Below are 144,179 nucleotides of genomic sequence, written 5' to 3' on the forward strand. Positions count from 1 at the left end.
AGAGGTGAGGGAAAGAAATATGGAAGATATTGTAATTTTCAATATAACCAGTTTAAATGGAGGCACATTGATGCAATCTTTGTGTCTGTATGTACCACACTGAGCACAGAGAAAAGAAATTAAGGACAGTGTATTAATAGCCAAAGGATTTGAGAAGCAAATGTTTGCAAAATCATGGACAATTTCAAATTCAAGTCCACCTCCATAGAACATAAAGTTTATTGTCATTAAGAGGTTTACAGTGCATGGCACTGTAGCTGACTGCCCTGGATGTGGACGGAAAGGGGAAAATTGAAAAATGATCCAGTGTAGGATTACTTGAATGTTGGCCAAAGAAATTCCAGCTGACCTACACACAGAGTGTACAACAGTGTCAGCTCGCACTATTCTTTGTCATCTAAATGAAATGGTACATAGTAGGAGACCCATTAGGATCCCACTGCTGATAAACCAATAGAGACAAGAGACTAGGTTTTGCCAGAACCTAACTAAGGAACCCACAAACCTTCTGGTACAATGTCCTGTGGACAGATGAGACTGGAATAGAGCTTTTTTATTTATTTTATTTTTTTTTAATTATTTTTCTCCGAATTTTCTTCCCAATTTTTCTCCCAATTTTTAGCGCTTCCAATCTGTCTTCCGCTGCTAACAGGCACACCAGACCTGCATCCAAGGAGAGCACGCCGCTGCCCCACGCCTTCTTTACACGTGTACAGCCCTCCTCTTCTCGTCTGTGCATTCTGCACGGGCGTCTCTTCTGCAAATCAGGGTCCTTACACAGCGCATGAAGACCCACCCACCCACATATAGTCCGGTCCCCCACCCTGCAGGCACTGCCAATTATGCCCGCCAGATGGCGCCCAGCCGACCGGTGGCAACACCGAGCCTCGAACCGGGAGGTTCAGAAACTCGGTGCTGGTGCGTCAGCGGAATATCCCGCTGCGCCACCTGGGCGCCTTGAATAGAGCTTTTTAGTGAAGCACATCCTAGCATTTACAGAAAATGAAATATGGTCTTCAAAGAGAAGAAAATGATCCCTATGATCAAACATGATGAATGTTCCCATATGTTTTTGGGTAACTTTGCTACTTTTGGTACTAAATGTCTTGACTATTGCAACCTATCTGAAAATCTGAATACTACCAAAGAGGTTTGAAGTACAATTAAGGGGGTATAGTGTCATAAAGTTGGGTCTCCATTAGAGGTCATGGGTCTTCCTGCAGGACAATGACCCAAAGCATACTTTACAAAGCACCCAGACATGGATTAAGACAAAGGACTGGAAAGTTCTGAAGTTGCCAGCTAATAGTCAAAATTGAAATCCAATCAAACACTAGTGGAAAAATCTCAAAACAGCAGTTGGTAACAAAATTCTAGTAGAAATGTGTAAAAACTACTTATTGAAAAAGCAAGTTTTTGTTTCCTAATGGTGTGCTACCAAATATTCATTTGGAGTTGAAAATGAGTAAAGTCATGAATACTAAAGCATTTGTAATATGCAATATTTTTGGCCATGACTCTAAATGTGGCTTATAAAATAATCAGTGAATGTACGTACTGGATAGGTGCACCTAAATGCTGGCTAACAACTTCTGCTGGCTGTTCCAGACGCCTGCACTGGGGGCTACTGATCACGGATTTCAGTGCTTGACTCTCCCATGCAGCTGCATGCCTGACAGAGGTGACAACCTGTTCGGGTGTGGCAGCAGCATTGTGAGAAAGATGGGGTCCAAATGGACATAAATGATTGGGTGAAAAAAGGAGAAATTTATAAATAGAATATGTCAGTATCTTTTTAAAAATGCATGTCTTTATTTACCAGACAAAGGACAAAGAATAGATTTTCAGTGTTTTCAATTGGTAATTCAATTGGTAAAATTCAAGCAAATTTAGAAATTGATGCCTGCAATGAATTTAAAAAATAGCAGTGACAGAGGCATGTTAAGCACTGGGTATCATTACTTTTTTCTTTTACTTTTTAATCAGTTGGGAGTTAAAGATACAAATTGTTGCAGTTTTGCAAGTGGAATTTTTGTCTATTCTTGTTGTAGAGACAAGACTCATACATTTACAAAATACAGTTAAGTTCATCCGTGAATGCACTGAAAATATTTTCTTTTTACTTTCAAGCGATCTAACAAATTACAATTTTTGGTTTTTAATGCATTTTTTTTAAGTGTCCCAACTTTTTTGAATGTAGCTAAATCTTTGCAGAATGCAGCTGAATTGTAACAAAACAGGTGCTCAATACATATGATATGTTTTCTCTATTTTACAAATGTATTCATTTCTGTAAATACACAGCCCCAAATTAGAAAAGGTTGGGACAGTATAGGGAAAATATCATTTGTTAATATGCAGCCATTCCTGCATTTTAGGCCTCCAATACTTTCCAAAAACTTGTGACAACCCAAGCTTAGTTAATTTAGTTCATAATTTTAAACGAGTTTGTAGAAAATATTATAATGTTTTAATTACTGATTTTTAAATTAATAGAGATTTGAGATTAATAAACCGACGTTTTGTACTCTAACAGAACCACCTGTATTAGCCAGCAAATCACCACTTGATGGCAGCACAATAAAGTAAATTTTAGCTTTGTGGCTCTGCAGACACGATATGGACAAAAAGTATATGCCACTGCCACAGGTAATGTACTAAAATCAAGCATCTAGCCATGAGGTCTGCGTTTACAAACATTTGTGAAAAAAAAAAAAAAAGGTCTTTTGAAAGAGCTTAATGAATTTGATTATGGTACTATAATGCCAAGATTGCAAGGAGTCAGTTCACAAAATCTCCTTCCTACTAGATATTCCACAATCTGTGTGTGGCATGGTTGGATGAGTTTGGTGTGAAACTCCTTAACCCCATCAAACACCTTTGGGATGACTTAGTCTGAAAAAGTCTAGACCAGAAGAAATTCAGCAAGGACTGCATAAGGCAGCTTAATCAGCATGCTTGTGATTAGTTAACCTTTCTATGGTAGAAGCTTGATCAGGAATGGTCCTTTTTGGAAGTTCGTCAATTAACAAAATTCAAAGTGAATGTACAAAAGATAAATTTAAATCCAATCCATACTTGGTGTGAGCACTCTTTGCCTCAAAATGTGCATCAATTCTTCTAGGCTCCCTGCATACAGTTATTGAAGGAACTTCGCAGGGAGGTTGTTCAAACATCTTGGAGAACTAACCACAGATCTTCTGTGGATGTAGGCTTGCTTAAGTCATTCTATCGCTTCATGTAATCCCAAACAGATGGTGTTGAGATCTGGGCTCATACACTGGTCTCACTGGTTTCTCCCAGTGGTGAAGCAAGCTGCTGCACCAGATTTCCTTGGCTGACCACTGTGTCCACAGTCCTCAACACTGCCCATTTCTTCGTGCTTGAATAGCACATCTTGGAACCTCAGTCTGCTTTAAAATCTTTGTGTGGGAGAGACCTTGCTCATGCAGTATAACTACCCTGTGTGTTGTTGCTGTGCTCAGTCTTGCCATGGTGGATGACCTGTGACATGAAACTGTCTTCCACAACTGCACCTTTGTAGCAAAGTTTGGTTGTTCCCCCAGTTTTAAGCCTCCTACACAGCTGTTTCTGTTTCAGTTAATGACTGTGTTTTAATTTACATATAAAAATGATGATCATTATCACCTGTTTGGTATAATTGGTTATTATACAAATTATACATCTGCCTATAAAACTACAAAACCCCCAACTTTGTGCAAGTGTACCTAGAAGAATCAATGCTGTTTTGAAGGCAAAGGGTGATCACACAAAATATTGATTTGATTTAGATTTCTTTAAAAAAAATACACAGTATATATGGTGTGTGTGTGTATGTGTGTGTTTGTTCTAAAACTGCTTATTGTTTTTTATTTATTTTTTAGTGTGCAAATTATCCTGCCATAAGAAATGTGAGGTGAAGGTAAGTTATTATCTATTTGCATGTGAAGCCATTTTATGCATTTGTTTTCAAATTCATACATTTTTAATGAACTTATTGTCCCTATCAGTACTTTACAGCAGTCAAAATTATTGTATGTGGCCCATGGCACAAGGCTTAGGTATTAAGAGGCTTTAAATAGCTTGTGGACACCACCACAAATCTTTCTGTTCTAAGACCTTTTTATTGTAATGTAATGTTGTGAATAAAACTGCATGTTTCAGAAAAAATTATGATAATTAATTTTAGTTAATAAATGCAATTAAACATGTTAGACACATCCTCAGCCACACCTATTGCTAAAAGGTGAACAAAATAAATTATGTGCTATCAACCAAGTGGCAATTTAAAAGTGCTTGTTCCTGTTTCTGCATGAATGTACCAGATGAGTTCCATAAAGACATAGTTTGGTGATGAATTTGGTATGGAGGGTCTCACCTTTCTGCCCCACTCCCTTTATCTAGTTACTGTATATCCAGACCTGTATTGTACCACTAATCCAGACAATCCGGGCCAAATATGTGAAATCAGGCACTGGAATAAGTAGATTTAGAATAAGGTGAAGTCTCACAGAGAGTTGTGATGCATATGGAGAGTCACAATAGCCTTGACCAGCCAGCAAAGGTTGCATTTGCAGCAGTCATGTCAAACGTCTTCCCTTACTCAGGGCAAATTGTGCCTGTTACAATCCTGGCCAGGCCAGGAGCATTGACTCCTACACATACAGCCTGATATGTTGTAAAAAGGCTTCCCAGAAGAGTGAATGCAGTTGTAGCTGCAAAAAGGCAGGTTGTGATTTTGGAATGGAATGTCCAACAAGCTTGCAGTCAAGAGTCAAAATACTTTTACCATATTGTGTAAATAACATTGGTGGTGTTTTTATGCAACATTATGTAACATTATGTAATTTTATGTTCTGTTTAGTGTTTTGAAATCATTTAGTGTGACAAACATTTAAAAACAATCAGAAACCTCCTATCAAATCTTCTGCTTTGCACCAGGATTTTATATTTCATCCCTGATCTTTTCTTAGTAAGCAGTAAATTTGAAAAAAAAAAAAAAAAAAGAAGTTTATTACAGAAAGCTTTAGAGTCAAAATGTTGGTGTACTATTAATCTGCTGTTCATGTGTAATCTGTATAGTGAGAGAATTTCCTCAGTTAATTAAGAGAGGGGAGGGAAGAAGGAGGGATGGTAGGGGTGTGTATTTGATCCAGTACATTAAAGTCCCATCATCTGTATATTCCTGAATGTTCTTATTTTTGGTTGATTTACTGTACCATATACATGTTCAGGAATACATCTGGTACAGTAGAGCATCGGGGCAGTTTGTGGTTCTTTACAACACTGCTGCTATCTCGCATGTTGTGGACTTGAATTAGCTGTTACTTTTGGCCATATAGCTTGAGTTTTTTTTTTGTTGCTACTTTAGGAAATAAAAAAAACCTAACATTTACAGAATCTACTGTAAAGACGATTATGAATTCATTTTCAATAAGTGAAAGGCAGCTGGATGTTCTTGCGGTCAGTTGAAGCCAGTTCTAAAACGCCATGTCAGGTAAAGGGATGTGACAAAGTGTCAGGAGGGAGGCAGCTGACAACACCAAATGAGTCCTATAACAAGTGAGATGAACTATTCCAGGTTAAAAAAGGGAAACGAGTTCCAAACAAACATGTAATTTTAAGTTGTTCTGAAGTCAGAATATTAAATAAACTGGTCAGGGACATCTACTGTATGTCATAGCATATTTCTTCTACTTTTTTGACTAAATAATTGTGACACGTGCTGTTATGTCTAAAAATAATGTGTGATTTCATAAGTTATAGTTGGTTTTCTAAAAACGGCTTGGTAAAAAAATATACACACAGCCCACCTATTTTTTTTTTTAAATGTGAGCAAGTAAGTTTGATTATGTAACAATCACCAATTTTGAGGTAATATTTCTTGTTATTATATATATATATATATATATATATATATATATATATATATATATATACAGTGTATCACAAAAGTGAGTACACCCCTCACATTTCTGCAAATATTTTATTATATCTTTTCATGGGACAACACTATAGAAATAAAACTTGGATATAACTTAGAGTAGTCAGTGTACAACTTGTATAGCAGTGTAGATTTACTGTCTTCTGAAAATAACTCAACACACAGCCCTTAATGTCTAAATGGCTGGCAACATAAGTGAGTACACCCCACAGTGAACATGTCCAAATTGTGCCCAAAGTGTCAATATTTTGTGTGACCACCATTATTATCCAGCACTGCCTTAACCCTCCTGGGCATGGAATTCACCAGAGCTGCACAGGTTGCTACTGGAATCCTCTTCCACTCCTCCATGATGACATCACGGAGCTGGTGGATGTTAGACACCTTGAACTCCTCCACCTTCCACTTGAGGATGTGCTACAGGTGCTCAATTGGGTTTACCATTGAGCACTCAAGAACCATTCTCTCACTCAAGCATAAATCATCACTTTGGAAACTGAACTGGTATCTCCACATAGCACAGTCACTTTACTTATATATTCATCCATAATTAATTTATTATTCATCCTAAAATCCATACTTAAATTGTACTGGTTATTGTGTAAATATCCATATGCTATGTAAATACTTTTGCTTCTTCTTTTTTATCTCTCGGAGAGTGTCAAACAAAATTTCGTTGTACGCAAGTATAATGACAATAAAGGTTCTTCTTCTTCTTTAGTCCATCACCTTTACCTTCAGCTTCCTCAGCAAGGCAGTTGTCATCTTGGAGGTTGTGTTTGGGGTCATTATCCTGTTGGAAAACTGCCATGAGGCCCAGTTTTCGAAGGGAGGGGATCATGCTCTGTTTCAGAATGTCACAGTACATGTTGGAATTCATGTTTCCCTCAATGAACTGCAGCTCCCCAGTGCCAGCAAGGTCATACAGCGGTCATATATATATATAATGAAACTCGATATATATACTGTATAATGAAACTTGATATACAGTCCTATAACAAGTGAGATGAACTATTACAGGTTAAAAAAGGGAAACGAGTTCCAAACAAACATGTAATTTTAAGTTGTTCTGAAGTCAGAATATTAAATAAACTAGTCAGGGACATCTATGTCATAGCATATTTATGGTTTCATTTTGGTTTCATCTGACCACATGATATTCTCCCAACCCTCTTCCAAAAAGTATTTAGTCAGCCACTGATTGTGCAAGTTCTCCTACTTAGAAAGATGAGAGAGGTCTGTAATTTTCATCATAGGAACACTTCAACTATGAGAGACAAAATTAGAAAAAAAATCCAGGAAATCACATTGTAGGATTTTTAAAGAATTTATTTGTAAATTATGGTGGAAAATAAGTATTTGGTCAATAACAAAAGTTCAACTTAATACTTTGTAACATAACCTTTGTTGGCAATGACGGAGGTCAAACGTTTCCTGTAAGTCTTCACCAGGTTTGCACACACTGTATCTGGTATTTTGGCCCATTCCTCCATACAGATCTCCTCTAGAGCAGTGATGGTTTGGGGCTGTCGCTGGGCAACACGGACTTTCAACTCCCTCCACAAATTTTCTATGGGGTTGAGGTCTGGAGACTGGCTAGGCCACTCCAGGACCTTGAAATGCTTTTTACAGAGCCACTCCTTCGTTGCCCGAGCGGTGTGTTTGGGATCATTGTCATGCTGGAAGACCCAGCTACGTTCCATCTTCAATGCTCTCACTGATGGAAGGAGGTTTTAACTTAAAATCTCACGATACATGGCCCTGTTCATTCTTCCCTTAACACGGATCAGTCGTCCTGTCCCCTTTGCAGATAAACAGCCCCAAAGCATGATGTTTCCACCCCCAAGCTTCACAGTAGGTATGGTGTTCTTGGGATGCAACTCAGCCTCCAAACACGACGAGTTGAGTTTTTACCAAAAAGTTCCATTTTGGTTTCATCTGACCACATGATATTCTCCCAACCCTCTTCTGGATCATCCATATGCTCTCTGGCAAACTTCAGACGGGCCTGGACATGTACTGGCTTAAGCAGGGGGACACGCCTGGCACTGCAGGATTTGAGTCCCTCTCGGCGTAGTGTGTTACTGATGGTAGCCTTTGTTACTTTGGTCCCAGCTCTCTGCAGGTCATTCATCAGGTCCCTCCGTGTAGTTCTGGGATTTTTGCTCACCGTTCTCATGATCATTTTGACCCCACGGGATGAGATCTTGCGTGGGGCCCCAGATCGAGGGAGATTATCAATGGTCTTGTATGTCTTCCATTTTCTCACAATTGCTCCCACAGTTGATTTATTCACACCAACCTGCTTGCCTATTGTAGATTTACTCTTCCCAGCCTGGTGCAGGTCTACAATTTTCTTCCTGGTGTCCTTCGACAGCTCTTTGGTCTTGGCCATGGTTGAGTTTGGAGTCTGACTGTTTGAGGCTGTGGACAGGTGTCTTTTATACAGATAACAAGGTCAAACAGGTGCCATTAATACAGGTAACGAGTGGAGGACAGAAGAGCTTCTTAAAGAAGAAGTTACAGGTCTGTGAGAGCCAGAAATCTTGCTTGTTTGTGGGTGACCAAATACTTATTTTCCACCATAATTTACCAATAAATTCTTAAAAAAACCTACAATGTGATTTCCTGGATTTTTTTTCCTCATTTTGTCTCTCATAGTTGAAGTGTACCTATGATGAAAAGTACAGACCTCTCTCATCTTTCTAAGTAGGAGAACTTGCACAATCAGTGGCTGACTAAATACTTTTTGGCCCCACTGTATATATACATTGAAACTTGATATACTGTATATAAAATGAAACTTTATATATATATATATATATATATTTATATATATAGTATATATATGGAATGAAAACTACCCCCCAAGCGCAATGCAAAGGGGTTCGTGTACCTTTGGTCATTAGTTTTTCACTTCAAATCCCAAAATTGAAAAGGTTTCAGTCTTCAGTTTTGTTTCAAATAATAAACAAACACACATTGATAGTAATAACGTGACGACATGATCTGACCCCTGTTCTGACTTTTGTGTATAAAACTAGGGTTGCCAACTTTCAGAAATAAGGAACACCCTGGGCTGGCGTGTTGGCAGAAGGCATAGGGTGTGGGGTGGGATGTTGGGCCAGTGCCCCTGTGACAACCAGCTTGGCCCACCCTACGGCCCCCCTAACTGCAAACTTGCGAACACACAGCGACAAGATTGCACACCAAAGTAACCCACATTTTATTAAGTAATTGGCCCCTCTAACATAGCCCCCCAAATGGTCTAGAACCCCCACTGTAAAGAACATCATGTAACTTTTTTTCTCAATAGTGCAAACAACATTTTTACATAATCTATCTTCACACTGACATGCAGCCCCGGTTCTGGACGCGCTGCCCAATGCGCTACTTAAACAATGGAATAGTACAAAGTTTATGCTGATATGTCTGCGCACACAACTTAAATACTACTTAAAATAATAACCAGACGCTTTCTTATTCCTACGACAGCAGCAGTTTCCTTCTGTTTCACACACGTCGCCCTGTCTCAGTCTAATCTGCAGAATTTCTCTCCCATTGATAAAAATACAGAACAAAGCGCGTCCCGTATCAGTTCAATACTGAACACGACGTTTAGTTTCCAAATAAGGAACGATTCTGTATTTTAGGGGACGGTTGGCAACTCTATAACTAACATGACAACGTTACAACGTCCAGTACTGTCCTGTCCCTGTATAAAAGACTCCTGTCACAGAATCAGTTTCTTCCGTTCAAATCTCTCGACCACCATGGGCAAGACCAAAGAGCTATCAAAAGACGTCAGGGACAAGATTGTAGACCTGCACAAGGCTGGAATGGGCTACAAGACCATCAGCAAGAAGCTTGGTGAGAAAGAGACCACTGTTGGTGCGATAATTCGAAAATGGAAGAAATACAAGATCACAGTCAATCACCCTCACTCTGGAGCTCCATGCAAGATCTCACCTGGTGGGGTAAGAATGATTCTGAGAAAGGTGAGGTCAGTCCAGAATTACACGGGAGGAGCTTGTCAATTATCTCAAGGGAGCTGGGAGCACAGTCACCAAGAAAACCATTAGTAACACACTTCGCTGTAATGGATTGAGATCCTGCAGTGCCCGCAAAGTCTCTTTGCTCAAGAAGGCTCATGTACAGGCCCATCTGAAGTTTGCCAATGAACACCTGAATGATTCAGAGAAAGCTTGGGAGAATGTGATATGGTCAGATGAGACCAAAATTGAGCTCTTTGGCATCAACTCCACTCGCCGTGTTTGGAGGCAAAGAAATGCCCGGTGGGGATGGTGTTCTTGGGGTCATATCCAGCATTTCTCTGCTCCCAGCTCCCTTGAGATCATTGACAAGCTCCTCCCATGTAATTCTGGGCTGACCTCACCTTTCTCAGAATCATTCTTACCCCACCAGGTGAGATCTTGCATGGAGCTCCAGAGTGAGGGTGATTGACTGTGATCTTGTATTTCTTCCATTTTCGAATTATCGCACCAACAGTGGTCTCTTTCTCACCAAGCTTCTTGCTGATGGTCTTGTAGCCCATTCCAGCCTTGTGCAGGTCTACAATCTTGTCCCTGACGTCCTTTGATAGCTCTTTGGTCTTGCCCATGGTGGTCGAGAGATTTGAACGGAAGAAACTGATTCTGTGACAGGAGTCTTTTATACAGGGACAGGACTAATTTGTGTGCCTCATGAGCACATAACTGGTCTGTGGGGGTCAGAATTCTTGCTGGTTGGTAGGGGATCAAATACTTATTTCCCTTAATTAAATACAAATTAATTTATAACTTTTATTTAATGTTTTTTTTCTGGATTTTTTGTTGATATTCTGTCTCTCTCTGTTAAAATAAACCTTCCATAAAAATTATAGACTGTTCAAGTCTTTGTAAGGGGGTAAACTTAAAAAACAGCAGGGGATCAAATACTTATTTCCCCCACTGTATATACTGTATATATATACAGTATATATATACAGTGTATCACAAAAGTAAGTACACCCCTCACATTTCTGCAATTATTTCATTATATCTTTTCATGGGACAACACTATAGACATGAAACTTGGATATAATTTAGAGTAGTCAGTGTACAGCTTGTATAGCAGTGTAGATTTACTGTCTTCTGAAAATAACTCAACACACAGCCATTAATGTCTAAATAGCTGGCAACATAAGTGAGTACACCCCACAGTGAACATGTCCAAATTGTGCCCAAATGTGTCGTTGTCCCTCCCTGGTGTCATGTGTCAAGGTCCCAGGTGTAAATGGGGAGCAGGGCTGTTAAATTTGGTGTTTTGGGTACAATTCTCTCATACTGGCCACTGGATATTCAACATGGCACCTCATGGCAAAGAACTCTCTGAGGATGTGAGAAATAGAATTGTTGCTCTCCACAAAGATGGCCTGGGCGATAAGAAGATTGCTAACACCCAGAAACTGAGCTACAGCATGGTGGCCAAGGTCATACAGCGGTTTTCCAGGACAGGTTCCACTCGGAACAGGCTTCGCCAGGGTCGACCAAAGAAGTCGAGTCCACGTGTTCGGCGTCATATCCAGAGGTTGGCTTTAAAAAATAGACACATGAGTGCTGCCAGCATTGCTGCAGAGGTTGAAGATGTGGGAGGTCAGCCTGTCAGTGCTCAGACCATACGCCGCACACTGCATCAACTCGGTCTGCATGGTCGTCATCCCAGAAGGAAGCTGACGCACAAGAAAGCCCGCAAACAGTTTGCTGAAGACAAGCAGTCCAAGAACATGGATTACTGGAACGCCCTGTGGTCTGACGAGACCAAGATAAACTTTTTTGGCTCAGATAATGTCCAGCATGTGTGGCGGCGCCCTGGTGAGAAGTACCAAGACAACTGTATCTTGCCTACAGTCAAGCATGGTGGTGGTAGCATCATGGTCTTGGGCTGCATGAGTGTTGCTGGCACTGGGGAGCTGCAGTTCATTGAGGGAAACATGAATTCCAACATGTACTGTGACATTCTGAAACAGAGTATGATCCCCTCCCTTCGAAAACTGGGCCTCATGGCAGTTTTCCAACAGGATAACGACCCCAAACACAACCTCCAAGATGAAAACTGCCTTGCTGAGGAAGCTGAAGGTAAAGGTGATGGACTAAACCCAATTGAGCACCTGTGGCGCATCCTCAAGTGGAAGGTGGAGGAGTTCAAGGTGTCTAACATCCACCAGCTCCGTGATGTCATCATGGAGGAGTGGAAGAGGATTCCAGTAGCGACCTGTGCAGCTCTGGTGAATTCCTTGCCCAGGAGGGTTAAGGCAGTGCTGGATAATAATGGTGGTCACACAAAATATTGACACTTTGGGCACAATTTGGACATGTTCACTGTGGGGTGTACTCACTTATGTTGCCAGCCATTTAGACATTAATGGCTGTGTGTTGAGTTATTTTCAGAAGACAGTAAATCTACACTGCTATACAAGCTGTACACTGACTACTCTAAGTTATATCCAAGTTTCATTTCTATAGTGTTGTCCCATGAAAAGATATAATAAAATATTTGCAGAAATGTGAGGGGTGTACTCACTTTTGTGATACACTGTATATATATATATATATATATACTGTATATATATATATATATATATCATTCAATATATATATATTAGGGCTGTCAAACGATTAAAATTTTTAATCGCGATTAATCTCAGAATTTCATATAGTTAATCGCGATTAATCGCATTAAAAAAAATCTGTGTAAATGTTATAGAAAACAAGGATTTTTAAGTGAAATGTTACAATTAAAATGGTGAACACATTTTATGCTAAATGTACTTATGTTAAAAACTGCTGGGACAAGAGAAAACTGTAAGGGAGTTTTATTCACTCACATATTAGGCAGTAAATGTCAGATTGTAGGTTAGAATTTCTCCATCAGCAAACATTGTAGATCAGCGGTGCTTTAGATGGGATAAGGCGTAGTTATTGTAACAGACTTGTCTGTGGTTGTATCGTGACGATGGTTTGATGGACGTTTCTACACGAAGTGAGTGTGTTTTGACCCTTTGGGGCTTCCATAGTTCATGAACTAACGTGCTTGACTCAGCTTTCCGGTATTCGGTACAGAAGAAGAAGTTAATTAAGTGTAATAAAGTGTTCTGCTCCCGACAACTTGTGAATATAGCGTGTATTTATTTCTTTATTATGCAAGTGCATCACTACCACGATCGGTTACATTATGTTAACAAACCGCAAATGAAAAACGGTGGCAAGTCCGACATTAAAACGTTTGTTCTACCAGTCAAGTGTCAACATGAACTAGAATTTGCGTTAATGGCACTAATTTTTTTAATCGCGTTAAATTGAGGTCGCGTTAATGCGTTATTATCGCGTTAACTTCGACAGCCCTAATATATATACATATATATATATATATCGAGTTTCATTATATATATATCGAGTTTCATTGTATATAAATCAAGTTTCATTATATATATATCAAGTTTCATTATATATATATCAAGTTTTAATTTATATATATCGAGTTTTAATTTATATATATCGAGTTTCATTATATATATATCAAGTTTCAATTTATATATATCGAGTTTCATTATATTTATATATATATATATATATATCAAGTTTCATTATATATATATCAAGTTTCAATTTATATATATCGAGTTTCAATTTATACAGTATATATCGAGTTTCATTATATATATATCGAGTTTCATTATATATTTATCGAGTTTTATTATATATATATATATATATATATATATAGAGTTTCATTATATATATAGAGTTTCATTATATATATCGAGTTTCATTATATTTATATATATATCAAGTTTCATTATATATACAGTGTATCACAAAAGTGAGTACACCCCTCACATTTCTGCAAATATTTTATTATATCTTTTCATGGGACAACACTATAGAAATAAAACTTGGATATAACTTAGAGTAGTCAGTGTACAACTTGTATAGCAGTGTAGATTTACTGTCTTCTGAAAATAACTTAACACACAGCCATTAATGTCTAAATAGCTGGCAACATAAGTGAGTACACTCCAAATTGTGCCCAAAGTGTCAATATTTTGTGTGACCACCATTATTATCCAGCACTGCCTTAACCCTCCTGGGCATGGAATTCACCAGAGCTGCACAGGTTGCTACTGGAATCCTCTTCCACTCCTCCATGATGACATCACGGAGCTGGTGGATGTTGGACACCTTGAAATCCTCCACCTTCCACTTGAGGATGCGCCACAGGTGCTCAATTGGGTTTAATCCATCACCTTTACCTTCAGCTTCCTCAGCAAGGCAGTTGTCATCTTGGAGGTTGTGTTTGGGGTCGTTATCCTGTTGGAAAACTGCCATGAGGCCCAGTTTTCGAAGGGAGGGGATCATGCTCTGTTTCAGAATGTCACAGTACATGTTGGAATTCATGTTTCCCTCAATGAACTGCAGCTCCCCAGTGCCAGCAACACTCATGCAGCCCAAGACCATGATGCTACCACCACCATGCTTGACTGTAGGCAAGATACAGTTGTGTTGGTACTTCTCACCAGGGCGCCGCCACACATGCTGGACACCATCTGAGCCAAACAAGTTTATCTTGGTCTCGTCAGACCACAGGGCATTCCAGTAATCCATGTTCTTGGGCTGCTTGTCTTCAGCAAACTGTTTGCGGGCTTTCTTGTGCGTCAGCTTCCTTCTGGGATGACGACCATGCAGACTGAGTTGATGCAGTGTGCGGCGTATGGTCTGAGCACTGACAGGCTGACCTCCCACGTCTTCAACCTCTGCAGCAATGCTGGCAGCACTCATGTGTCTATTTTTTAAAGCCAACCTCTGGATATGACGCCGAACATTTGGACTCAACTTCTTTGGTCGACCCTGGCGAAGCCTGTTTCGAGTGGAACCTGTCCTGGAAAACCGCTGTATGACCTTGGCCACCATGCTGTAGCTCAGTTTCAGGGTGTTAGCAATCTTCTTATAGCCCAGGTCATCTTTGTGGAGAGCAACAATTCTATTTCTCACATCCTCAGAGAGTTCTTTGCCATGAGGTGCCATGTTGAATATCCAGTGGCCAGTATGAGAGAATTGTACCCAAAACACCAAATTTAACAGCCCTGCTCCCCATTTACACCTGGGACCTTGACACATGACACCAGGGAGGGACAACGGCACATTTGGGCACAATTTGGACATGTTCACTGTGGGGTGTACTCACTTATGTTGCCAGCTATTTAGACATTAATGGCTGTGTGTTGAGTTATTTTCAGAAGACAGTAAATCTACACTGCTATACAAGCTGTACACTGACTACTCTAAGTTATATCCAAGTTTTATTTCTATAGTGTTGTCCCATAAAAAGATGTAATGAAATATTTGCAGAAATGTGAGGGGTGTACTCACTTTTGTGATACACTGTATATATATATATATATATATATATATATATATATATACAGTGTATCACAAAAGTGAGTACACCCCTCACATTTCTGGATATGACGCCGAACATTTGGACTCAACTTCTTTGGTCGACCCTGGCGAAGCCTGTTTCGAGTGGAACCTGTCCTGGAAAACCGCTGTATATATATATATATATATATATATATATATATATATATATATATATATATTGCTCAGTAGAAAAAAATCAGGTCTGGTTAAAATAAAAATTTTGTTTTGTAAACATGACTAATAATTTTTTAAGAGTTTGTACAAATGTTTAGTGCACTGTGCATTAGGATGTTGTCAAACTTCTGTCTGTTCAATTTTAAGAGCTGCTGTTAGGAGGCGGAAAAGTCTACAAGTAACTAACTTCGATACAATGCAGCAGGACACACATTTTCACAACAGATTGGTAATCAGTTTTGTTTCAACACTGAATTTAAATCAAAAGTGGCAAAACTTTTTTACTTAAGTAAAAATACTACTAATCTGATTAAAAATTATTAAGCAAAAGTTGAATCATGAGACTTTAAAGTTAGTAAAGGAAAAGTAAAATAAAGGAAATAAAAGGGAAAAATGTTGTTTAGGAATAAAGTATTATTATATGCAGCTTGTTAGAAAAACATGCTATTACTAAACCTTAAATCCCTACTAACATTACTTGCCAATGTAGCAAAAATAATTAGATTATTAAAGCTAAAGTAACAAGCCTGTTTTTAAAATGTATGGGGCTGGCCGCTTCGTTTCAGAAAAGGTAAATCAATGAAAAGGAAAAACTATACAATTATAGACAATTAATAAATCCTCTTGGGGAAGTCACTGGTCTCCCTCTCAGCCTTTCTCTACTGGGATTTGGGTTTGCACTTGGGCTGTGATGTCTCACGTGTGCTTTTAGGCCCTGCCAAAGCCTCAAGATAATCTTGGATCATCAGATCTTGCTAGCCTAGGCGATTTATCCTGGGCAAAAAGAAAAAGCAATGTGAGAGAAGCCCAACAGTAACAAAAACCAAAATAGTTTAACATTCTGTTACATGTGGACTGTTTTAAAAATGTCATTCAGATTCAATTAGGGATTGAAACCTTCAACTGACTGCACTCAGGACTCCTGTATGTCTTTGCTGTATATGAAAATAAAGCCCACGGTTGCTGTGTTGTCTTACCTGAGCTTTGCTGTGCTCTTGTTCACACCATTCTTCAGTTTATCTTCTGTGTGGCCAGGAGCCAATAAACTGTTGATGTACTGTATACTTCCTGCTGTGCTAAACCAAGCAATCTGTTTTTCTTCGAAGTATGTCGAGAAGCTCCTGCTTGTTAAGCTTTTACCACATGGCATTTTCATTGCCTTCTGTACACTGGATTAATTTCTTGCTTTTTTGTTGGCACAGACCTGTGTCATGGAAGTGATTATGGTAAAATATGGTTGTTTACTAAACCAAATATTTTGTTATTCTGGTGGTGAATGAGTAAATGATTCTTGGCTACCTGAAAATGTTTCTGTCCTAGTTAAGCTTTGCTTTACTTGACAAATCTGTTGTCACATGTTATATGGAATATAGTTTTGACGCAGATGGCTTGTAACAACTGAAGACCAACTTCTGTATCTGGTTTTACTTTCGTCAGTCAAAAAACTAAGGACCCTAGATTTCTGATGTGATTTGCAATTGATGGGTCAGAATTGAACATACCTAGCATAATTCCATTAATCCCACTTGCCATGTGGCATTATATCAGGCTGCTGGCATAAGGAATATCAGGCTGCTGGCATAAGGAATATTTTATTGTGCTTCCTCTTACCAATCAAGCCTGCATCAATAGAGCACCACTAAGCTGTGGTAGAACCAAATATTCACAGCAGTAATATGCAGCTGACAAATCTGCAGTAGTGGGAAACATGCCCCAAAGAAAGTAGTATCTGGTGCGCATGTGATAATATCTAGGGCACACCTGTTAGTATCTGGTGCTCACCACATAGTATCTGGTGTGCATGTGATAGTATCTGGTGTGCTCATAATAATATCTGGTGCACACCTAATAGTATCTGGTACTCACCACATAGTATCTGGTGCATGTGTAATAATATCTGGTGTGCTTGTAATATCTGGTGCACACCTGATAGTATCCGGTGTGCATGTGATAGCATCTAGTGGTCATTACATAGTATCTCATGCGCACGTATTAGTATCTGGTGCACACCCGATAATACTGTATCTGGTGCTCACCACATAGTATCTGGTGCGCACATATTAGTATCTGGTGCACACCCGATAGTATCTGGCGCTCACCACATAGTAACTGGTGCACACATATTAGTACATTTACATTTTCAGCATTTAGCAGACGCTTTTATCCAAAGCGACTTACAGTAATGTGACAGTCTACTGTTTAAGCAATTGAGGTTTAAGGGCCTTGCTCAAGGGCCCAACAGTGGCAACCTGGCAGTGGTAAGGCTTGAACCAGTGACCTTTCGATTACTAGTCCAGTATCTTAACCACTAGGCTACAACTGCCCTTAAGTATTTGGTGCACACCCGATAGTATCTGTTGCTCACCTGATAATATCTGGTGCACACCTAATAGTGTATGGTGCGTACCTGATAGTATCTGGTGCGCACCTGATAGTCTCTAGTGCTCACCACATAGTATCTGATGCACACATATTGGTATCTGGTACGCATGTGATAGTATCTGGTGCTCACCACATAGTATCTGGCATCTACCACATAGTATCTGGTGTGCATGTATTAGTATCTGGTGCTCATCACATAGTATCTGGTACTCACTACATAGTATCTGGCATCTACCACATAGTATCTGGTGCGCATGTATTAGTATCTGGTGCTCACCACATAGTATCTTGTACTCACCACAAAGTATCTGGTACGTACGTGATGATATCTGGTGCTTACCACATAGTATCTGGTGCTTACCACATAGTATCTGGTGCCCACCCCATAGTATCTGGTGCTCACCACATAGTAACTGGTGCACACCCAATAGTATCTGTTGCTCACCTGATAATATCTGGTGCACACCTAATAGTGTATGGTGCGCACCTGATAGTCTCTAGTGCTCACCACATAGTATCTGGTGCAGACATATTGGTATCTGGTGCACATGTGATAGTATCTGGTGCTCACCACATAGTATCTGGTACTCACCACAAAGTATCTGGCGTCTACCACATAGTATTTGGTGCACATGTATTAGTATCTGGTGCTCACCACATAGTATCTGGTACTCACCACATAGTATCTTGTACGTATGTGATGATATCTTGTGCTCACCAAATAGTATCTGGTGCTCACCACATAGTATCTGGTGCGTACGTAATAGTATTTGGTGAGTACCTGATAGTATCTAGTGCTCATCCAATAGTATCTGGTTTGCATCTGATAGGATCTGGTGCGCGTGTAATGATAGCTGGTGCACACCGGTTAGTATTGGGTTAGGGTTAGGGTTACACACCAGATACTATTACATGCGCACCAGATACTATGTGGTGAGTATCAGATACTATCACATGTGCACCATTAAATGTAAAGTTAAACATGTAAAATTAAGGAAATACTTAATTATCACAGTATAACACTAAGCCAATTAAATTTTAGGGAAATCCTTCTGTCTAGTTAAAAAGCATAAGCAATTGTAAATAAATTTTACCTGCTTTGGAGCTAATGAAAACTGTTGCATTGGAGATTAAGCAGAAAGACATCCCCCAAAAAGAGGATGATTTTGCAGGTGGCCAATACATAGCCAATTACTCTTGTCCCATCCTTTTTCTTACTGTTTTTTTTTTACTAGTGTCCTTGTCACTACTGGCAGCATGAGGCGGTACCTGTAGCCAATTCCGGTTACACAGGTAGTCCAGCTCCTTCATTATGGCACCTCCAGGATCCATGCATTTGCTGTGTCCTTCAGCACAAGTCTCAAGAGCATGGAGGAGATACCGGGACACAAGCCGTTACATGAGGAAAGCTGGACAGAACGGTAGAAGGGCATCAACCTAGCAGCAGGACCAGTATCTGCTCTTTTGTGCCGAAACCCTAAGTAATAACTTTCAGCAGCCTACTAGTGTGCATGTTTCTGACCAAACTGTCAGAAATAGACTCCATGTGGGTGGCACACGGGCCCAACGTCTTCTATTTGGATCTGTGCTTACAGCTTAGCATCATGCAGCTCATTTGGCATTTGCGAGAGAACACCCGAATCGGCAGGTCCACCATTGGCACACTGTTCTCCTCACAGATGAGAGCAGGTTCATACTGAGCATATACAGTAGTGTTCAAAAAAATAGCAGTTATTTTAAAAAAGTGAATAAAGCACAAAATCATTATAATAACTTTTATTTCCATAAATGCAAATGCACTGAAAATACTACACTTTTAATTCTAAATCAAAACATTAACAACATTTAGCCAGTTTGTGTTAATCCTTTACAGAAAGTTAAGAAAAATGAATATTAGGCTGTTCAAAAAAATAGCAGTGCCAGCATTTTTCTTTAAAAACTCAAAAAATGTATCTATAAACTGAAAATGTTTGAGGTTTCACTTTACTTTAAATTACTGAACTAATATTTAGTGGCATAACAATTGTTTCCGAGATCTGTGTTGCATGGAGTCGACCAACTTCTGGCACCTCTGAACAGGTATTCCAGTCCAGGATGATTAGACTACATTCCACAGTTCTTCTGCAATTTTGGGTTTTGCCTCAAAAAAACGCGTTTCAGATATCAGAACACAAGTTCTCTATGGGATTGAAGTCAGGGGATTGGGCTGGTCACTCTATTACCTCAATCTTGTTTGTCTGTAACCAAGATGTTTTGGGCCATTGTCATGTTAAAACACCCATTTTAAGGGCATTTCTTCTTCGACATAGGGCAACATGATCTCCTCAAGTATTCTGATATATTTAAACTGATCCATGATCCCTCGTATGTGATAAATAGACGTAACACCATGGTATGAAAAACATCCCCATATCATCATTTTGTACCACCATGCTTTACTGTCTTCACAGTGAACTTTGGCTCGAATTCAGTGCTCGATGGTCGTCTGACATACTGTCTATGGCCACTTGACCCAAAAAGAACAATTTTGCTTTCACCAGTCCACAAAATGTTGAGCCATTTCTCTTTGGACCAGTCAATGTGTTCCTTGGCAAATTTGAACCCATTCAGGACACGTCTTTATCTTAACAACGGGACTTTGCAAGGAGTTCTTGCTGGTAAATTGGCTTCACTTAATCATCTTTTGTACTCACTGGTAACTGCAGATGTTCCTTGATCTTTCTGGAGGTGATCATTGGCTGAACCTTTGCCATTCTGGCTATTCTTTGATCCATTCAAACAGTAGTTCCACGCTTCCTTCTGCATCTTTCAGGTTTTGGTTGTCACTTTAAGGCATTTGAGATCATTTTAGCTGAGCAGCCTATCATTTGCTGCACTTCTCTGTATGTTTTTTCCCTCTAAAATCAACTTTTTAATCACAGTACGCTGTTCATCAGAACAATGTGAAATGCGCTATGACCAACCTGTGCAACATTTGCCACCCTCCTACCTTAAATAAGGGCCAAAATTGACACCCGTTCTTCTGCAGAATGAATGACTTCACCAATTGAACTCCTCACTGCTATTATTTTGAACAACCCCCTTTCAATCAATGCTTCGATTACTCAGAATGAACGGCATGCATGTCCTAATTGTTGGGTTTGTTTTGTTTTCAATACTCTACTACACTTTCAAGTAAATTTTTTGCTATGTAGAAATAGCATTTCTACTAAAAACTTTGATTTATCAAGTTAATGGTGTTGGACTGCTATTTTTTTTAACACCACTGTACTGTAACAGACATACAAGAGTCTGGAGATGCAGCATGACTGGGTTGGCAGTGGATCAGTGATGGTCTGGGGATACATATCCTTGAAGGGTCGCACAAACCTCCATGTGATTGCCAAGGGTATCCTGACTGCTGTTAATTTCTGGGATAAAATCCTTAGAGCCATTGTCAGACCTTACACTGGTGCTGGGCTTTGGGTTCCTCTTAGTGCAGGACAATTTACGGCCTCATATTACCAGAATGTGTAGGCAGTTCCTGGATGATGAAGGCACTGATGCAATTGACTTGCCAACGCATTTCACAAGGCCTGAATTTACTAACCTCTGGGGCGTTATCAGTGCATCTGATTTTACCAAATACTGCCACAGCCTGTTCAAAAAATTATTGATGCCCTGATCCAGGTCTGGGAGGAAATCCTTAAGAACACCATCTGTGGTCTCATCAGGATCATGCTCAGACATTGTTGGGAAAGCATAAAGGCTTGTGGGGGCCATGTGTTTTTAATATGAGCCTGAGTCTCCAGAGTCCAGAGACGTCCTGCATTGTTCCTGTTCCGAAGACGCCGCGACCTAGTGACATGAAGGATTATAGGCCAATAGCACTGACATCCCACATCATGAAGACCATGGAGAGGCTTATCCTGGATCAGCTCCGGCCCATAGTCCAGTCACTTCTGGACCCCCTCCAGTTCGCCTATCAGCCCCGTCTGGGAGTAGAGGATGCCATTATCTACCTGCTCAACCGAGTCTACGCTCACCTGGACAAGCCAGCCAGCACTGTGAGGGTCATGTTTTTTTATTTCTCCAGTGCATTCAACACCATTCGGCCTGCTCTTCTGGGTTACAAACTGACAGTGATGCAAGTAGACGCCCCCCTCGTGTCCTGGATTGTTGACTACCTAACTGGCAGACCACAGTATGTACGCCTGCAGCACTGTGTGTCGGATAGAGTGATCAGCAACATTGGAGCTCCACAGGGAACGGTCCTCTCTCCCTTTCTCTTTACCCTCTACACCACGGACTTCAGCTACTGCACAGAGAACTGTCATCTACAGAAGTTTTCTGATGACTCTGCAATAGTTGGATGTATCAGAAGGGATGATTACAGGGCAACGGTGAAGGACTTTGTCACATGGTGCGAGCTGAACCACCTGCAGCTCAGTGTGACAAAGACAAAGGAACTGGTGGTGGACCTGAGGAGGGACAAGGCACCGGTGACCCCTGTGTCCATCAGGGGGGTCAGTGTGGACATTGTGGAGGATTACAAATATCTGGGAGTGCACATTGACAATAAACTGGACTGGACTAAGAACACTGATGCCCTCTACAGGAAGGGTCAAAGTCGTCTCTATTTTTTGAGGCGCCTGAGGTCCTTCAACATCTGCCGGACTATGCTCAAGATCTTCTATGAGTCTGTGGTAGCGAGTGCTATCCTCTATGCTGTTGCATGCTGGGGAAGCAGGCTGAGGGTGGCAGATGCCAACAGACTCAACAAATTGATCCGCAAGGCCGGTGATGTTGTTGGTGTGGAGCTGGACTCTCTGAAGGCAGTGTCGGAGAGGAGGATGCTGTCTAAGCTGCAGGTCATTATGAACAATGGCTCCCACCCACTTTATGACACAGTGATGAGACACAGGAGCACATTTAGTGCAAGACTCATCCTACCAAAATGCACCACAGAGCGCCACAGGAAGTCTTTTCTACCTGTGGCCATCAAACTCTATAATTCCTCCCTTAATGTGTGACACTATGGTTTATCTGTGCAATATTCAGTATTCATATGTGCAATAATAATAACGTAAGCATTTTAATTATTTTATTGTGTGTAAATAACTCTTTAACTTTAACTTTAAATTTTTCTTCTTCTTTTTTCTTTGTTTTAAGCTAGTAGAGTGTTTATTCTTTTACATAAATGGGTGCTACTGTAAAAAACTGCAACTTCCCTCTGGGATCAATAAAGTATTCTGATTCTGATACACATGCTTAGTCACATTATAAGCTGCAATGATTTTGGTTTCCACTGACCATTGTTAAGTCATTTTGTTCTCAACAAATAACATAATTTATATCAGTAAAGACTTTCAACTTGATTATCAAGACCCAATGTGTGATTTGAGTGTTCTCCTATTTTTGTGTATATTAGTTATATTTATAATTTTTAAGTATTTTCCGGTTTGAACCCTTGCAATTTTTTGGACGATGTTTATGGATTTTTGTTGCCAATATATGCACGTGTTCTGCCTCCTCTATCAACCCAGTGTCACAGAATACTCAACCACCCAGCAACACAGCAAAGTTGACACCACAACACAGCAACAGGTATGGCTGTTCATGTGGATCAAGAAACTGGCTCCCTGCTCTTAATGCCACCCAGGAATTTCACCAACCAGTCGTGATCTTTCTCTTTATGTCTGACTTTTCTATTCACTTTCCGCTAATCATGTTAATTAGTCACATCTGATTCATATGGTGGACTATTTTTTCCACTATTTCTTATACTGGTTTAAGTTCGTTTACAAACATTTTGCTTTTAACCCAATACCTAATGAAAAGAAAGCACTTTATTTTTTTTATTTTGCTAACCCACATCTGCCAGTCGACTCAACTGACATGTCAATGTCTTCATACCTTGATCCACCAGTCGAGTTTTATGACCTGTTGGCATGTGGATACTCAGACTTTTTCGGTGCCTTCCCTGACAAACCAGCAGAGTATATTGATCTGCCAGCATGCAGGTATTTTGATTTGCTGGATAGGTTTGCTGGGGGTTCATTGTATACTCCTTTTTCTTTAGTTTGTGTATAAGCATCCCTTTTTGTCACTTTGTTCCAGGCAGAGTGTTGTCGATCTCATGCATAAAAGGGTTCTAGTTTGTTCCCATATGCCTTCATCATGTTCTCTGTTTTTTGTGTGTGTGTCATGTAGTATTTTCCTCGTTTAATGTGTTGTATATAGTGTTTTTGAGGTTTTTGTCCCTCCTTTTTTTGGATGATGATGATTATGTATTTTGCTCTAAATAAAATGTTTGATGGTTATATGCATGTGCCCTGCTTTCTCTGTCAACCCAGTGTCACCACTTAGTTTCACTAACACACAAAGGCCAGAGATTATCAAAAGACTCAATTAAATGACTATGAATTTGGTTGATAATCTGCACTGCAAGTCTATTAAATAAACATACAGCAAAAGTAGCCCCGTAACCACAATGGTTTTTTTTTCCCTTTTAACTTTGTCCTTCAGTAAAAGTATGCCACTCATTTTCTTTTTGCCCACCATTCTTCTTTCTTTTTAATTGTATTTATAGAAAAAGACCATTAAACAGTTACAGCTCATTCAGAACGCTGCTGCTAGAGTTTTAACCAAGACGAAGAGAACAGAGCACATCACTCCAGTTCTAAAATCTTTACACTGGCTTCTGGTTAGTTACAGAATAGAGTTTAAAGTGCTGCTACTAGTCAATAAATCACTGAATGGATTCGGCCCAGAATATAAACCCAGTAGATCTCTTAGATCCATGGACTCAGGTCAGCTAGTCAAGCCCAGAGTCCAAACTAAACATGGTGAAGCAGCATTTAGCTGTTACGCTGCATATAACTGGAACAGCTTTTGAAGTGCACTGTTAGAACATACACTGCCTGGGCAAAAAAAAAGGTCACCACCTGGATTTAACTAAGCAAATAGGTAAGAGCCTCCCATTGGGTAATTACTGCATGGGTGATTATGTTTCAGCTGGCAACAAGTTATTTAACCCTAACTGATGCAGTGAGTAGCTTCTCACTTGTTAAACAACCATGTCGAAAGACACATCCTGTGGTCGTGGAAAAGATGTTAATCTGTTTCAGAAGGGTCAAATTACTGGCATGCATCAAGCAGAGAAAACATCTAAGGAGATTGCTGAAACTACTAAAATCGGGTTAAGAACTTTCCAACGCATTATTAAAAAGTGGAAGGACAGTGGGGAAACATCATCTTCGAGGAAGGAATGTGGTCGGATAAAAATCTTGAATGATCGTGAACGGCGATCACTTAAACGTTTGGTGAAATCAAATCGTAGAAAAATTACAGTAGAACACAGGGATATGTTTAATAGTGAAAGTAGAGCATTTCCACACGCACAATGCGAAGGGAACTCGAGGGATTTGGACTAAACAGCTGTGTAGCCTTAAGAAAACCATTTGTCAGTGAGGCTAACCTGCAAAAACGGCTTCAATTTGCTAGGAAGCATAAAGATTGGACTCTGGAGCAATGGAAGAAGGTCATGTGGTCTGATGAGTCCAGATTTACCCTGTTCCAAAGTGATGGGCGCATCAGGGTAAGAAGAGAGGCGGCTGAAGTGATGCACCCATCATACCTAGTGCCTACCGTACAAGCCTGTGGGGGCAGTGCTATGATCTGGGGTTGCTGCAGTTGGTCAGGTCTAGGTTCAGCAACGTTATGCGCCCAAAGAATGAGGTCAGCTGACTACCTGAATATACTGAATGACCAGGTTATTCCATCAATGGATTTCTTCTTCCCTGATGGCACGGGCATATTCCAAGATGACAATGCTAGGATTCATCGGGCTCAAATTGTGAAAGAGTGCTTCAGGGAGCATGAGACATCATTTTCACACATGGATTGGCCACCACAGAGTCCAGACCTGAACCCCATTGAGAATTTTTGGGATGTGCTGGAGAAGACTTTGCGCAGTGGTCCAAATCTTTCATCATCAATACTAGATCTTTGGGAAAAATTAATGCAACTCTGGACAGAAATAAATGTTGTGACATTGCAGAAGCTTGTGGAAATGATGCCACAGCGAATGCGTGCCATAATCAAAGCTAAAGGCGGTCCAACAAAATATTAGAGTGCATGACCTTTTTTTTGGCCAGGCAGTGTATATTTAGATCATATTTAACCCACTAGACCTTTTAAGTCACTGTCATATAAACATCACTAAATCAGGCTTAAAGATCACTTAAATAGCCCAGCAATGTGCCCTATAGACTGCAAAGGAAATGAGCTGGCTCCTAGTCAAGGGCTCCTTAGAGAAGATTTTAAAGAAACCCATAAAGCACTCTTACATCACAAATGCTGTTCTTTAACATGCCATCCTGCATGCTTTGTGTTGTGTTAGTTTATTTGTGTTATCATAAATCAGTAGAGGTGCATGACCAAAATCTCTGAATAGGTCTTTTTTAGCCTTTGTCTCTTTTTGTTTACTTTAAACGTTTTGGGATGTAAAAAGTGCTGAGTGTGTACGGTGTGAATTTAAGTGGTGAGGGCATAATAACAGACAGTAGAAAAACAACAGCTTCCCACGCCAGTCCACCACCCTCATTCTTTGGCCTGTAAACAGTCATGTCTGCTTCTTAAGTGATAATGTAAGGAATTTTACCATTATTAAGGACTACACATTGTTGTTTTTGCTAACTTGAGCATTATGAACAGTCTAAAATGTTTCCTGTGGCTGTCGATAATGCATGTTAAAAATACGCCAATATTGAACATAGTGGTAGCCTTAAAATTAATTGTAAAATTGTAATACGTTAACATAATACTGTACAGAAATTTTCAAAGATATTGAATACACTTTCATAATTTTTTTTTCAGTAATTTATTTTTATTATTTTTATTACTATCATTACATTGCTTTAAACTAATCTTTTAGAATATTTTATCAAAAGTAACAAATAAATCATAAAATAATTGTGATTTATACTATGTACGATTTGGCATCAGATATTATCAAAAGATTTGTAAATACATAAAATATATCTTTATCCATAAAATAAATTGTTAAAAAATGTTAAAATATCAGATTTTAATTATGATGGTCATTACTATATAGGCCTTCTTTTGTCTATCAGCCAACTGTCTATAGTTTGCCTATGCCTATATTTTTCACATTTCATAAAAATCCATAATAATTAGATGAACAAAAATGACAACCCTTTAGCAGCTGTTGAATGTATAAGAGTCCATAACAATGTTCATAGTGATCAAATGAAGCTGAGCAGACAAAACATGAAATATCTGTCTGCAATCAAGTAAAAGTAAATGTACGAAACATGAAAAACCAGCTACTCAGTTCACCAGAATGCCATGACCCAAATGCAGATATGGTATGAAGAGATATGCAGAGAAACAGATGGACTACAGTCAGTAATTGTAGAACTACAAAGTGCTTCTATATGGTAAGTGGAGCTGACAAAATAGACAGTGAGTGTAGAAACAAGGAGGTGGTTTTAATTATGGCTGATCGGTGTATATACATAAAACCTGCACATTATGATACAGTCCTAGTATATTGTTACAGCCTACTCATAGTAACACGATTCTAGGACTAGGATACTAGGACTATATCACAATGATGATGATGATTTTAGGCTTTAGGTTTTAGGCTAAGCTATTCAATCCTACTTTAACCCTTGTGGTTCTTCTTATAGCCTAGTCATAGTATTACCCTTGTGGTTCTTGGTATAGCTTAGTCATAGTATTGACCTTGAGATCCTTGTTATAGCTATAGCCTAGTCTTAGTCATCGTGTAGTCCTTGTTCTGTCTTTGTTATTGTTTCCCCATATGTCTGGTCCCTCGTGTTTTCATAAGCTTAGCTTTAGCTTATATGTTAGCATGTAGGATTTAGTCTAGTTTAGGGACTTGTCATTGTTAGCATTTAGCATTAACATAGCCTTAGCCTTTAGCATAGAGATCCATGTTTATAGAGTAGCTCCCCCTAGTGTTCATAGTGTCTTGACTTGTTTTATGTTTGTTTTCTCAATAAAACTAAAATAAAAATAACATTCTGTCCGAACTAGTACATTTTAAAATACTTTTAAAAATATTCCTCACATTATCATTATGGGTTCCAAAGTGTACCTTAGTGGGTAAAATTGGTTGAATTAGTTTTCCACACTGAATGCACTTGTTAACGTAAAATTTTTCTTTTTCCTTTTTCTTCCTTTGTCCATTCTTTCTGCAGGTAGCCACAGCATGTGCTCCAACCACTAACTATGAACTGGTAAGACACTATGCTTTTATTTTTTTATTATTTCATCATTTTAATAAACCTAATTAAATTCTCTGGTTTTCTGCCATCCCCAAACATGTGGAAGGTGTATTGGCTGCTCCAAAATACCCCTTGGTGGCTAGGCACCGTTCATACAGTTTATATGTGACACCCTGTCCACCACAACCCTAACCATGAACTTAATATAAAAGGTGAATATACAAATCAGCCAAAAAAGGTGCATGGCAAAGACTATTTTGTAAGAAATGTGCATGTCATGGTGAGGAATATATTAAATTTTGGGCTGATGGTAGTTATTTGTAGTAGACGTGTTAAATGCAGCAGATACAGTATGATCAGACATAAAAACATGAGTGACTTTGATAAGGGCCAAATTGTTATGGCTAGAGGAATGAGTTGAAGTCACAGCAAGGTTGCTCAGAGGCAGCTGAGGTAAGTAATGATCAACAGTGGTCTAAGCCATGAATTACTGACAAATTTTCAGGCAGCAAAGACTTGTTGATGCCAGAGAAGATGAAGGCTATGACCAACAAAAAGCTACTGTGGCTAAAATTGTAGAATAGCTAAACACTTCAGATCCTCAGCTAAAACATTCTTTAGTGCCTCAGTGTAGCTTTCATTTGTCACCCTTTACTTATTTCACCATTAACACCTTTGAACCACCATCACCCTTACCACAGACTCCCAGAATAACAAGCTAAAGTTCCGGAGGACTAGATAAAGAAGGATTTGAGGAATCTCAAGGACAATTAGGCAAAGTTGCAGATGGTATTGAACACAGTTTGTGAGAACTCAGGGCTGCATGTCAGCAAGCTAGAAAAGAGGGCCTCAAACAATGCATTCAGAGACAAGAGCAGTGCTGGCACATGTTACAACACCAATTTGGGCAACTGCAGACAGTGGTGCAGCAAGAGCGGCTGGAGAGACAGCACAAGAAGTTCTTACTGACCAAGGGACAAATTACACCTCTAAAATATTAAGGAAAATATTTTTACCTTTAGGGATTAGGGGTATAAAGACCACCCAATTCCACCCCATACACCCCCAAATTAAGTGATGCTCTGAAAGTTTGTGTCTGGAACAGGCTTATATTGGGATCAGTAGTGGTTGTTCTATCTACTCTTCACCTACAGAGATGTACCCCAGGAATCCAGGATTTGAGCTTTGTATGACAGACAAGTCCAGGGACACCCGTACATCCTAAAAGAAGTTTGAAAAGAAACAACACCAAGGAGCAGATGAACATCCTCTTATACACAATTAAGATGAAAGACAAGATGGACACACTGAGGACCACAGTTTAAGACAACCTGGAGAAAGCCCAGCAGCAGAAGAAATGGTGGTCCTCATGGAAGAGAAGTCTAGCCCCAAGCCTGAAGGTGCTCATACGTCTACCCAGTTCAGTAAATAACACGTCAGCCAAGTGGCCAGGCCCATATGAAGTACTAGGAAAGATGGGACCTGTGACCTATAAGTTCAAAATGCCAGAAAACGCACATCTTCTATATGAAACTTCTGATGCCATGGCTGAAGAAAACAGACAAGCTGGTGGACCAACTGTGGGCTCGAGCTGTAAAGGATAAGGAAGAACCGTCAGAACTGTATTTCCCCATTACAGAAGCCAGTGGCCCCACACTGGACATGCAAAATTTGGCACCCACACAGCAACAAGAACTATTTGAACAAGTATCCCAGGGGTTGTGGAGGGTAGAACTAGGGAAAACGGACTTTACGACACACAACATCCAACTACAGTCTACTGAACCCATTCAGCAGACGTTTTGCAGGATCCCAGCACTTTTCATCCCTGAACTAAAGAAGTAGGTTGGAAACCTGGACAGCAGACTGAGGTTCTATATGAACTTCTCCAAGCTCAATTCTGTATCAGGGTTTGACCCATATCCTATGCTGAAAGTAGAAGAACTAATTAAGAGACTACCTCAGCACCAAAGCAGAATACCTCAGCACAATGGATTTGTGCAAAGGGTATTGGCAGGTGCCGGTAGCAAAGTCAGCAAACATTTCACTGCATTAAGGGTACCATCAAGTATGTACCAGTTCACAGTGATGCCCTTTGGACTCCATGGCGCGGTGACAACGCTCCAGCGGCTAACAGATCAAGTCAAGGGGCAGAGGAGTATGCAGCTGCCCTTATAGATGATGTGGTGGTCTATAGCAACTCCTGGCAAGAATTATGTGAACATCTCAGGGAGGTGTTCAGAAGGCTTCATAAGGCAGGACTTGTGGTGAATGCCAAAAAAAGTCATCTAGCGTCCAGAGTATCCTACCTGGGGTAAATTCTAGGAAGAGGTACTATCCGGCCACAGGTTAACAAAGTGCCCACCATCCATGACCAAAAGAAGAGTAAGATCCTCCCTAGGCTTGGTAGGCTGGTACAGGAGCTTTATACCCAACTTTGCCAGCAGAGCCGCTGTCCTGGGGAACCTAGCAAGAAAAGATCAACCTAAGAGGGTCAAGTGGACATAGGACTGTAAGACCTCAAAGCCTGTTTGTGCCAGAAACTGGTGTTTCAGAGCCCAGACCATCCAGAGTGAAGCTTCAGATATAGGACCCGAGGGCCAGTGCAGTACACCAGCTGCAACTGTTTCCCAGGGAGGCACAATATTTCACTGTTGAGATGGAGGCACCAGCAACAAACTGGGCTTTGGACACAAGATATTACCTGATAGGTAATCATTTCACCTCAGAAATAGACCACAAGGTTGAGAAGGATTAAAGACAGCAATGCAAGAATTACCCGGTGGTATTTGTCATTGCAACTGTTCAAGTTTGAGGTGGTGTCAGAAAAGGAACTCACTAATAATGTTAAGAAAAAAATACTTACCTGTTGATGTCCCCAGTGAATGTAAGAAAATGAGCGTGTGCAAAACTCACATGTCATTTTACAAAGAGGAAGAGCTCACTTTTTCAGAGAAGGAGGGGGGAGTTTAACTCGCACTTACCTGAAGTGATGTCATCCAGATACCCTGAAAAAACAGAATAATAGTGTGGAAGGTTTTTTATGGACTGTACTCTATAATTTTATAGAGTTATAGAAATATTGATGTACCGTATATATTGTTAAATATATATCGTTGTGGTAAACAACATAACTGTTTATGGAGAAATACCACTGTCTGTAGTGGTTTAACCCTGTGTCTGGTGGGAAATTATGCTTATAGGAGAAGATGCAGCCAGTAAGGGGGAGTCTGGTACTTGATTGTTGATCAGACAGCGTGTGGAGAACAGAGAGTTCTGTTACAGGTCTGACTCTGTCCAAGTTTGTGGACTTTCATTTTCTTGCTATTTATGAACATGCCAATTGTTTACTCTCCTTAAATGGGATAACCTACAGTCCTAATATAGGTTAGTTTAAGGGCTGCTTGTTTTATCATCATCAGTTTTTGTTAGTTCATTATCCATTTGTATTTCCATTTACATATTGTGTACCCCATCATACCCTGCACACCACATCACATGATTATCTCCCACCTGAAGCTCACCCCACACCTAAAAATCCCTCAGCTAATTCATTTACCACAAATAGCCTTCTTTTCCATACATTTTTGCCTAATTTATTGCGCTTCCATGTGCTCCCATTCCGCTAGTTCCCTTATTCTGTATTGTTATTTCGTAGTTCGTGGTTTTTGAAGAGTTTCCTTAATTCCTTGAATTTCCTTAATTTTTTTATGATATGTTTGCTTCTTGGTTTGCTTTGTTTTGCATTTAGTACAGTCTTTTATTTGCTTTTGATTAGCATAATAATTTAGCTATTTTAGTGTTTGTTTTGCCCGTTTTCAGTGTATGGCCAACCTTGTTTTAGTCTTTAGCTTTTGTCAGCTGTTTGTCATACATTTATTAAATTTGTCTAGTATTATGAGTCTTTATTTTAGTTGTTAGTCCTGTTTGTTGTTAAACTTAGTCACATTAGCAATAGTTGTGGTGTTTGTGTTTTCTACAGTTATTGTGGTGGGTTTGTGTATTGTATTTAATTGTGTAGTATTTCACTCATGTAAAAAAGACCTTTTACATACTTTCAATATGTGTTTAAGCTTTTTGTTACACAAGCTCCTAAACAATGACTTTTGTAATTAAACCAGGTGCACTACCAAAAGATAAATGGTGTCATTGCCTTCAGAACTCTTCTTAGCTTAATATGTAAAAACAATTTAAGTAGTGGCACTGCAAATTACATGATGTTAGATGCACTTTATTTTAGAACTTGATAAAACTTGGATTATTATTGATATTTATCATACAATCCGCAGTTAATGGCTTTAAAAGTACTTATTATGTTTATTATAATTATGTGGCTACATTACCACAGTAGCATGATGATTTCTCATGCAATGCCAGCTGAGAGCTTGAAGGTCTCGCACATTCAAAAGTAGTTTTTGGCCTTGTCTCAACAATTATTCATGACCCTCACTGCAAAACACTAGGTGCAAGGCAGGAATGCCCTGGACAAGGTGCCAATCACATTATTACAGGGCTTTGGCCTTCCCTTCAGATATAGGCAATCATGTCTGCATAGACCCCTGGCTGACTGATATCACTGCTGAGATCAGAGTTTGTGGTGAGCTAGCATAATAGACTTTATTGTACCAACCAACCAAAGGTTCAAGAGAATTAACAAATTATACATTCTTGCATTCCATTTTCCATTTTTTGGAAAGAGGAAAAAACATGAAGTATATGACGTATAAATACAGTATATTAAGTATATTATATATAAAATATTAAGTATATTAAGTTAAATGCAAAATCTTTACATGTAAGCTGTTTAATGTATTGGACATTACCTTGGTGGAATCTTTTACACTGTAGTAACTGATTATTTGTGTTGTGGTACATAGATGTTTACTGTAATGGATGCTTAAATATCTAAACTGTTGTCTATATCACAGTTTTTCAGATATTTGTGAGTAGTGTTTGTAGTGACTGAATGATCATGACACCACGGTAGATAAGTAAAACATAACATTTAAAACTTTTCTATTTCTTTTTTTCAGTCTCCCAGTCACGATCTTCCTCTGAAGCATGTGGGAACCCCGGTAAGTCACATTCCAGGCAAAACTCTGCATCACATAAGCTATGTGACCCAAAGGCATGTGGACATCCCCAAAAATTTTTGAATTCAGTTGTTTTAGCCACACCCACTGCCAACATGTATAAAATCTATTAATTATTTAATTCATAAAATCTGTTAAATGCCTTGTGAAAACAGTTTGGGTGAAGGCCCTTAACTGTTGCATCATCACTGTGCCCCTGTGCACAGAGTTTTGGTGTGGAGGAACTTCAGGGGTCTACACAGTGCCCTGACCTCACTGAACACCTTTTGCGAAGTTGAATGTCAGTTGTGATCCAGACCTTTTCTTTTAATATCAGTCCCAGATATCACCTTTTTATTTTTTTTTATTTTTTTTTTAAATGATCCAAAATTTCTGGAAAAAAAAGCACAGTAAAAGACTTTGTTCTATAAGGGTAGAAAACGTTGTGCTATTATCAGAAACATTATAAAAAGATACTAAGAATCTTTAAAGAGAAATACTGAGATCTTAACCCCTAAATACATGTGCACGTAAGACAATGTACAGTGTATAAACCTATGCCGTTCAATTTGCCAAGAAGAACAGATAAAAAATGAACCACAATAATGTAATTTATTCAAGGTGCCTGAATGGGTCTCTCTCTCTCTCTCTCTCTCTCTCTCTCTCTCTCTCTCTCTCTCTCTCTCTCTCTCTGTTAAGGTACAAACCCTTTTTCCACAAAAGTTGGAAATGCAATATTTGAAAAGCAATAATAATTAATACATTTGTCATTTGTTCTCTCATACTATTTAATGGGTCCATCTGCCATGGAGATTAGCAGGGGGCATTACTTGCAGAATCATTCCCAACTGCTTTGCCATTATGGATAGCATACGGCATGGAGGCGCAGAGGACTGTCAGGTGTGTTTTCTTTAATCAGACGACCTCTGTGTCTCTCAGATGTCCTCTGTGTTAATTTGCTGCAGCTAAAAAGAGTAAAGTCTGACTGCATCTGTGAGACCTCATCTGTGAGTCTTGCAGCAATCTGGTATTCACCTCACCTTTGGGAATAGAAATGACATGCACACTATTTGAGTGTATACGAAACCAGACTCGTGTGCTGCTCCTATTGTAAATAGTTTAATTCAGTTTTTTCCATTTTATTTGTTAATGTGACTTCTGTCCTGCCCATTATTTTAAGTTGTATATTTACTCTTTCAAAGCTGGGTGCATGTCTAATCCCTTAAATCAAGAAACCCATTTTTTGTGTTGGAGTAACTGTTGCAGTGTCAACAAGGTTTCTCAGACACCAGCCAAGGTGTGACATAATTTAAGTTTAATAGAGTTTGGACCACCTGAGCACTGTAGTGTATATATTTGACCCTGTGGTGTATATTTTTGGCAAGATTCTTCTTTGTGGAGAAAAATAATCCATAATTAGGTCCTGGTCTAATCATCAGCAGAATATGCCCACAATCATCCAAGAGTTAAAGCAGCAGGCCTTGGACAGTCAGGAGCCATTCCTAGAGGGCAAGGGTCTTTGTAAAGGGTTAATTATCTTTTATTTTTGTTCTTTCCATGGCAGGAGGCATAGATCAACCTGCAATAGTCCAAAATAGACTACAAATCTCTAAAGCTGTAGTGCTAATGAGCACTAACCCCCAGCACCTGATTTTGGGTTATAAAACCCGGATGCCCACGAGGTACTGAGTCATTTCTCTCAGTTGGTAAGGTAGTGGTCCAGTGTGTGTTACTCTCTTGCTCCTTTCAAAGAGATCTCTTTCCTTTTGCCACTATAGGCACTTTGTATAAGCTACACTCACTCTGTACACTCGAAGCCATCACAGAATCATTTGAATCCCTGCTGTATCGGTTTACCAAACTGACTCTATTTGTTTTCATTTATTCTCTTGTCCTACTTCTTTTGTAGTTTGGCTTTCAGAAAGAAGCACGGGGACTTGAACTGTGCATCAGTCGACTGGTGGATTGAGTAGCTGGTTAGCTGGCCATTGTCGTGGGTTCACCTAGCGCTCTCTCCCATTAGCTGTAATTTGTTGGGCAGAACAGCAGCACTATGCCTGGTGCAAAACAGTCTCTGCACAACACCCAGTTAATACCATCCTTACAGTAAAACATGGTGGTGCTATGCTATATGAGTGATTTTCAGTGGCAGAGAAAAGAATAGATGAATACAGGCAAATACAGAAACATCCTTGGAGAAAACCTTCTCTTGAGCACACGAGAATTTCTGAGTTTCTTTACGTGGCCAAGTCGAAACCTAGACTTACACCTCATCCAACAGTTGAGAGACTTAAAGATGGCAGTTCACAGGCCCTTACAATCCAATCTAACAGAGCTTAAAAGAATTTGCCATGAAGAATGAATTTAAACCACCCAAATCCAGTGCAGTGCTTGGAGAAATGCATTGGAGTAATGTATAAGAAGACTTGCATGTAATTATTTATAAAAAACTAAATACTTTGTGGATACTGCTTTTGTACACCCCTAAGTCTTCCATTCCAACTTTTTTGGGAATATGTTGCAGGCCTGAAATGTGGAAATGGATGTACTGTATATCCATAATGTCATAATGTCCTAATTTATTCTGATTTAGAGTTGAAAATACAGTTTCTCTTCAGATATAGTAAATATTGTGATTTATAGTAAATATTGTAAAATCAAAGCATATGCTACTTTTACATTTTTACTCCAGTATTGTAAAGTTCATGAAATACACTTTGCACTTTAGTCATAAAAATAAACTGAACCTCTAAATACCAGTCTCAGCACAGTTTGTTTCCTTTCATGAGCTTTGAGAAGTGACTCTTTACCTATAATCTTTGATCATATTTTTTACTATATTTGACACAAGTTGCATTTGAGTTTTAATCACCTGGAGATTGTTGTGACAGTTTGCGATAAAGCACTGTTTGAGTTCCAATTCCTGACTGATTAATTAGAAGTGGCTAACTCCTCCTACAACGAGTCTTTTCTAGTAAAACTGGACCTGCTGCAGATGTGACAAGAATAAAGTGGTTGATGAAATAAATTGAAAATGAATGACTAAATAATAATAATAATAATAATGATTAGTCAAAAATGGTAAAGTAATTATAAATAGTGCATAATATATATTCACATTCTTAGACTTGTATTTAATGTTTTTGATTCACTCTATGGCGAAAAATGTATTTCTTTTAAACAGCAGAGAATTATTTTTTTGTAACAGGCATCCGTACGGTCTTTCAAGAGCACAGACTCCAGAGGAAGGCCATCCAGGTAAAACTTTCAGCACCCTATCGGGATTGTATTATTATCTGTATGTAGTGTATCATGGGTATTAAACTGATTTTTTTCAGAGAAGTAAAAATACTTTAAATATTATGCAGTAAAATGCATTTTTTTGTGTTGTAAACATAACAGCCATATGTAAAGTCAAATAAAGTCACTTTCTAATATCTGTTAACAGCTGCTTCTTCTTAAAAATGACTTTAGAGTGATAGTGTTGATGTGTTACTCAGCATACTATCACTTGCGTGTTTTATGCAGGAGCCTGAGCCTAATCCAGGCCATGGAAGAGGGGTATGATGTGGATTTGATCTACATCACCGAGCGCATCATCTCGCTGTCTTTTCCTGGTATAGCAGAAGAGCACAGCTACAGCATGCACCTGAGGGAGGTGATCAGCATGCTGCGCTCCAAACACCAGCAACACTACTTGGTAAGGATGATCACATGGTGACTGTCAGCAGGATTATCAGTGTTTGAGCTTTATTATGTCATTGAAGTTTAATTAGGATTCTAAACTTTTGTTTGAGGCATAAACAGTGCTACTGTTTGCTTTTCTGCATGGCTAAACCCTGCAGTGTGTGCAGGGACAACATTGTCTGCAGTGTGGCAAATGTTTTGGGATGTTTTGTGACCTTCAGGATGACTTATTCCTGAGCTTTTATTTCTGAGGCCGACAAGTTCTAAATAGGTTAACCAATATTCCAGGATTCCTATATTAATAGATAATCGCTTCCTTTATGGGTTCAAATCATAGCACCTTAAAGATGCAGTGGGAAAAAAAAGTATTTGATCCCCTGCTGATTTGAACAGTCTATAATTTTTATGGAAGGTTTATTTTAACAGAGAGAGACAGAATATCAAAAAAAAATCCAGAAAAAAAACATTAAATAAAAGTTATAAATTAATTTGTATTTAATTAAGGGAAATAAGTATTTGATCCCCTACCAACCAGCAAGAATTCTGACCCCCACAGACCGGTTATGTGCCCATGAGGCACACAAATTAGTCCTGTCCCTGTATAAAAGACTCCTGTCACAGAATCAGTTTCTTCCGTTCAAATCTCTCGACCACCATGGGCAAGACCAAAGAGCTATCAAAGGACGTCAGGGACAAGATTGTAGACCTGCACAAGGCTGGAATGGGCTACAAGACCATCAGCAAGAAGCTTGGTGAGAAAGAGACCACTGTTGGTGCGATAATTCGAAAATGGAAGAAATACAAGATCACAGTCAATCACCCTCACTCTAGAGCTCCATGCAAGATCTCACCTGGTGGGGTAAGAATGATTCTGAGGGTGAGGTCAGTCCAGAATTACACGGGAGGAGCTTGTCAATGATCTCAAGGGAGCTGGGAGCACAGTCACCAAGAAAACCATTAGTAACACACTTCGCCGTAATGGATTGAGATCCTGCTGTGCCCGCAAAGTCCCTTTGCTCAAGAAGGCTCATGTACAGGCCCGTCTGAAGTTTGCCAATGAACACCTGAATGATTCAGACAAAGCTTGGGAGAATGTGATATGGTCAGATGAGACCAAAATTGAGCTCTTTGGCATCAACTCCACTCGCCGTGTTTGGAGGCAGAGAAATGCCCAGTGGGGATGGTGTTCTTGGGGTCATATCCAGCATTTCTCTGCTCCCAGCTCTCTTGAGATCATTGACAAGCTCCTCCCGTGTAATTCTGGACTGACCTCACCTTTCTCAGAATCATTCTTACCCCACCAGGTGAGATCTTGCATGGCGCTCCAGAGTGAGGGTGATTGACTGTGATCTTGTATTATCGCACCAACAGTGGTCTCTTTCTCACCAAGCTTCTTGCTGATGGTCTTGTAGCCCATTCCAGCCTTGTGCAGGTCTACAATCTTGTCCCTGACGTCCTTTGATAGCTCTTTGGTCTTGCCCATGGTGGTCGAGAGATTTGAACGGAAGAAACTGATTCTGTGACAGGAGTCTTTTATACAGGGACAGGACTAATTTGTGTGCCTCATGGGCACATAACCGGTCTGTGGGGGTCAGAATTCTTGCTGGTTGGTAGAGGATCAAATACTTATTTCCCTTAATTAAATACAAATTAATTTATAACTTTTATTTAATGTTTTTTTTCTGGATTTTTTGTTGATATTCTGTCTCTCTCTGTTAAAATAAACCTTCCATAAAAATTATAGACTGTTCAAGTGTTTGTAAGGGGGTAAACTTACAAAATCAGCAGGGGATCAAATACTTATTTCCCCCACTGTATATTTTAACAATACTTTTAACAATTGTTAAATTTATTGATATTATGGCATTGTGTGTAAGTTTTAATGGTATATTTAAGGTTTAATACATGTTTTGTACAGGGCTGCCTAAAATCAAGCCTTTATTTGTTCTGTATGAATTGACTCATTAAATATTGTGAACTGGCAAACAGAGTAACCAAAGGGGCAAATGTTTTAGTGTGACATTAGTGTTAAATAATTGTGTTCCATGGTATGACATTATTATGTCTAACAAATATCTAAAAGACTACAGGCAATTGGAAAGTGGACTTACTTTTCACACCTTGTTAATTTAGTATTGGTATCAATAGTCATATTAAATCATGCTAATTAATTTAATATTTTGGGCAACATTGTAAGCATGCAAAATCTAATAATGGCAGATTATAAAAGTATGTATAAAAATAATGAATTTTATTTTGATTTCAGCTGCTAAACCTCAGTGAGCAGCGGCATGACATCACCAAGCTCAACCCAAAAGTAAGTGAAGGATTTTCACTTTTCTACAAACCTTATTTCTGTAAAATGCAAAAATGTAAAATGCAATAAAAACTAAAATCTGTAATATGTAAATTTTTTTTAACTTGAATGACTTTTAATGTGTTGGCTGACCAACTTTATTGTTTATTGTAAATATAATTACATTTTGAATTTAGACCTTTTAGAGTCATTTTAGCGGGCAGACAAGTTATAAGTAGGTTAACCAATATTCAAGGTTTCCTTTGATAATAGATAATAGTTTCCTTTATGGTTTGCAACAATCATGTTAAATCTTTTTAACTCTTTGACAAAAGAACTAATGACTGTTTAAGTTTTGGCTGACCAACTTGATTGTTTATTGTAACTATGATCAAATTTTGATTAATTTTAATTTGATGCTAGCAAAACATTCAAAAGACAGGATGGGAACAAGGCACAAAAGTAAAAAAGTTTATAGAATATTCAAGTTACATTACACAACAAGCAGGTCAATTGGCCACAGGTGAGGGTATCATGATTGGGTGTAAGTAGGCCTACCTACTGTAGAGATTGGTGGGGGGGGCACAAGATATAGCAACAGATTATTAACAAGTTGGTTTCTCTTAACTGACAGTCACCTGCACCTTGTTGAGTGTTCATTCATTCCAGGTGAAGGATTGTGTATTTAATCATAGTTTCTTCATCACAGTGTTCCTAGCAACTCAGTTAGCATCTTTTCTTTTCTCTGAAAATTTGATTGGTGTCTTGATTCAGTCTGGTTTTTATTTGGCACATATGCTGGCACACTGTATTTTACAGGGAACCAAACCAGTGTTACAGGCCTTTTTTTAGGCCATCATGGAATGGCAAGGGGTTTTCAGAGGTGGCATGATGATCATTTCCAGAGTAGACCTCTCATGCTTAGCATGTGCTGCACCAGCTGGTTAAGTGGCTGTCCTGCTCATGCATTGCTGTCTTCGACTTGTTCTGGGTGTCTGTCTTTACTCTTTGTTCCAAGAACTTGGTCGTTGCTACGGGCAGCTTGCCAGTTTTTTTTTCTGCTCTATCCCTTTTTTATCCACATGGACTTTCTGACTAATATCAGTGCAAAGTTTAACAGTCAGCATATGACGTAAGAAATGTGTTGGTGTTACGCATAAGTAACTAGAACATCTGTGAAGGCACAATTAAAGCTAAGCTGAGGGGTACATTTGAATTTAAAAGCAACATGTGTTACAAACTAGACAATATCTTTTTTCAAGAGTAAGATAAAATGATGCACTAATATAATCTATTAAATATTTGTAAAAATGTGTGGGTTAATGTGTGTTTTAATGAAAGGTGCTAGACTTTGGCTGGCCAGACCATCATGCTCCTGCACTAGATAAGCTCTGCAGCATCTGTAAATCCATGGACACTTGGCTTAATGCTGATCCTCAAAATGTGGTAGTGTTACATAATAAGGTAAGCAACGTTTAATGGAATACTTTATATACTACACTACCTAAGCACACATTTGATGGCTATATACACTGCCTGGCCAAAAAAAAAGGTCACCACCTGGATTTAACTAAGCAAATAGGTAAGAGCCTCCCATTGGATAATTACTGCATGGGTGATTATGTTTCAGCTGGCAACAAGTTATTTAACCCTAACTGATGCAGTGAGTAGCTTCTCACTTGTTAAACAACCATGTCGAAAGACACATCCTGAGGTCGTGGAAAAGATGTTAACCTGTTTCAGAAGGGTTAAATGGTTGAAGGGTTACCCATCATGCCTAGTGCCTATACCGTACAAGCCTGTGGGGGCAGTGCTATGATCTGGGGTTGCTGCAGTTGGTCAGGTTTAGGTTCAGCAACTTTATGTGCCCAAAGAATGAGGTCAGCTGACTACCTGAATATACTGAACGACCAGGTTATTCCATCAATGGATTTTTTCTTCCCTGATGGCACGGGCATATTCCAAGATGACAATGCCAGGATTCATCGGGCTCAAATTGTGAAAGAGTGGTTCAGGGAGCATGAGACATCATTTTCACACATGGATTGGCCACCACAGAGTCCAGACCTGAACCCCATTGAGAATTTGGGATGTACTGGAGAAGACTTTGCACAGTGTTCCAAATCTCCTATTATCAATACAAGATCTTGGGGAAAAATTAATGCAACTCTGGACAGAAATAAATGTTGTGACATTGCAGAAGCTTGTGGAAATGATGCCACAGCAAATGCATGCCATAATCAAAGCTAAAGGCGGTCCAACGAAATATTAGAGTGTGTGACCTTTTTTTTTGTTCAGGCAGTGTATAAAGTCCTTTCTAATGCTATGCTGCTTGGTTTACAGTTGAGGTTTCTAAGTCTTAAAATAAAAACTCTTTCATGTGCTAGTTTATTTATGTATGATATAGTTGGATTGTGTGTTGTGTTCAATTATTGAACTGATCATGGGTTGTTACATAACCAGTAAACACTGGCTCCCTCTTTTGGTGTGTTGTACATCTGCATAATTTGAACCTTCAGCTGAGTCTTGATTCTGTAGGGGTGTTATTTTCTTTTTTATAGCATAAAAAAAAAAAAAAAGAAAGACATTAAAACAACCACATTGAATTATGTGAATAAATATAATGTGAATAAAAAAATTATCTTTTTTTAACACTTTAATGATCTTACTAAGAAAATAATTTTAAAAAATTGTCTTTGCATTTCTTAGTTTCTTAGGACTATACCAACAACAAACAATTAATATTGTTTAATATACTGTATTTTACTAGTGCACACAGTATTTTTTAATGAACCTCAACCAAACAGATAAGATGATCACAAAAATGATACAACTTTCATGGATGATTTTTTAGCTGCTAGCTTAAAGTTGACACATACTGTAGGTTAGAAAGGCTGTTTTCTTAAAACCATCTACCAGAATTTTGAGTTTAGCACATAGCCCAAACAAGATCATTTAAAGATTATACAGCCTATTTTTACCCAAGTATTTAGACTCAAAGTAAGCTCAACCAAATGGTTGAGCAGACCATTAAAGGGTTAAAATAATTTTTAACGCCTCTTAACAAGCTTTATTCAATGCATTCAATGTCCTGTCAATGCAATTCAAAAGTTCCTGTCATGGGCTGGTGAGCACCTCATGACAGAGGTGCCGGATATATCCCTGCACCTGATATATGGGGATGAACGCTATGCAGAAGACTTAATTATGGAAAAATAATAATGTCTTAAAATCAACAACAAAAAATCCAAGGAAGTAACTAAAAATAAACAAACTAATAAAACTTGAGAAATAAACAGAATTAAACATTACGAAATAAACAACTTATAGAAATTAATATACAAAACAAAACTGTAAGCTGCTTTCAAAAACAAAAAAGAGTGGAAACAGTGTGGGACAGAATCAAAAAAAAAAATTAACAAACATTGAATGCAACTTCACCAGCTACTCAATCCACCCGTGAGTTACAACCCAAATTCTTCCCAAAGAAACAAACTGAAAAGCAGAAAAAGCTACATAAGGCACTAGCCATGGAGTTAGAAAGTCAGAGAACCTATGTACGATTTTAAAAACATTGCTTCCAGGTGTAGCAAGTCACATTTGATAAGGAATCCTCAGAGAGAAGTACACTTTCCTGTCAACTTGCACTCTTGTACCTGCCAGCCAACAGAGGTATAAGTTCTTAAATTTTACAGGGCACATAGCCAATTCTATAATTTAGTTTTAATTAAACTAATAAGTATTTCTTTTTTTCATAAAAAATATATTACAAATACAATAACTAGGAATCACAAACCATTAAACCATTTAAATCAAAGTAAGTTTGTAATAAGACGAAGAATTCCATTTACTCTTTATATATTTATCAAAAAAAATCCCAAGATACTATTGTTGTGATAAAAACATACAACCTTCTCCCTGTAACCACTACAGCTAAAATGTATACCCTGTGCACCTTTACCTTTGAGTCATGGCTTACTGATCACAATATGGTAATCCAGTTTGCCCTCCCACGAAATCTTATTAGAGCTTTTTTAAATCTTTTTTAACCTTATAATTGCTAAAGAAAAGCTTTCAACTTTGAATCATAACCGCATTGGTCTGCACTACAGAATAAAGAATCTGTTGCAGTAGCTCAAACAGCAAGTTGCCATCGCAGGGAGCAGCACTTTTTACTTTAGAAACTAAATGTTCTAGCAGAGCAGAACAGTTACCCAAATATGGGAGGTCATTTTATGAATTTTATGTTGTCCATTTAATAGACTATGACTAATTTATGAGCCCTGTTATTTTTCCACACTGCTGCTATTTTCAGAAAGCATTTTTCATCTTCAACAAAGAGGGTATTGAATTGAAATGTTCTGTAGAATTTTCAAGATTCAGCTGTACTCATTATTCATAATGTACCACTAGTAAACCACAGTGATTTCACTGTTCTGACTAAATTACACTTAAACTTCATTCGCACTGTGATTATATTTCAGCTATGGTATTTCATGCCTTCCAATGTTTTTGTATGTTCTCAGGGAAACCGTGGTAGAACTGGGGTAGTTGTGGCTGCCTATATGCACTACAGCAACATTTCCGCCAGGTAGGAATAATAGATGTGTAGCTGAAAAACTGCCTAAAATCACTGTTCTTTAATAAAAATAGCTTATTTTACAAAAAACTACTAAGACCCTGCTTAATGTTGTACAGTCTCATAGTGTTTCTTTCCTGTCCCACATCCGCTTCATAGCATTAATAGTTACAATTCACTGAGGCTTTTACCCATAAACCCTGTTTAGGTCAAAATGGCTCAGTTTTTCATCATGTCATTTTAGCTTAATGTAAAGCTTATTGTGCTGGTTTCTTAAAATAACTATTAACAATCATGGACATAATGAACTTTGTTATATTATAGACATCATGTCGTCCTCGGAGTAAAAGCATCAAATACTAATATTACAAACCCTATTAATGAAAAAGTTGGGACATTCTCCTGAATCTTTTTTATTTTTTAACTTACAAGAGTAGAGTTATTGAATGAATTATGAATTCTTAATACAGAGACTGTAACATGGCTAACCTGCTATGTCCTATATCCAGAGCAAACCCCACCTGTAAATCCACATTATGCGTGGGCAGGACTAGTTGGTGGGGTTGGGGTGCCGCTTGCATTGCCGGTCCTGGCATTGCCCGGTCTCAGATGGCCAAAGCAGCCTGTCATATTGTGACATCCAGTTCTGGGTTCTGTGCTGTCCACAGAGATTTCAAGCCTTGAGAAGTTCTTTTTTAAATACATAGTATAATAGGCATTTTATATTTTAACTTAATTTTAATAAAATTGTAATGAAACATATCACCAATATTATTTGTTTATTGATTGATTTTAATTTGTGCCACACAGATAATTTGTTCCATCCAGTGTTTAGACCCAGACCAGAATGAAGCAGTTTGTATAACACATTAACAACAAATACTGTCACAAAGCAGGTTTACAAAGCCTGGACTCCAGAACTAAAATGAGCAGGTTTAACACAACAAATAAATATATGGATAATAAAAAAAAGACTTAATGAAGACCCATTTTTCACTGAGCAACACTAACCCATGAGATAAGCATATAAAGAATGTCTTAAAAATTTAAATGACGTTAAACGCTCATACAACTCATCAGTAACTTATCGGTTGAGATACAGAACTGGTAATGGGTCGGGTGCTGGTTTATTTCCCACCAGCTCTTCATTGCTACTGTTGAGCCCCTAAGCAAGGCCCTTACACCTGAATTGCTTTCATTTTCTTCTGTAACAGCTGTAAGCTGCTTTGGATAAAAGCATCTACTAAATGCAATAAATGTAAATGTTATGAATAAGAGTCTCTACAAAAGCATTAAATGGACTCTATTAAAAAGTGCAATCATACATACTGTATGCAATATATCTATGAACAGAATCCATAATGCATTATGTAACAAACATTTTTGTCAGGGTTGCAGTGGGTCTGGTGACACTGAAAAACATTAAGTGTGATATGTGAAAAAAAAAAACCTGAACAGGGTGCAATACATTGTAGAGATACACACTCACTGGGGTATTATAGAATAGCCAGTCCACCGTCTGTGTGTTTTTGAAGTTTGGAGGGAATCTAGGTAGTGGGTACATCAACATTATAAGAATCTCCTTGAGGGCCATTAATGGAAGTAAGAGTCAAACCATGTAACTCTGCTGCATCCACTCTACCAGATGTGCTGCTGTACTGCCCGAACTTTAAATACTGTATGTAACTATAAATATTCATACGCAAATTTTCATATGACACTCTTTTGTGGTTCCAGACAAACCACATCAAAAAGTTGTTGCTCTTATCTGTTTGTCTCCTTGCTGTTACAGTTGAGATTAATGTTTACTAGAACTTTGCTGTCACTTTTGATGACATCAAAATGTTGTTGCTGATAGCTCATGGAGCTGCAAAAGTTTTTATTTATTTATTTTTTACTAGCGGTGTTTATCTGCTGTGTTTACAGTGTGGATCAGGCTCTGGACAGATTTGCCATGAAGCGGTTTTATGAGGACAAGGCCATGATAGTAGGCCAGCCATCTCAGAGGAGGTCAGTAATGCAGCACTGCCTCTTTACACCTGCATTATTATTTTTACAATATCTTTTACAATATATAATATTCAGGACTAAATGGATGGTTACCCCAAAAACCTTATTAGTTGTAGTTCAGTTAGCGACTAAACTGGGACTTGACTTTTAGCTTTACTAACTCGTAAATATAATTTTTGGTGGTTTGTTAAGTTATAAATACAGTGTTGTATCCCACAATCTAAAGTTCTAGACATCTACACTTGTTGGTAATCTGGCTCATTTTTTCTAGGTGGCACTTAAACAATAAAATATTTACACAGGCCAGTTAATTTAATTCAGGCTCCCAAATGATTGTTAACCATGTATAAAAATTATACATCAGGTTAAGCAATCTCAATTAAGTATCCCAGACAAAACAGTTTAATAGTTAGCGTTTCCACTGTTTTAGATCAACTGCATAACAACATGAAGCATCACTCTTTTGTAGGTCAACAAAGCAGATCAATTGTCCTTACCAGTTGCAGATCCAAATTTACAGGTCAAACAGTTTTCAACTTTGTATTTCATTTTATTTAACTGAAGGTTGGTTTTTCATAATGACTTATTTGTACCAATTTAATAGAATTTTATTTATATATTTTTATCTGGTACATATTCTGCCATCACCAAATTGTATTCACCCCAAAATTATTTGACATTTAGGTCCTTCTTTTAGGTACATTAAGCCTATTCCAGCTTTCTAATTAGTCGGTTATTGACAAAAGACCTCTCAGATACATTTAAAAACTTTAACAATCCTTAACAATTATGCAGCAAATCCCATTATTTTTTAGCTTTCTCTGCATGCCTGTGTTTGTGTGTGTGCAGATATGTGCAATACTTTGCTGGACTTCTCTCTGGCCATATTAAAATCAACAACAAGCCCTTATTCCTTCACCATGTCATCATGCACGGCATTCCCAATTTTGAGTCTAAAGGAGGTAAGAATGACACCTTTAGATAGAAAGAAGGATAAATGCATTTTAACCTACATACATACCATCAAAAGTCTTGCAAATCTCCCATGATTTCCATTTTTACCAGTCTCTTGATAATGATGAAATCATGACAGATGATTTTTTCTGGGATTTTTTTTAAGTTAGGTTTTCTGGAAAAGTTGACAGTGCACAGTTGGAGGAATTTTGGTTGGCTGGACACTTTTTTTTTTAGTGCAGCCCAGCATGATGTTTGTTAAAACCTTTTAGCATACTACACACTGCTAAAAAGGTTTTATTTAAGTAACGTGAAACGGTGAAAGTGTTTAAGCCTGGGTGTGCCTGTCTAAATCAAAAGTAACTAAAAGGGCAAATTGTTTTACACATGTTCCTACTGTTAGGAAAATGCAGGTATTTTATTTTACACCATAGACAAAATCACAGGTTAGGACAACCCAAAAATGTGGCCACAAGGGAGCGGACACCTTGTGCAGGTGTCGAGTTGGCAGTGGAGAGTGCTGCTACTGCTTGTGTCAGCTGGCTCATTTACAGGTTGAGCTGGGTGATTTGTTGTTGCTCTTCACTCATTTATCTCCCCTGTATGGACATTGCCTCTTTAAGGTGCTCAGATCCTGTTGCATTCATAAAAGGGGATGTATCTTGTTAGGAAAACACAGGAGGCATACAGGATGAGGTATAAGTGCAGGTATTTTATTTAACACAATAGGCAAAAGCTATGGACAATCCAAAAACATGGTCAAGATCATAGTCAAAATGGTCAGACAATTTGTAAACAGCACAGTGGGGACAAGGCAAAAACGTGTAGTTAACAACCAAAGCCTATTGTCATACACAGGTATTTAAGGTAATTGAAAGAAAACCCAAGGAATTCCCTTTGAGAGTTTTTAGCCTGAAAATAGGTCTACGAGCAGGTTAAGCACATCCCGAGTGGGAAGCCAGCAACACTTCTTTGTTTTCACTTGTCAAAAAGCAAAGGTTATGGTTATACACAAGTTTCTCTGTAAATACCAAAAACGCTCAGTAGAGAGCTCTGGTGAAACACTGGTACCTCACACTCGGCTGCAAAAACAAAGAGGTTTAAATACACAGCAGACAAGGCAGGGATAAGAACAGGTGCAGGTAATCAAGGCAATTAATGTAAATGGAAAACGGGTGTAAAAACAAGACTAAACATCAGTTAAAATGGGTGGAAAACAAAATCAGGCTCTGAACAGTGCGAGCACTAACACCCACAAGCACAAACAAGGGGACAGAGTAAGTTGAGATATTTATCTATTTTGCAAACCTGGATAGTTCTGTTTCCCAGGGACTGATATATAGAATAGTGCACAGAACATTGTGGTCTTGCTTAAGTGCAATAATGCAGGTGTTATTACAAATATTACAGTCAGTACAATTACTGGTAAAAAGCCTCCAAAGTTCAAAGGCATGTAAGTTAAGTAAACTGAAGATACAAAATTGCCTGTGACTGTGTTTAACATTGAACTTGTACCAATGAATCATGTGTAACCTGTAACTACCTGTCATGTCATGAATGTAAACAGTGTAAAGCATGACATTAAAATCTGAACAACAACAAACTAACAAACAAACAATAAAATTAAAATATTAAATGATGTATTTGTTTAAATAAAATTAACCTTTTTCAATCTGTTATAGGTTGCAGACCATTCCTCAAGATTTACCAGGGAATGCAGCCGGTATATACGTCTGGAATATAGTAAGATTTATTTACATTATATACATGGCATGGATATGGACACAAACACACACACATACACACACAGACTTATACACGCATATATATACAGTGTATCACAAAAGTGAGTACACCCCTCACATTTCTGCAAATATTTCATTATATCTTTTTATGGGACAACACTATAGACATGAAACTTGGATATAACTTAGAGTAGTCAGTGTACAGCTTGTATAGCAGTGTAGATTTACTGTCTTCTGAAAATAACTCAACACACAGCCATTAATGTCTACATAGCTGGCAACATAAGTGAGTACACCCCACAGTGAACATGTCCAAATTGTGCCCAAATGTGTCGTTGTCCCTCCCTGGTGTCATGTGTCAAGGTCCCAGGTGTAAATGGGGAGCAGGGCTGTTAAATTTGGTGTTTTGGGTACAATTCTCTCATACTGGCCACTGGATATTCAATATGGCACCTCATGGCAAAGAACTCTATGAGGATGTGAGAAATAGAATTGTTGCTCTCCACAAAGATGGCCTGGGCTATAAGAAGATTGCTAACACCCTGAAACTGAGCTACAGCATGGTGGCCAAGGTCATACAGCGGTTTTCCAGGACAGGTTCCACTCGGAACAGGCTTTGCCAGGGTCGACCAAAGAAGTTGAGTCCACGTGTTCGGCGTCATATCCAGAGGTTGGCTTAAAAAAATAGACACATGAGTGCTGCCAGCATTGCTGCAGAGGTTGAAGACGTGGGAGATCAGCCTGTCAGTGCTCAGACCATACGCCGCACACTGCATCAACTCGGTCTGCATGGTCGTCATCCCAGAAGGAAGCTGACGCACAAGAAAGCCCGCAAACAGTTTGCTGAAGACAAGCAGTCCAAGAACATGGATTACTGGAATGCCCTGTGGTCTGACGAGACCAAGATAAACTTGTTTGGCTCAGATGGTGTCCAGCATGTGTGGCGGCGCCCTGGTGAGAAGTACCAAGACAACTGTATCTTGCCGACAGTCAAGCATGGTGGTGGTAGCATCATGGTCTTGGGCTGCATGAGTGTTGCTGGCACTGGGGAGCTGCAGTTCATTGAGGGAAACATGAATTCCAACATGTACTGTGACATTCTGAAACAGAGCATGATCCCCTCCCTTCGAAAACTGGGCCTCATGGCAGTTTTCCAACAGGATAACGACCCCAAACACAACCTCCAAGATGACAACTGCCTTGCTGAGGAAGCTGAAGGTAAAGGTGATGGACTAAACCCAATTGAGCACCTGTGGCGCATCCTCAAGTGGAAGGTGGAGGAGTTCAAGGTGTCTAACATCCACCAGCTCCGTGATGTCATCATGGAGGAGTGGAAGAGGATTCCAGTAGCAACCTGTGCAGCTCTGGTGAATTTCATGCCCAGGAGGGTTAAGGCAGTGCTGGATAATAATGGTGGTCACACAAAATATTGACACTTTGGGCACAATTTGGACATGTTCACTGTGGGGTGTACTCACTTATGTTGCCAGCCATTTAGACATTAATGGCTGTGTGTTGAGTTATTTTCAGAAGACAGTAAATCTACACTGCTATACAAGTTGTACACTGACTACGCTAAGTTATATCCAAGTTTTATTTCTATAGTGTTGTCCCATGAAAAGATATAATAAAATATTTGCAGAAATGTGAGGGGTGTACTCACTTTTGTGATACACTGTAAATATATATATATATTTATTTTAACAGAGAGAGACAGAATATCAACAAAAAATCCAGAAAAAAAACATTAAATTAAAGTTATAAATTAATTTGTATTTAATTAAGGGAAATAAGTATTTGATCCCCTACCAACCAGCAAGAATTCTGACCCCCACAGACCGGTTATGTGCCCATGAGGCACACAAATTAGTCCTGTCCCTGTATAAAAGACTCCTGTCACAGAATCAGTTTCTTCCGTTCAAATCTCTCAACCACCATGGGCAAGACCAAAGAGCTATCAAAGGACGTCAGGGACAAGATTGTAGACCTGCGCAAGGCTGGAATGGGCTACAAGACCATCAGCAAGAAGCTTGGTAAGAAAGAGACCACTGTTGGTGCGATAATTCGAAAATGGAAGAAATACAAGATCACAGTCAATCACCCTCACTCTAGAGCTCCATGCAAGATCTCACCTGGTGGGGTAAGAATGATTCTGAGAAAGGTGAGGTCAGTCCAGAATTACACGGGAGGAGCTTGTCAATGATCTCAAGGGAGCTGGGAGCACAGTCACCAAGAAAACCATTAGTAACACACTTCGCCGTAATGGATTGAGATCCTGCAGTGCCCGCAAAGTCCCTTTGCTCAAGAAGGCTCATGTACAGGCCCGTCTGAAGTTTGCCAATGAACACCTGAATGATTCAGAGAAAGCTTGGGAGAATGTGATATGGTCAGATGAGACCAAAATTGAGCTCTTTGGCATCAACTCCACTCGCCGTGTTTGGAGGCAAAGAAATGCCCGGTGGGGATGGTGTTCTTGGGGTCATATCCAGCATTTATCTGCTCCCAGCTCCCTTGAGATAATTGACAAGCTCCTCCCGTGTAATTCTGGACTGACCTCACCTTTCTCAGAATCATTCTTACCCCACCAGGTGAGATCTTGCATGGAGCTCCAGAGTGAGGGTGATTGACTGTGATCTTGTATTTCTTCCATTTTTGAATTATCGCACCAACAGTGGTCTCTTTCTCACCAAGCTTCTTGCTGATGGTCTTGTAGCCCATTCCAGCCTTGTGCAGGTCTACAATCTTGTCCCTGACGTCCTTTGATAGCTCTTTGGTCTTGCCCATGGTGGTCGAGAGATTTGAATGGAAGAAACTGATTCTGTGACAGGAGTCTTTTATACAGCGACAGGACTAATTTGTGTGCCTTTTGTGCACATAACCGGTCTGTGGGGGTCAGAATTCTTGCTGGTTGGTAGGGGATCAAATACTTATTTCCCTTAATTAAATACAAATTAATTTATAACTTTTATGTAATGTCTTTTTTCTGGATTTTTTGTTGATATTCTGTCTCTCTCTGTTAAAATAAACCTTCCATAAAAATTATAGACTGTTCAAGTCTTTGTAAGGGGGTAAACTTACAAAATCAGCAGGGGATCAAATACTTATTTCCCCCACTGTATATACTGTATATACTATATATATATAAAAGCATCTTAAAATTTGCGGTAGAACATCCAACCACAACCTAGTTTTACTTTAGGTACATAATGTCATGTGTTTTTATGAGAATTATTTTACAGGAAATTCAACCTCATAACATTAGAGATGTTCCACCATATTTTATTATGCTTTTAAGATTATTTAAGTTCCTCTTTTTTAAACCAAATGTAATTTGACCACAGATATTGGTTCCAGTCAAAGGTCCAGTACCATCTCCAATTTCAGGCACTTACGTGTATGGTTATATAAAAGAAAATAAATCAACTGGCATGGCATCTAATAGTAGAAATGTGAACTTGGTGACTTATTATTGCCCTACACGGTGTATAAATCTGAAAGGAATTTCAGGCCATTTCTAAGCATGTCAAACTTTAAAAAACCATAAGTGAAAATATTACATTCAAATATGAAACTTGGAGCAGTGGTTATTCTACCCATGTATAGTGAATGTGTTGCTGAATGACTTTGGCAGTGAGCGAAGTTGGGAGTCGTGTCCTGCTATTTTGTCTAGAAGATGGGGCATAGAGGTGCAGCTGATGTGTCTCTTTCTTTTATTTGGCAGTTACATGCTCCTTGTTAGCATTAATTCACTTCAGGTGGGAATCCTTCAATATCTCAGTTTCTCCCTCTCAGAATTACCAGCTCCTCTTTTGGCAAACCTGCTCTGAAGTCATGATACTGGGAATGCTCTGGACTGGTTTTCTGCTGGTGTGTGATGCCAGCACACTTATTTCTTTCTAGGAACTCACCCAGTGTCAAAGCATTTTGGGCCCCTCAATGAAATGCAGAAGGATACAACTCCTAACATGGATCAGCTGCTGAGCAACATTCCTCTGCATTTCCTATTTTGCATGACAGATGGGACACATTGGCACAGTAATGTGTGATTTGTCAATTCCTCTTGAATAACAGTCACCTGTTCCTCATGAGTGTTAATTTGCTCCAGGTGGAAATTCAACTATATATATACAGGGGTTGGACAAAATAACTGAAACACCTGGTTTTAGACCACAATAATTTATTAGTATGGTGTAGGGCCTCCTTTTGCGGCCAATACAGCGTCAATTCGTCTTGGAAATGACATATACAAGTCCTGCACAGTGGTCAGAGGGATTTTAAGCCATTCTTCTTGCAGGATAGTGGCCAGGTCACTACGTGATGCTGGTGGAGGAAAACGTTTCCTGACTCGCTTCTCCAAAACACCCCAAAGTGGCTCAATAATATTTAGATCTGGTGACTGTGCAGGCCATGGGAGATGTTCAACTTCACTTTCATGTTCATCAAACCAATCTTTCACCAGTCTTGCTGTGTGTATTGGTGCATTGTCATCCTGATACACGGCACCGCCATTGGATGCACATGGTCCTCCAGAATGGTTCGGTAGTCCTTGGCAGTGACGCGCCCATCTAGCACAAGTATTGGGCCAAGGGAATGCCATGATATGGCAGCCCAAACCATCACTGATCCACCCCCATGCTTCACTCTGGTCATGCAACAGTCTGGGTGGTACGCTTCTTTGGGGCTTCTCCACACCGTAACTCTCCCGGATGTGGGGAAAACAGTAAAGGTGGACTCATCAGAGAACAATACATGTTTCACATTGTCCACAGCCCAAGATTTGCGCTCCTTGCACCATTGAAACCGACATTTGGCATTGGCACGAGTGACCAAAGGTTTGGCTATAGCAGCCCGGCCGTGTATATCGACCCTGTGGAGCTCCCGACGGACAGTTCTGGTGGAAACAGGAGAGTTGAGGTGCACATTTAATTCTGCCGTGATTTGGGCAGCCGTGGTTTTATGTTTTTTGGATACAATCCGGGTTAGCACCCGAACATCCCTTTCAGACAGCTTCCTCTTGAGTCCACAGTTAATCCTGTTGGATGTGGTTTGTCCTTCTTGGTGGTATGCTGACATTACCCTGGATACCGTGGCTCTTGATACATCACAAAGACTTGCTGTCTTGGTCACAGATGCGCCAGCAAGACGTGCACCAACAATTTGTCCTCTTTTGAACTCTGGTATGTCACCCATAATGTTGTGTGCATTGCAATATTTTGAGCAAAACTGTGCTCTTACCCTGCTAATTGAACCTTCACACTCTGCTCTTACTGGTGCAATGTGCAATTAATGAAGATTGGCCACCAGACTGGTCCAATTTAGCCATGAAACCTCCCACACTAAAATGACAGGTGTTTCAGTTATTTTGTCCAACCCCTGTATATATATATATATATATATATATATATATATATATATATATATATATATATATATATATATATATATATATATATATCTCAGTTTTTTTCCTTAATTCTTGCCAGATCCTTTGTTTGCACACTTGCTTTTGTCTAAAGTCAGTCTGGTCAGGTTTTTACAATGACGTGGGATGTCAGCATTATTTCAGTTTCTGGGAACTATTTCAAGCCTGTTTTTCTTCCACAAGTCCAAAGCCATGCAGTCAGACCAATTAGAGCTACTACAAATCGCTGTGTATGTGTGTGTGGAGTGTGTGAATGTGTGTGTGTGTGTGCCTTGTGATGGACTATCTGGGGTGTTTTCTGCCATTCACCCAATGAATCATACCCACCAGATCAGGATAATGCTGTGGTAAAACAATATATAAAAAATGATCAAACTTGGGTTTCATTTCCAATTTTGCAGTTGTGTGCATTCTTCTCTGTTAAATAGTCCCCTTGTCCATTGCAGGCTGTTTCCGTTATTTATTTGAGACTGTCCCCTTAGTGGCTTTTCAACCACAGTATTGTTATACTGTATTCTTGCAGGCGCAGGACTTTACCTTGTGCTTTACTTACAAGGCGCGACTCGCCCAGCTACCACCCATAAGTGACTGGCCTTGTTAAATATATCCAAGGGCTTAGCAAAAACCACAATTACTTAATTGCAAGGGTGATATTGGGGTTGATCTGATGGTAATCTATACCTGTTTGTTTGCGACTTTGGCAGCTGCAATGACAGGGCCAGTATTTTTATCCTTTTTAAATGGCTGATGGGATTCCCTGTTCTCTGTTACCAACTTGCCTCTTTATTTGTCTCCCTTTCCTCTTACAATTACATTATTATTATTAGGGATGCATCAATACCATTTTTTCCCAACCGAGTACGAGTACAAGTACATGTATTTTTGTACTTACCGATACCAATACCCAGAGCCGTAGATAGAGTTGCGACACTCCTTGATCTCGCCGCTACGCGGTCACGTGGTTCATGTACCCCTCCGATAGTTCCAAACAAACCCGGCGCTGTCATGTTCTCATATGGGACAGGCAGCAGTGAATGAAATATTAAACGCTAAATAATAAACATTCGTACAATTTCTGGGTATTTTCAACTGCGTTTACATTTACTGCATCTGCTTTAATGTCAATTTGGTATATAAAGTGGAAGATTGATGTTTATAATGACTTGTTAATAGGTCGTTCTTGTTAACACACAGTACATTATATTAGCATACATTACGATATCATTAAGTAGTAGAGACAATATACAGTACAGAGATTAAAGTTTTTTTATGTTTTGTTTTTTACATAAACTAATCTCCCTTCACTTTCCTGAGGATTCATAATAATAATAATTTTGGCTAAACACTAAGCCATGTGGCTGGATTCATAAGGTTTACCTGCACTGAATGAACAGATTCATAAACACACTACCGTACCATTAACATTATAGTGCAGGTACATGAAATAGCATTAAGTCATGTCTTATTTCATGAGTGATTAATCATTGATTCCTACATGTAATACATGAATGAATTCATTATGAATATGCACAAGTTCATTTTGTCTAATGTAAGTGGTGGACAAGGTACACAAACCATGTAGTAAGGTAAAATATTACTCCAGTAAAGTAGTAGTAAAAGTAAAAATACTCTTTACCTCCACTTGAGTAAAAGTGCTAAAGTATTTACCTTCAAATGTACTTAAGTATGAAAGTAAAAGTAGCATGATTTGTTATGGCTCTAATGTTTTATTATCATTTCTGTAAGAAGACTCTTGATTAATCAACTCATTTTAAGTGAAAAGACTACTGTCATTAATTTATCTTAACTGACTAAGCTAAATTGGGTTATACCTATTAATTAAGATAAACATGTAACATTTAGTGCTGAGCAAATGCTAAACAATCACAGTATTAAGTATATTAATGACATCAAATTCATTATTTTTTTTAAAACAAAGCAACAAACAGCTGAAAATGCTTGATAAGTAGTGGAAATGAATGGGGCTCTATGGGTTGTTTGGAACTTTTGAGCAGCCCACGATGCGGAAGCTGCGCAGAAAAAATGTCCTGCCCTCTTTACAATGGTTCCCTATGGGAGTGTCGCCACTCTGTTCTCTCTACCGCTCTGCCAATACCTATTTAGAATACCGTTTTTTTTTAAACAAAAACACACGTGACAAGTGACGAGAAGTTTAATGATACCACGTCCAAAAATGCACGTCAACAAGTAGCGAGTGATCAAAGTGTTTGTGCGCTGATGTGATGAAATCAAGGAGGAAAAATAAATGAATCTGAGTGGATTTGGCAACACGAATAGCATGGATTGTTCTGTAGTGAGTTGGAGGTTAATAAATATTTTTGCAATGTTGGTGTTTTGTTGTTATGTTTTGTAGAGAACGATCATGTCAGAAATACTGTAAAACGTGTGTGTGCCAGTGTATTCTGATATAAACTATATTAAGCCCCTGTCCCACCTGTTTACACTCCTCTCCTGCGTTTCCCCTCGCACCATATCCTGCGTTCTTGTTGGCTGTTCGACATGTCACTCATTCCCAGTCGCACATCTCAGATCAGATATCTGACGTGCTAGAAAACTCGATCCGGTCGGCGAGCGGTCGGCGAGCCAGTCGGATCGAGTTGTTGGATAGTTCACACTTAGCGATCGAGAGCCAAGTTTTGATCGCCGAGTGAACGCCGAGTTGCTCCCGAGCCGGCAAATCTAGCGCCGACCAGTCGCCGAGCGAAAATCAGGGCAAAAATCGTGTAGTGTGAACTAGGCATAACGCAGCAACGTGCACTAGGCACACGGTATCGGATGTTTAGTATCGGAGCCTCGTTTGCGAGTACGAGTACAAGTCATGCATCTCTAATTATTATTATCCCTTTTGTCACCCAAAAGTCTTTTCACTTTCCAAATTAATAGCTTTTACAGAACCAGTGGGATTATATGAGGTTACATTTTCATAACCACATTCCTTATGTGAATTTAATGAATGATAATCATTTATGCACTTTTTCATAGAGTACTAGGTGAGTTAGAGTACTAAGCTTTTACTCATTTTTAGTGGTTCTTAACTCGTGTGTTCAGAAATCTAATTTCTGTTCTCTTTCTTAACAGTAATGTACAAGGGGACAGTCATACAAGCATCTGCATCACTATCGAACCAGGCCTGCTGCTAAAAGGAGATATACTGGTAAAAAAAAAAATTAAATGTGGACATGAACACGAATTATTAGAATTTTCATTTTAAACTCATTTTTACCATTGTTCAGGGCCCAGTAATAGTAAACAAAGGCAATTTTACTTGTTGTATATGTATATTTTCTTTACTTGATTTGCATCTGGTGAATAAACATTTGGCTTTACATCATATTTAAATTCAACTAGAGTGAATTTAAAACATAGCTGCTTAGAATACTACCAAAACAAGCTCTTCATGAGCGCTTCCTCCTAAAGGAATAGATTGACCTATATAATTTAAACCAAGCTTGTTCCCTCTCTAATGAGTCTTTATTTTCACCCACCAGTGAAAATTTTTTTAGTCTTAACAAAAGTCTTTTTACTTATAGATAGGTGACAAATTAATGAAAACAAGTATGTTAGTTAAATGCTGGGCAGTCACAAAGGAATAAAGTATCTTAGTTAAATGCATACGTCTCTGGAACTGTACTCTAGGCATGGCTCAACATTCTTTAAAAAATATATTATATTCATTGGTGTTAGTAAAAGCACAGTTTAAAAGGCCTGATCACATCAGGTTTTTGTTTGTATAAGTTCTTTAAAGTTTTAATTTGTTCAGCTTTAACTTGTAAACTCATGTCTCCTACCATTAGGACAATTGATCTGGTTTATAGACTGATGCTAGGGTGCTTAATGAGACTTAATATACAAACTATTGACTGACTACAAATGATTAATTACAAATGTAGCCATTGCATTTCATTGCGTAGACAATTGACTGTTTCTGATTGAGGGTTTTGAACTTGCAATAGCTTGTTTGTTTGTTTGCTTATCAGGATTTTAACGTCATGTTTTACACTTTGGTTACATTCATGACAGGAACAGTAGTTACTCATTACACAAGGTTCATCAGTTCACAAGGTTATATCAAACTCAGTCTTGGACAATTTAGTGTCTCTAATTCACCTCACTTGCATGTCTTTGGACTGTGGGAGGAAACCGGAGCACCCGGAGGAAACCCACACGGACACAGGTAGAACATGCAAATGCCACACACAAAGGACCCGGACCTTCTTGCTGTGAGGCGACCCCACTTAGCCACCGTGTCGCCCTGATATAGCTTGAAAATATTTTGATAATAATAATGATATATTTAAATAACTTTTTATACTTATAAAACAATTCAGTGATCCCTCATGCTCTGTGGATTGGTTAATTAGCACAGAAACTTACCGTCATGTAAATTAGTCAGAAACTTTCTTTTTATTAGTGCCAGTGTAATTTTCTTCATTCTTGATTCTGCAGTTAAAGTGTTACCACAAGCGCTATCGCAACCCCAGCAGAGATGTGATCTTCAGAGTTCAGTTCCACACATGTGCGGTACATGACTTAGGGGTGGTTTTCAACAAGAATGACCTGGATGAGACATTCAAAGGTTCAAAACATCTTTTTGCTTTAAAAATATCACAATTTGTCTTCTATAAGTCTGCAGAGCAAAAGTTCTGAACTGATCATCAAAAATTGTTTGAACAGATGACAGATATCCTGAGGATGGAAAAGTGGAATTTATTTTCTCTTTTGGACCAGAAAAGATGAGAGGTAAGCATCATTTTTACACTTTTGTTTTAGTCATTGCTAAGAGTTTGTCTTAAAAATATGATGTAAACAAACCCAGTAGACTTAGGGTAATTCACTGTATGTGCTGGATGCTCTCTGTGGATGGATCTAGTGTTATTAAGTTGCAAAATGTATTTATTTACTTTATTTTTATTTTATTTATTTTTTTGAGAATATTAGAGATACATTTATGGCATGTTTGTGACTTAATTGTTAAGTCAATACTTTTAAAATATGATCTGTAAAAAATCTCACTGTAAAAAATAAGCATAATCAGAGGTTATTTTGCACTGCTTACATTTACAAAAATATTCCATTTTACTTTGTTTGATTTGTGCAATATCATGCAACATTAGTAGAACATAATTACCACATTTATGTTCTCTCTCTCAGGACTGGATCATCTGGAGAATGGTCCTAGTGTTTCTGTGGATTACAATACCCAGGATCCCCTCATCCGCTGGGACTCCTATGAAAACTTCAATAGGAGATGTGAGGACAACACTGATGGTAAATATCATATAAAGACTATACTGGTGCTTTCTACGCTGTCAGCTACACTGTGACCATAAAATGTAATTATTATTATTATTATTTTCTTTGGGTCAGTCTTTTATTTTATTTATTTATTTTGGACTTTCCATACCAAAACCATAGGTATTATTATAAAGTTAGTGGTCTCCTGCCACAGATTGGCATCCTATCCAGGGCATATTCATGCTTTCCTTACAGTGTTTTTATGTGGCATCAGATTCTAAACAGGAGAACATGAGAGACGTGGGCTTCATTATATAGCTCTGAAGTCAGCTGTGGCACATGTAGCAGAAATGACTCTGACCACTGTAATGTGTTGTTCGTTTGGGACTATAATGGGCCGATCTGCACTTTCTGTCCCAGGAGAAAGTAGTCAAAGGTGATCAATCTGTTATAGAGCCCCACCTCCCTTAGGAATCTGGATCAGATCTGGGTCAAGGATTTGTCTGCTGGGACCCAAGATCATTCTTCTTGACTGTATTCTTCTCAGTCTTTTATATATTAGTTGACACCTTTCACCCTGCACATATTAAGCAGGTGTTTGACTATGTAGGCTGCACAAAGTATCAGCTTGAAGTGCAGGACATGCAAGGTAGGGTTAATCTGCATAGACTTGGGGAGCTGCAGTCTGTTGGAGTTCTGATGATCACTTCTAAGCATCTTAAAAAGTCCCACCTACCTGGGACCTGACTTTTTAAACTTTAGGAAAAGAGGAAGGTCTTTGGCAGATGACCAAACTTTGCCTAAAACAAAAAAATGGTCAAAGGGGCAGTTCTAGAGGCGGTCACAGAGAGGACTTTGTAAGCTTTTTTCCAAGAGTCTTGCTGGGTGAAAGCTGATGTCTGCTGTGGAAACATGAGCAGAGGGTACCTGAACTGGCACTCAAAAAGTGGCATACCAATGGAGGAGTGGCACGGGGTATTACATGCATACTTTGCCCAGAGCAGATGTTTGGACCAGGAGATGGAATTGTTTAAGGCATTGGAGCATTTCATCTTGGTCATGGTTTAGCTTATCTGGCTGCCAATTGAATTAAGGGTGGAATCCAGATAAAAGGCTGACAGAGGCCCCTAAAAGTTGGCAAAAGGCTTTCCACAGCTGGCTTGTAAACTGGTGTCATAGACCATCTTTTCTACAATGTCGTCTACTGTCCCTGTGAGTAAGGGGAGTTTATTTGTCTTGATGAACTTGTAAGTCTACATAAACCACTTAACCATGGCGTGGATAGCCGACTGTCTTGGAATGGTGGCAATCCTTTAATAAAAACTAGGGAAAGGAGGGTCCATGGGGATGTAGTAGTGTTCTCGGGTCCTTGTTGTGGGCGCATACACTGATCAGCCATAACATTAAAACCACCTCCTTTTTCTACACTCACTGTCCATTTTATCAGCTCCACTTACCATATAGAAGCACCTTGTAGTTCTACAATTACTGACTGTAGTCCATCTAACTCTCTGCATGCTTTTTTTAACCTGCTTTCACCCTGTTCTTCAAATGGTCTGAACCACCACAGAGTAGGTATTATTTGGGTGGTGGATCATTCTCAGCACTGCAGTGACAATGACATGGTGGTGGTGTGTTATTGTGTGTTGTGCTGGTATGAGTGGATCAGACACAGCAGCGCTGCTGGAGTTTTTAAATAAAGTTTTTAAATCCACTTACTGTCCAATCAGGTCCCCATTGGGCTATTGCTGGGATCAGTCTCCTTTCACTGAGACTCTTTGAGCCCAGAAAGTATTTGGGATACCGGAATAATGGGCAACCTGGGGGATATGAGATTAGAAGCTCCCACTGTTTTGAGATGGAGTCCTACCTAGCATTCTTCATGCTGGGGCAATAAGAAAGAAGGCAATTAAATCAGCCGAAGAACAATGCCCACCTAGCCTGGCAAGGATCAAGACACTTGGCATCCTGAAGTTCTAGTTGTCAGTCAGAATTAAAATTGGCTACCTCTAATTAGTGCCTCCACTCCTCAAGAATGAGAATGACTGCTAGCAGCTTCTTGTTCTTAATGTCACTGGGACAGGTGGAAAGAAATATATGTGCAATGGGGTTTATTTTTAGGCTCTGCTTATTGGGAAAGGACTGCACCAAGATGTCTGTCTTGACAATGAAAGGGACTTTGGAGTTGTGCAGTTTAAGCACTACTGTTGTTCTGAAGCATTTATTTAGCTTGTAAACAGCCCCCTGGGACTCTACCAACCACTGAAACCTACTCAAATTTTAGTGACTGGTTACGTGTCCATGGTGGTGCTGAAACGGCAGATAAACCACCCAACAAAATTGGTGAAGCCAAGAAAACATTGGACCAGCCAAACCAAGGTGGTTTGAGGCCACTCACTAATAGCCTTGTTTTTGAATGGAGCCATCTGCAGGCTGCCCCAGGATACAACAAATACAGAGCGGGGTGAAATTGGGACTTCTGTAGCTTGATATACAGGTGGTTTTCCAGGAGCACTTCCAGGAGCTTCTTACTAAGATACAGATGTCATCAAGATAGACAAATGATATGCCGAAAGATGACTGGGACATTAATGACTCTGAAGGGCATCACACTATATTTATAATCGCTAAAGCCTCCTGGATTTTCCAGTCCATGGTCATTTGGGGCAGACAGAAAAAAAACCAATTATATGGGAAGTGGGGTGAGGGAGCTTGGGCCCTGGATTTGCTAAAGACAGCACAGAGGTACATTGGGGGATGACCATCAACAGGGCTATTTCTTGAAACGTTTATGCCAAAAATGTGCTCTTAGTTTCTCTTTTAGGCAAGTTCTCTGAAAAGTGGCCCCCAGAGTGAAACCAAACAAGTGCACCACTCGTTCTGGGGTTGTGCTATTGAAGCCACGTAAACCCTAGGATAAGTGCCAAATCCAGAATTTAGGCAAGGAGAAGCCAGACCTGTTCCACATGGTTGCCCAGTCATAAAGTAATAGGGCAGTTCTGCCAGGCAACCGGTCCAGTTGCAACAGTTACCCATCAATGGTAGTATTGGGCAATAGAGCCTTCAACGGCATTAATAAAACTTTTACTGCTACAGAACACTTGGTGTTTTACCTGTTGGAATCCTTGTAAGAGGAAAATACCTCTAAGGTCCAGGGACTTTTTTAGGTTTATCAAAGTTATCCCCTCCGTGAAACAAACCCTGCCTTTTAAATTGAACTCCTACATGGGAAGGAATGCTTTTCCACACGGTCCCGTTAAGTGCCGGACCCCGACATGGGTAAAGGAAGATTGGTTATCCAATCTTCAAAGAGTCAAAGCCATTTTGAGTTCCAGGTTTTGTTAAACAGCCTTTGAGTCATCCTTGGCACATTTGCGGTAATAAGCACTGTAAACTCTGGGATATGTAGTCCTCCCTTTGGAATAGTAATCTTTACACCAACTACAGGTTTAAATCATACATTATGGGTAATAAGACATTTTAAACCAGCTATTGCACAACAGAGTAATTGGATAACACTTCGCTCTGCATCTTGCTGTGGCTTAGTGATTGGCAGCGCTCCTAGATTTTGGGTTGCAAAGACTGGCAGATGCTTTTGAAAGAGAAATGTTGATACCGCTATTAAGTTACCTTTAGTGTTGTTAGGCATTTAAATGGCATACGTTACATTGCCAAAAGTATGTGGACACCCTTGTTAATATTGGGCTATAGGTATTTCAGTCTCAATTAACTGTTTGCTTCTTACTTTGTAGCAAAAGTTTGGGAACAACTTTTTTTTTTTCTGTTCCAGTATGACTGTGCCCCTGTGCACAAAGTGAGATGCATAACAACATGGTTTGACCAATTGGCTGGGTTTGGAGAAACTCCAAAGTCCTGCACAGAGCCCTGATCTCAAGCAGTTGAACACCATTGGAAATTATTGGACCATTAATCGCAAAACATGTTACCCTTATTGAGCAATAATTTGCTCCAAGAAGTGTTCACACCTTGAAGTGTTTATATTTATCAGAGTTTCCTGCTCCTAGATTTGCAAGCTACTCTGTTGGCAACCTGATTTTTCTGGAACTGGAGTCTTCCTAGTCTGGTTTTCTACTGGCATATGAGGCCAGCACATTTTTCTGGGAACTCTGGGAATGATCTTTTTCCGGGAACTCAACCAGTGTTGTGCCACTTTTCTGTTGTCATAAAGGAACTACCCTGGAAGAGTGAGCTACCCAGAGGTGGTGTGACAGCAGTTTTTCGGGCAAGACCCTACATTTAAACCCACATTGGGTGCAGACTACACCAGTTGCCATAGCTACTTAGGCAAACTTAGAAATTTGCAGCCTGTGCAGCCTAGAAATTCTAAATTTGATACAATATGTATGTGAAACAAAGACACAAAATCATAGAAATCTACCTGTCTGGAAAATGTTACAAAGCCACTGCTAAGGCTATGAGACTCCACCTAACCATTGTGAGAGCCATTATCCACATATAGAGAACAATGTAGAACCTTCCCAGGCGTGGCTGATTTACCAAATTGTTATAAAGAAAACATACATGACTCATCCAGGAGGTCGCAAAAGAACCCGGATAAACATCTGAAGTACTGCAGTCCTCAGTTAGGGTTGAAAAGACACTGGGCAAATGGTATATATGGGAAAGTAGCAAGGCGCAAATCACAACACAAAGGCTTTACTTGTATTTGCAAAAAAATAAATAAATAAATAAAAATACTGCATTTCACCATAACAACATTATAGAAACAGTCAGACATGGTGGTGGTACTGAAGGGGTTAGCAACCTATGACATGCATGCCAGAGCTAGTACATGAGGCATGTTTGCCTGGCACACTGATTTGTGAGAGTAAATAAATCAGGGCTGCACCTTATTGGTTAGATCCTTCCTTACAGCAAGCAGTTAAGTTACGGTGAAGCAATTTACACTTGGTATGTAGGCTAATCAACGTGTCAGGAGTGAGTCAGCTTTAAGTTCTTGCAAACTCAGTATAATATGGCAGCTAAATGTGCAAAAGTGGATGTTTGTTCATTTCAGCAGGAGTGGACAAATATGTATGTAACAAAAACACCGGGCTGTGTGTGCTGCCAAAGTGTTTGTCGGACATTTCGTGTGCATTGCTATTCTGATTAAAAACATTAAGAGAGAATGAGAATGATTTAAGAATAATGCACACAAAATGGAATTAAAGCAGTAATTTTAGGGTACACGAGACACTGTTCTTCAAAATGTAAGCCATGTAAAAAATTATGTTACACATACAGTGTATCACAAAAGTGAGTACACCCCTCACATTTCTGCAAATATTTCATTATATCTTTTCATGGGACAACACTATAGACATGAAACTTGGATATAACTTAGAGTAGTCAGTGTACAGCTTGTATAGCAGTGTAGATTTACTGTCTTCTGAAAAGAACTCAACACACAGCCATTAATGTCTAAATGGCTGGCAACATAAGTGAGTACACCCCACAGTGAACATGTCCAAATTGTGCCCAAAGTGTCAATATTTTGTGTGACCACCATTATTATCCAGCACTGCCTTAACCCTCCTAGGCATGGAATTCACCAGAGCTGCACAGGTTGCTACTGGAATCCTCTTCCACTCCTCCATGATGACATCACAAAGCTGGTGGATGTTAGACACCTTGAACTCCTCCACCTTCCACTTGAGGATGCGCCACAGGTGCTCAATTGGGTTTAGTCCATCACCTTTACCTTCAGCTTCCTCAGCAAGGCAGTTGTCATCTTGGAGGTTGTGTTTGGGGTCGTTATCCTGTTGGAAAACTGCCAGTTTTCGAAGGGAGGGGATCATGCTCTGTTTCAGAATGTCACAGTACATGTTGGAATTCATGTTTCCCTCAATGAACTGCAGCTCCCCAGTGCCAGCAACACTCATGCAGCCCAAGACCATGATGCTACCACCACCATGCTTGACTGTAGGCAAGATACAGTTGTCTTGGTACTTCTCACCAGGGCGCCGCCACACATGCTGGACACCATCTGAGCCAAAGAAGTTTATCTTGGTCTCGTTAGACCACAGGGCATTCCAGTAATCCATGTTCTTGGACTGCTTGTCTTCAGCAAACTGTTTGCGGGCTTTCTTGTGCGTCAGCTTCCTTCTGGGATGACGACCATGCAGACCGAGTTGATGCAGTGTGTGGCATATGGTCTGAGCACTGACAGGCTGACCTCCCACGTCTTCAACCTCTGCAGCAATGCTGGCAGCACTCATGTGTCTATTTTTTAAAGCCAACCTCTGGATATGACGCCGAACACGTGGACTCAACTTCTTTGGTCGACCCTGGCGAAGCCTGTTCCGAGTGGAACCTGTCCTGGAAAACCGCTGTATGACCTTGGCCACCATGCTGTAGCTCAGTTTCAGGGTGTTAGTAATCTTCTTGTAGCCCAGGCCATCTTTGTGGAGAGCAACAATTCTATTTCTCACATCCTCAGAGAGTTCTTTGCCATGAGGTGCCATGTTGAATATCCAGTGGCCAGTATGAGAGAATTGTACCCAAAACACCAAATTTAACAGCCCTGCTCCCCATTTACACCTGGGACCTTGACACATGACACCAGGGAGGGACAATGTCACATTTGGGCACAATTTGGACATGTTCACTGTGGGGTGTACTCACTTATGTTGCCAGCCATTTAGACATTAATGGCTGTGTGTTGAGTTATATATTTTTGAGTTAGCCTTTCACTAATGAAGAATACACTCACTATATGGTCAAAAGAATTTGGACACTGTTCAATGAACATGTTGGAGATCCCATTTAAAAAACAAATGGTTTTAGAGTGACCTTTATGTGATCATTTTTAGCTATAACAACAGCCGCTTTTCTGAAAAGGCTTCTTACAAGTATGTGGGAATTTGTGCCCATTTAGTCATTTGTACAAGAGCATTTGTTTGGATAGGCCCTGATTTTGGTCGAGAAAGCCTTAATTGATGGTCCAGTTCATTCCAAAGCTTTTTAGTGGAACTGAGGTCAGGGCTCTGTGAAGGTCAGTGGGTTTTTTTAAAACAAGCTTTTCTTCAGACCCTTGTGGTAGTTTGATGGTCTGGGACTGTTTTGCTTCTGCAGGACCTTGACGACTTTTCATAACTGATGAAACCGTAAATTCTGTGCTCTATCAGAAAATCCTGAAGTGGAATGTTCGTTCACCTCTGAATGGCTCAAAAAATATAAAGCAATCTTTTGGAGTAGCTCAGTCAAAGTTCTGACTTGAGTCCCACATAAATGCTGTGGCAAGACCTTAATCGGGAAATTCATGCTCGAAAAACCCTTTAATGTAGACAAAATAAATCAATTCTACAAAAAATAGTGGGTCAACATTTTTCCACAGCTATCTAAAAGACTCACTGCAAGTTATTGCAAATGTTTGATTGCAGTTATTACTGCCAAGGTTAGAACAACCTTTAGCAAGGTTTAGAGGAGCAGTTACTTTTTCATATGATTGATGTAGGTTTTGAATGAATCCTTGTGTAAAGTGTAACGTATATATAAAGGTTTATATAAGTTTTATATGTGAATATTAGTGAACTAAACCCTAACCATCCCCATGAGCCTAGCACCTTTTATAAATACAGCTGTGTTATTAAGCATATTAAAGTATATTTAACATTACTTAAGACTTGTAGGGTCCGGTCCATCAAATATGTCACTTCCCTTTGCTGCCACTGCCATAATGACCCTGCTCATACCTCCTGCCACACTTAGCTTTAAATAGTGACTGCTGAAATAGAGAAGGATGGAAACTGAAACTCCAGGGTCCCCTGTTAGGGAGGGTCATGTCAGAAGACCCCACAACAAGGCTCTACCTCCACCCCCACCCCTATGCCTCTTTCTCTTTTTTTTTTCCACATGGACAATGATTGAAACTGGATCTAGCTAGGCCACATTAAGTGGTAATGCGTAGATTAGGGAAATAAATTCCGGGTAAGCAGGACTGCCTTAGACATTTTAAAAATACTATTTAAAACTGAATGATATTTGACAAAATCGAGTTACAGTTTAATTATGCATTCAGTAATGAAACACAGCATGCTCTCACCTAAATAGCATACCAGTGTGCACTTCCTCTTTAAAAAAAACCCAAAAGGACAGACCTTGAGGTAACCAAATAAATGTCGTCATTTGTTAAATAAAGAGTCTTGGTAAAGTGCTGCTGTTTGCAATTTCCACTTAACTAAATGTGCCTTTTTGCAGCCAAAAGCTCTGCCAAGCCTTTCATTACATGTCAGGGCCACATGCAACACAGTGTGAACAGTGAATCAACTGGACCAGAACATACTGATCACATGGCCTGCTACTGCACACTGCAAGAATAGAAAGCCATCATCAGGGTCATTGTGACAAAGCAAAGTATTTTCTACAGCTGCTGCAGGCCTTCACCCCTAATCACTGCACTGCATTCCAGTAGTAAATACTCAAGATTTTTAAACGCTCAGTGGAAACACCATTGAACTGTTTCACCATCTAGGACCACCGTTTTTACTGACCAACTTAGTTGTATTTAGTAAATACTGAATTAGATTTCATACCTGGAACTCACTAAACTCACTTTTTACATTTATTTTAACCTTTATTTCATTGCAGACAGTATAAACCTTGTGTCTGGTCAACTTTACTTCATTTGTTAATATAAATTTATTCTTGCATTCCAGGCCTGTACCACATAAAAAAAAGTTGGTAATTAGTTAAAAAAAATAATGATGTGATTGGTGATTGTAATCATAATTTGGAACAGAAGCAGAATCCATAAAAGGCTGAGTCTTTATGGAGCAAAAAATAGGCAGATGATCTCCAGTTTGTCAACAACTATTTAAATGTCTTTGTGTCTATTTATAAAGGCACTAAGACCATCTAGATGACATTATTAACATCACAGAACTTTTTATACCACCAAATTAATAAGTTGCTGCAGTATTTTGACACTGCAAATTTAATATTTTTTTAAACCTCAAATTATTTTTTGTCCAACTTGATTATTAAAACACAAAATCTGCAATGACTGTCATGTGTTACAAGTGTATGCAGACTTAAAATATAAATATATATTTAATATGTAAAATATCCATGCAACTGCTTTTAATAATTGTATAGCACTGTAGCACAGCAGGTAGTGTGTATGCGATACTAGTTTCTGGTCCTGGGGACCTGGGTAAGAACCTTAAATCTGGTTATTGTATTTTTTTTTTTATCCATGTGGGTTTTCCCAAAACATTTTGGCCACCTTTCACCTACCAAATGGTGTAAGGGCCACTATTTGTTGCCCCACTGAAAATGTGTTTTCCTGTAGTGGATTAACGCCCTGTCTCGGGTGTATTTTGTGCCAACTGTTTCCAGGTTGTACTAGACCCACTGTGATCACCAGGTTATCTTATTTTTTCTATACACGTGAATAGTGCCAATACACATAAAACTAACAAAGTAAAATGCTCATTTAGGCTTAAACGTAAGTTTATGCCAAGTAATTACTACAAATGAGACATCCACACATCCTCTTCTTATTTATTATTTATTTATTAGGATTTTAACGTCATGTTTTACACACTTTGGTTACACTCATGGCAGAAACGGTACTTACTCATTACACAAGATTCATCAGTTCACAAATTTAATGTCAAACACAGTCATGGACAATTTTGTATCACCAGTGAACTTCACTTGCATGTCTTTGGACTGTGGCAGGAAACAGGAGCTCTCGGAGGAAACCCATACAGAATAGGGGAGAACATGCAAACTCCCCTCTCCTTATTAAAAAAAAAAAAAAACTATATAATTTGGACCAGTTTAAATTTCTTTGTATTTAAGCATTTAATGAACATACATATACATTTTTTTGCCATTTGCATATATCTCAGCCCTTTTTTTACAGGGAGTAAGCATCTTTGTTTATAACATGACAGTTCAAGAAAGTTTTTTCAGCTCAGTAAAAGCCTTTCTCTACTTGCCATTTTTAAACTCTAAATTGTGATTTTTTTTTTGTCCAGTTTCTTCCCAAATCTGATCTTTTAGTATGTTATCATTAAAACATCTTAATTGATCATACAGAGGACCTTTCATCTGATCAACTGTAGTGATCACAATTATTTATTTTTGTTTTACTGTACTTTAGTCAGTGAACAGAGCTTAACTAGGTAACCTAAGTAAATGCACCAATACCAAATTTAGACGGGATCAGAAGATCTGGCACTAGGCTCTAGATTCCACTGTGTAGCATTACGTCACTGACTGAGCAAGGTCTGGTTTTATTAGTACCCATAGCTTCATAGTTATGCATTGACATTGAGTTGTGATTTGAGGTTCATCTTTTTTTGTTATGAAGACCTCTGCTGAGGTCATATTATGACTTGGGCAGTGGTAGCTTAGTAAAGGACTAGTGATTACAAGGCCACTTGTTTATGCCCCACCACCGTGAAGCTGCCACTGTTGGGCCCCTGAGCAAGGCCTTTAATCCTAAATTGCTTGCTTTGTATGTGGTCACAGTTGTGAGTTGCTTTGGATAACAGCATTTGCTAAATTTAAATCTAATTATCAGAAGAATTAATAAAGGCTGAAAATCAGAAGAAGTCACAGATGTTTAGAATAAGGACCCTCAGGAGTCACAGTGATTGTCTAAGTTTAAATCTTATTTTTGCTATTGATTGCAGCTTGTCAGTACCCACACACAGGTATGATTGGCTGTGCCTGCAAGTGAGAGAAAAGGTTTCATTTCAAAATTTCATTGCCGCAATACAGTTGCAGCCTCTGTCTGGTTCAGGCTCTTGCATTAGCAATGGATGATCTGAAGAGCTTAGCATGTCTCTCTGAATGTGCCTCTCTTTGAGACTCTTTTGCACTCAGGTGAAAACATGCTGGAGACTACGCATGTTGGAGGTGGCACATGAGAAGCCTCAGCCCTTTCTGGCCAGAGTGGGGCCTTGCTATATTTCCTATAGACAGACTACTTTGAACTTTTTGTTCAAGATTGGTGACAAAATGTTCTTACTATGAAATGCTACATTTGCTTTTCATCAAACATAATGACAGTCAAAAAGGTTAGGTGTAGTGTGAAGGTGCTACGCCAGGACCTGGACATGTGCTCTCAGACAATGATGATAAGGAGAGTAATATAAGGTAGAAAAAAGCCAACATTTATTAAAACAGAGTTACAGGATGGGCTTAAAACAGCAGGAACAGCAGATGCGAGCACATGAGCATTTAGACAAATTACAATATTGCCAACATAACTAACTAGCCAAAATAACTAAAGATTGGTTTATGAAAAACAAAGAACTCTTGACCTACTAAAACTGTGAGTTCCTCAGAGGGGACTCATAACACTCTCATAACATTGGATATTGAATACAACTTGCCCAAGAGGAATGGGTAAAAGTTAAATTACAATAATGCAAGAATCTTATAACTACCTACAACTGATTAGCAAGTACTTATGTCTTTAATTATTTCTCTCCCCTGTTGATTGTTTTGTGTTTATCTTTATAAATAAGTACTTTTTTGGTTTTGTATTTGTAAGAGCAAAATGAAAAGACGTTATATGTAAGCATAAAAGGGAATCACACTATATATCTCCCACATCCATTGATAACAGGTGTATAAAATTAATTTTATAAAATTAAAAATATGTCTCCAACTTATCTTTAAATCATGACTGTACCCCTGTGCACAGAGTGAGGTTCATAAAGACATGATTTGACAGGTTTATTGTGGAGGACAGGTTCATTGTGACCTGCACAGCGCTCTGACCTCAACTCCACTGAACACCTTTGGGATCAATTGAAATGTTTATTGTGAGCCAGGCTTTCTTATGTAACATCGTCATCAGGATCAGTATCACTGAATGGGCACAAATCACACAGGTACATTTCACAAGAGAGCACTATTGGTGTCCACATACTTTTGGCTGCATACTGTATTTGCCTATGGCTAGTACTCCCTCTGTGTATGTGTATACATGCATGGGGGTGATTTTATGAGTGTGTTCGAAGGGTGCTCTGTGCTCACCAGGCCTTGTTTACTGCAGAGGGCTCCCATATTTGGCAGCTATGCAGCCATATAGCATTTTTAGAATGGCTGGGTAGGAATTTTGTGGCAGTGAGAGAGGGTAGAGAGAGAGAGGGTAGAGAGGATTGAGGAGAGAGAGAAAGGCAGTACTGTGAGTGTCTCAGATGTGTTCTGAAGTGTTCAACAATGCAGTGAGTAAAGTGAGGTTGGATTCATGGACTACACATAATGTACCACCATCACTGATACTCAAACAGGTACAGCTTCACTAGCCGGTGAGCAGTTTGTATGTTTGTTTGTGTTTGTGTAAGTGGATATTTGCTAATGCTCAGTGATAGCATATTCTTCGGGCTGCTCTTTGGTTTTGCTGATTAGAGAATGTGTGATCTCTTGAGAGTATGTGATGGTAATAGCACATTGTAGCTTTTTAAAGTGCCTGTGCTACTACAGTTTAGTACTTCTTCAGTAATGACCTGTTAATGTGTGTGTTAACTTTTATATGTATTTTATACTGGTTTAAAATGTTACACTATCTATATAAATTGCTTCTATTTTAAATATTTACATATTTGTTGTTCTATAATATTTGCTATTGTACATTCTATAACAGACTGCCTGTCCAGCACACTTTATTTTGAAGTTGTGTTGAATCAGTTTCTGGACAGCAACCATTATCCCTTTCTGAATCCATGCAGTCTCTATGGTCTGAATGGTTTAGATTAGTTACAGGAGGTTGTTTTTTCGACCTCTTTTTTAAGACCAGCTGAATAGGTTTGTTTCCATGTCAACACAAATGTTTACAATCAACAGACCAGATCCAGGATGCCCAGTTTCATGTGGTGGCCTACGGCTGTTCAAAACCTAAAACCCACTTTGGTTACTTTATCGCAATGTTTTTACCGGAATACTGAACAATCTGAAAAATATTGTTTATTATAAAATAGGTTCTTTTACTTTTATGTGCAAAAGTGTGGACTCCCCTGGTCAAATGTCATTTTATGTGCTAAACTATCTTAATTTAACCTTGTTCTCTCTCTGCAGATTATTTCTAATGAGAATAACATTAAGATATTTAATTATTTAGACCAAATAGACCAAATTTCTTCTATTTTTGATCATTTGTCACATTTTAATGGTTCAGATCTTTCAACTAATTTTAATATAAGATAAAGACAACAGGTATAAACACAAAATACAGAATTTCATTTATTGGGGATGAAGAATTGAAGATTTACAACCTAAAATCCCAAATAAGAAGAAATTTGGACAATTTGGAAAATGCAAAATAAAAATGCTATTTTTTTTTTTACATTTACATGATTTTTATTTCATTGGCGACAGAAGGAACCCAAAATTGTCTGGTCAGCTTAATTTTATTTGTAATTATATATCCATAGACCTGCAACACATTAAAAAAAAGGGATGGTAAAGAATTTACCACTTTGTAATGTTGCCATTCCTTTTCACAACCCTTAAACGATGTTTTGCAGAGAAAATACCAAGCAATTAAGTGTTTTAAGTGTTGTTTGTCCCATTCATACTGCAAACAAGGTTTGAGGTATGAAATAGTACAGGTTGTTCTTGCATTTTTCTCCACACATTGTTTTTTGGGGACCGTTTAGGACTGCAGGCTGGCTAGTCCAGTACCCATACCCACTTCTTCCGCAGCCATTCCTTTGTAATGTGTGCAGGATGTGGTTTTTCAATGTGGTTTTTTAATGTCATGGACATTCCTGAAAAATATGTCATCTTGATGGCAGCATACGTTGCGCTAAAATCTAAATGTACTTTGCATTAGTATAAATTATCTTTGTGAAAGACACTGACAGACCCTGGATTTTGGACTTGTTGCTGATAACAGCCTGTATGGTCCTTTTTGTCTTTGGTCCAAAGCACACAGCGTCCATTTCTTCTGAAATACTGATTTGTCAGACCACAATACATTCTCGTGGATACTGCTTTTGTTCCAAGTCATAATGACATTCAACTTTGGGGTCCACTATTGTCAGACAAGAACACAGGGCTACTCATTGAATGTTTTATGCCATATGTGTAAACATCATAGAAAATTGATTGAGATAAGATTGACTAAGAAAAAATCTGTATGATGACCCACATTAACAAAGTGATTGTATCTGGTGTGTAAATAATTTGTTGCCATTTTAGAAGTGCTCTGTACATGTAAACACTCAGCATTACATTATGTACAATTTGGGTTTGGTATTGCAAGACAATAAAGTCTGAATTTCTTAGCAAGAGTGCTTGCTAGATATAAGAAACTATGTGTGCATGTGTGTGTGTGCGTGCATGCTGCTGACAATGTTTTTCTCAGCGCTCACATGCTGTGACCATGCCTCAATTAGAGTACTGGATGACAACATGCTGAGCTGTAACAACAGGTTTGGAGCCCCTAAAGCTCCCCACCTACACCAGTTTTTACATCACTCACAGAATTAGTCTATGTATATCGGCTCTCTTTGAGTGCTTACTGTGTTTCCTTTTTTTAATCCACCAGTCAGTAAATGTCACACGATATGAACAGTCATCTCCACAATTATTGGCAATTATTACCCTAGTAAAGGTGAGTAAAAAGAGTTATTAAAAATTATGCATTAACTCTTTAACAGTGCTTCTTAGGGATTTTTTGCCTCTCTCACTATCCTGCACACGGTGCATGGGGGCAAAAAAGATCATCATCCCGAAAAGTTTGTCACAGTTCTAGTTGATTGGAATTTTTCAATAATTGCCCTGTAGATTTGAGAATTGTAGAATAGATATGAGTATAGATATGAGAATTGTAGATACAATAATTTTCAGGCAAGCAGCTATTTTTTTTATAGCCAACTAAAAGGACAACACACTTTTTGTGTTTCTTTTGTGTTTCCTATGTTAAAGAAGAGACTAAGAGAAGCAACTAAACTTAAAATGTAAATGTAAAAAAAAATCTGTTCCATTTTGCTTCTAAGAATATATAGGGTTGCCAATAATTGTGGCACTTATGGTTTGATAAGGGATTTGTCACTTTCTTTTTATTCAAACCCCTGTAGTGACATTACATTACTGTATTTATACGTGGGCATTTGGCATATGCTTTTATCGTAGGTATTTTAATCCCTGACTTACAGTTTAAAATTGAATCCAAGCAATTTATGGTTAGGAGCCCTATTCAAGGGCCCAACGCTGACAGCTTGATGGTGATGGCTTGAACCCTCAGCCTTTTGATCAACAGTCCAGTACCCAAAGGACATACTTGGCATCTATTAGAAGGGCAATGATGCCACTGATTTTAATTACAGTAATGCCTAGGCGTACCATATTTACTGAAGCATGGCCATCTGTCGTTCAGTAAAATATTTACCAGGTTTAAACTTTTCATTGATCCCATGACAATGTAAACATCCAGCAGCCAAGCAGAGACAGAAGTTGAGTCATTTGTGTCAGTAAAGGAAATTACGGAAAAAGCTTTTATCCAGAACTATTAAATCCAGCTCCTTATATTTTTACCTGACACAACAAACTAATTAAGGAATGTAACAGATTAAAGTTTATTTTTATAGTTTTTTGTATATGTAATAATATAACAGATTAAAGTCATAAATATGTTTGTGTATGCTATTATATTTTTGTAAATGCTTTGCAGACTCATAGCATGTTACAAAAGCATGTTTTAATTTTCATACAGTGGTGGCTCCTGCCAAATCTCTCAGGGGGGGCAATTGTTCCGATGATGGCCAAGGTGACCTGTTCAATGGGTAAATTAAAGCTTAAATAATTAACATCTTAAGTCAGTTTGCCCTCACAAATAACTTTGAACATGGAGAGAGACCACCTTTATTATTAATCATAAAATTCGGTAAAGACTTCACACTAACAATTTCATTCAGTCTTCATCAGATAGCATTTTATTTTAGGTGCAGCAGATCCAGAATAAAGATTGGCATCGGGGCTGATGTGCAATGAATAAAGAAGTACAATTAAACAATTGGAGAGATACAATAAGTGCAATCACAATTTAAAAATTACATTACTTACTTGTAATTTATGTGTAACTTATATGATTTTCCCCCCTTTGTTGATAATTGCTTGATGTTTAAATTTGGTCTGGGTGGCCCTAATTCTTTAGTTGCTAATTTATCCTGATTACTACGATGACTAAATGGCATTTCCCTTAATGACACGATTGAGTTGCTCCGAACTGAGGTAATGGTAGTCATGTTGACGAGATCGCTAGCTGCTCCAATTATCGCTACACCAGGTTATGGGCTAGCCCTCCCAGAACCCATACAGATTGTATTGCAGTGCAGTTCTACAGTTCGAAAAAAGGTGCCTTAATATGAGATCAGAGCAATCCGGGCAAATTTCAATCAGACTGAAATCGCCAAAAGGGGCGGTACTGTATGGTACACAACTCGACGCTGATTGGACTACGATATTCAGAGGCAAGACAGACTGTCCAGAACAGTCACAGCTAGTTGAACGTGATAGAAAAATTTCTTCCCTTTCGCCCTTTGGTGGTGCGTCGCCCGATCGCCTTAAGGAACGAGCCGCCCATGTCTTCATATACAGAATACAGAAAGAATTTCAAGCATTTTGTAAGATTTTGTGACAAATTAGTAAACATTTTACTAATGTAAGGTCCTACACTTCATTCAAAACTCTTTGTTATTAAAATAAATACAAGAAATGCCTTAAAAATGTAACCAATGACATTTAGAAACCTGTAAGATAAAACCAATGAAAATATAAAAGTGCGAAAACTTTTTGAAGATCTCTCGTATTAATAAAATATTAATAAAAGCATAACGTTAATACTACATATTTTGTACACCTGTTAGCAACTGAACAACTGAACTATATCAACTATATCAATCATATCAATTTATTAATTTACACTGATATGCATATTTTACTTACCTTGTTTTAAATATGCTGCATTTTGATGTTGAGGTCAGTGAAGAGATGAAAACCAGACTTAGCTACGGTAGCAATTGGACACGGGCCAACTGCAGTCCTCATTTCAGAGACAAGCTGTCATCAGTCCTGATTCACACAAGTAACATTGTTCCCTGTGGATCGGTTTTCTGTCTGGAGATACACTAATTTTCTTTCTCTCTCTTTCAGTTTCTATCTTAATCTGCCTGTCTACCTCTTTCCCCCTCTCTCTCCCACCTCATACTCTAACATCCCTTACTAGTGACATCACTGATCGGGACTAATGCCAGCTCCTGTTGCTAGTTGAATTTAGTCAATCTTGGCCAGGTAACAAACTCTGAGCATGTTTCAGTGGCCAGTGACTGTAAATAAACAGGTACTAGATGTTCAGGGGCATAATGCAACCAATCTGATTTCACAGCTTCGTGTCTATATACCATGTAGAGATTTTAGTTATATATATATATACAGTGTATCACAAAAGTGAGTACACCCCTCACATTTCTGCAGATATTTAAGTATATCTTTTCATGGGACAACACTGACAAAATGACACTTTCACACAATGAAAAGTAGTCTGTGTGCAGCTTATATAACAGTGTAAATTTATTCTTCCCTCAAAATAACTCAATATACAGCCATTAATGTCTAAACCACCGGCAACAAAAGTGAGTACACCCCTAAGAGACTACACCCCTAAATGTCCAAATTGAGCACCGCTTGTCATTTTCCCTCCAAAATGTCATGTGATTTGTTAGTGTTACTAGGTCTCAGGTGTGCATAGGGAGCAGGTGTGTTCAATTTAGTAGTACAGCTCTCACACTCTCTCATACTGGTCACTGAAAGTTCCAATATGGCACCTCATGGCAAAGAACTCTCTGAGGATCTTAAAAGACGAATTGTTGCGCTACATGAAGATGGCCAAGGCTACAAGAAGATTGCCAACACCCTGAAACTGAGCTGCAGCACAGTGGCCAAGATCATCCAGCATTTTAAAAGAGCAGGGTCCACTCAGAACAGACCTCGCGTTGGTCGTCCAAAGAAGCTGAGTGCACGTGCTCAGCGTCACATCCAACTGCTGTCTTTGAAAGATAGGTGCAGGAGTGCTGTAAGCATTGCTGCAGAGATTGAAAAGGTGGGGGGTCAGCCTGTCAGTGCTCAGACCATACGCCGCACACTACATCAAATTGGTCTGCATGGCTGTCACCCCAGAAGGAAGCCTCTTCTGAAGTCTCTACACAAGAAAGCCCGCAAACAGTTTGCTGAAGACATGTCAACAAAGGACATGGATTACTGGAACCATGTCCTATGGTCTGATGAGACCAAGATTAATTTGTTTGGTTCAGATGGTCTCAAGCATGTGTGGCGGCAATCAGGTGAGGAGTACAAAGATAAGTGTGTCATGCCTACAGTCAAGCATGGTGGTGGGAATGCCATGGTCTGGGGCTGCATGAGTGCAGCAGGTGTTGCGGAGTAACATTTCATTGAGGGACACATGAACTCCAATATGTACTGTGAAATACTGAAGCAGAGCATGATCCCCTCCCTCCGGAAACTGGGTCGCAGGGCAGTGTTCCAGCATGATAATGACCCCAAACACACCTCTAAGACGACCACTGCTTTATTGAAGAGGCTGAGGGTAAAGGTGATGGACTGGCCAAGCATGTCTCCAGACCTAAACCCAATAGAACATCTTTGGGGCATCCCAAGGTGGAGGAGCGCAAAGTCTCGAATATCCGCCAGCTCCGTGATGTCGTCATGGAGGAGTGGAAAAGCATTCCAGTGGCAACCTGTGAAGCTCTGGTAAACTCCATGCCCAGGAGAGTTAAGGCAGTTCTGGGAAATAATGGTGGCCACACAAAATATTGACACTTCAAGAACTTTCACTAAGGGGTGTACTCACTTTTGTTGCCGGTGGTTTAGACATTAATGGCTGTATATTGAGTTATTTTGAGGGAAGAATAAATTTACACTGTTATATAAGCTGCACACAGACTACTTTTCATTGTGTCAAAGTGTCATTTTGTCAGTGTTGTCCCATGAAAAGATATACTTAAATATCTGCAGAAATGTGAGGGGTGTACTCACTTTTGTGATACACTGTATATATATATATATCAGTGGCGATTTCTCTAAGACTGCAAAGGAAGCTTCCCCTAAAATGTCAAAAAGTAAATGGTCAAATATGTACAGTTGTGTTAACATTTCATTGACTACAAATGCGTTAGAACACGTTCATCTTGAAGACGAGTTCGTTCAGAATCAGCTACTTATCACAAATCGACTCGATTTTGTTAACTTATCTCATACATTCCCGGAGCGTCAATGCATTTACCCGCAGACGCTGAGCGTCTCTTTGCTTCTATGGGGCTGCATGGGAGGGACTTCGAAACTCGCCGGTCATTGGATAAATGCCACGATCTGGACGCTGAGCTTCTGCAAGATGATTGGAGGATCAGTCGAAAGGCTGAATCCCGTTTTGATTGACAGCTGTTGCTGGGAGCTTCAGTACCATCGCGGATTTTGCGAGTGAAGTCGGAAGACAAACTGCAACCCATTTCATGCCATTTTCTTGAAAACTAACAAAGGGGAGAATCTATACATTTATATATAAATAAATTGACAAATTTTATGATGTAAGCCGACAATGAGCTTCCCCTCTTTGAAAGACCAGCAGCCGCCACTGAATTTCTTCAGCTGTGTGAGGTTTGAAGGGTTTCTTGCATGCACAGCCTGTTTCAAATCACCCCACAGCATCTCAATAGGATTAAGATCTGGGCTTTGACTTGGCCATTCCAGAACTCCCCATTTCTTTCTTTTGAGCCATTCTTTAGTGGATTTACTGGAATATTTTGGGTCATTGTCATGCTGCATGGTCCACCTCCACTTCAGCTTCAGTTTTTGGACAGATGGTCTTACATTTTCCTCAAGCACCCTCTGATACAGTGAAGAATTCATCATGGATTCTTTAATGGAGAGCTTGCCAGGCCCTGCTGCTGCAAAGCAGCCCTGAACCATGACATTTCCACCTCCATGCTTCACAGTTGGTATGAGGTACTTGTGCTCTAATGCAGTGTTTGGTTTGCGGCAAACATGTCTTCTGTTACTGTGCCCAAATAATTCAGCTTTGGATTCATCTGTCCAAAGCACATTGTTCCAGAAGTCCTGGTCTTTGTCTAGGTGTTCTCTTTAGTCTTGCCCTGATGTTTTTTTTTTTACAGCAAGGGTTTCCTCCTTGCATACCTCCCATGAAAATCAAACTTGTGCAGTCTCTTTCTGATGGTCTTTACCCATCTTGCGGTCTGCTCTTGGGCTGAACTTGCTAGGATGGCCTGACCTGGCCATGTTGGCAGTTGTTTTAAATGTTCTCCACTTGTAAATTATTTTCTGGACAGTGGAATGGCTGATTTCTAATTGTTTTGAGATCCTTTTAAATCCCTTCCCAGACTCATGCATCTACAACTTTCTTTCTGAAGGCCTCAGAGAGCTCTTTAGATCTCACCATGGTGATACCACTCACTTCAACAATCAAGAGCAAACCAAACTAATGTCTGAGGTTTAAATAAAACTCCAATGTCCTCTAACGATGGTCTAATCATTGCAGCTGATTACACTCACCAAGCGCCAATAGGTGTATTAGGTAAGTAATTAGTTTAAAACTATAGTGGATCAAAACAATATTCAAATTATAGTTTAGTCTTGACAGACTATTTTGTGGAATTCCACTTTTCACTTTGATGTCTATACTGGCTGCCTGTTGAGAAAGTGGCATGTGGACCCTTTGTCATTGGGTGCAGTGCCTTTGTATTACTAATTCAAATTGTTTTGTTTATATAGTCCTAATCATTTTTCAGATATCTCTAGCATCTGTTTTATTCTTACCAGGGTTACCATGGGCCCAGAGCATGTTCCAAGATCATTGAGTGCACGGAGGAAAAAAATACACTGGAATAAAAAAAAAATAATAATAATAATGTACACTTACTTACACATAAGACAAGTTATAATAGTAACTCCACCTACCAACAAGTTATTGGATGGTTGAGAAACCACATTAGAGTATGTGGTGTGTGCTATTTAAATGTTCCAGACTGCATGGCGTTGTGTAGTGTCTGGATGTGTGTATCTGATCCAGAAGTATGTCATAGCCCAGAATATAAACTTGGTGTGTATAAACGCCCCGCAGACGGTCATGCTTGTCAAAACTTGTTGAACTTAATAGTGGCAATTATTTTATTAACAAGACTTTTTAATACATTAGAAGATTGAAACATATTTTGATACATATTGTATTGTACTAAAACTGTGAGGTAAAATTATCAATATTAAATTGCTTTTTGAGCTTTTTTGAGATTCTTCAAGTGCAAGTGGCAGTACACATGCGACTGGTTTCAATGAGACTGGGTCAATGTAAATAAGTTCATCATATTAAACATTTACTAGTTAGCACCACCAATACTAAAATTATTTCAAAGAGTTGCACTTGTTTTGTGCATGAATTGTTAATAACCAAGTAGTGGTGCATTTCCCAAAATTACAATTCTTGTATGTAAGTGCATTCTTAAATTTACAAGCATTTTGCGAAACCCCTGCATTAATAATGTAGTACTTAATAAAAATTCAAGAGTATTTGGACCCAATCATATCTCAGTAAGTACTTTTAACTTGAAGTCCATGTGAAGTTCTATCTAAAAATGATAGATGCTGCTTATTTTCAATTTTAAAAAAAAATTACTGATACGCTGATTCTAGGCACGGCAACAGTTATTTAAATATACAGTAAAACACAAATTCATGAAAAAAATTATTTTGTAATATAAATTCTGTTTCTAAATTACAAATACATTATCAATATTATACATCATAGCATAGATTGTAATTGTTCTGATATATAAAATGGCATTTTATGTTTGTGTGTTTGTGTGTGCGTGTGTGTGTGTGTGTGTGTGTGTGTGTGTGTGTGTGTGTGTGTGTGCGTGTGCATGTATCATTAATCTTATCAAAAAGCCACCAATTAATCACAGCAAAATCATAAAAATTCAAGTTAAAATCTTGGACAATTGTGGCTGTGTTCTAGGATCCCTCAACCTCAATATACACGAAAGGGAAAAGGAAAACACACACACACACACACACACACACACACACACACACAGAAATACATAGCTTACATATGCTTACTAATGGTTATATACACCGATCAGCCATAACATTAAAACCATTTCCTTGTTTCTACACTCACTGTCTATTCTATCTGCTCCACTTACCATATAGGAACACTTTGTAGTTCTACAGTTACCGACTGTAGTCCATCTATTTCTCTACATACCTTTTTAGCCTGCTTTCACCCTGTTCTTCAATGGTCAGGACCACCACAAAGCAGGTATTATTTAGGTGGTGGATCATTCTCAGCACTGCAGTGACAATGACATGGTGGTGGTGTGTTAATGTGTGTTGTGCTGGTATGAGTGGATCAGACACAGCAGCGCTGCTGGAGTTTTTAAATACTGTGTCCACTCACTGTCCACTCTATTAGACACTCCTACTTAGTTGGTCCACCTTGTAGATGTAAAGTCAGAGACGATCGCTCATCTATTGCTGCTGTTTGAGTTGGTCATCTTCTAGACCTTCATCAGTGGTCACAGGACGCTGCCCATGGGGCGCTGTTGGCTGGATGTTTTTGCTTGGTGGACTATTCTCAGTCAAGCAGTGACAGTGAGGTGTTTAAAAACTCCATCAGCATTGCTGTGCCTTATCCACTCATACCAGCAAACACACACTAACACGCCACCACCATGTCAGTGTCACTGCAGTGCTGAGAATGATCCACCACCCAAATAATACCTACTCTGTGGTGGTCCTGTGGGGGTCCTGACCATTGAAGAACAGGGTGAAAGCAGGCTAAAAAAGTATGTTGAGAAACAGATAGACTACAGTCAGTAACTGTAGAACTACAAAGTGCTCCTATATGGTAAGTGGAGCTGATAAAATGGACAGCAAGTGTAGAAACAAGGAGGTGGTCATAATGTCATGCCTGATTAGTGTATACCACCGTCATATACAACTAAAAATAAAAATTCACTTCATTGGGTGTAACAGGTGCCAACAAGTGCTTAAGATGTCGTAATATCTTTAGACTGTTGGACAAAGTGTCAAGATGGTGTTGACAACAATGCTGTGTCAAATATATAGTATAAAAAAGTTAAATGTCAGTATCTTTAGCGCGTTCTGTGTTGTATAAAGACATTTTAATTTTAATATGCCAGTGTGGGTTTGCTATTTTGAAGGTATTATAAAAAGCTTTTATTTATACCTTCTTTTTCAGATGTTGCTCACACTCAAGGCCCACTTGACGGTAGCCTCTACGCTAGGGTGCGCAAAAAAGATTCACTTGATGGTGCTGTTGATGGTTCTGCAGCCAGTAGTCGCACTGCACCTGCAATTGAACACGCTGTCCAGGCTGGAAACCACGCCCTTCCTCTTCCAGTAGCCAATCCACCACTTCCAGCTGCTGATCATGCCCTATCAGTAAGCAGCGACTCAGGTAACTCCACAGCCTCTGTCAAGACTGATCGCACGGATGATGCCCAGCAATCCTTGTCCTTATCTGGCCCAGTAAACCTCCCTGGGCATGATGCCCCAATCAGCCCTAGTGAAAAACGGGAGCTTGAGCAGCTGCTGAGTGGGCTAGAAGGCCCCTCGCTTCTCCCTCGTCAAGGCTTTCACCCTGCAGCCACCACCAGTCCCGGAGTGGGCATAAGGCATCTTGTGCCTGCCCAAGTCCATGTAAACGGACGTACTGGTGCCGAGCGGGAGACAGACATTCTTGACAACGAATTACCAGACAACAGTGCTGACAACCTTGGAACCATATCTTCCACTGAAGGTCGTGATACTCAGACAGACAGACAGTCACAGGCCGAGTCTGCTATAATTGAGATTGACGGACAAAAAGGGTTGCTTCAAGAAAGGAGGCCCACGGGTGCCAAAGAAATGCCTGTTAATCAGGTGAGAGGCTCCTGCTCTGCTCAGGAGCGTCTGGTAGACTACAGTGTACAAAACGGTGGAATGTATCGCTCACAATCATATGGTGCTTCACTGCTGGATGGAGGTTCTCAGTATCTGCCACAGGCCCCTGAGCGCAGTACCAGCAGCAGAGAGGCAGTGCAGCGTGGCCTGACTGCCTGGCACCAATATGGCCTGATTGATGATCCGTTTTTTGGTCCAAACAGCGGCCTGCCTTGCTTCCCTACCCGAAGTGGTTCTTCGCAGAATAATGTGGAGCAGTCCATAGATGCCCTTAACATGCTCATGCTGGACCTGGAGCCACATACACCAATCCCCATGTCTCAAAGTGCCCCTCCGGGTGAAAACAGCACTGCCTTTCAACCATTTACTAAAACCCTTTCCAGACCGTCGTACCAGGCAGATCATGCCATTCATAATTTCACAGGTGAACAACCTCTCTCTGCTTCAGCAAGCTTCGGCCAGTCCTCTCAAAGATCTTCTCCTGCCTATGCCATGACCCCACCAGAGGACTTTCACCACAGGCACTATCAGACTCCACAATCTCCCTCACCCACCTACCAGCAAGACCCCTACAGTCTGCGAGGAGGTTCAGTCACAACTCCATCCCCAACAATGTCCCTGCCATCTCCAATCAAGCCCCAGACCATTAACCCTGTAAGTGGAGCATTGTCCTACTCTTCAGACCTGCAGGCTTCATCCCCATATCCAGTTAACCAGCAAAGCCACAGTGCAACCTCCTCTCCAATGCCCCCTAATACCCCAGTTAAGGAACCTGATCCTGAAGAGGAAAACCTTAATCTAGAAGGACTAGTGGCCCACCGTGTGGCAGGTAATAAGCAAGTGATTATGTTTAGTATCATTTTAAAGAAAACTATAATAAAATGTATAGTTAAGCAATATGAATTGCAGTTAACTGTTTACCAATTAGTTTAAATTATATTACAGCTTTTTTAGCTTATTTAATAGGAGGCCAGAGGAAATAACAACACATTATGGCTTTAGATACTGAACCATGTATTTTATTAAACACTCAAAATGTAGCAATCTGTAGCCAAACCTACTGATTGGTATTTATTTGTGTTTACTTTCATCGATACAGCTATTGCTTTAGCTCTTGCTTCTTAACAACAATATTGTGATCATTTACATTATAATACACTTTCTGTGATTACGGTGGGTATTGTCAATACTTTTATTACAATAATGACGCCATTACTATTTACCATACTAATTTGTTTTATGGGCTAACCACAGTGGATTTTTCTGGTCTGTATTCCTGATTTGGCACAGTTTTAATGCAATATGCCCTTCCTGATGCAGCCCTCCTTATTTTTGTCCAGGTTTGACATCGAAAGTACACTGATAAGTGCACCTCCCATTGGCTAAGCACTGGCTAGGTTGTGTAATGTATTTTATACTTTAGAGCACAATTCAGGTTTGATAATAAAACTACAACTTTAAAGTTAGATATGTAATGGTAAAACAGATAATAATACAACCCCAGATCAGAAAAAGTTGGGACAGTATGGAAAATGCAGATGGTCCTTACATTTACTTTGACTTTTATTTGATTGCAGACAGTTTGAACCTGAGATATTTCATGTTTTGTCTGCATCCATTCCTGCATGTCAGGCCTTTATACTGTCTTTAATGAAATAAAAGTCAAAGTAAATGTAAGAAACTCGGTCCCAACTTTTTCTGATTTGAGGTTGTAAGTTAAAAATCCACATTGTTTTGCTGTTTTAAAGGAATAAGATGACTGCTCAGTTGCTGTCAATTATTGTTTAGCTGTGTGTTATTTAACTCATGCCCGCCCAAAAAAGCCCAACATTCCTAAGGGCGCATTCACATGAGAAGCATCAAAACGGTGAACCTTGGTGCAAATCGCTGCTTTGTTCAGCGCTTGGCTTGAGTGGTGCGGTAAAACGTCATCAAAGTGCACCACGACACGAATATGCATTTTTGTAAAATAACCGGCAAATCCACTCTGAAAGCATCCACAAACATCTATGTTTAGCTGTATTTTCCTCACTGTTTCACTTTTAAGCTTGTGTTATAGCTTGTGGTCTGAGAAATGCTGGAAATCAGCTTCTCTGAGAGAGTCTAAAACGCTTATCGTTAAAAAAAGCTTAACATGGATTATTGTACTAAAAAACGACACAAAAACACTAATCTTATATTAATTATTACTGGTCATATGCTCTCCCTGCTAATTGAATTCCTCGGTTGTTGTTTTAATACAATAAGTCACATTAAGCTTTGTTCATGTTAAGCGTTGTTCATACTGCCTGAGACACTTTTACCATGTCATATCAAACAGTTCATCTCATTGGAGGCGCTTTGAAAAGGTCAACGGCAAACTGGGTTAAAGTTCAGTTAGGTCAACTTTGAGCGCCAAAGCAAGCACAAAGATCACAGTACGTTCCGCGTAGGGAAGCGCAGCGGCAAGATAAGCAGCAACGCCACACTTCATAGGAAACAATAGCACAGTCAGTGCAAAAGCAGTTTTGCCGCTTCTCACGTGAATGCACCCTAAGAGTTGACACTCCCAGATTATCAAAGGATTTTTTGTTTTATTTTATTTTATGTATACAGTGGGGGAAATAAGTATTTGATCCCCTGCTGATTTTGTAAGTTTACCCCCTTACAAAGACTTGAACAGTCTATAATTTTTATGGAAGGTTTATTTTAACAGAGAGAGACAGAATATCAACAAAAAATCCAGAAAAAAAACATTAAATAAAAGTTATAAATTAATTTGTATTTAATTAAGGGAAATAAGTATTTGATCCCCTACCAACCAGCAAGAATTCTGACCCCCACAGACCGGTTATGTGCCCATGAGGCACACAAATTAGTCCTGTCCCTGTATAAAAGACTCCTGTCACAGAATCAGTTTCTTCCATTCAAATCTCTCGACCACCATGGGCAAGACCAAAGAGCTATCAAAGGACGTCAGGGACAAGATTGTAGACCTGCACAAGGCTGGAATGGGCTACAAGACCATCAGCAAGAAGCTTGGTGAGAAAGAGACCACTGTTGGTGCGATAATTCAAAAATGGAAGAAATACAAGATCACAGTCAACCACCCTCACTCTGGAGCTCCATGCAAGATCTCACCTGGTGGGGTAAGAATGATTCTGAGAAAGGTGAGGTCAGTCCAGAATTACACGGGAGGAGCTTGTCAATGATCTCAAGGGAGCTGGGAGCAGAGAAATGCTGGATATGACCCCAAGAACACCATCCCCACTGGGCATTTCTCTGCCTCCAAACACGGCGAGTGGAGTTGATGCCAAAGAGCTCAATTTTGGTCTCATCTGACCATATCACATTCTCCCAAGCTTTCTCTGAATCATTCAGGTGTTCATTGGCAAACTTCAGATGGGCCTGTACATGAGCCTTCTTGAGCAAAGGGACTTTGCGGGCACTGCAGGATCTCAATCCATTACGGCGAAGTGTGTTACCAATGGTTTTCTTGGTGACTGTGCTCCCAGCTCCCTTGAGATCATTGACAAGCTCCTCCCGTGTAATTCTGGACTGACCTCACCTTTTTCAGAATCATTCTTACCCCACCAGGTGAGATCTTGCATGGAGCTCTAGAGTGAGGGTGATTGACTGTGATCTTGTATTTCTTCCATTTTCGAATTATCGTGGAACAGTGAATCGAATCGAATTAACAGTGGTCTCTTTCTTACCAAGCTTCTTGCTGATGGTCTTGTAGCCCATTCCAGCCTTGTGCAGGTCTACAATCTTGTCCCTGACGTCCTTTGATAGCTCTTTGGTCTTGCCCATGGTGTTCGAGAGATTTGAACGGAAGAAACTGATTCTGTGACAGGAGTCCTTTATACAGGGACAGGACTAATTTGTGTTCCTCATGGGCACATAACCGGTCTGTGGGGGTCAGAATTCTTGCTGGTTGGTAGGGGATCAAATACTTATTTCCCTTAATTAAATACAAATTAATTTATAAATTTTATTTAATGTTTTTTTTTCTGAATTTTTTGTTGATATTCTGTCTCTCTCTGTTAAAATAAACCTTCCATAAAAATTATAGACTGTTCAAGTCTTTGTAAGGGGGTAAACTTACAAAATCAGCAGGGGATCAAATACTTATTTCCCCCACTGTATATGTGTTAGTTAGTGAGTAAATTATTTAAACCTATAAATTGTCAGGGAAAACTTTTATCAATTATATTTTTTTATAGCTTACTGTTTGTTTTGTTATTTTAAAAATATGACAATGTGTCTCACACTAGATTATTTTAGAAGAAAATAATATTAGACACAAGGCAACAGAAAAAAATACAATTTGTAAATCAATTTTAGTTATTAATGGACTAACGTTCCATTTATAGCATTGGTTTACTGTTTATATTTCAAAGCATTTGTGTTTGTATACAACTTACAGCTGACATAGGTAAATTCTAATACATGTACTGCATTTATGTATAATAATACAGCAGAACATAGTTATCAACCTTTATTTATAATTTTTTGTTTGCATTTGTTTCTCCATCTGCCCTATTAATGGATCTTCACGTTCTGATTCCTTCACCTACATTCTCTCTGTTCTCCTTTCTCTTTTTCCTCTGCCACCACCCCCACCCCCATCCCATCCCTACCCAGAGTACAACGCTCGAATCCGGGGCATCTCCGAGAGCATGTACAACCAGCCCGAACGCCATCGCTCCTATTCCTTTTCTGGTTTGTCCTCTGTTGCTGTTCTTTTTTCTTTCCTGCTTATATTTAGTTCATTTTTATTATTTCCTATTCATTTAATTTTCACGCTGTTCCCATGTTTTCTATTTATTTAACCGTAGTTTTAACTTTATAGTTTTACAATGTCCTTTTACTTCGTGAAATGACATTAAAATTTCTAGTAATTATGAAATCTTAATAAACTTAATAAACCTCAACAATAAACCTACTAAATATTTCAAATTTGTGAAAGTTTTGTGGACAAACGATATGTGTTTTAGTCATTTAGTCCCAGAAAAGTTTCACAATTCACTGAAATCATAAGACGTGCATGTCCCTTACAAGTGTAAGTAAACTTTTAATGTGAAACTTTTAAACTTTGGAGCTTTATTGAAAACAATAATAACAGTAAATTTTTAACTAGCTTAACGCAATGAAAGATGTTAAACAAACTGTGGTTAGCTTTGTTATGGTCTTGCTCTTGGAACATGCTCAAACAGTTTAATATCATAGTCCTGCTGTCATCATCTACAAATTATATTTCCAGAAAAGTTGGGACACTTTCTAAAAACTTTAATTTGTTCAATTGCTTAAGCTTTTATTTAACTGATAAAAGTAAAGAAAACAGGAAAAATGTTGGGACAATGGCAAATTAGGACTAAGGTTATACAACTAACACTGTTCTGGAAAGGTCCATGATTAGCTGGGAACAGGTGAGGCCATCAAGATTGAGTATAAAGGCATATAAAAGAACCAAAGACTTAGTCTTTGCAAGCAAGCATGGGTCGTGGTTCGTTACTTTGTGCCAAACTTTGTAAGATAATTGTCAGTCAGTTTAAAGACAGTGTTTCTTAGTGCAAGATTGTCCTAGAATGTAGGTATTTTATTATTTACAGTTCATAATACCGTTCATAATTTATTCATAATATAATAATACAGGGCAGAAATCGTTGCTGAATGTACATGACCATCAAGTTCTTAGGCAAGGTGATATTGTCTAAAAAATTGCCAGTCTAATTAGATGGGCATATTAATTGTAAGGTAAATCAATAAGACATAAATTTATAGATCATAGCCTGAATAAGTAGCCTAAGTAATGCAATGATGATTTGCCTTTGCAATCTTGCATTGGGTAAATTTTCTACACTGTCCCTTGAATGGTAATGATTCTAGAGCAGTGGTGGGCAAACTAGGGCCTACGGGCCACAAACTGTTAGGCTGTTTAATCCGGTCCGTCAAGTGTTTAGACAATTATAAAAACACTGTATTCACTTCGCCTTTTTCCTGCAATACCCTGCATACTTGATTTCACTAGATGGCGCACTCTAAACACTACCAACCATTGCTGAAGTTGAGTTGATACGCTGGTGAAAAAAGGTGATCAACAACACTGTTCCCACTGAATAAGGTAGCTAGGTAATTGTTACTTCTTAGGTAATGAGCGTTACATGTAATTTATATTAGTTCATCCCATGTCTGCTATTGGCCCTGCCCGTCTGTCAAATTTTAAAGCCCAGTGGGGCCCCACCCCTGTTCTAGAGCATAAATAAAGAGAACAGAACTAAATGAGGCCATTTTAATAGCATGGTGGTCATGACTTCATGTGACATTTATGTGAATTCACACTTTTGTTTTTCTGTTTGGCAGGAACACACTCACACACAGTAACACCAGATGAGGCTACTTTCAGCACTCGCCGCCGCCGCACTACCAGTGAGGGCCAGTACAATAGCCATCATGCAGAAAACTCTGATACTGGCTTGAGATCTCCACAGCAGTGTGTTTCACCAGAGTTTGTCAACACCATTGCTATGAATCCTGGAGGACGACCTAAAGAGGTAAAAGTCTTAAAAGAGCTATGAGCAGCTGCAACATTTATTGCACTATATACAGTTGCAAAAAAGTAAACTAATTTGAATTAAATGCATTTCTACCCTGATTACTTATTAAACATGGTCTAATCATCATAATATTAAGTAGATACATTTTGCCACAACACAAAACTAATAATCACACAAACTAAGCTGCCTAAACTAATTACCACACAAAATCATTAGTGTCTCGACTAATGACATTGGAGGATTGGGTTCCAAAGATGGGTTTCAAAATTTGAGTCTCTTTTTTAAAATCTGTTTATGTAATCCATTCTCTAACCAACAAACATTTTTAATCGTAAAAGAGTAAAGAATATAGGTGAGAAACATATTGTCTCTAGATAGAACTAGTGTACTAGTGAACTAGTGTAGTGTACTGTGGTGTAAAGGTAAAGAAGTGTCGAAAGAGGTGTAGGAAAACAATCCAAAGTTAACAGCAAAATAACTTTTAATAAATGGGCATCACAAAGAAAAAATGAAAGAAAAAAATAATAATAGACTAAAAGTTGTTTAGACTTCATTCTAACCAAAAGGCATGGTCAAGTAAGAATCATGATTTGGGATGCTTTGAAGGCCCTGGCCCTGGACAAATTCTAATCATTTAAGACATCATTAAGATTATAATGATCAAACGTCATTAAGGTTATTTTGAGGTTATACATTTGAGATGACAGGGTCTAAATTCCTTTTGTTATCATGAAAAGGAGAATGATTAAAAATGCACAAATCACATAAGATAAAATAGTTGTTAATAAATAATAAAGAAATCAGGCAATGCACTACAAAATCCATATGAATATATGATTGATCTGATATGGAAGTGTTTGGCATTGCAAACCAAAGATCCAAAACATAGTCCAGTCTAGTTCTACCAAGCAGAAAGCCAAATTTTACTTAGTTTTGGGCATGATCATGTTTTTTTTATTTTCTTTTTAGGGACACGTACATAGCTACAGAGATGCCTTTGAGGAGGTGGTCCCTGCACCTGTTAGCCCCACCTCCAGCAGTGGTGGTGAGATACACCCTTTGACCCCTGCCTTCCCTGTTTCGCCAGTCACCTCACCACAGACCCCATATTTCAACTTGTGTAAGTTCAGCCTCCCAGCAGGAAGAGGGTGCTGCTTTCACTGAGCCATGACAAGTAACAACATGTCACATTTTTAATGAAAGAAATACTTTCTTCTTTATATGTGTCTTTAGAATATCATTAGATAATTAATGGTCATTAGTATATATTATTGTAAGAAATATTTACATGTTCTTTTATAGCTTAATCCTAGGTCGTTTACATGCTGTTATTTTTATATTTAAATTTAAATTATTTCTGTATTTCAATGGTCAACAAAAGTCTAAAAAAACTGCATCTGAACAGCTTGTTTAATTTTTTTTTGCTGATCACTTACATTATAGACATGCTTTATCTTTACCAGGATTCTACCCTTTGCACCCTTAATTGCAGTTTGCCTTTTAGTTAGTTTATTTATTTTTCCATTACGTACAGCTGACCAGTGTTCATTTACAGCACATTTTTATCCATTAGTTCGTTTTGCTGATAAATTTAATGGAATGGTGGTGGACGCTGTTCTTTGTCATATAGAAATTACACCATTATACTGTATTCACCATGGCTCCCTTCTCCTGCAGTGAGGGCTGCACTTTCTTTGGAAAACGCATCTGTGGTAAAATTAGTCCCAAATGCTTGTTTTTTTTTTAGTTTCCTTGCCTCCATTAAAATAATTGTTTGGGATTCTTTGCTAAGTGAAGGAAGTGCATTTTCCATTGCATCCATTTTAATTGCTTTAATCTGCACTGCAGTGAATGTGGGCAAATCCATATAGATTATTTTTGTACAAATTATATGCTGTAGCTTAATTATATAAAGGTTGTGCCAGGCACCTGTTACTATTGCCTTGTGAATATACAAAAAATAAGCTGGGACAGTATAGATAATTGAAACAATTCAGTGTTTCATTGACTTTTATTTAATTGCAGATAGTATGAACCCAACATATTTTAAGTTTTGTCTGGTTTCTGGACATGGTTAACGGTTAAAGTTTTAAGTGGCATTTGTGAATGTAACTCCATATTGTAGTATAGTAGGCCCTTGAGTTACGAACGGTTTACCATCCGAACATTTTGGGTTACGAACGATCTTTTTCAACTTAACGTACTAACAAATTTCAGATTACGAACCGAAATTCGTGAAACACGTGACGTCACAAACAAGTTGACTCCAACCATCTCCCTCTCTCTCTCTCTCTCTCTCTCTCTCTCTCTCTCTCTATATATATATATATACACGTATATACTGTCTATATATATATATATATATATACAGTGCCTTGCAAAAGTATTCAGCCCCCTTGAACTTTTCAACCTTTTGCCACATTTCAGGCTTCAAACATAACGATATGAAATTGTAATTTTTTGTGAAGAATCAACAACAAGTGGGACACAATCGTGAAGTAGAACGAAATTTATTGGATATTTTAAAATTTTTTTAGAAATAAAAAACTGAAAAGTGGGGCGTGCAATATTATTCAGCCCCCTTGCGTTAATACTTTGTAGCGCCACCTTTTGCTGCGATTACAGCTGCAAGTCGCTTGGGGTATGTCTCTATCAGTTTTGCACATCGAGAGACAGAAATTTTTGCCCATTCTTCCTTGCAAAACAGCTCGAGCTCAGTGAGGTTGGATGGAGAGCGTTTGTGAACAGCAGTTTTCAGCTCTTTCCACAGATTCTCGATGGGATTCAGGTCTGGACTTTGACTTGGCCATTCTAACACCTGGATACGTTTATTTGTGAACCATTCCATTGTAGATTTTGCTTTATGTTTTGGATCATTGTCTTGTTGGAAGATAAATCTCCGTCCCAGTCTCAGGTCTTTTGCAGACTGCAACAGGTTTTCTTCCAGAATGGTCCTGTATTTGGCTCCATCCATCTTCCCATCAATTTTAACCATCTTCCCTGTCCCTGCTGAAGAAAAGCAGGCCCAAACCATGATGCTGCCACCACCATGTTTGACAGTGGGGATGGTGTGTTCAGGGTGATGAGCTGTGTTGCTTTTACGCCAAACATAACATTTTGCATTGTGGCCAAAAAGTTCGATTTTGGTTTCATCTGACCAGAGCACCTTCTTCCACATGTTTGGTGTGTCTCCCAGGTGACTTTTTATAGATATCTTTGAGAAATGGCTTTCTTCTTGCCACTCTTCCATAAAGGCCAGATTTGTGCAGTGTACGACTGATTGTGTCCTATGGACAGAGTCTCCCACCTCAGCTGTAGATCTCTGCAGTTCATTCAGAGTGATCATGGGCCTCTTGGCTGCATCTCTGATCAGTCTTCTCCTTGTTTGAGCTGAAAGTTTAGAGGGACGGCCGGGTCTTGGTAGATTTGCAGTGGTCTGATACTCCTTCCATTTCAATATGATCGCTTGCACAGTGCTCCTTGAGATGTTTAAAGCTTGGGAAATCTTTTTGTATCCAAATCCGGCTTTAAACTTCTCCACAACAGTATCTCGGACCTGCCTGGTGTGTTCCTTGGTCTTCATGATGCTCTCTGCGCTTTAAACAGAACTCTGAGACTGTCACAGAGCAGGTGCATTTATACGGAGACTTGATTACACACAGGTGGATTCTATTTATCACCATCAGTCATTTAGGTCAACATTGGATCATTCAGAGATCCTCACTGAACTTCTGGAGTGAGTTTGCTGCACTGAAAGTAAAGGGGCTGAATAATATTGCACGCCCCACTTTTTAGTTTTTTATTTCTAAAAAAAGTTTAAAATATCCAATAAATTTCGTTCTACTTCACGATTGTGTCCCACTTGTTGTTGATTCTTCACAAAAAATTACAATTTCATATCGTTATGTTTGAAGGCTGAAATGTGGCAAAAGGTTGAAAAGTTCAAGGGGGCTGAATACTTTTGCAAGGCACTGTATATATACAGTATATATATATATATATATATATATATATATATATATATATATATATATATATATATATATATATATATCAGTGGCGATTTCTCTAAGACTGCAAGGGAAGCTCAGCTTCCCCTAAAATGTCCAAAATTAAATGGTCAAATATGTACAGTTGTGTTAACATTTCATTGACTACAAATGCGTTAGAACACGTTCATCTCGAAGACGAGTTCGTTTCAGAATCAGCTACTTATCACAAATCGACTCGATTTTCTTAACTTAACTCATACATTCCCGTAGCGTCAATGCATTTGCCCGCAGAAGCTGAGCGTCTCTTCATTTCTATGGGACTGCGTTGAGGTTTTTTTTTTTTTATGCTCCGAAACTCGCCGGTCATTGGATAAATGCCTCGATTTTGTCCCGCCCCCGGACGCTGAGCGTCTCTGGGGGTGAATGTAGCTGTAGGCGGGTGTGGACGCGGAGCTTCTGCAAGATGATTGGAGGATCAGTGGAAAGGCTGAATCCCGTTTTGATTGACAGTTAGTTTGAGCGCTACACCGTCACTTCTCAAACTCAAACTCAAAAGAAGCTTTATTGGCATGACAAATAGGGACATTCGTATTGCCAAAGCAATACACTTCATTAGTCACTTAATCACTGGGAGCTTCAGTCCCATCGCGGATTTTGCGAGTGAAGTCGAAAGACAAACTGCAACCCATTTCAGGCCATTTTCTTGTAAAAGGAACAGAGGGCACAATTTATGTGTAAATAAATTGACAAATTATATGATGTATGCCGACAATGAGCTTTCCCTCTTTGAAAGACCAGCAGCCGCCACTGATATATATATATATATATATATATATATATATATATATATATATATATATATATATATATATATATATATATATATATACAGTATATATATATATATATATATATATATATATATATATATATATACAGTGAGCAAACATTCAGACAGTGGACAGTGTTTTTCGGTGTTTTCTTTATATTTTGTAAAATCCAATATTAAAATGTCCCCAAAGAAGGTGCAGAGAAAGAGCAATGGTGAGACAATTAAAGAATCTATTACATTTGTTGTTGTATAATTAGTCCTGCCAGTAGGTGTCACTGTGTATCAGACAGAGGGAACAGTGAGTGAGAGAGAAGAAGGAAGTCATTCTTTCGTGTAATTACACCTACAAAATACAATACTATTGAAATAAAGAAGGAAATATTTAATGTCTATTCTATAATTTACAAGTAAATAAAATATACTTGTATTTATAACAAAAAACAAAACAATTTAAGACATTAGAAAGGTTAGGTAAGGGGGTGGTTTGGAAGGTCTGGCACGGATTAATTCTATTTACATTATTTCTTATGGGAAAAATTGGTTTAACTAACGAACATTTTGACTTAAGAACAGCCCTTCAGAACCAATTAAATTCGTAAATCAAGGGTCTACTGACTTGAAGTACTCAAAAGTAATCCCTTACCCATTTGGTTATATAAGCTAATGATAAATAATGATTCAAGATGCAGTGCTGTCTTAGAGATAAGACATCATGGGTGTTTAGCTTAGGCTTGTGCCCTTGCCTTTTACACACTAAAATTCCAAATTTATATTATGCAATGTAGAGAGAAAACTATGCAAATCTCTGCAAATATTTCTTTGAAAGACATTGTTTTTAAATTTCAATAATTTTCTCACACATTTGTCGGCCATAGTCCAAAAACATGCAGTACGGTTAATTGAAGGTGTATTGCCCTATAAGTGAATTGGTGTGTGTGGTGTGTGTGTGTGTGTGTGTGTGTGTGTGTGTGTGTGTGTGTGGGTGTGGGTGTGGGTGTGGGTGTGTGTGTGTGTGTGTGTGTGTGTGCCCTGCAATGGACTGGTGCCCTGTCCAGGGTGTTACTTTGTGCCTTGCGCCTATTGAAAAGCTGGGACAGACCTTAATTGGTTAAGAAAATAATTGAGTGAGTGCATTTTATGACATGCATTTTAAATGTTTTAAAGTGTTTTTCTAAAGTGCCTTGACTCTGCCTACCCAAAATGCTTATCCAACTTTCATTTTTTTCCGGCTACTCCTGTAATAGGAGTCAGGATGATTCTGGCCCACATGTCTGATCTGGCTCAGGAGTTCAACCCTCCTTATGTTGTCCGGGCTTGGGACCAGCACTGAAAGAACACTGACAAGTGCATCTCCTAATGGCTAGACCTTTTGGCTACTCACCAACAATGCCAACCATGTCTGTGTAGATGCCTGTCCAGCTGACTGCAGTAGTTGCTAGCACATTTAACCGAGTGCCCATATTGCTTATTAAAACATACAAAGTTTAAGTTGTAGGTCTAATTTGAGGGATACACAAGCTTGACGACATGGTCCAGATCTAGTAGATTGTATTGATCATGCCTAGCAGTGTACATGCGTAACCTCTGGTTATGCATTGATTTTGTTTACAGACCCCATAAAATGCCATTTGCTTAGTAATAATTTCCAGTCATGATCATTTCTCCAGTTGCAGGGATGGTGTGGCAGTACACTAGCAGGCTTCAAAATGAGATTTTACCAAAATAATACCAAGCGGATGTTTTTTAAATAGAAGACTTAATAGAAGACTAGAAGATCATACTTTTAATAAAAGGCAGTTTTTATTTCCATTTTCTCTTTTTTTCTCACACAGGTCGATCGCCACCATGTCAGAGTAAAACTCCTTTCTTTTCTGTAGGCCCAAAATCTCCCAACCGGTCTGAGGTTCTGTTTCAGCACAGCAGTTCAGGTCAGTGCAAACAAAGCACCATTTTATACATCATCTGTTGTATTGGCAGTTCCCAGGTTACCCTTTCAATGTATCTTAAATCAAATTAAATAATAAAATTAAACAAACAAATTAATAATATTTAAATTTCTTGCAAAATTATTTTATTATCTTGCATTTCATTAGTTGGTTCAAATATATTGCAGATTGGCCTGCTAACTTTGTAAAAGCAACCAAGCCCTGTTCTTTTTTCCCACCAGGATTGCACAAAGTGAAAAAATAAATCTGTATTTGTACAGGTGCACGAAAACCTCAGTGTTAAACCTGGCTTTAAATAGAAAGATTTAAAAGTAAAATTACATTGACACTTGGAGAGGACTTGCAAAAAAACAGCAGATATTCACATAGCACATTGCAGCCTTCAAATGCAAATAAAAATTTGTTTAACTTTGACTATCAATTTGCATGATTAACCACCAGCAAAACAATTTTCACTTCACTTTGTGTTTTGGCAACACATTAGATCCAAAATGAAGGAAACACTAACTTATCTATAATAACAGGGAGATTTGCTCCATAAAATATTGCAACATAGTTTGCAGTCAAAGTAAAGATTAGTTTTTGGGTGACTATTTAGCTAGCTTGTAAGCATTTGCCTCAAATGGACTAGCAGACAAATAAGATTTTTCACATCCTCACAAAGTATAAAACTTTGTGTACATGTAGGACTTTATTTAATCCTTAAATACAAAAATATCTGTATATCAAATGTATCAATTTTGCTAATTGGATTCAAAATTTATCTATTTTAATTCTGTTCAGACTGAATGTTATCTATAGCTAAAATGCAAAATCATTGCCAAATTGCTAACTAAATCATAATGGTGGGTTATTTCTGTCTCTGATTTTTCTCTCAATGTGAATTGCAAGCTCTTAGTGGAACTATGGTTTTTCATAATGCTTGCATAAGTTACTAAAAGGCGAATAAATATCTAACACAACTTTGATTGTAAGATTACTTTTAAACCAGTTTTACAAGCAATTTAACAGCAGAATAGGAGTAGAAAATTCCACACTCTACAGTGCATACTATCATTAAATGGTTTAAGGTATCTGGAGGAATTTTAGTGCATTAAGGGCAAGGGCACACACATAAATTGAACACCTGTGGCACTGCATCAAGAACCTTAATTTATAAATAGCTGATATAACCACATGAGCATGGAATTACTTTTGCAAACCTTTGTCGAGCACTACAGTACAGAGTTACATTCACAAATGCCACTTGTTTGTTTATTAGGATTTGAACGTCATGTTTTACACTTTGGTTACATTCATGACAGGAATGGTAGTTACTCATTACACAAGGTTTATCAGTTCACAAGGTTATATCAAACACAGTCATGGATTAATTTAGTGTCTCCAATTCACCTCACTTGCATGTCTTTGGACTGTGGGAGAAAACCAGAGCACCCGGAGGAAACCCACGCAGACATGGGGAGAACATTCCAACTCCACACAAAAAGGACCTGGACTGCCCCACCTGGGGATCGAACCCAGGGCCTTCTTGCTACAACACACAGTGGAAACGTGTATTGTGGAGAGACAAACCCTATATTGTTGCACACCTTAATACATGTTTGCAACACCTAAAACACATCATCTCTTGGTATCCTCAGTGCTAAAATATCTTTTAAAGGGTGTGAGAAGGACTGGCAACATTACAAAGCACAAAAACCTGTACCGTCCCCAACTGCAACTGGAATGTGTTGCACTTGTGAAATGCAGTAATGGTTGTATATAAGAAGCACTTTTTTTTTTGCATTTTCCATTATGACCCAACTTGTTTCTGATTTGGGGTTGTAATATTAGGTTGAAATATTAGTCCCATACAGACCTCTAATTCATTTTCTCTGCCTTGCTGTGCAGTGTCAAATCTTGCTTCATGTTGATTTATGTTCTATTCTCTGCCAAGTTACTTCTTTCCTTTTTTCTTTTCTCATGCTTACCACTGTCAGATTCTGATTCTAGTGATGATTTAGAAGGTAAGCAATATTATGCCCAAACCCTCCTCCTACATTAATTTTATATCACCCTGCAACTTAACATACCTTAAGTCAAATGTTCTTTTTCTGACAGATACTCGTTTTCTATTATTGTATTTGCATGTTTATTTAGATGTACATTTTAGATTTTGTAACTTTTGTAAGTTGATGAAATTTAAATACCTGCAACAGTGTTCCTTTTTTCTTGATCTTACATATCTTTTTTTTGTGAACTGTCTTGCTCTAACCTCAGCGTTTCTGATTACCTGGATGACGGATGATTCTTTACAAAAATGTTGGCCTATGTCTTCTGATCTTTTGATGATTTTTAAAAAAAATGCTTTAATTATGTATATTATTTAGTTTTCCAACATCCCGTTATTATTCAGGAAACATCAAATAAATGCTGACTGGTCTTTGTCATATATAAACATCCACGTGTCCTGTGCCTTTTTTGTGCAGACCCTCAAGGCTACCCAGGTTCTGAGGTTCAAGGAGGAGGACTAGTGTCCCCAGTGCACTCGTCCTACCCTTCTGCTTTCTCAGACAGACAAGCTCACCCTTTACATGGTGTCAGTCCACAGCTGGCCAGCAGTGTCATCTATCGTGATGGGTAGGTGCACTTAAATTTTTGAGGCATCATTGCATCACTGTAAATAGCATTTTGTCATCAGATTCTTGGAATGTCTTACTAGCTTTAACAGGCCTTTGATGCGAGGATTCAGGTTTACTCAGCTAATGAAGACATTTCATACAACTGTAATTACCATCAAAGCTGGTTTCACCAAGTAACCACGGTGGTGAATGCATATAAAATCAACAAATGTGCTGGGTGGGATGGAATGGGGGGCACAAGGGTTCCAAGTCCCAAGCAAGAAGCTACCATCTGCAGATCTTCAGAACTCTGCTCCGCTGAGGATGAAAAATAACATTGAATCAATGTTAATTCAGCATGTTCACAAATAAATCAATTCTGACATTGGAGGACGATGCATCCACTTCCACTTGTTCCACCCACTGTGTCTGCTGAGGATGTCACTCTGTCACTTTTGTCCGCTAAGGATGTCACTCCGTTTCCTGTGTCCTCTGAGGACGTCAGTCTGCCTGCCTCTTGTGGCCACTGAGGATGATGCTTTACTTCATGTGTCCACTGAGCATGTCACTCCACTTCCTTTGTCCACTGATGTCACTCCACCTCTTGTGCACACATTTATAAAAACGCAGGCTGTTGGTAAACTATTCACAAATTCTTGGACCTCAGTGAAAGTTCACATTGTCCCAAATTACATTATACACTGGATGCTCATGATCTCTTTGCTCATGTCTGAGCAGAGCATCCCAAAGATTATCCAGAAATGTTATAAGATGGTAAGTGTTGTATGGCCTTAAAATCACATGGCGGTAAAAATAGTTGCTGATGGCCACATATATGGTCCCATAGCCACCTGGCTGACCAAGCATCTCTACAATGGCACTTTGACCAACTATGTTGCGACCTCTCCTTCTCCATTGTGAGATTAAACCCAGGTTTGGGCGGCACGGTGGCTAGTGGGTACAGCAAGTGGGTAGCACTGTCGCCTCACAGCAAGAAGGTCCTGGGTTCGATCCCCAGGTGGGGTGGTCTGGGTCCTTTCTGTGTGGAGTTTGCATGTTCTCCCCGTGTCTGCGTGGGTTTACTTCGGGGGCTCCGGGTTCCTCCCACAGTCCAAAAACATGCAAGTGAGGTAAATTGGAGACACTAAATTGTCCATGACTGTGTTCGATATAACCTTGTGAACTGATGAACCTTGTGTGAAGATAAACTACCGTTTCCTGTCATGAATGTAACCAAAAGTGTAAAACATGATGTTAAAATCCTAATAAACAAACAAACAAACAAACCCAGCTTTATTCAAGAAGATGAATTCATGAGGCTTCTCCATTGAGTCCATTTTCAAACATTCTTTATACACAGCGTAAACAGACTAAAATTGGTTTTGTGAATAACACTGCATGTCAGGCTTCATGTCTGTGTATACGTGTGCTGCTTTACATACAATACAGTATACAGTCAAGCCGGAAAGTCTGTACACCTCTTTTATCTTCTCCATGTTTTATTACGTTACAGACTCATTCTATAATAGATTGAGTTCATTTTTTTGTCACAAAATTCTACACAAAATAGCCTGCAATGACAAAGTGAAAGCAGGCTTTTAGACATTTGTGCTAATTTATTAAAAATCAAAATGTAAAATGTCATATGTACACAAGTGTGCACACCCTTTGATATGACACCCAAAAGTGAGCTGAGGTGCATTTTGTTTTCACTGATACTGCTTGAGATGTTTTTACCATTTAATTGGAGTCCACCTGTGGTAAATTCAATTGATTGGACATGTTTGGGGATTGCCAACACTTGACTATATAAGGTCCCACAGTTGACAGTGCATATCAGAGCAAACCCCAAGCCATGGGGTCAAAGGAATTATCTGCAGACCTCAGAAACAGGATTGTGTCAAGGCATAGATCTGGAGAAGGATACAGAAAAATTGCTGCAGCTTTACAGGTCCCATAGAGCACCGTGGTCACCATCATTCGTAAATGGAAGAAGTTTGGAACTACCAAAAATCTTCCTAGACCTGCCAGGAAGGTGAGCAGGAACACGAGGGTCACTCTAACACAGCTCTAGCATATCCTTGTGGAGATGGGAGCCATCCAGGCAGCACTCCACAAATCACGGCTTTATGGTAGAGTGGCCAGACGAAAGCCACTCCTTAGTAAAAGGCACATGACAGCCCCAGATGACTCTCAAACCATTAGAAACAAGATTCTCTGGTATACCAAGTGTCACGTCTGGAGGAAACCAGGCACCACTCATCACCTGGCTAATGCCATAATTTTGAGACTGCAGTAGTCATTAAAAGTGGTGTTTAGTGTTTAAAGAAATTTGAAGAGACTACACAATTAGATTGGTTGTGTTTTGCTATTTAAATTGTTCTTGTTGGATTGGTTTGATGCAAACACCTAAAAGTTTGTAAATTTTGCTAATATAATAAACCTAATTTGCATTGGGGGTGAATTATTTCGATTACAATTGTACATATGTCTATATACATGATGTTCTTTTCATGTAAATGTAAACTTTTAACTTAATATGTATAATAAACATTATGTAATGAGAAATGTATAGTGTAGACTGGCTTTATCAAAATGATTCATTTATAGTCTTTAATAATAAACAAATTGGGTCTTGTCTGTGACGCACTGTCATTTAGCTGGTTGTTGATCTTTTCCCCACTCTTTTTCTCTTTAGCAGCAATGTAAGGAATGTCACTGCCGTTCCCTCATTTCCGAATGATCCTGTCCATGCCCCGCTTTTCCCAGACCCTCTGGGCTACCTTGACCCAGAGGAGGCCACTGTGAACGTAATGGGGGTGCACCGAGTTCCTGGCAGTCCCAACACACTTCATCGCACAGTTGCCACCAACACACCCCCAAGCCCGGCCCTCCAGCACCGGATTGGTGGCCAAGGCAGCCCAGGAATAGGACGTCACATGGTGCTCACTGAAGGTCCCAGTGAATCCTCTATGCCCAACAGCCCCCTGCTAAGCCGGAGTGGCAAATTTGTTCCACCTAGCCCCATTCTGAGCCGGCACCCTTTACCTGCACCCAAACCTGGAAATCCCACAGCAAAAGAGCATGTTACAGTCGATGACAGGCAAGGTGCACAGTCTAGGCAGAGCATATCCTCTGTGGGGCCAAACACGATGCAAACACAATCCATCCCTCTGGATCAGACTACAATGAAGAGGGAGCAGAGTGTAGAGAGAGTATCAGCAGACAGCATGCAGAATAGCAAGAATCCATCCCCAATGCCTGCACATGCACCCAGTCCCACTCTACGTAGCCCACTAGAGTCTGCAGTAGTTTCCATCTATGGTAAGTAGTGAATCAGAGTAATTAAACAGCTTAATAATATACCATTTAGGTAGTATTACAAAAGTATTTGAACAACCCATTTATTTGGTCTTTTATAGAAACAATCCTAATTACATTTTACAGCCTTTTTAGAAAAACATTGTTAGTTACAGAATTCCAGCTTTACAACGATTTAGTTCATTATTTTACTATCCTGTTGGAGCTAACTTCTATATCTGTAACTTTAGGACCAACAACAGTTTAGCCATAAGATGGTAGGCTACACAAGTGCACTGAATATATGCAACATTTCATGAATAAGCAGCTCATAAAATCCTAATATAAGATTGTACAATGCCAAGCATTAGCTAAAAGTGTGTAAAGCATGACAGCTGTAGCAAAATAAATGTGTTTTCTGGGATCACACAGCAGTCTAGATTGCTGTGAAAAAGTATTTGCCCCATTACCAATTTTCTCTATAAATGCAGCTTTTAAATAATCATTTAATTTATTACAAATAAGGATTTATTTGAACCTATATTACCTATAAAAAAAATAATTGCCACCCTTGGCAGTAACAACTGCAATCAAACAGAATTGTTTTAATTTGGCTACTCTGGAGGGTTTTTAAAAATAAAAAAATCTGTTTCTTTTGAGGGATTTAGAGGTGTACTAACTTGTGTGTTTCAGATCATTCTCCTGCTGCTTAACCCAACTGAGCTTTAGCTTTAAGTCACAAAGTTCTGGGCAGAATTCTCAATCAGGATTTTCTGACAGAGATTCATGGTTTCATTAATTATAAGTCATCCGGGTTCTGCAGAAGCAAATCTTGCTTTAGTTTATGCCTTACAACTCTCCCATGGATGCCATTTTTGCCCAGTGTCTTTTTTGTTGTGAAATTGACCTTAACTGAGACAAGTGAGGCCTTTAGCTCTTTAGATATTCTTATCTGAAGTTAAATCTAAGGGGCAATTGAATTTGGTTAACTGGTTGATTTAGTAGCTAAGGGGGTGATTACTTTTTCACATAGGTGCACGTATATAAAAAGCATTAAGTGTTTGCTTAAGTTGTCTTTGTCTAAGATGTGAGCAATAACCCATCTTTGCTTGCAAAGACTGAGGCTTAGGTGGATCCCCTCACCTGTTACCAGTTCACTTAATTATTGTGGAACTTTTCAAAAACTACTTCTTTAAACTTTTTGCTCTTATTTTTAACTATTCTAGAAACAAGTTTGTATATTTAATATAATTGTTAACAATGTATGTTTTTGTTTAACTGTCTATATGTCTTGTGCATTCTAATTATATCTTTTAACTGTCATGATACTTTTTTTAGCTGATGGTCCTCCAGACATCAAACTCAATGTAAAGTTTGTTCAGGATACATCCAAATTCTGGTACAAGCCAGACATCTCAAGGGACCAAGGTAAGAATTTTAAAGGAAGAAAAATGGTAAGCAGGAAAAATTATTTCAAGATAAAGCTAACATTTCTTTGCTATGTTCTTACAGCTATCAGTCTGCTGAAAGATCGCGAGCCAGGGGCTTTTGTGATCCGTGACAGCCACTCGTTTCGTGGTGCTTATGGTCTTGCAATGAAAGTGGCCTGTCCTCCTCCAACTGTGCAACAGAATAAAAAAGGTGAGAAAACTTGATTTATTAAAGGTGCAAGGAATCTATTACCATTTTTCATTTAGCCGCAGGTCTTAAACTCTTTGATTACACAGCAATGCTGTTGTGACAAGTCGTGTTACATAAAGTGTGCATGTTCCTGAAAAGATGTTTTTTTTTAAAGCAGCAAAGGCCTTTCTGAAACTAATGCAGACATCAGCTTTAGAATTAGTGTATATTCATATAAGAAAACAAATAGGTAGATAAGGTAGGTTGTATTTGTACTGTTTTTGTTTAAAAACAGAACCAAATGGATTTACCAATTACGTTGATCTTTTTTTTTTTGTTAACATTTTACATTCTGACCAAAATTACCTGGTTTTAAGCTTTGTAGTACACAGTGATTAGTCAAAGTTGGGATTATTGCAGTACAAACTAATAAATTATTGGATGCAGTGCCGTCTGAGGGATCAGTGATCACAGGAGATACAGACGTTCAGGTTTCTATGGGACTGAGATGGTCATAATAAAATAAGATTTTGTGTTCTAGAAACCATTTTTGTGTTGATCTGGATATATGTTTTAGATCATTGACCTGCTAGAAGATTTCATGGAGACCTATTTTAGTTTTTTTGGCAGAAGCAAACAGTAAAGAAATGTATTGTTGTAAATCAAAGAGAGTGCGCAATGTAGGTGAACGGATGGCATTCTTTCTCCCCTATGAATCAAAGCGTTAGACATTTTTGGATGTTTGGCTGTTTCAGCTGTCATCTGGTGTTGCAAGAAAAACAGTTTCAAATAGATGGCTGCTTGTTCTGCGTGAGATATGTATCTGTTGTGTAAAAAAGGAGACTTTAGTTAGTTATGAGGAATTGGCTACAATTGGGGAGGGTGTATTCCTTGTTTCATGACACAAATATCAATTTCAGTTACAATATGTCATTGTTATTGCCACATTACCCAGGATTTTAGAAATTGTTTTTAAAAAAATCTTGTTTATAGGGAACTTTTTATCTTTTAATTAATATTGTTGTATTTCTTATAATATTGTTGTTTATTTCTTGTTGAAGCTGGTGACATGACAAACGAATTAGTGCGACACTTCTTGATTGAGACAAGCTCAAAAGGTGTCAGACTGAAAGGCTGTCCCAATGAACCATGCTTTGGTGTGTATTCTGCACTTCACACACTACACACTCTTCACTAAAGTCCATCCTTGCCTAAGCACTGCAAATTGTGGTGTTTTTATTGATTGAACCAAATGTTGGTTACATTTTCTGTGACCCACTAAATCATTCTATCTGTTGTGTTCGTTTAGTTAGAATGTTATTTTAAGTAGAGTTCTACAATAACTGTTTTGTTAACTCGTAGGCTTTGTGTGTGTGTGTGTGTGTGTGTGTGTGTGTGTGTGTGTGTGTGTGTGTGTCTACAGGATGTCTGTCTGCACTGGTGTACCAACACTCGATCACACCGCTGGCTTTGCCATGCAAGCTTATGATCCCCACCAGAGGTAAGAGAGTTATAGTGTAACACTATAATGTACAGTGGGGGAAATAAGTATTTGATCCCCTGCTGATTTTGTAAGTTTACCCCCTTACAAAGACTTGAACAGTCTATAATTTTTATGGAAGGTTTATTTTAACAGAGAGAGACAGAATATCAACAAAAAATCCAGAAAAAACATTAAATAAAAGTTATAAATTAATTTGTATTTAATTAAGGGAAATAAGTATTTGATCCCCTACCAACCAGCAAGAATTCTGACCCCCACAGACCGGTTATGTGCACAAAAAGGCGGTTATGTGCACAAATTAGTCCTGTCCCTGTATAAAAGATTCCTGTCACAGAATCAGTTTCTTCCATTCAAATCTCTCGACCACCATGGGCAAGACCAAAGAGCTATCAAAGGACGTCAGGGACAAGATTGTAGACCTGCACAAGGCTGGAATGGGCTACAAGACCATCAGCAAGAAGCTTGGTGAGAAAGAGACCACTGTTGGTGTGATAATTCAAAGATGGAAGAAATACAAGATCACAGTCAATCACCCTCACTCTGGAGCTCCATGCAAGATCTCACCTGGTGGGGTAAGAATGATTCTGAGAAAGGTGAGGTCAGTCCAGAATTACACGGGAGGAGCTTGTCAATCAATCAATACTATCAAATACTTATTTCCCCCACTGTATTATATAAAATGGTAGCTAAATATTTGGGAGCAGTATTTAAGAGCAGTTTTTTTTTTAATTTATGGTTTCTTTTTTTTTATTTTACCTTTTTTATCCAAAGGTGTTTATATTCAATTGTGATGCAGTAATGCAGCTGAAAAGTGCATACCTTACTGTTAAAATAAGCTTGGTATTAGCCATCCTATAGACAGAAACAAAATCCAAATCTTATTAAGTAAAAAAAAAAGTTTTTGATACCTGTTTGGGCCTAAATTTATGCAAAACATATTTCCTTTAAAACATGAAGAGTGTATATTCCTTTATTTATATATTGTATTTTTTATGAGCAGATCCCAATGAAGAAGCTTTGGAGTTGGCCACAATGGCAGATTCTGCAACAGATCTCCTGAAACAAGGAGCAGGTAAAATGTTTTGTCTTCTTTTCATGGTTTGGCTGAATACTGAACAGAAAATATATAGATGTATGTTTCAGTGAAATACATACAAAGAGAAACAAATACTGTAAGGAATGTACAGTACAATGCAAATTGGAAAAGTAAAAGTGAAAAAACTTTCATTGATGCCATATATTAAGATTGGAAACAAATCACAAACATTTTCTTTGCTGAATGTATTAAATATATAAAATTATTCAAATGTATAGAAAACATCAGACCTAGAGACAAAAACTAATTCCCACAGCAGCCATTTTTTCCCAAAGTCTCGTACATCTGCCCATTTAAGACGGATCGTAAACAGGATGCATGCCCAGAGATGTTTGCAGGAGACTACTAAAACGCTTGGAAACGCTTAGAATATATCTCTAAAGTATTTAAACCCTAAACTAAAACTAAACCAGGAATACTAGTTCCTAAGCTAAAGTTAGGAATGGCTAACAAGGAGCAAGGTACAATAGGGAAACCAGGACAAGGACATGAATAAGGACAAAACAAACATCACAATGTGACCATGACAAAGACGAGGACTAAGACTAGACAATAACAAGGTACTAGGATCTCAAGGTTAAATGAAGACTAGGGTTAAACAAGAAACAAAGATTTCAGGGTTATACTATAGCTAGGCTAGAACAATATGCAATAATCAAGGCTAGACTTTGTGAAACGGGACCGCTTCTGTAGGAAATAGAAAGCACCCAGTGGCACGCCATAGTTTAAAATTACTACCTAGGTGAGATTTCTCCCTATTTAATTCGTGTTTCATTAATATTGTGTGTGTGCAGACACATAGGCAGAACAATTGCTTGCTTCTGCTGCTGCCTGTATAGCTCAGTGGGTAGAGCACAGCTCTTATATTCCATCGTCCCGAGTTTAAATCCGGCTTGGGGCAATCCTCTACTCCAACAATGAAGTTACACAAGCTCAGCAACACACAAATATTCTTATCCTGCACATTGGATCCAAACCTTGTGCTGGTAAATAATAAACATTAAAAGCAAGTTAAAGTCAACATTACTATTACTTACCTCACACAGTCCCTTTCATCTTGGAAGTGGACACCACTGATGTAGGGGTTGGAGCAGTTCTTTCCCAACATGCAGGCCCCAACAACCTCCAACATCCCTGCGCTTATTTTTCACACTGACTGACCCCGGCTGAGAGAAGTTATGAAGTTGGTAATAAAGAACTGCTGGCAGTCTCAATTGCTCTTGAGGAATGGAGATGTTGGCTAGAGGGGGCAAAACATCAGTTCCTGGTCTGAATGGATCATTAAAAACTTGGCATACATCCAAGACGCCAAGTGCATCACCCTCGGCAGGCCAGGTGGGCATTGTTCTTTGGCCAATTTGACGATCTCTCTTGTGCTACCGGCCAGGGTCGCACTAAGCCTGACTCCCTCTCCAGATAGTGGGAAACCTCAATGTCCTCTTCCCCCAGCGAGCTGATAATACCGGGATCCCTGATAATGGTCCCGATACGATGGGGTCTGCTGGAGGCTATTTGAGAGGCTCAGCAATGAGAGTGGGACCCCAGTGGTGGCCCTCCAGGGACATTATTTGTACCCACTTCTGTCAGAGCATGGACTCTTTACTGGTGACACACCTTTACCATTTACCACCTTTCCATGTGCCACCCTGGAGGCACCCGAACCCTTGAGTTCATTTGGCGGCACTTTTGGTGGCCATTCATGGACAGGGACTGTTGAGATACTCCTGGACAAGGTGGTTAGAGTCCATGGTCTGCCTAGCAATCTGGTTTTGGATCAGGGACCCCAGTTTGCTAGTCAGTTCTGGGAGGCCTTCTGCAGGCTTTTGGGGGCCTTAGTTAGCCTATCCTCTGGTTTCCACCCCCAGTCAAATGGCCAGACTGAGAGGGTAAACCAGGATTTAGAGAAGACCCCGTGATGCCTGGCTTCAGCCAACCCGTCAACATGGGCCAAACACATGCTCTGGTCAGACACCATGCCCACAACGCACTCATCCTTTGGAATGTCGGGTATCCACCACCTATCTTCCCAGAGCCGGAATCTGATGTTGGAGTCCCAGCAGCTAGTTAGATGGTGCAAGCAAGCCTGGCGGAGGGCACAAAATACCCTTAGATTAACCACCAGGAAGAGGCACTTGGGCCCCTCTTTGTGACCCAGACAAAAGTTTGGCTATCAAGCAAAGACTTACCATTTTCCGTGGGGTTTCGAAGGCTGAGCCAGAGGTATATGGGACCATTCAAGATCCTTAGAAGGGTGAACCCAGTATCCTATACACTTTCCCTTCCCTGGTGCATGAGAATAAATACAATGTTCCACGTATCACACCTCAAGCTGGTGCTTTGGCGCCCCTATAACCCCCTTCCAAAACCAATAATAACATATGCTATAACAAGGTACAATGAATCCATCCTAATATCACAATTGGGTTTATTGCTTTACTACAATACTTCAACCTAATGGCCCTTAACATGAACAAAGAAACAGGGGAAATTTATGCACACAACAGTCATTGAATAATAGGGAACAGGTGGTGATCATGAAGGTGAGGGCAAATCAGGAGGCAGGAGCTGAGAAAGAAGGAGCATTGAACATAAACGAACATGTCCATGTGCTCCCGGAACTGAGGGTACCTGACACAAACAAAACACAGGAGTTGTGTGTTCCAGGAGACAGGCAAAGCTGAAACCATGACAAATCCCCCTACTTAAAACACAGTTCCTGACACATCAACACAGTCGACAGAGGGAGTCTCGGGCCTTGGGTTGTTTGGATGCTGTGGTGCCATCAGGTATTGGTGGCGAGACATCTGAATGACCATCTGGCAGCAGCAACAAGGCCTCTAGAGAGCCATTTTGCAGCAGTGGTGAGACCTCTGGAATACCATCTGGCAGCGGTGGCAAGACCTCTGGAGTACGATGTGGCAGCAGCAATGAAACCCACTTAAGAGTCTTCTGGCAGCAGCAACAAAGCATCTGGGTAGCCATCAGAAGTGAGCATGGGGCCATGGGAACCAACAAGGGTCCAGGAGGGAACTTGGAGACCAGATCAACCTGGTAGAGTCTGAGTTTGAGCTGACTGGGTAGCGAAGCGGCCTGCTGGAATGAGCAAAGTCTAGCTTGAACAAGCAAAATAATGTCTGGGAGCTGGCTGAGGTAAAATGAATTACTTGGGGGTTGGAAAGAACCAATTGTGACTGAGAGCTAGCTTGAATGGGCAACACTAACTGGTGGATTGGCTGAAACCAGCTAGGACTGTGACCTGATAATAGTTGGGCAGACAGGCTAAAGGGAGAATCAGCTGGAACTGACTGTGGCAAGAACTGACTAGCTATGGGGCTAGCTGAAACCAACTGAAACAGACATGGATGTGGCCAGGAAAGAGCAACAAGGACTGATAGAGACAGAGTGAATTAACGAACAGGCCTGGGTAAACTGAATCTAGGGACCCATTCAAACTTGACTAAAACACAGACATGGCTAAGACATTCTGTGGAACTTGGGGTTCTTTGGATTTAACAGACAGTTGTGCAGACAGAGGATCCTCTTCCATATGCATTAGGCACAGGGCTGCATTTAAAATGGTCTGTAAATACTGGAAGCATCACTGCTTCCTCAGTGAACTCTGGCTGATAGGTGACATCCCCAGTGAGCACTGGAAGGGGGATAACTGGGTGACAAGTACAGTCCCCAGTGAGATGGTTAGCTTGCACAGGGGGTATTATGTGGCAGGTAACATCACTAATAGGCCCTAGAGACAGGGTAATCTCCATAGTGGCTACTTGGTAACAGTGGGGGAGCTATACTATGGACATGGGTATCTAGGCTAAAGTCTAGGGCTATCCTAATGCCTATGCTAATTATACTACACTAATCTAGAACTACACCAAGAATGCTTATTCCTAAGCTAAAGCTAAGCTAATGACTAACAGAGACATGAGGGGCAAGGCACTATGGGGAAACCAGGACAAGGACAGGAATGAGGACAAAACAGAGACCATACTGTGACTATGACAAAGGACTAAGACTGTACACAGTACAAAAATCTCAACGTTATACCATGGCTAGGCAAGAACAAGGACATCAAGGTTATACCATGGCTAGGCAAGAACAAGGACATCAAGGTTATACCATGGCTAGGCAAGAACAAGGACATCAAGGTTATAGTATGGCTAGGCTTGGCCTGGCTAGAACAAGGTTCAAGGAAAATATAATAACTTTTATAAGGGTATCCAGCACTGCTATTCCACTTCAACCTAACAGCCCTCAACATGAGGGAAGACAGGGAAATCTTATACACATGACAATTATTAAATAATAGGGAACAGGTGGTGATCATGAACATGACGGCAGGTCAGAAGGCAGGGACAGAGACATAGGGGTGTGGAGCATGAATAAAAACATTAAGTCCATGTGCTTCCTGAACTGAGGGGGCGTGGCACATGAACAAAGCTATGTGGACTTATGTGTTCCAGGAGCCAGGCAAAGCTGGAACCATGACAAAGTCGCCTAATTTCTTAATAAATACTTTTTTTTTATTAACAACATGAATATACCAAATTTACCAACACCAATTTTCTTCTTTCTGTACAATGTCAGTACTGTTAATTCTATTTTAACTCGTATAGTTGAATGCTTAGCACTCTTTGCTTTGTGCCTATTTTATATGTCATATTTCTTCTCATCCTTCATTCAATATACTGTTCTAGGGCCACCAAAGCATCATGAAGAGTCTCATGGTAAATATGGTCTACTGCTAGAAGCTGTTTAAAGACTCCTCCTCACACCTGTGCATGGTCATTTACTAATAAAACTCACAAAGTGTTTTACCTCTCACAGGACCCTGCTGAGACAAGTAATATGTCGTTTATGTTATTGTGTACTGTGTGTTTGCTCCCACCTTGCAGTGCCTGGACCTGACCTGAGTGTTCTCGTTTTTGTTTTTTTCGCATGAATAACATCACCCTAACTTTGACAAAATTTTCAACAATCTAGATAAAGATAAGCCCTCACCAACAACTGACATAAACTGCTTTTGTTAATAATGTTACATTTTTGTAAAGTTGTGTTTTTACACTTTTTGTGCTGGATTTTGTTAGAACGACTTGGCAGGTGACAGTGTGGCTTAGGATATGTTTGATGGATTTATATAGTTATTACAATTACTGTAACTATGGAGTTACCACTATTTTCTTTTGCTCTTAAGAAAAGTGAGAATCCAATTTTAGCCTATAAGAATTATATTAAAGCTTAGACTAATACTCCACAATGATATTTCTATATGAGGGATCTTTCGAAAAGTCTCCGCACTTTTATATTTTGGTTGGAAACGGTGAGTGTGGGAGGAGTAGCTCGAAGAAGCTTTATGGGGAAGAAGATTTTCATGTGATGAAGATGTGAAAGCAGTGGTGCATCAGTGGCTACAAGCTCAACCAAAACACCATATTTTTGGTAAAAGTTGGTATGACACTGAAAAAAAAGCATCCTTAAGTGACCATGTAGAAACATTTGTTTTTGAAATTCTTAATAAATAGAGTTTTAAAAAGTGCGGAAACTTTTTGAAGAACCCTCGTATATAGTTTTTATTATACAGAGACCAACATCTGCTGTGGTGGCTGTACTACTTTAAAAGATCAGCAATAAATGCAAGAGCTAAAGGTCATATGAGTAGTATGTAGTCAAGCCTACATTTTAAGGCAGCCCGTTTAAACTGAATAATTTTTAAAATACTTTCTACAACAACATCCAAAGCATACCTCACTTCAACAAAAGAATGGCTTTACCAGAACAAGATTTTTGAATGGCCCAGCCAGAGCCCTAGTCTAAATTCTGAAGAGGACTGTGGACAGGAGATGCTTTTGCAGTCTGACAGATTTAGAGAGCTTTTGCAAGTAAGAGTGGGCAAATGTTGCCAAGGCAATTTCCCCCTTAAAGGTTTCAGTTTTTTTTTTTTTTTCATTGAATTGTACAGATTATAGGTGGCATTAAAGGTGGAAAAAGTTGTTTCAATTGAAACTGAAATTATTCATCTTGTTCTCCTCTTCTCATCTACATCAAAAAAACCTGGTATTGTACAAGGTGGTGTAGAGCTTTTATATCCACTGTATATGCAAAGTCTGAGAAATATTTGAAATGTGGCAGACAAACCAAATAACCCAGTCATTTATTCCTAATTATTTCTTTATATCCTGTTTATCTGCAGCTTGTAATGTTCTGTACATAAATTCAGTGGACATGGAGTCTCTGACTGGACCACAGGCTGTGGCCAAAGCCGTTAGCAAGTCTCTGGATGCCAACCAGTCTCCAACCGCAACAGCTGTCCATTTTAAAGTGTCCTTGCAGGGTATCACTCTCACAGACAATCAGAGGAGGTAAATTTAACAGGAAATTTGATTTAACATATTTGATGTGTAATGTTACTGAGGACCACATATAGAACCTTTTACCTTTGAAAAATGTGTTTAGTTTGGTGTTTACATAGAAATTATTGCAGTGGCTACACTGTAAAAAATTTATTGTAAATTTTACAGTAAGTTATTGGCAAAAAAGTTGCCAATAAAGTATTGTAAAATTACAGTAAATTACTACGGATTTGAATTACAATGAATTATTGTTTTATTGGAATGGTAATTTACTGTAAATTATTTACAGTTGACTACCACTTTTTTACAGCAAGTCAAGTCATTAAGAATAAATACATTATAGTACTGTAAAAATATATACAAAAATTGGCTGTAATTTTTTATTATTACAGTATATACCTGGCAACTCGGTTGCCAATTAAAGACTGTAAAATATTAACTGATATAGTACAGGAAAATTACGGCTACTATCTGTTATCTTACTTCATTAGAGCTCTGGTTTGAGAAATGTTTTTGACAAATTACTATATAAATTATGCACATCTACAAATAACAAACCATACAACAGCTTATGTTTCATAAAGCATTTTTAATAATCATAATATATGCAATATGTTAAATTAATGAAATTTTTCTGCAGACCATTAAGAAAATATATGTAAATACACTGATAAGCCATAACATTAAAACCACCTCCTTGTTTCTACTCTCACTGTACATTTTATCAGCTCCACTTACCATATAGGAGCAGTTCTACAGTTACTGACTGTGGTCCATCTGTTTCTCTGCATACTTTTTTAGCCCACTTTCACCATGTTCTTCAATGGTCAGGACCCCCAGAGGACCCACACAGAGCAGGTATTATTTAGGTGGTGGATCATTCTCTGCACTGCAGTGACACTGACATGGTGGTGGTGTGTTAGTGTGTTGTGCTGGTATGAGTGGATCAGATACAGCAGCGCTGATGGAGTTTTTAAATACCGTGTCCACTTACTGTCCACTCTGTTAGACACTCCTACCTAGTTGGTCCACCTTGTAGTCAGAAATGATCACTCATCTATTGCTGCTGTTTGAGTTGGTCGTCTTCCAGCAGTGACAGTGAGGTGTTTAAAAACTCCAGCAGCGCCGCTGTGTCTGATCCAGTCATACCAGCACAACACACACTAATACACCACCACCATGTCAGTGTCACTGCACTGCTGGGAATGATCTACGACCCAAATAATACCTGCTCTGTGATGGTCCTTGGAGAGTCCTGACCATGAAAGGAGCTAACAAAGCATGCAGAGAAACAGGTGGACTACAGTCAGTAATTGTAGAACTACAAAGTGCTTCTATATGGTAAGTGTAGCTGATAAAATTGACAGTGTGTGTAAAATAATATATAACATATATAATTTTACATAAGAAACAAACTGGCATAGAATAAGCACACACTGGACTGAACAACTTTTGTAAAGCCCCATATACATTTTTAAAATGCATATAAAATGTAGGCCACAAAAACAAGTGTAACTCCAAACTTACTTAACACACAGTCATTCTACATTCTAAAACCCTAAACATAGCATGAAAAACAGAGAACTTTTGTGTAGGCCTATCTCTGCTGTGGTCACAACATTTTCATTAAACTTACATGGATAGCCAGTCAAAATCCATTAGTTTTCTTAGAAGACTGCAAACATTAGCATTCGTTGAGAGTGTCTTTTTCTCCACGACTTTGCCACTTTTTGCTGATAACCTTTTCAGCAGAGTTCTTGGAGCCAGTGTTTGGGTTAATCCCCATGAAGCACCTGGAAATATCACACAAAAAGATGTTATAATGCAGACTTTTAATGCTACTTTAAAGTTACTTACATCCATACTTTGTAGCCTTACAAAAAAGTTAAATATTTTAAAAAAGGTATAAAAATCTAAACAATTTTTGTTTCTGCTCAGAGATTTGTTTCACAGAAATGCATTCTAGATTACTACCAATGATCGTGATATGCAATACACAATTTTTATAATTATGATTGAAACATTGCTCTGTGGTACTATGTATTAGGTTTTGTTTCAAATTAATTAACTGATCTGTGAATACTGAGAGCTGTATTTCACAGTTTAGCCACGCATAAAAACCATAATTTACCTTTGGATGAATTCGAGAGTGCATAAGGTTTCCTCTTGGTATTCCAGGTTGAAATTATAGAATGAGTCAAACAAAGCTGCCAGGCCTGCTGCAAAGTTGGAGTGTGAAGACATGACCACCTGCCCCTCAATACTAATCATCCACCTTAAATTAATAAACATTTATGCATATTAATACCTTTAATAAGACCAAGCAAATATTTAAAGGAAAACAACCAGATCTGAGCCCTATTTTCAAAAAATTTTGGATTAATATTTTTAGAGACAAAAATAATAAATTCAGTGTTGAGTTGAATCAACAATACTGCTAGAGAATGTTACAAAACATAAAAATAAACCACTTTTTACCACAGACCGGTTTATAATGTTATTATCAGTTCAAAATGGAAGTTTTAAATAAACACTGAATCAACTGATCATTTTTGTAAAAATATTAACCCAAAACAATGAGAAAATAGAGCCCAGTTTAAAAAAATGTTTCCCTTTATGCCAAAATAATACATTAGTTGACTACCTTGAAAAATCAGTCTTGGAGAGTCTGGCAAAGAAAGTGGCTGGTGTGGCCATGTCCTAAAATACAGGATATATACATATATATATAAACTTAAATTATTGACACAGTTTGAGATTCATTCTGGAATAAATACAAGCAGTCTTAGAATTAGAGTTTAAGCTCATATATCTTCACTAAGTAAAAGCAAATCAAATTAATACTTACATCAACTTCAAAAATCAGTCCATCAGACTTCTCCTTAAAGTATGCCATTAGCAGAAGAACAATGCATGGTACCAGTACAGTAGGTCCGGTGGATTTGGTGCATTTTATGCACTTTCAGGTGCTGGGTAAAGACAGGAAGAGTATTACATTCGTTTTCACACAACTTGCAAATGTATATTGCTGATTTCAAGTCTAAAACGAATATTTAAACTAAAGGAATGCAGTCGTTTGAACTTAGCAAAATAGTAAATAAGTAGTCAGTATAGAGCTACTTATTTAGCGTAGCCAGTCTTTCAAAACACAGACGGTAGCATTAACATTTATACCTTCTTTAACCTGCACGATTTCGCTTAATAAATGTGTCACTATTAATAGTTTTTTTTTTTACGTTACCTTTGTTGGTACGCAGTTTGCACATATCCCAAAGTAGTGACTGTATTAACACAGGTTGCTAGCGCTAGTTTTATAAAAGTACTAAACGTTTAGTATTTGCATAAACTTGGTCACACTATTGGTGCGTTTTAAAAAAGAAACGGGTGTTTATACTTACAAAGCTCTCCGTTACTTGTCTAAACGGCTGATAGAGGCAGCAAGAAACTCCTGACACAGCAGTAAATCTTTGGAATTTTGCGATTTTACAGCAGGCAAAATAACCGCCTGTTTTTTGCTCATATTTTACTGCTAAATATACAGCTGGCAGTTGTAAGCACATTATGACCCAAAATGCTTTGCGTTTTACAGTATAACCATGGAAAAGCGTAAAACAGTAATTTACTGTACGATTTTACTGTAAAAACTACAGCAATTTGTTACAGTGTAGGGAAACCTGTAAATAAATTAGAATTAACTTTTTATATAAGCAGTTTATGATTTATTTTGTGAAATTGGTATCAGGGAGCTTCAAAACAGTCTGTGGCTCTACTTCTCGGCGTTGGATGCACTGACACATAAGGTCCCAGAGGTTCTCAATTGGATTTAGCTGAGTAACCCTCCAAGGATAAAGACCATAGGCCAAACCAGTCAAGCTGGATGATGTTGCAGGCAGCATAACATTCACCACAGCATCTCTTTCATGTCTGTCACATGTGTTCAATGTAAATCTGCACTTATCTGCAAAAAGAGAGGGGTGCCAATGGCCAATTTTGTTGTTCCCTGGCGAATGGTGCTCAGCTATAAGCACAGGTCTCTTTAAAGGAAGTTAAGCCCTCATTCCACCCTCAAGGAGTCAGAAAGAAGCAAACAGTTTGGCCAGAAAGACGGCAGCACAACAGTAGCTCACTCATTCTGTATGGCTCTGGCAATGCTGCACCTATTCCTTTCCGCACAAAGGACCAGATACCGCTGAGTTAATGCCCTTCTTCAGCCCTGTCCAGCTTTCCTCATGTAACAGCCTGTCTCCTGGTATCTCCTCTATTCTCTTAAGACTGTGCTGGGAGACACAGCATACCTTCTTGGGAAGGTTTCTTGGTTGCTGTTGTTACTTTCATTTGCATCAAAGTTCGTGAAATAGATTCACAATTGCAATCAAACATGTAAATGTACTTGGTGTTATAGTGTGATGATTAAGTGTTACCTTAATTTTTTGAGCAGTGAATAAACTGTGCTACATTTTCTACTATACACAGTGCACATTTGTACCATTTATATTATAGTTCTTTCTATTGTAATAGCTCAACCTGCTGTGCCCACTTTTTGTCTAGGATCTTCTTTCGTCGTCATTATCCGATCAACACAGTCACATACTGCAATGTAGACCCACAAGATCGGATGTAAGTACAAGAAAACCCTATCGGTTACTTTTTTGATACAACAAAGCATTTTAACATTTGAATTTTTGTAATGTCATTTTAACAATTTAACGGTGATCTCTATGACAGATGGAAAAAGATAGATGGAGGCTCAGCGAGGTGATTAAAATACATACAAATATTTTAAAAAATCATAACATTGTTACTAAAACAATAAACACTTGTCAACTGATTGTTTTTCTTTCTTCTTCAACCATTAGGCTCTTCGGTTTTGTGGCTCGAAAGCAAGGAAGCACAACCGATAATGTGTGTCATCTGTTTGCTGAGCTTGATTCTAACCAGCCTGCCTCGGCCATCGTTAATTTCATCTCCAAAATCATGCTCAACGCTCAGAAGCCCTGAGGAAAGTGACCCAAAGAAAATACCTCAATGGTTAAACTAAATTTCAACCTGGGTGTGTTTTCTCTTGCCAAAAAGAATTTTCTTTATTTTCTTCCAACTGGTGTGGATATTAATAGTTGTCTTCAGTTGATGGAAGCTGGGCCTGTTCTGAGATTTTTGTTGCGAAAACAACTCGGAGGAGTAATGAAATGTGATTAATAGCCCAGTAGCCTATCACACAAACTTTTCTGGAAAAGAAAATGAGAAAATACAAAGGGAAACTGTTATAGGGACATTTTAACGATAACGTGCAAGAGGACATGGTTGAACCAAAGGTAGAGCTCAGAAAGAAAAAAAAAAAAAACATGCCATGTGGGACAATTTATTCTTCAAAAAGATTTAAAAAAATCCCTAGGGATTAACCTATTTGTCTGGGAAAAAAGTATGAAGATGACATTTGCATGTTTGCTTGCAAGTAACCTTCAATATGTTTGAACTTGAAGATAAAAGCGCAGCTTGCTGTTGTGTAGAAACTTTTTTTCTGAAAAAAGAAAACAGTTCCTTTCTCAACAGACCAAATGCATCTTAGAAAAAAAGAATACACTGTGGTCCAACATTGGCAATAATATTCATCTTTCCCAGGCCTGTTGATTTTGTTGGATAGTTTGTGTGTGTGTGCCTGTGGATGTGGGACTTCTAAACGTACTGCCATCAGATACTGCGTGTAAGGCTTATTAGTGATGGACAAAGATCTGACCGGTGACATTCAGCTGATTTCTTGATACCATAATGATAGTAAAAAAAATCCACAGCACCCTGCACGTGGTAGTAGATCTTTAGATCTTGTGTTCTGTGCTCAGTCGTTGATCATATTTCATCCTTCGGCTTCTGCACCACAGGCAACATATGCTAAATGGACCCTCATTATCATCACCATCATCATCACAGTGCTTGAATGCATGTGTAGATTAATTTAGTACTCAAAAGAAAGGTCTGAAACTGAGACTTGATGTTCCTTGCAATGAGATAAGGACTCACTGGAGTAAAAAAAATGCTATGCTTGTATGGTGTGTCCTTCTCAAAGCATGGTTTTATTTAAATACAAAAAAGTAGATTATTTTTTTAATTAGAGGATAATTTCTCAGTCATAGTTACAACCTCATCCTTTCTCACTGTATCAGCTCCTGACTTTTAACAAACATAATCACACATTAATCATAGCTAACAACAAATGATAATAGGTATGAAAAGAATTCTTATATTACTAGATATGTATGTATTACTATAAAAAAGATAACTAATGATATATTTATTTTTGTTGCTGTTACTCATAAGTAATAAATTTATTGTTCAGGAAAAAAATGCCATAAAAAGACTTATGTTGAGAGATTTAAAAATAATGGATAAAGCAAAGGAGTTTGTGCTATCACTTTGTTTTGAGTATGTGTTCATTGTGTTAATTTTGCTGTTTTAGGATGGAAAGACATCAATGCAGAAGATTAAAAAAAGAATAATGTAGGCATACTTAAGAAAAAGACTATGTGATTACCAACATATATAAGTTTTGCCAGGAATGCTGTCTGTTATTGTGCAATTCAGAGTTATCACGCACATTATCTGAAGTATGATCATGTGTACAGTGAGAAGTCACATGTGTAGGAATGTAAAAAAAAAAAAAGGCAATGCAATACATTGTTTGCCAAAGTAATGCTGAATTTGATGCAATTCCACTGATGCAATTGAAGTGACACTGCTTTTGACATCCACTTACCCCACAGATGATTAGAAAGCACTTACAGATTTAGAATTAATCTGATGTTGAAAGCAACTGGGTTTTTTTTCTTCTTTTTTTTCATGTTTGTTATGTAAGATCTTAGATTATAAATTAAAGTTGCATTACTTATAAGCTAATTTAGTTTCTGCAAACATGATACCAACTTTGACAATGTGAATTTAGTACATCAGTTCCCTTAACACATAAATTACTAAAAGATTTATTTAGTATTCTAAACTCTGGTGATGAGCTCATCTCTTGCATAAGTGAACATTTTCTCAATCTGTCTTCAATGTACTTATGTTTTTGTAGATTTTTATTTATTTATTTTTTGTGTCCAGCAAAAAGAGGTTTCTAAAAATTGAGGTCTAATATAGCAGTGCTAATATGTGTTCTGTTAACTGTTACAGGGAAGTAGACAGCTTTGTTGACAGGTTCTTGAAGGGCTCGATTTTTAAAGGTGTGAATGGACTACTAATGCTACACGGAATTTATATGTTTACTTTTTCATGTGCTTGTTGTCATTACTTCATTGTCTCTGAAAAAAACAAACATTAAAAGCAATACAACACTGTTTCAAAAGTATCTACATTGGTCATTTTTATTGTATTAACTACAACCCCAAATCAGAAAAAATTGGGACAGTATGGAAAATGCAAATAAAATAATTTTAGAGCTACTAATGAGGTGAAAAAAGTAAATAATAATGCGATTTTAAACAGGTGATTGTAATCATGGTTTGGTACAAAAGCAGCATCCAGAAAAGGCTGAGTCTTTGATGAGCAAAGATGATCAGAGGATCTCCAGTTTGTCCATAAATGCGTGAGAAAATGATTAAAATATTTAAAAACAATGTACCTTAAAGAAAGATTGGAAGGGATTTGCATATTTCGCCCTCTACAGTGCATAATATCATCAAATGATTCAAGGAATCAGGAGGAATTTCAGTGCGTAAAGGCCAAGGGCGCAAGCTTAAGCTGAACGAGTCAAGCACTGAGTTGAACCAAAGGTAGTGAGTTACATGCACAAATGCCACTTAACTTTACAGTGCAAAAAAGAAGCCTTATGTTAACCATGTCCAGAAGCGGCGTCGACTTCTCTTGACTCGGAGGCATCTAGGATGGACCATCACACAGTGTAAACGTGTATTGTGGTCAGATCAATCAGCATTCCAGGTCTTTTTTGGAAAAAATGGACGCTAAATCACTTGGTATCCTCGGTGCCAAAACGTCTTAAGTGTGGTGAAAAGGAATGGCAACATTACAAAGTGGTTAATGCTTTACTGTCCCAACTTTTTTTGAAATGTGTTGCAGGCCTGAAATGCAGGAATGGATGTTTATTAATAAATGAAATGAAGTTGAGCAGATAAAACATGAAATATCTCAGGTTCATCCTGTCTGCAATCAAATAAAAGTCAAAGTGAGAAACGGTGTTTTTTTATTATTTGCATTTTCCATACTGTCCCAACTGTTTCTGATTTGGAGTTGTATAACTAATAATTCTTGGTGAAATTTGCTTAGTCAAGTAAGTTTACAAAAATGTATTAAATAAAATACTTGAACAAATAAAAAATATAGGCAAATCCCAAATACACAAATACACAAATCAGGAATACACACTGGATATGGTTCCAATCAGGAAACACAAACTCATCTATTTATTCATCAGAGTAGCCAGTCTGCTTTTGCACATTTTGAAAAGTGGCATTTTCTATTGTTTTCTGCTTTTCTCAATGTAAAATCCTTCAAAAGGTATTGTAGGGGGGAAAGCGTTAGTCATAGTCTGTACTCAGACCAAGCTCTGGAGTTGACTTGCTGGGAGAGAACCAGTTCAACTAAACTAAGAAAAACAAATCAAATTTGGAGGTTTAATTATTAATCCTAATTAAAGCTAAGTGATTACTGGGGGGTACAGAGGTAATCTAATTGTTCATTACATTTTGGGGAGTCCCAGAAGATTGGGCACCGCCAGCAGGGAGCAGTATTTACATTGAAAACCACTGGTTTTAACCGTTTGATTTAGGTAAAATTTAAAAAGCCAGTGACACGCTTTTTTAAAAATTCCGCTTGGGTAGTATAGGTGTAGGACAATAGTATCTGATTTTAACCATCAAAAACAGAAGGAAAAGGCTACACACCACCTTCAGATGTGTAATTTCTTAGTAAAAGCTTGCTCTGGCAATGCTTTAACTAGTAAATGACCTTCTCCAGATCTATAGTGTTCTTCTTAAATTCTGAATCAACAAACTGTGTCTAGCAATGATATTTTTTTTTTCTCTTTTACTCTCTTACCTTTGATCACATAAGCCACACTAGAGTGTCAACACAGTTTTACTCAGAGCTCTGCAATTTACACAAATAAAAAGAGCTATATTCAAACTGTGTAAATAAGTAAGTAACCCTTCTAAGATAAGGCCAAAAGTATTTTGATACCACTCCTAATTATTGAATTTAAATGATAATAGGTGTATAAAATTAATTACACTTTTGGTTACATTCATGACAGGAAACGGTAGTTACTCGTTACACAAGGTTTATCAGTTCACAAAGTTATATCAAACACAGTCATGGACAATTTAGTATCTCCAATTTACCTCACTTGCATGTCTTTGGACTGTGGGAGGAAACTGGAGCACTCAGAGTAAACCCATGCAAACTCCACACAGAAAGGACCCGGACCACACCACCTGGGGATCGAACCCAGGACCTTCTTACTGCGAGGCGACAGTGCTACCCACTTAGCCACCGTGCCATCCAGAAACTAAAGTACCTATAGGAAACCAGCATAGATACAGTAAAAAAATACAGGTCCTCAAAACCAAGCTGTTCTGTGGCACCCACTCTACAAGCTCCACCACTTTGACACTCTGTTTGTACAATTATAATTGTGCTGTATTTGAAATGGCCAAATAATGACATAGCTACAAACAGGTGGTTCATTGTTAATGCATTACTGCATTTTGTGTTCTAAATATGCTAGTTTTATATAAGCATGCAGAAATGTTATGATCATGACAACATTAGAATGTATGAACTGCTGAATGTACTGACAGTTTTTTTCCTTATGCACAAAACTACATTTACAGAATTTAGCAGATGCTTTCAAAGCAACTCAATTATGACTGAGTAGAGTGTTAACAATTGAGGGTTAAGGGCCTTGCTCAGGGACCCAACGATGGCTACTTGATAGTGGTGGGGTTTAAACCAGCAACCTTCTGATCACTTGAACAGTACCTTAAGCTAAATACTTTTTCATATATACAATCTACAAATTAAAGCTGATTGCTTTGCAAACATGCATGAGAAGAAGAAAGAAAAAAAGTGTTAATATTCCAACTACACTTCATAGCTAAAAGTATGCGCACACCTGAACATTACCTTGTAGGACATCCAATTGCAAAACCATGAGCATTAACATGAAGTGTGTCTGTGCTAGCTTGTGCCCATTCACTCAAATTAGCATTTGTAATTTATCCTATAGGTAGGGCCCTATTAAATTCATGGCAAAATTTGCTTAATTTCACAGACCTCGTTTTTAAAAAAAATCACAGATTTTACGGATTTTTACAGAAAAGTCATTAAATTACACTCTTAAATTTAATGACAGAATAAATGGAAGCTACAATACACAGCATAGCCTACCTTAACTGTTGACTGTAAATCCAGCGAAAGTCTCAAAAATACTCTTCTCTGTTTTGTCTGTGTTTTGGTTGGGAATTTTTTTATTCGAACATTTTGACTAACCAATCAATCAATTGCTAAATCAGTTGTCGTAGGATTGCTAGGACTGCCTCATAGTGCACATTAACCAGTAAACATAAAGCACTTGAACACTACACAAATGAAAAATGTTAAATTGCTAAACACAAACCTTAAATTTTGAATTTCACAGCAAATTGCATATTCCACGGTTAACGGCTCATTTCACAGTCTGTGACGTGATTTTCACAGCCGTGAATTAGGTAGGGTCTTAATTATAGGTGTTTAGGGAAGTTGATGTCAGATTGAGGTCAGAGTACTGAAGTTACTTTATACCAAACTTAGTTTTTATATTTATATTTTTATATATTATAAGTTTTTTATATTTACTTTGAATATGAACTCAACATATTAGTAGGTGAAAAATTGTTTGTGAGTGGTATAGACAGACACACAGCACTTGTCACATTTCAAAGTTCTTCACACATTTTGTTATTGGGAACAGGTCAGGACTACAGGCAGGTCAATTCAGTACCCAATACCCTCTTCTTTGGCAGCCATGGCTTTGTAATGTGTGCAGCATGTGGTTTTGCATTTTGAATTACCTTTGCCAAGGACACTGACACAGTCCCATACCATGACAGACCCTGGTTACTAATAACAGTCTGAATGGTCCTTTTTTGGTGCTGAGTACATGGTGTCTGGAATACTGATTTGCCTGACTACAGTACACATCTCCACTGTGTGATGATCCAACCCAGTGCTGTCTTAAGTGATCAGAAATCACAGGTTTAGCTTCAGCTTACACTCTTGCCCTTCATGCACTGAAATTCCTCCAGATTCTTACATTGTTTAATGATTTTAGGCACTGTAGAGAGAGATGAATATGCAAATCCCTTCCAACCTTTTATAAGGAACATTGTTTTAAAACATTTCACTAATTTTCTCACAGATTTGTTGACTTAAGATCCTCTGCTCATGATTACAATCACATGTTGACATCACCTGTTTGAAATCACATCAGTATTTATTATTACGCAAGAAACACTGTTTTTTTTCCTTGTTTGCATTTTTCATACTGTGCAAACTTTTTTCTGATTTGGGGTTCTATGTCTCTATGAACCTCAGTTTCAGTCAAACATTTGAACATTTAACCAATCAAAAATTGTTGGAAAAAGTAGCATAGGGCTATATTTAACACAGCATTTTGTAATAAGTCAAAACAAGGCAGTGTCTATGTTTTTGTTGTACTTAGCATTTATTCAATACACACTAGGATAAACCAACAGCCACTTGCTTGCAATAGGTCTAAACAAAAGTGTGTAGGATCCAGGGTAGTTTGGATAGTCTTACACATCCACTTCATTTGGTCTTGATTGTGTGGTGTCCAGTCCGCATCAACCCCAAGTGTCATTAGCTAGGCGGGGCTAGGAGCCAGCTCTGCTGTTTTGATGCTAAACAAATGCCTTTTCTCTGAACTTTAAATAAACTGGACACATGTATCATTATGTCACAATGTTCTCCCAGTGTCAGCGTGGGTTTACTCCGGGTGCTCCCGTTTCCTCCCACAGTCCAAAGACATGAAAGTGAGGTGAATTGTCCAAGTGAGGTGAATTGTCCGTGACTTCCTGGCACTGACTGAGACATGGATCACCACTGAGAACTCGGCTACACCAGCAGCCTTATCCTCTACCCACACCTTTTCTCATACACAGAGAGGATCTGGTAGGGGTGGCGGTACAGGTTTGCTTTTGACCAGGAAATAGCGCTTTACTCCTGTTAATCTTTCTCATCTTAACATTTCATCCTTTGAATTTCATGCCGTTACTGTTACCTTTCCAATTACCCTTCATATTATTGTTGTCTATAGGCCACCTGGCTCATTGGGAGACTTCATAGAAGAGCTGGATATTCTTCTGGAGTTTCTTTCCTTCAGATGAGACTCCTCTGAGTCTTCTTGGAGACTTTAATCTCCCTACTGACAAACTTCAGTCTTCTTGTCTTCTTTCTCTCCTTTCATCTTTTGACCTCCTCTTTAACCAGAGCCCTCCGACACACAAAGGAGGCAATCTTCTGGACCTGGTCTTCAGCCGTCCATCTTCTGCTCTGGACCTCATTGTCACCCCACTTTACCTCTCTGACCATCACATTGTGTCCTTTTTTCTCTATCGCCCTACCCTTTCTACTTCCAACCACACCTACACTCTTACAGCACACCCAAACCTTCACTCGCTGTCTTCTCCCTCACTAATCTCAAATATCTTAACCTCTTTACCAAACCCTGACGTGCTTGCTGCCCTTCCACTCAACTCTGCTACTAATACTTTACTCTCTTCTCTTTAAACATCTCTTGATCAGCTCTGTCCTCTCTCCCTCAAACGAGGAAAACCTTCTCACCCTGCTCCTTGGCTTTCAGATGCATTGCGCAGCAGTAAAAGAGAATTACGGGCAGCTGAGAGAAAGTGAAGGAAATCTAAGCTTGGTGCTGATCTCCTCTCCTACCACGCTCTACTGTCCAGGTTCTTATCTGATGTGACTGCTGCAAAAACATCTTTTTACAAAGTCAAGCTCAAACAGTTTGCTACTGATCCACGTAAGTGTCATGTTATCTTTTCTTCACTTCTGAACCCTCCTCCTCCTCCCCCATCTGCCTCTCTCACTGCTACTGACTTTGCTACATTCTTTCAGGAAAAGATTGACAAAATCAATCAATCCTTCTCTCTGACTGACACACTTTCAACTGACCCTCAACCCACTAACACACTCACCAGCTTTACCCCACTCACCATGGATGAGGTTGCGCAGCTTCTCTCATCCAGCAATCCCACTATATGCACACTTGACCCTATACCATCTATCATCCTCAAAGACATCTCACAGGACCTAATCCCCTTCATCACACCCATCATCAACAACTCCCTGACATCAGGTGTTGTCCCTACTGCTTTTAAGAAGGCTCAGGTCATTCCCCTTTTTAAGAAACATACACTTGACACCACAAACATTAACAACTACAGACCTGTTTTACCTTCTCCTTTCTTTTCTCTCCAAAATTCTTGAATGCGCTGTTTATAACCAACTATCTCTCTTTCTCACTCAGAATGACCTCCACGATCCATACCAGTCTGGCTTCAAGGCAGCACATTCTACAGAAACAGCTCTTGTGGCGGTTACTTAGAAGCTTCATGCAGCCAAAGCAGCCAAACTGTCATCAGTCCTCATTCTTTTTGACCTCTCTGCTGCCTTCGACTCGGTGAATCACAGCATCCTCTTGTCTACTCTCTCCAACCTTGGAGTAACTGGTTTGGCACGGCATTGGATGGCCTCCTACCTGGAAGGGCGCTCATACCAAGTGTCATGGAGGGGATCTATATCCCCTCCATGCAGTCTCTCAACCGGTGTTCCTTAGGGCTCTGTACTTGGCCCACATCTATTCTCAATCTACTTCTGCTCTCTGGGTAGGGTCATAGCCTCCCATGGCTTCTCTTACCACTCCTATGTAGATGATACTCAGCTCATTCTGTCATTTTCTCCTTCAGACACACAAGTCTCAGCTCGCATCTCAGCATGTCTGCAAGACATCTCGCAATGGATGTCAGCTCATCATCTAAAACGTAATCCCAGCAAGACAGAGCTGTTACTCATTCCTGGAGCTCAATCTCCAACCCAGGACCTAGTCATCTCTCTTGATGACTCCCAGATCAGACCATCTGATAATGTAAAAAGCCTTGGTGTTGTCCTGGATAACCAACTGACCTTCTCTTCTCATGTAGCCAACATGACTAGATCGTGCCAGTTCCTCCTCTACAACATCAGGAAGATTCGACCATTTATCTCCATGGAAGCCACTCAGATTCTGGTTCAGTCACTTGTAATCTCATGGTTGGACTACTGCAACTCCCTGCTGGCAGGTGCTCCAATGTCCACTACTAAACCCTTGCAGCCCATTCAAAATGCAGCTGCCTGTCTGGTTTTTAACCAACCTAAACACTGCCACATCACCCCACTGCTGCGTTCTCTCCCTGTAGCTGCACACATTCAGTTTAAAACACTGATGCTCGCCTACAAAGCCAAAAATGGACCAGCCCCAAGCTACCTTCATGGTCTTATAAAACCCCGATCTGTACCACGCAACCTCCGAGCCTCTAGTCTCGCTCGACTTGATCCTTCACCCAGGACTTGAGGAAGACAAGCATCAAGGCTCTTCTCTGTACTGGCACCCAAGTGGTGGAACGAACTTCCTCTGTCTGTCCGAACGTCTGAGTCTATTGCTGTCTTTAAAAGATGATTACAAACCCACCTCTTTACTAAGCTGACTTGTACTTACTTACTAACACTCACTAATACTAATTCATTTCTTCCAAAAAAAAAAAAAAAAAAAAAGGTTCTAACAGGGTTTTAGCAGATTTGTGTTCTTGGACTGGTGTCTACTTAAACTAGAGTAAGGTAATGTTCACTATGGAAGCAGTTCTGTACGTCGCTCTGGATAAGAGCGTCTGCTAAATGCCGAAAATGTAAATGTAAATGACTGTGTTCGATATAACCTTGTGAGCTGATAAACCTTGTGTAATGAGTAACTACTGTTTTATAAATGTAAACAAAAGTGTAAAACATAATGTTAAAATCCTAATAAACAAACAAACATCATTGTGTCACGTGTGTATCATTATATAATTAAGCCAAAAAAATACTTGAACTTAAGTGCCTTTTTACTAATACAGTAAACAGCCAAAATGTATATTATACCTGGATATGGGTATTAAAAATAATACATTTGTGCGTATTTAGTAAAAGCATTTGTGAGGTCAAGCACTGAGAGGCCTTGCAATCATTTGACATTTTAGTTCCTTTCAAACATTTTAGTTTGGTTTAGTTCAGGGCTCTCTGAAGATCATTGGTGTTCCTCTACAACACCAACTTGTTAACATGTCTTCATGGACCTTGCTTTGTGCATAGGGCCACAGTCATGCTGAACAGGTGATGGTCTTTTCTAAACTGTTGCCATAATGTTGGAGGCATATAATTATTATATATTATATTTTATAATTGATTGTATATGTCTGCTAAACATAAGTGTAAAAACATTTGGCCATTTATTAAAAATCATGCTTTAAGTAGTTTGTGCTGACATGTTATCTTATGGGAGTATTTTCTACCTGCATGCCATTTAAAAATTTTAATTCTTCAAACATTTGGTAAAAATAATGAATATATCTTAAAATTTTGGTCATTGCGGAAGCATTGAGATACAAGGAAAATATGGCTTAAATGCATCAAACAGTCCTGTACAGACTAAGGTGAATGTTAATATCAAAATATATAACACTGCTGTGTTAGCAAGTGTCAAAATATGACTATATGATGATTTAACACAGTCTGAATTTGGAACCTACTCAAAGTATTAGGTATTAAGTATTAGTGAGAACCTGATTCATTTTTGATAAGCGCTAACTGGGACGGCACGGTGGCTTGGTAGGTAGCACTGTCGCCTCACAGCAAGAAGGTCCTGGGTTCGGAGTTTGCATGTTCTTCCCGTGTCTGCATGGGTTGACTCCGGGAGCTCCGGTTTCCTCCCACAGTCCAAAAACATGGAATTAGGTTAATTGGAGACACTGAATTGCCCTATAGGTGAATAGATGTGTGTGTATGTGTGTGTGTGTCTGTCCTGCAATGGACTGGCGCCCCGTCCAGGGTGTTACTGTGTGCCTTGTGCCCATTGAAAAGCTGGGATAGGCTCCAGCACCCCCCTGCGACCCTAGTTGGATAAGCGGTTAAGAAAGTGAGTAAGTGATAAGCGCTAAATGCACACAGAGGCCTACTATGAATAAGTGGGTGTAAAGCGTGTTTGTTCCTGAATAATTGTGGTATGTTGTGGAATGTTTTGGTTTGACCATGTTTGGTATTTTTACATTATAAATCTCAAAGTTTATTTCAGGTATTAAATGAAATGTTTCATTTGTTTTGATTTAAATTGCTGAGATATTGATATTTACTTTCTGTTGCTGTCCTGTTGCTACTGCCTGTTCTTGTGTTAAAAAGCCTTTCAGTGTTTTACTGCAGTTTGTGTTATCTTTGATTTAATTCCAGATTAATGCTTGCCCTTTAAGTCTTATTGACAGTATTGCATAATCAGACAAATCAGTCAAATTTTCTGGGCTGTAAAAATAGACCATGTCAGTGTGTCTTGTTTGTATTAAAACCGTAGCTGTCAATGAGGGAAGACAGGTATGTAGGCCCTGAGGACAACCAGCTGCTGATACTAGCTAACCAAAAAATGCATGACTTGTGTGTGTGTGTGTGTGTGTGTGTGTTTGGAAGCTTTGCATGTGGAAAACCCATCAGTGTTTCTTAACTTAATATTTCACAAGCCTGCGAGCACTTAGCATGTAAATCCTGTTAGTAGGTGTAAAATTGCTTGGAAGGGGTATAGAAAGACACCCAGCAGGCATGTAAACACACATTCTAGTGAGACACTTCTGTAGTTAATGTACACACAGCAATTGTAATCAGTTGTACCTGGTGTGACAAATTGTTAAACGAAAGAGGTTTTCTTTATGTCCCTTATATATAGACAGTGCTACACTGATCAGCCATAACATTAAAACCACCTCCTTGTTTCTACACTCACTGTCCATTTTATCAGCTCCACTTACCATATAGAAGCACTTTGTAGTTCCACAATTACTGACTGTAGTCCATCTGTTTCTCTGCATGCTTTGTTAGCACCCTTTCATGCTGTTCGTCAATGGTCAGGACTGCCAGGACCACCACAGAGTAGGTATTATTTGGGTGGTGGATCATTCTCAGCGCTAACGGAGTTTAAAACACCTCACTGTCACAGGTCTGATTCCATATATCTATAACACATGTATTAACAATAAAGTAAAGAGTTAAATGACAATTGTACACACTGCTAACTAGTCATTACCTTTGATAGTCAGAAAGTTTGTTGGACATACAACTACAAAACCATCAGCATTAATATTTACTGCAACATACTGGAACATAACAGCCTCCTTTCATCTGGAAAGGCTTTACACAAGTTGGCTCTGTGCAGACCAGCCAAATTCCTCCACATCAGAACAAGTTTTTATGGACTTTATGAACCCAGTCATGCTGAAACACAAAATGACCTTCCCCAAACTGTTACCACAAAGTTTCAAGCATATTTCTATTAATGATATTATACACCAAATAGCAACAGGTGTGGTAAAAAAACAGAGGGACTGTGAGGGGTGTCCTGTCTACAAACCTTTGGCCATATTGTGTAGTTTTAAAAATGTTGACGTCTATTTATGTTAAGGAAATGAATTTCACTTTAATGTTCTGCTGCCAAAAGCAAATGTGTTATGTTTTAAAAACGTGCTCCACTCTACACCCTCTCCCTGCTGCGCGTGACCACGTGTGAGATTTCTGAGTTCTAAGATTAAGTTGACATGGCATGTTAAAATCAGTACTGGAATGCAGGGAGGTTCCTACTGTGTTCATGAAGTGTATCTACAGGCCTATGGTGCAAACCAGACATCTCATGTAAGTGGGGTGCTGAAAATGACAGACTGCATTCTGCAATATTAGTGGCTAATTAGCTAAGGCATGCTTGTTTGACTTTGGCATGGACTCCCCTTTTGTTTGGAAATAATTTATGAATGCAGTGTAATAAAAAAAAACTGGGTCAGAAATGCTAGATAAAAAATACTCACACTGCATTTCAAACATCACTATTTATTTATCTTCATGTTGTTCCTAAATGTGAGTATCTCACTACGAAATATTGGGTTCCAACAAGCTACTTTATTCAAGGCCTATGATAGTGAGTTTAACCACTAGATTCTTCCTTAAAAGTTAGACGAGTGCTAACCAGTATTTTGTTTGTTAATTCTGCACGTCAGTGAACTGTCTAATCTGGGATTGTGTCTGTGGGAATTCATGCTCATTCAGTCACTCACAATCGACTTTCCATTGTATCCTAAAGAGTTTTAGTTGGCTTGCTTTATGAACAAATCTGCTTTGGATATTTTGACAGGGTTTTTTAGACTTTCCTCGTGTGATACTTATGATTAATTCTAATGGGTGCAGTCAAACTATTTGACCACAATAACTGGAATACTATATTGCTGTAAGCAGTGGTGGATAAAGTACCTGAAAGCCTGAGTCAAGGTACAAGTGTCTTATCAGAAATTTACTTTAATCTAAGTAATGATGGAAAGTAATTATCTGATATTTAATGTACTTAAGTATTGAAAGTAGAAGTACAAGTAAATGATGTTAATAAAAACGCAAGCGGTCAGAATTTTGAAAAATATAAAGATTGTTCTATTAAGCCTGTAAACCACTTTAACAATTGAGCCTACCCTGTACCTACAGAAAAACAAGGTCTTCACAACATAAGGATTCAGAGAGTAAAATATATTTTCTTTCCTTCTCTCTGAACATGATTTGTGCCAAATCATGATTACAATCACCTGTTGACATCACATCATTATTTAGTTTATTTTTTTACCTCATTACTTGCCCTAAATTGCCTTGTCCCAACTTCGAATTGTGTTGTATTCCTGAAATGCATGTATATGTACAGTATATTAACAGTTGAAATGAAGCTCACCAGATGAAACATGTAATACACTGTTCAAAAAAATTCAGAAAGGATAAGGAGAGAGTAATTGTCTGTGGCCACCACCTGCAAAACCATTCCCTTTTTGGGGGTTGTCTTGCTGTTGCCTCTCCAGTGCACCTGTAGTCACTTTCATTTGCACCAAAGCAGGTGAACTTGATTCACATTCACGTATGCTTTCTAACTGGGCAGATTGATATCTCTGAAGTTTAACTGACTTTGTGTTATACCTCAATTTTTTGAGCAGTGTAACTTGGGCTCATATCCGCAATTAAATAAAAGTCAACGTAAGTGTAAGAAACACTGCCTCTTTTTTATTTCCATTTTCTATACTGTCCCAACTTTTTTTTATTTGGGTTGTACATTCAAGTCATAGATAGGGGCGAGTGGGGACGGTTGCAACAAGGGGCAGTTGTAACATGGCTTATTCCTCCAATCAGAAATTAGCTACCATACTGATATCCACAATCCACATGCTTAGTTAGTCACTTATTTCTCTTGGAAGAAAGCAGCCACATGTGACACATTTCAAGGTAAAAAGGTAATTTTTTATGTTTAGATTTTCATACTTTCCAATGTTTGTGTGAAACATTGTAAACTACTATTATTTTAATCTGTGTTTTCTTAGCTTTTAACAGGCAAAATATCATGTGTAAAAGCAAGTTTTATCATGGCTGTCAATGTAGGGATAGTTGCAACATGTTGTTGCAACCATCCCAACATGCTGTTGCAACTGTACCTAATCACAATATTATTGATAAGGCTTGCCATTACATTATTTATATAACATTACTAAAAGGTATTCTATATTAATACTCACAATTAGTCATGTATCTTCTTTTTACATTTAAGAAGAATTTTTTTAAATCAGACTATGCCACAATGTAGCTTATATTTTTATCTGTTCTGCATTTTTCCTGTAGGTATGCCAAGAGAGAGGAAACACACGACAGACAGAAGTGTCCCTCTATCTGTACTGAAGTGAGCAGCAAATTTAGTTAAGGATGAAAGCAGGCAGTGAGGTCTATGGCAAAGGACTTCGCCATTTGCCACACAGCGCTCTACCATTTTTTTTAAAGAGTGAAAAACTAGGCCCAGGAGAGGCCCTGTAAAGGCAGGGTACTGAACACAACACTGCAGTGTAGGCCTATGTAGCCTGTACATAAAATGAAAGGAAGAGTAGGAAAAGTAAGACAGAGTGAAGTAAAAAGAAATAATACACAAAATTAAAATTTACTGTTTAGGTTTTCATTTTCCATCTGTTTTTCAGGTTCGTCAATTTGCTTTCCAGCAGTCCGTGCTTTATAAGTGTAATTATCACGAAACCTGAAATGAGAACTCCATGGCCAGCCATGATTGGTTCATATTTTCTAATTTTTGACAATCTTAGCAAGGTGCTAGATAAGCACCATTTTTTTGCAGAAGGTGTGTGAAACATATGCAAAACAGAGGTTACAACTGTCCAAAACTCAGGAAATATTGTTGCATGCACACACACACACACACACACACACACACACAGCTATCAAAAAATAATATCAAAATATTAAATATATATAAAACACATAAAAAATAAATAAATGTAAGCTATCACAGAGGTTCACAGAGGTAAGCCTGTTGTTAAATTTCAGTGTTTGATTTGGATTAAAATATTTTGTAATTAAAATGGATTTTAATAATTAACCAAAACAAGATTGTTACTTAAAATAGGGCATATGTTTTTTTTTTCCTTTTACTAGTATTAGTCTTTATACAGTTAAATTAATTTAGTGAAGAACCTATACACCAATTTAGTGAAGAATTTGTACACAAATAAAAAAGTATTTGCAAAATGATGTTAAAGAATGATTTTATTACATTTTAAAAAATGTTGCAACTGCCCCATGCAGACTGTTGCAGCTGTCCCCTGTTATGGGCAGCATTTCACTTTGTCTATTCAGTTATAGATTTTATGCATTTTATCATGAGTATTATTGTTACAGCTGTGTGGGTGGGTAGCTGACAGATGTGGATTTAATGTAATAACATTTGTCTTTCCAATACAAACAATGTCTGAAAAACTGAAGAAAATATAAAAAGTGTTGCAACCGTCCCCACTCACACATATCCCAATAACCTATAACCACTGAATTTTGGGGGAATTCATTTGTTGCAAATACAGAGGTTACCTGAAGAAACATTTGTTGGCAGGTGAGTTTTTGAAAATGATGGACATGTCTTCAAGAGTTTTGCACTGAATTCATTCCAAGTAACTTGCGCATTATTATGCTTAACCATTGTTTTAACTTACAAGTGCATAACACAGATTCGCCAAATCTGCTTGCTTGCAGTCTGTCACACATCTTACATCATTTAGCTACCAAATTTTGTGCTCAGATTTCGTGCTCAAGCTGAAAAATGTCCAAGGAATTAAATGCTTAGCTGATTCTGGAAAGGCTACATCAAGATAAAATATGTGAATTGTACTGAAAATTTAAGCCCATTACAGATTTTTTATGCATATTTTGTCATATTTATTGAAAACCTACAATAAGTTAAAAAATTTACATGGAAATGTACATGTACACATTTTTGTCATTTAGCTACAAAGAAAGAATAGATACCCCCTACCAACATTTATTAATCTCAACAGTTAAAACCTTCTAAGACAAAAGTCTATTGTGTCAACAAGGATTAAGAAGCTTGGTTATGGGTATAGCGGTAAATGTATTTTTGCCTGTCACAAATGTCTAAAGCATTTAGTCATGAAAATTGAATGAATGGTAATCAGCACTTTATGGGCAACAGAAATAAACTGTATAAGTACTATGGTGATTACAAAAAAGTTTTTTATGTGTAGCCTGTGGTGTAGGTTTTTTTTTTTTTTTGTCTTTTTGTGGACATATCATAAAGTACAGTAGAATGAAGCAGGCACTTGCCGAGCCAGCTAGGGTCTTAGCAATCAGGCACTTATACAGACACCTTGGGGACCTGAGGGCAGTTTGCCTTATGGCTGTTTCATTGAGCATTCACTGCTGTAAAGTGAGGGACGGGCACAGATGAGACTCCTTGAGCATTAGCTGCTTTGAGCAGAGCTGAGCTGGTGCAGGTTATGACGGCAGCATTGGTGTACAGTTTAACGTGGACATAGGACCACGCATAAAAAGGCTGGCAGCTAAGTAGCCTGACTGTGTGGGAGAATACAATCAAGCAGCATAGCGTCTGACTAATGCCGTTCTCAAAGTTGCTTAGTATTTGCCCGGGAGCGTTGTTATCCAGTTGCCCAGTGAAATTGACTGGTACAGCTGTTTGGGTTGCCAACTGCTTTTCTTTGTGTTTTTTGCTTTTCTCTGCTTTTCTCTGTTTCTTTTTTTTACTGTTGTACCCTACAATCATAGCTCCTAGATTTTATATGGGGATGCTGCTCTATTTTAAGGGTCTTCTAGTGTTATAAAGCTTCCCTCTAGCCCGTCAGCTTTATAGTGTTTACAAGCGGGTGTTTGATGAATAGTGACTTACTGGCTAGAGGGTTGTTGTTCTTATGTATTCCTTGTTTGTTTGTATGATTACTCTACCCTAGTTAGGGTGCTGGCTAACTAAGCGGAGTTTGGGAAACCAACAGATCATCGGGTATAAGTGGGTGTTGTTCCCTAGAGTGACAGGGATTTGCAGTGCGGTGTAGTGTAGGAGATTACTATATTATATACTGTACTGTACTGCAGAGTGTATTTTTTTTTTGTAGAATTTATTCACGTGTGTTACCGAGATCATATCTGATTGGCCTCCCAACTCCCTATTGTTTGTACAAGCCCAGCAGTGTATTTTGTTTTGTTTTTATTTTGTTGTGTTTTTTTATTTAAACCAAACTGACATTTTGTATTTTTCTAAACTTGCGTCTGTGAGTTTCTTGCATACCTAGCTTCCCCTTTGCTCCAGGGATAAACCAAAGGGTGGCGTTGTCTGGCATCTAGTTCATAGTGGGACGCCACATATGTTTAATGTGTAGATTTAGCACATAACATAGCACAGTTTAGCATTGGTGCATAACACATAAGGGTGTTAGTGTGTGGTGGTGCTCATTTGCATCACCTTATAGTTTAAGGTTGGTATCTCACTCACACACTAATTCCAAATAAGGTTTGGTACCACCCACTTCGTGGTCCACATTAAGAAGGATTTTAGACATATCGGTGTTAAAGGTGGAAATCTACACAGTGGAAAGGGAAAAAGATTATATGCAGGAGAAACCAGCTTAAGAGAGTGAGAGGAATAGTGAGGAATTTCCTCTCTATAATAGGAGGAAACGAGAGTAGGAGAGGGAATGAAAATGATAGAAAAAAATAAACAAAACATACTACATTTACAATCACGTGTATATGGTCTAGGGTACCCAGGGAGTATGGGCCCTGTTAAGTCTGGTTCTTCTTAAGGTTTCTTCCTTATACTATTAAGGGAGTTTTTTTTTCTGGCCACTGTTGCCCTTGGCTTGCTCAACATGGGTTTTTTGTCCTGGAATCTGTAAAGTTCATTTGAAACAATGTCTATTGTAAAAGTACTATATAAATAAGTTTGAATTGAATTGATTATTATTTGTGTGTATATGTGTGGGAAAGCTTTCAATAATTTCTTATTAGTTACTACAGTATGATTGACTGTGTTTGGCGCCCTTATAAAATTGGTTAGTTTGACTGCACCCATTGCAGAGTACATATATCGGAAGGGTCTTTGCTAAGGTTGTGAAGAAAACTAAAATTTTACTTTATGATGAGAAATTTGTCTGAATGGTTAGATGTAAAACAAGCCAGCCCTCTGACATTTTACACAGTCAAGCAAGCTTGTCATGATTTTTTCTTGCATGACTATACCCATGTCGATGTAAAGCTGGCAAACACTAACTGTTAAACATAGGAGTCTACCATGTTTGTGTTTAAAGTACACATTATTTTTTGTGAAATTTTTTTGTGTTTTTAGGTATTTGTTTCATTAGATCATGTAATAGATTAAGTTGCTCCTGTCATTTTCATTGTCATTTTATACTTCTATATATAGAATATATACTTCTAACTTAAGCATAAATGATATGCTTTAACAGCCTCGGTTCTGGACTGCTTTGCTTGGGGGGCAGTAAAACATAATGGGTGGGCATGTTGTTAGTTATATTTTTAAAGCCAGAACTTTATTCAGGGCTTTATTTGTGGAGAGATGATGGCAGCAGAACTAATGATACTGGTTTAAATAATGGTTAAATAAATACTGGTTAAATAATTGTAAATGTTAAACCAATATATTGGTAGATGGTTTTAATAAACCTATATTTCAAATTACAGCCTGCAGCTCAAAAATCATCAATTTTTTGCATCATTTTTGTGATCACTTTAGCTATTTGGTAGAGGCTTATTAAAATACTGTGTGCACTATTAAAAAATATACTGTATATATTAATTGTTTGTTAATGGTATAATCCCAAGAAACTAAGAAATCCGACCCGTGTGCAGCCCTTAGCGGGACCCTTTTTCACCTATGCACTCTGCACAGGCGCCTGTCTATTTGCCAATCAGGGTCCTTACACAGCGTTTGAAGACCCAACCCACATAGTCCGGTCATCCCGCCCTAGCAGAGACGTGTCTGCTGCAGGCACTGCTAATTATGCCCTCTAAATGGTGCCCAGCCAACCGGTGGCAACACCGAGTTTTAAACCGAGGAGTTCATCATTTTGGCGCTGGTGTGCTAGTGGAATATCCCGCTGCTCCACCTGGGCGACCATGCCATGGCATCTTAATTGGGCACTGCACTCTAATTTGGCCTTTTCAAAGCACAATTTTTCTTCTTTTTTAATCATTCTGTTGCTGATTTTGAGTCATTGTCTTGCTGCATCATCCAGATTTCATTAGGCTTTAGATAAAGTCAAACTGACATTCATTCATTCATTGTCTGTTTTACCACTGCTGAGTCGCTGTGGGTACAATTTACTGGGCAAAATGTAGGCAACACCCTGGACAGGTCGCCAGTCCGTCACAGGACCTCTGGGCTACCATGCCGCTGAAGTACAACTGACATTTTTTTCAAAAATTTATTTTGTTTTAATTGTCATCTTTTAATTGAAATCCAGTTCTGCTAATGTAGTTGGTGCTTCAGTTCTTCTATTTAAGATCAGCAAATTCTTCACCCTTTTCCATCTGCTGAGATTTTAGAACTTTGGATATGAGGTGAGTGACATAATAGTAAAATAAGTTCCTTAATTATATACATAGAACCCTGATGTAGCTTATTATTTTTATTTCTTTATTTAAAAAAAAAGATGTGTTTATTTGCCAATCAACACGTTTAACAGGTAGGAAGAAAAACTTGAGCTGACTTGTTTCTTTGGACTATAATTAAATGTTCTTCCTGTCATCAGATTTACAGCTGGAATATCGACAGATTGGAAACATCATTAAAGCAATACAGATGGGGGCAGTTATACTGTTTATTGGCCACCTGCTTGCTTGTGTTCAGTTTGCTATGACTGCATTAAGGGGCTTCCCTGAAGACAGTTGGGTGGTTTTGGAGGAGCTCATGGTAAGTAATATGGTGTAGTAAAAGTGTTATTTAGTGTTCAGTAAGCACTGTTTGATCCTGCTTTTTAAAATTAATAAAAATTAATAAATAGTAAAATTATTTTTATTGTTCAGGTTCTTTAATTAATTTTGTTAGGTGTTTAAACATTCACTTTTAGATTCTCTGTCTGTATTTTACCAAGATAAATGACTTCATTACAAATACCCAAAAACTTTGTACTGTGCTCTGTGCCAGATGCTTACTGTGAACTACAGCTCTGAAACACCAAAAGGTGAGCAGCAAGGTTCATGTATTGCTTACTAGGTTGACGTTAAACAGTTACATTAATTATTGCTGTTTGTGCTTTAGGGGTAGTGGAGATTTGGACATTTAGTAATTCATTTATGGTGGGTTCAGGGCTGTTTCTGCTGTATCCCACATCGTTGCACTGGTCTTGAACTCCAACATGAGTTGATGCTAAAATGAACTAATGAACTGATGTTAAAATTAGATGATCACAATATCACTGTTCATCAGTAAGCACAGCATTCTCAACCTTGATTACCTATTTATAAAGGCTCAAAAACATTGTGACCCCTCCACATTCAGTCTCCTTATTTCCCGCCCCATGCTAATAGTTTCATTGCTGATGTTTTGCAAACAGTGTATCCCAGCATGTGCAAACCAACTAATCACACACATCAAAAATAAATAAATTCTATTTCAAATCTGAGATATTGTCTTAAGCAATAAAGAAGCACCAAATTAGTAAATTAAGTAAATTTAAGCTAATGATATGCTAAATCATCATTCTTATTTCATTATTATTTATTTTAAAAAATCACTTTTGTAAAAAATCTTAGGTGAGGGTCCCAACCCCATGGTTAAGAACTGTTGACTGTACCCATGTTGATATTTTTCAAAAGTATGCACTGGCTAAGTTTAGGGATGCGCTTGTTTATTTAAAATTTTCTTTAATGGCACTGCAACACAGATTTGACAGCATTATGTGTGTTACTCAAATATAATGATGTAATGATAATGATATAATGATCATTCCTATTACTAGCATTTTGCTTTTTCCAGATGTCTGCAGTAAGTACATCAAATCTATGGCTATCTGATCATCAGCATGCATCTGTTTAAAAAAGCAGAAACAATTTGTATTGATTAGCTGCTGGAGGTGCACGAACTTAAAGTTTTTGAAGCAAAGGATGTCATCATCAGAAATGTGGCTGAATGCATGTATTTTATTAAAAAAGGCAGTGTGAAGATCCAGACCTCCACCTTCAGCAGAACACAATCAGATGGAGCGTTTTTTGGAGGTGCAAACAGTTCAGAATGATTATAATGCCAAAATCCATTAATCTACGTCTGATTTTCCTCGTGCACATGGCCACTGCCATTCATCATCCAGATATTGCAAACCATGAATTAGTTGTGTGTAACTTAGTCATCAGCAGTAACCATTATATCCTATCCTATATCCTATCCGTAAATCCTATTTATTCAAATTATTCTCCAGGCCACCCAAGAAGGATGGGTCCCTGCTGAGTCTGGTTCCTCTCAAGGTTTCTTCCTGTAATTTTAAGGGAGTTTTTCCTTGCCACTGTTGCCCTCGGCTTGCTAAACAGGGGTTTTTGGTCTGTAGGTCCTGGATTCTGAAAAGTTGCTTTGAGACAATGTTCATTGTAAAAAGCGCTATACAAATAAATTTGAGTTGACTTGGACAACATCGGCGTGGATCCACAGCCTACAAATCCTATTTCCAGAGAGCTGACACACTTTTGAAAAATGCAATGAAATGGAAAATGGAATGCATGCAACACACAAAAAAAGTTGGGACAGTGGCAAAATAAGACAAAGATAATACAAGTAACAAGTGTTCTGAAAGAGTCCACAATTACCACACAATCTACCACATTAAGAATCTCAAATTAAAACTGTATTAGATAAAGAGGAAGTCATATATATTAAAATGTCAATGAAACTGAATCCTATACTATAGAATGTGTAAACGACATAAAAAACTGGATGTCGTGTAACTTTCTTTTACTTAATTCAGATAAAACAGAAGTATTACTTGTTGGATCTAAGGCTGCGAGAGAAAAATGGTCTAACCTGATGCTAAACCTAAACACTTTCTCTGTTACTCTCAGCTCAGATGTAAAAAAACTTGGGTGTCACATTAGATTCAGATCTCTCCTTTGATGCACACGTTAATAATATTACTTGAGTTGCTTTCTTTCATCTGCGTAATATCTCTAAAATAAGAAAAATACTGTTAATGAATATCTGTTAATAACGCTAAAAAACTGATCCATGCGTTTATAACTTCTCGGTTAGATTATTGTAATGCTCTTCTCACTGGATGCTCTGGTAGATCCATAAACAAACTTCAGTTGGTTCAAAATGCCGCAGCTCGAGTGCTAACTAGAACTAGAAAATTTGATCATATTAGTCCTGTTCTATCATCTCTACACTGCCAGTTAAATTCCGCATTGATTACAAAATACTTCTACTAACTTATAAAGCACTACATGGTCAGGCTCCACAGTATCTGAGTGAACTTATTAAGCACTACAGCCCAGCACGTTTACTTAGTTCACAAGATGCAGGGTTACTTATAGTTCCTAGAATTAAAAAGATCACGGCTAGTGGAAGAGCATTTTCTTACAAAGCTCCACAACTTTGGAATAATCTCCCTGCCCCTGTCCGGAACTTGGACACAGTCTCAATGTTCAAGTCTAGATTGAAAACATATTTATTTACTCAGGCTTTTGATTAGTCTTTTCAAACTAAACAAGCAAACTTAGTTATGACATTTTACTCTCAACGATTTCACATTGTAACTACACCTTCTGTTGTTTTACCCTGAGGTGGTTCTGATGTAAACCTGTTCACCCTCTCTAGGTTAAAGACTGCAAGTCGAGACTGCTGTACCAACAATGCTGCTTTTACTAGATGGGATGGGAACCTGGCGTGTTTGCACCAAAAATGTCCAGAACTTACAACAGACTTTATCACAGACTGGACTAAATAATAAAGAACTCCAATTATTTTTTGCTAGTTATAACTCTCAGTTCAATTTAATTTTGTGTTTGTATGTTTTGTGTAAATTCTACTTATTTAAAGTATCCTCCAGGCCACCCAAAGAGGATGGGTCCCTGCTGAGTCTGGTTCCTCTCAAGGTTTCTTCCTGTAATTTTACGGGAGTTTTTCCTTGCCACTGTTGCCCTCGGCTTGCTCAATAGGGGTTTTTGGTCTGTTGGTCCTGGATTCTGTAAAGTTGCTTTGAGACAATGTCCATTGTAAAAAGCGCTATATAAATAAATTTGATTTGATATATATTAATTTTGCACAGAAATGGAGGTAAGTTCACAGGCCGAAAGATGAACTGAGGAGTGGTCAGACGAGTTCATGTTTCAGCTTGTCTTGGGGAAAAACGGACATTGAATTCTATGAGCCAAAGATGAAAAAGACCATCCAGACTGTTACCAATAAAAAGTACAAAAAACAGCATCTGTAAAGGCATGGGGGTACATCAGTACTCAGTACTCATCACTGCTGTCTGAATTTTTGTTGAGTGTGTTGCAGGCGTCAGTTTCTAAATTTGTTCATTTAAGATAAGATATACTTTATTTGTCAAATATACATATACACGTGTACAGTACAATGAAATTCTTTCTTCGCATATCCCAGCTTGTTTGGAAGCTGGGGTCAGAGCGCAGGGTCAGCCATCGTATGGCGCCCCTGAAGCAGACAGGGTTAAGGGCCTTGTTTAAGGACCCAACAGTGGCTGCATAGCAGAGCCTGGATTTGAACCGCCAATCTTCCGGTTGACAGCCCAAAGCTCTACCCACTAGGCTACCACTGTCCCAAATAAAATTGAGTTTGCCCATAAAATCACTGAACTTTTCTTTGTAATTTTGTCTGCTAAATAAAGGTTCAAGTAAATTAACAAATTACATATTTCATTTTTAATTGCATTTTTAGAAAGTCTCCCAACCTTTCTGGTAATGGTTTGCATCTCTGGAAGACTAAGAGAAGGACAGTCTGGAGGTAGTGCATGAGTGGAGGGTAAGGGACAAAATTAGAGCCATCCTGGACAATCCCTCTAACCCTCTTAATGAGGAACTATGATGGCTGGGCAGTTAATGTTGTGCCAACTGCCATCTGACTGCATAACAATAGCAGAATACACAGGCTGTCCTCAAATTAACCAGCCAGCCAGAACAGAATATCCCCAATATCTCAAAAATCTTTCTCTCCTCACACTTATGTAGTATGTAATGTACTAAATAGTGTTTTCTTGAATAGTTCTAATTTGCCACATAGTAATTGCCACAACATAGTCAATATTTTTATTTTATTCTAACTGTATTTATTCTGTGCTGGAGCTGCTGTAACACTGGGGATCAATAAAGAAATCTTATCTTATCTTTATGTGTGTGTGTTTGCCTTGTGATGGAATGGTGATTTGTCCAGGGTGTTTCCTACCTTTCGGGAAGCACCGGTGGTAAAACAGACAATGAATGAATAAATCATATATATATTACTATTTTAAATACTATCATACAACTTGCAATTGGATTGTTAAATTCTACAAATGACCCCCACATTGCACTTATTGCCAATTCACCTGATTTAATTTGTCTTACTGCTTACCCCATCCCTGCACTGGCTGAAGAGTGCACCCTGCTTTAAACTCCCACCACTAGTGCAGGTACCTTGATCAGGCAACAGAGGTCACAAGTGCAAAGCTTTTTCAGTAATTAAAACTTTTTCAGTCTCCCCCACTCCCCCACAGTTGGCTGTGCCTGTTTGGCTGCCTGGCTGCCTTATATAAAGAAGCGGGCATGGCAATGTGTATTTTCTCACAACTGTGCATGTCATGGTCAGAAAAATATAAATGATAGTGGCTGATTAGTATGCTTGTTAAATGTAGCAGATATGGGCAGCCTGAAGACCTGAGTGACTCTGATAAGGGCAAAATATGGCCAGAAGGTTGGTTTAAGTATCTGCAAATTAGCAAGTAGTGCTCACAGGCTGATTCACGATAGAGGACATGAAGGCCATTGTATCTAGTACTTACCAACAAACAAACTACTGTGGCACAAATTGCAGATCATTTTAATATTGGTGATGTATTAAATGTTTTGACACACAGTGTAGTGAACTTTGCAGTGTGTGGAGCTGCATAGTTGTAGGCCAGTCAAACTGTAATACAGTGGTATCTTAAAACTCAACGTCAGTTGGTTCTGGGAGTGGTGTTGAGTTTAAAAGTCGTTGAGTTTTAAGGTATTTTTTCCCATAAGGATGTATGGGAAACCTGTTAATGCGTTTCATGGAACTGCATATATTTTAGGCTAATGTAAAATAATGGGGTTGTTTTTGACACTTATACACTGAAAATAACACAAATGTAATATAAAAGACACTGAAATGCAATTAAAAAAAACTGTTAAAATGAATCAAAAATACAATAAAACCTTTACCTTTACTTATTCCTTGTTTTCTCATGCTTCTTAATTAGTGGAGAGAACTTATGAGCAGTAATAATGAAGAGAGGTTTAGTATTTCTATGTTAATACATTGTTA

The 144,179-nt window shown here is 38.7% G+C and overlaps 1 protein-coding gene across 3 annotated transcripts; it reads left to right on the forward strand.

Annotated features, from left to right (window-relative positions):
• The first annotated feature begins 3,892 nt into the window (after window positions 1-3,892).
• On the forward strand, window positions 3,893-120,335 carry tns1a (tensin 1a). Of its 3 annotated transcripts, XM_062997635.1 has the most exons (32): window positions 3,893-3,922; window positions 28,188-28,226; window positions 33,248-33,289; window positions 36,495-36,544; window positions 36,815-36,986; window positions 39,240-39,290; window positions 40,611-40,733; window positions 43,796-43,860; window positions 45,775-45,858; window positions 46,708-46,820; window positions 48,495-48,555; window positions 57,079-57,154; window positions 58,447-58,576; window positions 58,675-58,740; window positions 59,152-59,268; window positions 82,514-84,046; window positions 89,563-89,753; window positions 90,726-90,876; window positions 96,413-96,508; window positions 98,506-98,532; window positions 98,995-99,145; window positions 101,825-102,450; window positions 103,765-103,854; window positions 103,939-104,067; window positions 105,108-105,203; window positions 105,470-105,547; window positions 106,551-106,622; window positions 111,350-111,379; window positions 112,843-113,011; window positions 117,551-117,619; window positions 117,728-117,757; window positions 117,859-120,335. In XM_062997635.1, the coding sequence occupies exons 5-32, from the start codon at window positions 36,837-36,839 to the stop codon at window positions 117,998-118,000; spliced, it is 4,716 nt and encodes a 1,571-aa protein (XP_062853705.1). In that variant the 5' UTR covers window positions 3,893-3,922; window positions 28,188-28,226; window positions 33,248-33,289; window positions 36,495-36,544; window positions 36,815-36,836; the 3' UTR covers window positions 118,001-120,335. The 3 variants fall into 3 exon arrangements, with proteins under 3 accessions (XP_062853705.1, XP_062853706.1, XP_062853704.1); XM_062997636.1 differs by lacking the exon at window positions 111,350-111,379; XM_062997634.1 differs by lacking the exons at window positions 3,893-3,922; window positions 28,188-28,226; window positions 33,248-33,289; window positions 36,495-36,544 and having other exon boundaries at window positions 36,837-36,986; window positions 101,828-102,450.
• Window positions 120,336-144,179: the final 23,844 nt, after the last annotated feature.

The sequence above is a fragment of the Trichomycterus rosablanca genome, chromosome 6 (assembly GCF_030014385.1).
Source record: "Trichomycterus rosablanca isolate fTriRos1 chromosome 6, fTriRos1.hap1, whole genome shotgun sequence".
NCBI lineage: Eukaryota > Metazoa > Chordata > Actinopteri > Siluriformes > Trichomycteridae > Trichomycterus > Trichomycterus rosablanca.

What these genes read in the sequence shown, in the direction of transcription:
- tns1a (XM_062997635.1), top strand. Translation starts at nt 36,837, where the DNA reads ATGGAAGAGGGGTATGATGTGGATTTGATCTACATCACCGAGCGCATC. An exon ending in TGGTAGTGTTACATAATAAG is followed by an intron (nt 40,734 to 43,795) that starts GTAAGCAACGTT and finishes GTATGTTCTCAG; the next exon opens with GGAAACCGTGGTAGAACTGG. An exon ending in AGACATCTCAAGGGACCAAG is followed by an intron (nt 103,855 to 103,938) that starts GTAAGAATTTTA and finishes ATGTTCTTACAG; the next exon opens with CTATCAGTCTGCTGAAAGAT.